Source organism: Pseudorasbora parva, chromosome 14 (assembly GCF_024679245.1).
Source record: "Pseudorasbora parva isolate DD20220531a chromosome 14, ASM2467924v1, whole genome shotgun sequence".
In the NCBI taxonomy this organism is placed as follows: Eukaryota; Metazoa; Chordata; class Actinopteri; order Cypriniformes; family Gobionidae; genus Pseudorasbora; species Pseudorasbora parva.
In genome coordinates, this window is record NC_090185.1 from 27,947,680 (window position 1) to 28,069,575 (window position 121,896).

At 39.0% G+C, this 121,896-nt stretch overlaps 3 protein-coding genes and 1 long non-coding RNA gene across 7 annotated transcripts; 3 read left to right on the forward strand and 1 right to left on the reverse strand.

Moving 5' to 3' along the window:
- Positions 1 to 10,467: 10,467 nt before the first annotated feature.
- LOC137039772 (beta-1,3-galactosyltransferase 2-like) lies at positions 10,468 to 14,093 on the forward strand. Its single transcript, XM_067415047.1, has 2 exons — positions 10,468 to 10,493; positions 12,959 to 14,093. Exons 1-2 carry the CDS (start codon positions 10,468 to 10,470, stop codon positions 14,091 to 14,093), a joined length of 1,161 nt encoding a protein of 386 aa, XP_067271148.1.
- Positions 14,094 to 32,349: 18,256 nt separating this feature from the next.
- vasna (vasorin a) lies at positions 32,350 to 58,476 on the forward strand. Of its 2 annotated transcripts, none has more exons than XM_067414864.1 (2): positions 32,350 to 32,551; positions 54,418 to 58,476. In XM_067414864.1, the coding sequence occupies exon 2, from the start codon at positions 54,451 to 54,453 to the stop codon at positions 56,500 to 56,502; it is 2,052 nt and encodes a 683-aa protein (XP_067270965.1). In that variant the 5' UTR covers positions 32,350 to 32,551; positions 54,418 to 54,450; the 3' UTR covers positions 56,503 to 58,476. The 2 variants fall into 2 exon arrangements, with proteins under 2 accessions (XP_067270965.1, XP_067270966.1); XM_067414865.1 differs by having other exon boundaries at positions 32,352 to 32,457.
- A 1,469-nt stretch (positions 58,477 to 59,945) lies between these two features.
- Positions 59,946 to 114,359, reverse strand: LOC137039579 (uncharacterized). Its single transcript, XR_010897702.1, has 4 exons — positions 114,303 to 114,359; positions 113,622 to 113,707; positions 113,260 to 113,390; positions 59,946 to 60,328 (listed from the first exon to the last, which is right to left on the reverse strand). It is a non-coding gene; the product is annotated as an uncharacterized lncRNA (long non-coding RNA).
- A 104-nt stretch (positions 114,360 to 114,463) lies between these two features.
- Positions 114,464 to 120,973, forward strand: dnaja3b (DnaJ heat shock protein family (Hsp40) member A3b). Of its 3 annotated transcripts, none has more exons than XR_010897697.1 (12): positions 114,464 to 114,682; positions 115,864 to 115,997; positions 116,079 to 116,162; positions 116,650 to 116,850; positions 116,953 to 117,105; positions 117,186 to 117,333; positions 117,443 to 117,507; positions 119,093 to 119,221; positions 119,308 to 119,423; positions 119,529 to 119,626; positions 120,271 to 120,418; positions 120,603 to 120,973. XR_010897697.1 is itself a non-coding variant. In XM_067414866.1 (12 exons), the coding sequence occupies exons 1-11, from the start codon at positions 114,481 to 114,483 to the stop codon at positions 120,371 to 120,373; spliced, it is 1,437 nt and encodes a 478-aa protein (XP_067270967.1). In that variant the 5' UTR covers positions 114,464 to 114,480; the 3' UTR covers positions 120,374 to 120,418; positions 120,603 to 120,973. The 3 variants fall into 3 exon arrangements, 2 of the variants coding, with proteins under 2 accessions (XP_067270967.1, XP_067270968.1); XM_067414866.1 differs by having other exon boundaries at positions 120,267 to 120,418; XM_067414867.1 differs by lacking the exon at positions 120,271 to 120,418.
- Positions 120,974 to 121,896: the final 923 nt, after the last annotated feature.

Genomic DNA, 121,896 nt, shown 5'->3' on the forward strand with positions numbered 1-121,896 from the left:
CCCTAGCGGTCTGGCTCTATTATGACACTGTATACACCCAAATGAATGCATTATTACCAAGGGGGTAATCTAGCGCTCGGAAAGCGTTCCACCCCTAGGGGCTGCCATTGCTAACCAAGCCATCACCTGCTTGCATCCCATTGACTCCCATTCATTTTTGAGTCACTTTGACAGTGAATAACTTTACATCTGAGACGTTTAAAGACTCCATTTGTCCATTGTTTATTTCTAAAGAAACACGACAATGCATAAAAGGCTCCGTTACCTTGTATCTTACACTATCGCCCGTAGAAGCTGTTTTTGTAAAAATAGGATAATGATTGCATCATAACCAATGCGACCCTGTCGCACAGTTGAGAAAATGACCTGAGGAGACGCTCGCAGGCAATCTTTTACTGTCTATGAGACAGTCGGGGGGACGTGGAGACATAAAGTCTGATAAAGTCAAGGGAGAAGAATGGGGAGAAGCCCATAGTGAGCCAAAAGCAACGGGAGAAAATATTTAAACAACGTGATTCAGCTTTCACTTTCCACATCTACTAGAAGACCTACAGCTGTCAGACAGGAGGCTCACGTCACAGCTACGTCCTCAAGCTCAGTCTGAGCCTGCGCAGTTCTCTCAGCCATCAGGAAGTGAGTGCCCCTAGGTTGACTTCATTATTTCGCCGTTGACGTAATGGGATCGCTCGGTCCATTTCTTTTACTGTCTATGATTATTACTGCTCAGCTCTTATCAAAATAATAAACTAGAGTCCATGAAACACAAAGAATCCGGATAGATTGCATCACACTTTTAGAACCTTTAAATTGGGGTCTACCGTTTTCATGTCTAATTTTACATGGTGCCACAATGACAATGATTTTCTCTCCCAACAAAGCGAGAGCTCCCCCTAGCGGTCTGGCTCTATTATGACACTGTATACACCCAAATGAATGCATTATTACCAAGGGGGTAATCTAGCGCTCGGAAAGCGTTCCACCCCTAGGGGCTGCCATTGCTAACCAAGCCATCACCTGCTTGCATCCCATTGACTCCCATTAATTTTTGAGTCACTTTGACAGTGAATAACTTTACATCTGAGACGTTTAAAGACTCCATTTGTCCATTGTTTATTTCTAAAGAAACACGACAATGCATAAAAGGCTCCGTTACCTTGTATCTTACACTATCGCCCCGTAGAAGCTGTTTTTGTAAAAATAGGATAATGATTGCATCATAACCAATGCGACCCTGTCGCACAGTTGAGAAAATGACCTGAGGAGACGCTCGCAGGCAATCTTTTACTGTCTATGAGACAGTCGGGGGGACGTGGAGACATAAAGTCTGATAAAGTCAAGGGAGAAGAATGGGGAGAAGCCCATAGTGAGCCAAAAGCAACGGGAGAAAATATTTAAACAACGTGATTCAGCTTTCACTTTCCACATCTACTAGAAGACCTACAGCTGTCAGACAGGAGGCTCACGTCACAGCTACATCCTCAAGCTCAGTCTGAGCCTGCGCAGTTCTCTCAGCCATCAGGAAGTGAGTGCTCCTAGGTTGACTTCATTATTTCGCCGTTGACGTAATGGGATCGCTCGGTCCATTTCTTTTACTGTCTATGATTATTACTGCTCAGCTCTTATCAAAATAATAAACTAGAGTCCATGAAACACAAAGAATCCGGATAGATTGCATCACACTTTTAGAACCTTTAAATTGGGGTCTACCGTTTTCATGTCTAATTTTACATGGTGCCACAGTGACAATGATTTTGGATTTTCATGCTTTGGTTATTCTTTCAGTTATACAATTATATATAGGCCTACTAAAACACTAAGCATAAGCCCCGTACAGTCCGCCATGCTTTGTTTACATCTAGCTACCGCAATTCCTCGCGAATCCTTGGCGTGATTTGGCCTGGAACGCTACAAAGTCGTGAGTCGTGGTTTGAAGTTGTAACTTACCGGCTCAAAAACTTGCCTGGAATGCAGCATTACTACTTATGACTACCCTGGATGCCAGCCGAACTTAGCCCCGCCCACAACATTCGGGAAGTTCGGTCTGCCGTTGTGGAGCAACTTGAACCAGAGATGTTCTGACCAATCAAATTGTCAGGGCGGGATTTAGACGATGATGGCCAGGATGGATTTTACAACACCAACAAAGTTTGTCTACACTCATCTTCTACTTCTTCCAGTGTGTATGTGCATGAGTTCTGTTGACAACTATGTGTTGCTCAACAAACATCTGTTGCTCTGATTGTAGGTCTATCCAATTGAGTGCAGATGCATTTTCTTTCCTGGTTCGGTTGAAACGCCCCATAATCACAGCCCAATGGAGCAGTATCAGACTAGAATCTGAGTATGACGACGTCAGGCTAACTTACGAACTTAGACCATAAAAAAAGATGGACGACGCACCTTCACTCTCTTCCATTGTCGTAAGTAAAGCCGCGATTGTTCAAATATGGCGCTGACATCTTGGTTCTCCAGTCTGAGCAGTAGTGAGCATGAAGTAAACCCACAATGTCAAGGTCCTGGCCCCACCATATTACAGATGTCAATCATAACGTGACATGCCGTTAGACTGTTTAAATTTGCTTTTCAAAGCTGAAAATTATGCCGAAGGCCAAATCAAGCAACAGAACCAACGAGCAACATAATGAGATGTTTATTTTCCCTGTTTTGTCTGAATGCCAGGGTATGGCAACTGCCGTAAATGCGGCTTCTTCTTCAGGCCTTTAAATAAAATGCTTATTGGGCTGTTTACACTGTCATATCTGTTTCCCTCTGAAACCCCTGGCTTTAAGAAATAAGGAACTATCTCTTCATGGAACTAAGTCAACATAAAATGACATTGGCAATCCACTTTACTTCTGTGTGTGAATGTGATACATTTCTGAGGAAACAAATTCTGTGGAATTGCCTGCAGATGAAGATCAGTAAGATGTTTTGTTCATTGTGTTTGGTTTTTTGGTTATGTCTTTGAATTACACTGAACTGCCTGATGTTAGATTAACATATTGTTTTAAACAGTCAGTTATTCCATGAAAGGTTGTCAGGTACAGTATATGGTAGGCCATGAAATACCCACGGTGAGACCCATTTTTTTTTTTAGCTTAAAAAATGCCTCTAGGATTCAGTTTAGTATCAATGCCATCAAACCATCACACATTCATCAGATGCAGTTTCCATGCATATTTAGTCTTTTTTGGGGTTTCTTTCTTTCTCAGACACAATTCAGCTCATTCTCCTGCTTACACTGACATTATCACTTGGCAGCACTAAGTGGAATAGTAAACAGTAAATAGATGCTATTTATACTTTATTTTGACAGATATTTGCACCTCGGTATTGTTGTACATTAACAGGATGCAATAATAATAATAATAATAATGAAGTGTAAAATGTATTCAAATTATTAAATTGTAGGTATCAGAGGAGCTGTACCCTGAACCGAACTACCCCACTTACCTGCTGAGAACGGGATATGTTTTCTCCACTTCTCCAATTTCTTTAAAAAATAGTGGAAATTGTGAAGGCCTTCAACATTAAAGACGCATATGTGGGCGGCGCTTGTCTGAAACATTTGAAGTTGCGGCGCCCTCATCCCCCCCAGACCATTCATTTGCAAGGGGTTCTTTTCAATAGTCGTGGGATCCCCACAGCAGATACTGCAAGTCTGAAAGGACATAAAGAGGTTCAGTTCAAAGGATATGATCAGACAAATGTGAAAAGAAAAAAAATGAAAAATACAGATTTCAGTTTTTAAAAAAGGCATTAATTTTGTAGCAAATCAGATCAAAATGGAAATATGAATTTATATGTCAATGTCAGCTTTATTTAAATAGCACCATTTAAACAACACACGTTGACCAATGTGCTTTACAAAATCTAGGTATAAAAGAAATAAAAACGTGTGTGTGTAATAATGACAATACACATATTAATAATCATAATAAAAAATATTCTCTATCTATAAATAATCGTAACGCATATAAATATATATAAATCACCCAAAAGGGGAAATACCTAGCCCATGAGATTGGATGGATGGATGGATGGATGGATGGATGGATGGATGGATGGATGGATGGATGGATGGATGGATGGATAGAGATCCACTGCACCTTCTCTGACCAAAAACTTGCTGTTCTGCATGGATTGATTAATCCCTTCACCTCACCATAAGAAGATAAGAAAATCATACTGAAGATATCCTCACCATAAGAAGATAAGAAAATCATACTGGTCCGTTCGTTTGCTGAACTGACAGTATGATTTTCTTATCTTCTTATGGTGAGGATATCTTCAGTATGATTTTTTTATCTCTGGCACCACCACACCATCCTCTGGGTCAGTATCAGCAGTTTCCTCCCGAAAAAGTTGCTCCACCACCTGAAAAAAGAAACCATTGTTATTTTACAATGTGAACTGCTTATTAATTTAGTATTTTGTCTTATAGCTGCTGTGAGAGAGAAAAAAATCACCTGAGACAACATCCCACTGATCAGAATATAGAAGCAAATATACAAAGATGGCTTCAGTCTGCTCCTGATAGAGATGGAAGGAGAGAGCGCTTGAGGAGAAAAGAGGGGCTGCAGAGCTGTGCTTCACTTCCTGAGGACTGTCCTAAAGATAATCAATTTCTCTCACACACAATCAAACATTCTGATGTGCAATTAAAAGTAATTGTTTTAATTTGCTCTGTTTGTTGAGCGTAAAATAACATGGTCCAACTTTATATTAGGTGGCCTTAACTACTATGTACTTGAAAAAATGAGTATAATGTACTTAATTGGTTCATATTGTATTGCAAAACACTTTTGCTGATATTGAGATGGGATATGGGTAAAGTTAGGGACCTGTGTGGTGGGTAAGTTTAAGGGTAGGGTCAGGTGTAAGGGAAGTGTCACAGTGTAATTATAAATGTAACCACATAAATTAATTACAGATGTAATTACATGCATGTATTTTTTTAAATGTAAAAATATGTATGTACATAATAAGTGCATTGTGTACAAATAATTAATTTAGATGTTAGAACATAGTTGTTAAGGCCACCTAATATAAAGTGGGTCCAATTACATTCTATATGTTGAGATAGATATGTTAAAATTTCAGTGAGGGAAAAGTGATTATGTGGCCCGGAGCTGGGCCAGAAAACATTTGCTATGTGGGAAGGAGTTGTAAAAACTTTTGCTGCTGTTTACAGTTAGCTAACATCCTGGTGCTGCTGGAAATGCAGACTTTAAATGTTAAAGTCATAACTAAACAAATGTTGACATGTCTTTCCAAGTAAAACATCTTCAAAGAAAGAAAAAAACATATTTTTTTATTATGATTTTGTTCTTGGATGGTTGTGGTCTGCTATTGGTCGACCCTGCTGTAAGCGTCTTCAGAGAAAAGAGGTCACTGCAAGAGGAAGGGGAAGTTATTTTGTTAAAAATGCATTTTAAAAAATGATGTGAATGGATAAATAATTTAATTCAGTCTAACTGAAACAATTTACAATTTTCCATTTTGATTTCATTGTGATTTTAAGCACATTTTATCGTGCAGAAAAACCATTATGTCATCCCTGGAAATGAAATTACTATGATTGATCATAATAATATTAATAATATGGATAATTTGAAAAGTAAAAAATAGCAAATAGCATATTTTACACCAATGAAACAAAACATTATGACCACCTGCCTAATATAGGAAAAATAAATACTCTGAACCCCAAGTGAATTTAAACAAACCGAGAAAGTCAAAAAGTGTTCGCTCGTGCTCCGCTCTCCTCTATAAATTAATATTAAATAAAACTAAAATCATTGATCAGCGATGCTGCAACAGCAACACAACAGCAACACTGTAAAGCCTAATGTTGTCTTTACTTAAACAAATCAAGTAATCTTGACTAAATATTACTAGTTTAGTCCAAAAACTTAAATATAAGTTAGTATAACTTATTAACCTACAAAATACATAAACTTAAGATTTCAAGTTAAATGAACTCAAAATCATAATTAATTGAAATAGCTCACTCTGGTCTTGCTTTGATGTGATTGGCCATTCAAGGAGTTCTGTCTGGCAACAAGAGAACTAATTCACTGATTGGAGGACATTTACAAAAGGCGGTCCTTTTCTGTTGATTAGTCAAATTAAGATGGAGACTTTTTAATTGTGTGCAATCTTAAAATCGGTAAGTAAAAATTCGTAAGTTACTAAACATAATAATAATATGTGAACTAACTTATAACTAACCAGACTGACTTTATTTCTGTTTTAATGAAAATAATAGTTTCGTTGGAAGTCACCATGATGGAGATAAGTGTTTGCTTTAGTTGGGCTCTTGACCCTTGACTATATAATATTATAATATAATGTTTCTCTGGCTGTTTTGTGTTTGTGAGACACATTTGGGAAGGAACACAAGGTCAAGAGAAAATATCATCAAGTGATGTTGTTAAATCATTGACGATGATAACATTATCATGTATTGCCAGAATCCCTGATCTCATGCAGAGTCTAATGAAATATTAATACAAATTTCCATGAGATTCTTTACTCGTGGTAATTGAACAATTTATTATTTTATTTTTTATGCACAAAATGTTTAAATCTACGGCATTAAATAAGACAGGCACAGACATCAAGAATCCGAGTATGAATCTCTGAAACAATGGTGACAATTAATTTTATTTTATTTTTTATCCGATAAACAGATCAACTCTGAACATAAAACAAGCTACAAAAACATCAGAACAAAAGAGCAAAAGTAAAAGGAAATAGTAAGAATCAAAGAAAATGTGCCACAATTCAGATGTATAATTTATTCATGCTGCAATGCATGCTGAAGTTTAGATTGGTTGTACCCAGCATGGTGTACTGAACTTCTGGTGCACCCAGTTTGGTGAACTTAACAATTTAAGTACAGTGAACGTGAGCACCAAGTTAAGTGAACTTAAGTATACTAGTTTTGGGAGACTCCATTACTCAATTGAATTGAGGGAACGAGTTCACTCAAATCAATTGAGTTTAATCAACTTATTAGGGTTTTCAGTGAATGAAAAAAATTTCATCACTGAAATTTGTTCACAACATGAAATCATAAAATTCAACATAAATATATATTTTCCTGCTCATTCCTTTGCAATAAGACAGCCTACTACGTGAACAATAAACAAAAACATCCCGGTTACATATGTAACCCACGTTCCCATGAGTAGGGAACGGAGACGTTACGTTCGTGACTGACGAATGGGGGTTTCGCTTAGAAGCCTAGCACCTTCGAGTTCTACTTAACAAGCCAATGGCAAGGAATTCCCATGGGTGTGCGAATTTGCGTAGCGTAGCTCCACCCCACCTTGTGGATATATAAGGAAGGACACTGGCAATCTCGCATTATGTTACTGCTGAGGACATACAGTGGTGGCATAGACTACCTGTCCGTTGATCGGCGAGGTTCTGGACCACCAGGTCCCTGTGTTCACAAACATCGTCTTGAGAGTGAGCTAGTATCAGCCAGTCGTCAAGATAGTTCAGGACGTAAACCCTGTGTTGCCTGAGTAGCAACTTTCGCGAAGACGCGAGGGGACAGGGCTAACCCGAATGGGAGAACCGTGTACTGGTATGTCTGTCCCTTGAAGGCAAACCGTAGAAACGGTCTGTGTCGGAGAAGAATGGAGACATGAAAGTACGTCTCGAAGAACTGAAGAGAGAACTCCGAATTCAGGCTTGCAGGAGTGAGATATTCTTGGCTCCGAAGAGGAAACATCCGCAGACCCACGGCAATTCCTTGCCATTGGCTCGTTTTCTAGAACTCGAAGGTGATAGGCTTCTAAGCGAAACCCCCACTTGTCAGTCACTGACGTAACTCGGAAGCCCTACAATACAGGTTGTTTCTCAGGATCGTTCTTTATGATGGACATTGAAATCAACCAATCATTAACTGTGACACCTGGTGGAACGGAAAAGGGGGAGCTTAGATTGTGTGTGGGCTTTTTTCCCGATGTTACTATTTAGTAGTGGTGGTTCACTTGCTTGTTGTGTTGTTTTAGAGAAAGTCTTACCTGATCGATATTTTTGCTGGCCCGGAGAGTAGAGAAAACGGAAGTATCTTACATACACGTAGACCTGTCTCTGTTGGACTCATTAGGTAAGGAATGGGTGCAACTCCTTATAAGTTTTTGTTTTAGTTAGTGAAGCTTCAGTTATGGCCCATTAAATGCCAAATATTTCTTTCTTTTCTGTTTTTGTTTTCAGGTAGTTTAGAGAGTGGGGATTGGTTAGCAAACTTTTTTTTTTTTTTTTTTTCATTTATTTAGCACTGCTCGTTTTCCTTTTCTCTGTGGCCTAGTTAACTTATATGTTGTTTGTTTCTTGTTTCATTTTGCTTGGTTGTCTATAGTTGTAAATATGGGTTTTGATTGTAGGTATTCTTTGGTGTAAATTATCTTTCTTTGTAAATAAAGAAAACTACTTATAGTTAATGCTACCTTGGTTGTCCTTGGGTCATTCTTCCACAGTACTCCCCAGAGTTTAATATAATAAGTCTTTATATTTATTGTGTACGTCTTTAAGTCAGCTTTATTTATATAGCACTTTTTACAATGGCAATTGTTTCAAAGCAGCTTCACAGTGTTAGCAGGAAAATAAGGCAACATTCACACGAGGGCTTCATCAAAATTTCTCCATTCAGCTCGATTCATCAACCATAACTCCATCCAGGACAGCCAGGAACCTTGGAGTTGTGATTGATGACCAGTTAAACTTCACTGACCACATTACTGCAACAACCTGGTCCTGCAGATTTGCTTTATACAACATTAGAAAGATCAGACCCTTCCTATCAGAACAGGCTGCACAACTCCTGGTCCAAGCTCTTGTACTCTCCAGACTGGACTATTGTAATGCTCTTCCAGCTGGCCTTCCAGCATGCACTATCAAACCCTTGCAGCTGAATGCAGCTTCGAGAGTGGTCTTTAATGAGCCGAAGAGAGCGCATGTTACGCCTCTCTTCATCAGACTGCACTGGTTGCCAATGGCTGCTCGCATCAAATTCAAGGCACTAGTTATCGCCTACAAAGCAACCACTGGCTCTGCACCAATATACCTAAACTCGCTTGCTCAGACTTACACACCCTCCAGAAGCTTGCGTTCTGCGAGTGAGCGACGCCTCGTGGTTCCATCCCAAAGGGTTATAAAATCTCTCACACGGACATTTTCCTGGACCGTTCACACCTGGTGGAATGAACTGCTGATCTCAATTGGTGCAGCCGAGTCTATAGCCATTTTCAAAAAACATCTTAAGACACATTTAATAATTTTGCAGTCGCATTGATTAAAGTGTCTGCAAAATTATTAAATGTAAATGTAAAATGTTTTCAGTTGGTCAAGATTTCTAAAAATCCTTTCTTTGAATTGGTCTTAACTATTCTAATTTTCTAAGGTACTGTAGTCAAAATGCAGGCAGATCAGTAATATAGTTGAAATTTAAGTGTCCCCATGAGCAGACCAAAAGCCAAATGCGATGTCTTCCTAATACCTCTATGCCAACATTAGACATAACAGTTCCAATCCTCAGTGTAAACAAACCAATTAGAGATACACCAGTTCCTGGAAATGTGGAGGCGTCACTGTTAAAGCAGATATATAATGGAATAACGAAATGTTATTCCATCAGTGCATAAATGTAGCTTTTAAGCTATATACACATCCTGTAAGAATCAAATTAATTCTGACAATAACATGGCAACTGGCAAGCGTGTAACTATTACGTTACTTATGGCAACAAACCTAACCCTTTAATGAGAACAATACCTTAGAGAGGATGTTCCCATAGCTTCTGTAGCTTTTAACTATCTCTCTCTTTGTCAGAAGTAAAAGGTTTACTTGTCATGTCAGGCAAAACTGTCCATTTACACGAGCAAGAAAAAAAGGTTATATCACAAGGTTTAAATGATTTGGGTTTTTCAAAGTCTACCATGGATCTGTTAATATTTGAGTAACATTATAGTAATGAAAAGCATTTAAAAAATCTCTCTCTCTCTCTCTCTCTCTCTCTCTCTCTCTCTCTCTCTCTCTCTCTCTCTCTCTCTCTCTCTCTCTCTCTCTCTCTCTCTCTCTCTCTCTGATTAACTCAGAACAAACTGTCTAAAAGTGTGAAAATATATGGTGTCATTGAGGGGGATTTTTTATTTTTGTTGAAAATTAAATTTACTTTTTGCATTTTCTTTCAAATGTATTAGATAAATCAGTATTTTTCAATATTTTTGTAATAATGAATTTTTGAAAAATAAAATCTCTCATGACTGCATACAAAATGAGGGTTATCAGTGAAGATAGGCAAATTTCAGCTGTGGGTTTGTTCATCGGTACATCATATGTGCAAAGTAAACAAAAAGCTCCCCGCCCCAGTTAACAGTCATGAGTATGACTATTTAGGAAAGGAAGGAGTACTTGAAGGAATACTTTAGGTAGCAGGGTCTCACCAGAATGGCTATTAAAAACATTCGCCACAGGTAAGCTCACCCAATTTTTATGAGATATTTCAAAATTGTTGATTATGTTATTTTGTTATTTGTGTGGTTTACACACAACACCTTATTATAAACTAGAGAAAAAAATAATTAACCCTGCTCATGGGGACCCACTATCCTGCAAAGTTTATTTCCAACCTTCTTCGGCACACCTGTGATCCTGAAGAGCTTGATGTGCTTCAGTTGGAGCTAAACTCTACACTAGAGGACAGTGGGTCTCTCAGCTGGTCAAAATCAGATAAATTAATTTGACTGCAGCTAAAGAAGAAGGAGCTCAGATGTGTGTGTGTGTGTGTGTGTGTGTGTGTGTGTGTGTGTGTGTGTGTGTGTGTGTGTGTGTGTGTGTGTGTGTGTGTGTGTGTGTGTGTGTGTGTGTGTGTGTGTGTGTGTGTGTGTGTGTGTGTGTGTGTGTGTGTGTGTGTGTGTGTATTTGTATGGATGCATGTGCATAGAGTGGGGCTGTATAAAAAAAGTATTTAGTCAACCAACAATTGTGCCAGTTCTCGCACTTAAAAAGATGAGAGAAGCCTGTAATTTTCATCATAGGTACACTTCAACTATGAGAGACAGAATGAGAAAAAAAATCCAGAAAATCACATTGTCTGATTTTTAAAGAATTTATTTGCAAATTATGGTGGAAAATAAGTATTTGGTCAATAACAAAAGTTAATCTCAAGACTTTGTTATATACCCTTTGTTGGCAATGACAGAGGTCAAACATATTCAGTAAGTCGCCACAAGGTTTTTACACACTGCTGGTAGTTTGGCCCATTCCTCCATGCAGATCTCTTCTAGAGCAGTGATGTTTTTGGACTGTCCCTGGGCAACACGGATTTTCAACTCCCTCCAAAGAGTTTCTATGGGGTTGAGTTCCTGAGTTCCTGAGCCCCTGGCCCTTTGAACGTGAAAGTGCCCTTTTCGATCACACCGCAGGTCCCCCGCGAACGCGATTTCCACCCCACTCCGAGCGTGACCCCCCGGATTTTACATGAAAATTTTACGTCTAAATTGAAAGAATTAAAAGTGCAGTTTCATGTATGTCCTTGTAGTGTTTAACTGGTTGAGGTTGATACGGGATTTAAAAAGTAATTAGTAATGCAATACTTAGTAATTAGTACAGTAATCTAATTACAATGCTGAAGTTGCAATTAGTAACTATTAGTAGCTATATAATTTATTACCCTATTATTATTTATTACTAATTATTATTTATTAGTTACTTACCCAACACTGAGATACATTATATACTGTATATATTGCACTACTGTGCAATACTATTCAGCATACTGTGTATTCGGTACAGTCAAAATATGTACAGCATTTGATGAAGAACTTGTTTCTCAACTGTGCATGCATGTAATAAAACACACATTCATACTATTCATGAATAGGATCAGGTCTATTTCATAATATCATGGACTTATAAAATACATAAGATGGAATCACAGCAAAAAACAGCATATGGGAATTTCTTGCCTACAAATGTCAAAAAATAATTCTCATATGTGAGTTCCTCACATGGTGTTTTGCACGTTATGCTTCTGCAGTTTTCTCGTCCCTCCATCCTCCAGCTTGTGATCTATAGCTTGGCTATCTTAAGGTGATATCCAAGTCTGGTTCTTTGTACTTAAAGTTTGGGAAACTTAAAGGGTTAGTTCACCCAAAAATGAAAATTCTGTCCCCCTCATGTCATTCCAAAACCGTATGATCTTTGTTTATCTTCAGAACACAAATGAAGATATTTTTGGTGAAATCCGAGAGCTCTCTGACCCCTCCATAGACAGCAATTTAATAAACAGTTCCAAAAAGGTAGTAAAAACATTGTTAAAATACTCCATTTGACTCCAGTGGTTCAACCTTAATTTTATGAAGCGATGAGAATACTTTTTGTGTGCCAAAAACAAACAAAATAACGACTTTATTCAAATTTCTTCTTGCCTGTGTCAGATTCTTACACTGTTGACATAATGTTACTCTTACACTGTTGACTTACACTGTGTCCATGTATAACTCAAATTAAAAGGGCATTTTTGCTGTTTTATGCCTGTGATTTCTCTTTCCACACAATTATGCACCCTCAAATATGGTTTATAAAAGTCATGAATCAGACTCATTATAAGTTATTTGAGGACATTTGGGCAGATCATAATTAAAAAGATATATTAGCACCTTTGCTTAATCAACAAATCCAACGAAGAGGTACAACATGTATTATCATGTTGTTCATCCAAGCCATTATCATTTCATTTGGGATAAACCTGATAAATGCAAGCAGAATCCGTTCCTGGTGTTGATGGTCCCTGTGGCGCCCAATCAGGTAGAATCTCATAATGCCATCCGGAGCACATGGGGGAATGAGAGCACAGTCCAGGGAAAAGCAGAGATGACTCTGTTCTTGGAATGTATTTAATTGAATATCTTTACTGTTTTTATTCTGTCTCTCTTAGATGCAGTTTGGCTCAGGATAGAGCTCAACAAAGGTGCCACATTAAAACAGGATTCATTCTGCTGCTTATATTGACATTCTTATCGTCTGCCATTATTCACTTCTCTGAATTCTCTGTCAAGACCACTGTGATTCCTGACACCTTTTATAAAAATGTGGTCAATCAGATACACTCCTATTACATGACTATTAAGTTCCCTTTTGACCGTGATAATCAAACAATATTTTTAGCACCTGCGCCCAAAGCTAATCAAGAAGCCCAACAAAGAGCTACACAAATTTCTACACAAACCACAGACATTTCAGTACATTATCATGTAGCTCATCCAAGCAACTATCTCGTCATTCTGGACGAACCGGATAAATGTAGTCAGTGGGATCCGTTCCTGGTGTTGATGGTCCCTGTGGCGCCCAATCAGGTGGAAGCTCGTAACGCCATCCGGAGCACATGGGGGAATGAGAGCACAGTCCAGGGAAAAGCAGTTTTGACTCTGTTCGTGGTGGGTTTGACCGGAGGATCTGACTCTGAAAAAGCTCAACAGCAGCTGGAGGAAGAGAGCCGACAACACAGAGACTTACTGCAGAGCAACTTTGTGGACTCATACTTTAACCTGACCATAAAGACGTTGGCAATCATGGACTGGTTGGCCACTCGCTGCCCTCAAGCGAATTTCAGTATGAAGGTCGATTCTGACATGTACATAAACATAGAAAACCTGATGACTCTCCTATTGGCACCCAACACACCCAGACAGAACTACATCACTGGAGTGGTGATGCGGAACCGGTCTGTAATCCGAAACAAACACTCAAAATGGTACGTGTCAGAGGAGCTGTATCCCGAACCGAACTACCCCACTTACCTGCTGGGAATGGGGTATGTTTTCTCCAATGACCTGCCAGAAAAAATAGTTGAGGCTTCCAAGGTCATAAAGCCCTTCAACATTGAAGACGCCTATGTGGGCGTTTGTCTGAAACATTTGGACATTGCGCCCTCATCCCCCCCAGACCCTTCACAGTTTAGAATCTATATGGGACAATATAAACGAGAGGATTTTCTCAGGGTCATTACGACCATCTTGGGATCCCCACAGCAGCTAATAGACATCTGGAAGGATGTAAAGAGGTCCACATAAAAGTATAGGAGCACAAACATTCTCACAAAAATGAGAAACGTAGTTTTCCTAGATCAAGGTTCGATGCTCTATGAAACCACCATGTCATTAAACTTCCTTGCCAGACTTAAACTAAAACTGAGCTTATAAAAAGTATTTATTTATTTTTTAAATATGTAACCCCTTATCCCTGTGCTGGTTATAGTACTGTAGATAGCGAAACTACTTTAGTAAATGTAACACGAGATAGGGCCCCGTCTAAGCGATTGCAGGGTTCTGTTCTTGGGTGTAATAACGCACACAGCAGTCATTCTGATGTTCCTAAATGTGAACCGCTGAAGACGGAGTGGCTGAGTTTTGTTTTCGAAAGGAATATTCACCCCCGATCAACGTCAATGCTTTCATGTTTGCGCGAACGGCGAAGCATTTCTCACCAGACTGTATATAAATGAGGGTCAGTATAAACCAGGTTTTACTAAGAAGCTGCTCCTAAAATGGGTTGGTACCAACTATTCGTGTTCCTGCTGCACCTCCAGAAGAAGTGAGTGTAGTTTGAAATGCGTGCACGCTTCAAGATGAATGCGGCTAAAGTTTACAGGGTAAGTTAAATTAGCTTAACTTAAATTAGCATGCTTTCTATGCATGGCGTTCTCACTATAAATTCATAATCCCATGTTTATAATGAACAACGCATTATGGTTATTGTGCTATTACAAAACTGTGTAAACTGGTGATAAACTTAATGTTATAAAGGTAACACTACACTTAGCCATGGCTGGACTGGGGCTAAAATTTGGCCCTGGCAAACCTAACCCATCTGGCCCATGAGTTCCCCAGTTTTTGCTGAGGTTAGGGATTCTTTATTTCCCTGTTCCTCAAATAAAGAATCAAATGGTTATGAATCATGATTCAGATTGCGTGTCAAACTGGCAAACTGCTGAAATCACGTGACATTAGCAATATGAATCACGAATCAATCTGCTGAGTCACGACCGTTTGATTCTTTATATGAGGTTTGAAAACAAACGTGGAAGAGAAGACAATGCTGAATAAAGTCGTATTTTTTGTTATTTTTGGACCAAAATGTATTTGTCGACGCTTCAAAAGAGTCTAACTAACCAACTGATGTCACATATGGACTACTTTGATGATGTTTTCATTACCTTCTGGACGTGGGCAGCAAGTGGGCATACACTTACATTCAAAGGACAGAAAGGCCTCAGACTAAATCTAAAATATCTTAAACTGTGTTCAGAGGATGAAGGTCTTACGGGTATGGAAGGACATTGGGGTGATTCATTTATGAAAGAAATGTCATTTCCGGGTGAACTAACCCTTTAAATTGGAGTAAATAAAGGACTGGACAGGGACAAATAATGATGGATATCATCGAATTTACTGCAAATGCAAATAACAAACTTAATATTGCACTTTTGCCACACAGAGATGCACTTGACAGTAAAGCACTGATTTTGAGCTAGGATGCTATTAAATGCTGTCATCATTTACTCACCCTCATGTCATTCTAAACATGTATGACTTTCTTTCGTGAAGTAGAAAAAAAGATATTTTGAAGAATGTTGGCAACCAAGCCACTTTGGTTAGGCTACCATTGAAAAAAACAGACTTAAATTATTTATATTACAGAAATAAATTCATTCAGGTTTGGAATGACATTAGGGTGAGTAAATGGTCACATTTTTTTGGGTTGAACTACCCCTTTAAAAACAATCATATATTTAAGTCACCATTTTTCAAGAGAGACACCTAATTTATTTAAGACACTGAAAACGATCTTTCACGAGGTTCTCATTGAAATAACATTTAGTTAAATTTCATTAGATCTATTCAAATGTTAATAAAACATTTAAAGAGAAAAAAGCGTTGTCCTTAATGCATGGGATCCAAGCTTTAAAGCTGTTTTGTTGAATTATAATGACATTTTAACGGAGTTTAACTTGTTAGGGGTTAAAGGTCCCGTTCTTCGCGATTCCATCTTTCAAACTTTAGTTAGTGTGTAATGTTACTGTTAGAGCATAAATAATACCTGTAAAATGTTAAAGCTCAAAGTTCAATGCCAAGAAGGACAATTTTATTTAACAGAAGTTCCCTTTCAAAGCCTACAGCGAACGGCCGGTTTGGACTACAGCCCTGCACTTCCTTGCAGGAATGACGTCACTAGAACCGTTTGTTGACTAACCCTCCGCCCACAAGAACACGCAAAATAGGGGGCGTGGTCTTGTTGCTCTCCCACGTGGAGAAGAGGCGCATTCAGCGCTTGCATCTCCCCGTTATGGTAAGAGGCGGGACCTTTCCGGGCAAAGTGCGCTAAGCTACTGTCCAATCACAACACGGGAAGCGCTGGCCCAATCAGAACTCGTTACGTGTTTCTGAAGGAGGGACTTCATAGAACAAGGAAATCATCAGGCCGTTTTACGACAGAGGAAACAGCGCTGTACAGATAAGTAAATTGTGTGAAAAATACTGTTTTTTACACGCGAAACATGAACTCATGCTATATTGCACACTGTAAACATAATCAAAGCTTCGAAAACACGCGAAGAACGGGACCTTTAACAGTTTGACCCAGGACCAGTAATGAAGAAATGAAGACCAACAGTTAGAAGTGTAATTAATTTCAAAAGCAGAAGCCAGCTTCAAGTCTCAAAGGTAGTTCGTAGGCCGCGCTCCCTCTCTCACCGTCTTGTTGCCCCACCCTATTGTACATACAATTGTCCCAACAGTTATACCGTTTTCAAGGTCTTATCCACGTCATTAATGCAATGTGGATGGTTCTGATTGGCTCAGAGACAATGCACAGTCATGGTAAATTTCCACTCGAGTCAGTTAATCTGATGCATGTTTCCACTGACGTGTCACTTGTTGACGCGTTTTCACCCCAGAATTAGGCCCGTAGTGACCTTCCAGATCTGGAGCAGGCGTCAGCTTGCCCAGAACAACAAGTCCACCCATCTCTTTGGGTGCCCATTGTACACCATTCTCAACACTGATCTGTAACAGCATATTGCGCACATACACAGATACAGTCTCTCCAAGGTTGGAGCTGATTAAGCTCCAGTTCTAACCAGTTCTAACCAAAATATACTGATAACATATGCTTTCTTTCAGTGAGAGGTACACACAATAGTACAGGCTTATTTATCTTGATAATTATCTTGAGTCTTTAGTGTTTCAGTAAAAGAAAATATAAAAGCAATAAAATATAATAAATTAAATGAAAGACAAATCCATATTTCATCTCTGGAAGCCGGGCTAAGTGAGCAAATGCTGTTGTGATCTCTCAAAACTCCACACACACAACACCTTGTTTCTATCAAGTGTTTAGTGACACATCGCACATCTCTAGGTCAGACCCTCAGTCGCTCCTCAGAGACCAAATACACACTTTAGAAAACAAGACACATAAAGCAAAATCATAACTGGAAAGAATTATTAATATAGGAATATAAATATTGATTAAGGTTTTGATAATGAATTTAAATCGGCTATATATACATACACACACACATTATATATATATATATATATATATATATATATATATATATAAAATTGGGAAAAAAAAGGTTTTTACCTCTATAAAAGTGATTTAATTCTGCAATATTTAATGTAAGTAATAATAGCAACATTCTTAATAAATAAATTTCTTCCAAAACACCTTATTTCTCCACTGTTAGTAGCTGCAAGGTAAATTGTGTCTGTTCTGAAGTGAAAAGATTGTAGTTGTGTGTATTGCCATTTTCCACTTTACCTCGTCATTTATTTACATGGTCACGTCTGTTTACAGCTGATCTCTAATGTTCCCATATCACACGATTGTATAAAACACACACTGTACACCCCCCCTACACATTTATATTACACACAGGATGTCCGGGTCCACTGGACCCGGGGCTAATAAAAGTGTGGGAATTGTAGGTCCTGTGTACCTTTACTCTGTCCTCCTCCTGTCAGGGCCTGCTGTTAGTGTGTGTGTGTTCTTGTATATGGTTTATGAGGACACAAATGTGTATAATGACATGGATATTACAACGTAAACATGGTTTATGACGATATCTGTGTCCTCATACTAAAACATACTAAATGGTGTTTTTGAAATTCAAAAAATGCCAAAAGTTTTCTATGATGGGTAGGTTTATGGGCAGGGTTAGTGTAGGGGGATATATTATACAGTTTGTACATTAGAAAAACCAGTATGCCTATGGAAAGTAACCATATACCACATATCCAAGTGTGTGTTTGTGTGTGTGTGCCGGGGGGGGGGGGGGGGGGGGGGGGGAGATGGGTTGTTGCGTGTGTGTGTGTGTGTGTGTGTGTGTGTGTGTGTGCGTGCGTGCGTGTGTGTGCGTGCGTGCGAGTGAGAGAGATTGTGTGTAAGTGTGAGAGAGTAGCTACAAGAGTGAGTTTTGTTTCTACCCCTGCCGTTCCCACAAGGTTGCAATTCTTAAATGGGATCTAACAAAGGTAAAGAGAAAATATTAACCATGCTATTTATATTTCTTGTAATTGGGATGAAGTAAACATCTGTTGAGTATTTTAACATAACATTTTTGATTTTGTTGAATTAAAAACCCAAAAATGCAGCGGGTCCACCAGACCCACGAACACTGGCTGAGTAACAAAAATATGAACACCACACAAGGGTTAAGAGTGGTTGCTAAGTGCTAAGGGTAGGCTAATGGGTGACCGTTGAGTAAAGCGAGTTTTATTGACCAGTCAGAATCAAGGACTGGAATTCGTTTTATAAGATATTATCAGATAAGACCTGATGGGTTTGATTTAAGCTTTTTACTTCTGGAGATTGTGTTTAGGCTTCAAAATGCATTAAAGTTCTTTGAGAAGATTCTATTGGTAAAATAAATAAATAAATAAATAAATAAAAGGCAATGGCAAATTCGTTTAGGCTTTTTTGCCTAGAGAACCAGGGTTATGCTAACTTGTAGGTTAGCCTAAAAAAACCACATGTAATCTCTGACGCAACATTACATCTTATTCTGGACAAAGATATTCGTCAAAAAATAAAGATATTCGTGTTTGAATGCTGCACCCTGCTGGTGACTGTTGTGAATTGAATCATCTCCCGTTTAAACGCATATGTTTATAATGAATTAAAATAATGGACAACACCACTGATTACGTTAAGCTTTTACTTGTTCTAACGGAAATTTTTATTTTCTACAGCACTTGAATGGAAAGACTAAATCTCTAAAGTTGTTTGTCAACCCAGGTGAAAAAGACGTACTATTAAATGTATTAAAAATGTATTATAGTATATTTGTAATATACTAAAAACACATTCAAGTACATTTCTAATACATCTGTATTTTTCACCTGGGAAGGTAACTCTATTATAGCAATCGTTGTTGTTTTTACATGATTTATGGCCGGTTTCACAGACTAGGCTTAAGATAAGACTTGTTTTGTCACAACATGCACATCAGTAATGTGTTTTTATATAAAGCTTGTTTATAAAAACAAATTAAATGTCACAATTGAGCTAAAGCCTAATCCTGACTTTTAATTCTACTTCTAGCCTAAGCCCTGTCTGTGAAACCGGCCCTTAATGTATATGGATTAAAGGGTTAGTTCACCCCAAAAATTTAAATTAGCCCATGATTAACTCACCCTCAAGCCATCCTTGGTGAATATAAATGTCCTGGCTCTTCTAAGCTTTATAATGACAGTGAATGTTGCTGTTTTTAAAGTCCATAAAAGTGCATCTATCCATCATAACTGCTCCACACGGCTCCGGAGGGTTAATAAAGGCCTTCTGAAGTGAATCGATGGGTTTGTGTGAGGATACTATCCATATTTAAAACTTTATAAAGTAAAATTTCAAACTTCTGGCGGATCGTTTTCTGTATTCAACTTACAGAAAAAGTGCTACGCCTCTCACAGTTCAAAATGCTTACGCTACGTCTGATGACATTGCACACCCAACCCGCGTCAGATGTGACGTAAGCATTTTGAACCCTTTAACATAAATCCTCTAAACATTAAAAAACTCCACAAAACCACTGATTTGCATGATAATTCCTTTATTGTTTTACCATATTTTACATTATAGCATATTTTATATTGTTGCATTACATATTAGATTTAAGCTGGTTTAACAAATACTAGAATTAATATGAAACATTTAAAAGTATAATTCAAGTGTAATTGTAGAACGGATAAACCCAGCCTGATCTCTTTTCAGCAACTCTGGAAACCTGTACATTCATTTCTACTGCTTCTGTTACAATTTTGTGAGAACCAATCACAGACTGGATTATTCACCTGCCGAATATATACTGCTGTCTACACAAAGAATTGCCTTTCAAGAGCAATAAAGTCAATTAACCAGGCGATTCCCGCCTTACTGAATATAGTGATTCATTTCCTACGTTTAGTTTTATATGAGTGGTCAAGATAAATAGTTTGATAAGATCATCAAGTTGTGTTTCAAGTGTTTTAAGTCTGGCCAATACATATACGCGCTAAACAAAGCCATTGTAATTTATTATTTCATAAACATCCGGCCACAGTTTAATGTGATGGGGGGTGGGGGTGGGGGGATCTTTTCTCAGTGTTGTTTTTGAATCACATCCAAAACTTCAAAAACGTTTTAGCTAAAAAACATCTCACAAAATTGCTTAATTTTCTTAATTACACCCGTATGTCGACACGCTGACTGGAAGGTGTGAAGTGCACACTAAAGTTCAAGTGGGTAAAACCTCTAAAACCTGTTTCATATCATGTGTTTTTTTCCTGAATGCTGAGTCCTGTATAGGATTGTGTTTTAGCTATTCAGGACTTTATATATAAATGACAAAAAGAAAACCTTGTCCTCAAAGTTGATGTGTTAGAAGCAGTAAAAATGAGCAAGTGAGCAAGTTTGACAAGCGCTAAATTGAAGACTGGGTAAGAGCATCTCCAAAACTTAAGCTCTTGTGGGGTGTTCCCGGTCTGCAGTGGTCAGTATCTATCAAAAGTGCTCCAAAGAAGAAACAGTGGAGAACCGGCGACAGGGTCATGGACGGCCAAGGCTCATTGACGCACATGGAAAGTGAAGGCTGGCCTGGTCCGATCAAACAGACGAGCTATAGCTCAAATTGCTCAAGAAGTTAATGGTCGTTCTGTTAGAAAGCTGTCAGAATACACAGTTTATCAAAAGTTGTTGCATATGGGGCTGCACTGCTGCGGACCAGTCAGGGTGCCCATGCTGACCCCTGCCCACCACCTGCCACAGGGCAAAAATGGTTCAGGAATAGTTTGAGGAGTACAACTACGAGTTTGAGGTGTTGACTTGGCCTCCAAATTCCCTAGATCTCAATCCAATTGAGCATCTGTGAGGTGACTAAACAAACAAGTATGATCCATGGAGCCCCCATCTCGTAACTTACAGGACTGAAAGGATCTGCTGCTAACATCTTGGCCAGATACAAAAGCACAGAGCACACCTTCAGGGGTCTATTGAAGTCCATGCCTCGACGAGTCAGGGCTGTTTTGGCAGCAAAAGGGGGACCTATATATATATGACAGTTTTAACAAAGGAAAACAAGCAGTATAACTGAAGGGAACTAAAACTGATCTTAGACCTGAAGATACATATTTACTCAAGAGGTCTTTTAACTCTTCACTACTGACAGGCAGCAGGAGGGGCTAGAGATTTCCATAAAGCCTGTGGGTTCCCATGGCAAGCGATGAGGACGTGTTCATTGGGGCTGTGGGAACGAAGGTAACCCTGAGGTCGCAGGCTGTGGTGGGAGGGGGCCGTACTGCTGGCAGTGTCATCATCATCAGCTGTGTGCTCACGGACAGTGCGTACAGTCATTTAGCAGGATCACACACACATACAGAAAGCTGTATTGATAATCAGCCGCACCACTCTCGCATGCCCTGAAGGAGTGTGAACAAACACAGCTGTTCTCTGACGCCTCAGTAAAGTCCTGCTGCTGCGCGCATACACACACACACACACACACACACACACACACACACACACACACACACACACACACACCTGCTGCAAACCTTTTTACTGGAAAACTGAAATCAGTGATGTAAGAAAGAGAGTTTATATTACATAATAAGCTACATTTCAATAGCAAACGACAAACTAGTGACAAAATTACAAAGCAAATACTTATACTAAAATTATTAGGCAGGTCAATATCTTATCATATATTTATTGCAGGCACATTTTACACATTCCAAACCACATTGCACTAATTACAAAGATTGCATATAATCATTTATAAGTGAGGCAGCTCATTAAGGGTTATCAGATATGAAACTTTATGTTCAAATCAAGACTGTTCTCCTGATACGAGATATTATTCTGTTGAATTGGGTGTTAAAACTGAGGGCAAGAATGGGGGAAACTCTCCAGAGACGTAACTAGCTGTGTTTAGATGCGTGGGAAAGTGTGTGCATGTGTTTGTGAAGATAAGGCTCTGAGTATGTGAAAAGCATATGAGTGTGATAAAATGAGAGAGAGAGAGAGAGAGAGAGAGAGAGAGAGAGAGAGAGAGAGAGAGAGAGATGTGAATGTGTTAGATCCGTTTGCTGTTTTAGCCAGGTGGTTCTATCATTACACATGCTCTTCTATTAATACAGCAGAGGGAAGACGTTTACTTTCAGACAGCTACATGTATTAAAATGAACCCAGACAGACGGGCAAACAGAGAGAGTGAGACGGGTTCACAAACAGAAAGACAGAGTGAAAATTAGAGTACAACAGGAATGGGAGACATATGAGATATTTTAAAGAATCCCAACATTAGCGCTGGGAAGATGATTCTGTATTTAAACTGGGTCATCAATGTAGTAGAAATGTGTAATTATTTTTGAATTAGGTCCCTTCTAGACTGAGAAAAGACAGAAAATGAATTTTTGTCTCATGGGGATGAAAGACTACAACTCCCAGAATGCTTCGCTGCCCTGTGAGGCCATTCCCAACGCCACCAACTTGATTACTGTGACTGAGTTAGAGAAGACACTACAAATAAAAACTGAACGTGTGTGTTCAATATAATGAGTGAGTCACCGCGCGAGTCTCACAGCACTGAGCACTAACTGCAGGAGTCAGATAAATGAGCAAATGAGCTCTCATGATGGGAGCTGAGGTAATCGCGACTACACTCACGGCATACATTCACAACGCGAGTTCAGTCTGGCGCGTTCCAGTTCATGCCTTTGCAAGCTTAACTTTCATAGAAATTAATTTGGGAAGTTAAAAGACTTACATTGCTCACCATAGCTCCGTTTAAATGAGTGCATCTAGCTGCGAGCTGAGCTCTGAGTATAATCTCCATCCCCCATGCGCGGATTCAAAACATGCGTAAATGGCTCCCTCTGCTGGCTGTAGTCTTTAGCCTTTGGCCAAACATTCCTCCTATGATGCAAATATCGTCAATTTGCATCATAGGAGGAATTTTTCCAGAAATAAAATGCATAAATCTCTTGCCTCAGGGGGATATGAGAGGGGAAAGCACAATCATTTGAATATACTCCAGGGTTTCTACTGATACAAAGCCATATGCTAATCGCTGAAGTAACCCTTTAAAAAAAGAGTACATGATTTACTTTGTGCACTCAAAACAAAGTTGAACCATCAAGCATAGCCATTGAGTTGGATTAATGTCTTTTTTGAAAATAAATTCCAGCACAGCGCTATAGCATACAACCATAATGAAACGACCCTTCACAATAGTTAATACTTTATAATGAACTCATATGCCAATTTATCTGTTCAATAAAATACCTCACTCACCTGTTGAGTAATCAAAACACTATCTCTGCGTGACTGCGTCACTTTTACATCATTCAGAATCCCTCAGTTCTTGGTTTCTCCAAAAATCAAGCCAATGTTGATTCCTGTTTTATTACGAGCTCTGGCACATTCTCTTTTTGTCAGCGGACTCTCTTCTGTTTGCCGTTTCGTTAAGACGGGTGATTCTCCGGAGGTTGGAAATTTAGTGGCTCCATGTCAACCTTTTTCCCTTGTTGTGATAACTAACCTACGACACTCCCACACCAGACACGCATCAAAGTAGCCGGAGCAACTTCTCACCATTTACGGATATAACGAGCCCATGGCGAATGAGGTAGGTATTCAATTTTTCACGAAAACCATCCTGTCAGGTCTAAAATATAAACACGGCATTCCAGCGTATGACGTAGGACACAGGCGTAGTGCAAGTTCCTGTGACAAACGTGGAAGCGTAGAGGATAGAGCAAAACAAAACTTGGCTCTTGTGAGAACTTGCATATTCTCACCGGAGTGTCCTAAGTCATACGCTGGAACGCCAGTCTCTCTTGAATGCAGAAGTTAGAGACTTCCGTTTGTAAAGTTTTAAGTATGGATATTTTTCTTAAACACATCGCTTAAGAAGGCCTTTATTAACCCCCCAGAGCTGTGTGGAGCACTTTTATAAGGGATAGATGCACTTTTATGGACTTCAAAACAGAAACAGCCATCCACTGCCATTATACAGCTTGGAAGAGCCAAGACATTTTTTTTTATATATATATATATTAATATATATAACTGCAATTGTATTCGTCTAAAATAAAAATTTAATATAAACCTATAGGATGACTTGAGGGTGAGTATATCATGGGATAATTGTCATTTTTGAGTGAACTATCCCTTTAAATCTATCTGATTTTAATCTGAGTTTAGCATGGATGTATATATCTGACATATGTGAACAAACATTCTGCTACTTTATGAAAAAAGTAACATATTTGGGTAACACTTTATTTTACAGTGTCCTTCATTCATCTGTTACATGTACTTACCATAGCAATAACAGTAAATTATGCATAATTACATGCAACTAACCCTAAACCAAAGACTGATCATACCCTAACATACAGTTACTAAATAATACTCAGTACTTGAATATATAATTATTACACTGTAACAATGACACCTTAACATAAGTGTAACCCATAATTATTATGATAAAACAATATATAATAAATTTAAAACTACAACTAATTAATTTAAGATAAAAGTGTGTGTGTGTGTGTGTGTGTGTGTGTGTGTGTGTGTGTGTGTGTGTGTGTGTGTGTGTGTGTGTGTGCGACCTGGTAATCCCTACGTTATGGGGACAAAATGTCCCCACAAAGATGGCAATATCCGAAATCCTTGTCCTTGTGGGGACATTTTTAGGTCCCCTTGAGGAAAACATCTTATAAATCACACAGAAGGAGATTTTTTGAGAAAGTAAAAATGCAGAATGTTTCCTGTGATGGGTAGGTTTAGGGGCAGGGGCAGTGTAAGGGGATAGGATGTACAGTTTGTACAGTATGAAATCCATTATGCCTATGGAAAGTCCCCATAAAACATGAAAACACGACGTGCGTGCGTGTGTGCGTGTGTGTGTGTGTGTGTGTGCATGTGTGTGTCTACTACGCATACTACATTATGGGGAACATTTTTTTGGTCCCCACAAGTAAATCATACTTAATTATGTTATTTTAAAAATGTTAATGTCAATTTCAAAGTGTGTCTGTGATGAGTAGGTTTAGGATTAGGGGAAATAATAGATAGTTTACACAGTATGTCCAACATGTGTGTGTGTGCTTTTATGTTTTTCTATCCAGGTGGGGAGTCCAAACTGAATGCACACTGACTCATGGGGACTCGTAGCCTAGAAATCTAGACGCACCCTAGCGGCAGCAAATCTAATCTAATCCAATTACATCGTGTATAGAGTCGGTGGGCGGGGCTTAACATAATGACGCCAGAGTTGCGTTTGCGTGCTTCTAGTAAACACAGAAACTGGCGAACGGCGGTCTTTCGAATCAACTTTGACCGCGACTCTGGAAGACTTGGAGTTAAGCTTTTCTCTGAGAAAAGAACAACGAACGGCACTGAAGTCATTCTTAAAAAGGGAAGATGTGTTCTGAGTTTTGCCGACCGGATACGCCGAATGTTTAATCTGTCAACGAGCTCTGCTTCACCTTCGTTGCTCTGGTTGGTTGTAGCGCTATCCTATCGCGTGCAGAGGGAGTTTGAAAGAACGTTTATCCCGCCCCTCGGATTGAGCCCTGTCTATGGTGAGTTTCCAGACCAAACATCTTGATGTGGGTCTGGCTTGTCAGGCTAGGGGACTCGTGTCACAAGCATCTAAATAATACAGAATGAGTTATTTTGAAAATATAAAATTATAATTATAAAATATAAAAAGTTTTTTGTGATGGGTAGGTTTAGTGTAAGGGGAGTTTGTAACATATATAAAAACATATTCTATGTAGTGCCCCCACAAAGATAGTAAACCAGTGTGTGTGTGTGTGTGTGTGTGTGTGTGTGTGTGTGTGTGTGTGTGTGTGTGTGTGTGTGTGTGTGTGTGTGTGTGTGTGTGTGTGTGTGTGTGTGTGTGTGTATGAATTCTGTTTTTAGACTCAATCTGTCTAACTCTTTCTCTCTCTATAGTGTTACTGTTGGCATTAAAAGTTCAGGAATAGTGCTGGAGTCTTTAACCTCAGCAGACCTCTCAGTGTAACGGAAATGGCTTTACACAGTAATCCCTCGCTCTCTCTTCCTTCTCTCCTTTTCTCCAGACCTGACTCGCCCCATCTCCCCTCTCAGATGTAGCAGAATTCAAGCCAACATACACTCTATGCATATACTTAATAAAAAATTATGTCAAAGTTATGTCAAAGAGTAACGGTTTTAAGTCAGTTTAACATGAATCTATCACATTTGAACCAGAAACCTGATATAATGGAGTTAAATCAAGATGAATTGCTTAAATAAAGTTAACAGCATCATAAGTTAAAAAATTTTTTGAGTGTATTTCAGTCAATTCTTTAAAAGTTGTAGTCCATGATTGGAAAACATACTATGTTTTTAATACAGATATTAAGACCAGGACAAAAACAATGTGTCGTCTCCTTTTCATATCCTAAGCACTTTGGTAACTATTAGTCGCTAATGCTAGTTAGCAGTGTGTAAAGCTGTACATAGTATAAGCTGCTCTTAATGTATTTTCACACCACTAGCTTTTGTTTGGTGCTACAATGTTTTTCCTCATGGAAAAATTGAAATTGCTGAATGGAATCTGGCCTGAAGCATCCAGCTCTGTTTGTGTGTGTTTTGGTTCCTATTCCTCAGGGGAGCCTGTTAAACAGCGCCTGGTCCTTGGCCAAATACCGCCTGTTAAACCAACAAATCAGCACACACACACACTTCCTCTCTCTCTGTTTTATTCCTTATTCATTCAATCTCACTTTTTTACCTTCCTTTAATTATTACCTTTCATTCCTTTCCCACATTTTGTACTGTTCTCCTTTATGTTTACTTTACTTATCAGATATATAAAGGTAAAGACAAACAGCCAAAATGATGCAGTACACACACACACACACACACACACACACACACACATGTTGGTCTATGTTGTTTACAGGGACTCTCCATAGGCGTAATGGTTTTTATACCGTGCAAACCGTATTTTCTGTCCCCTTACACTGCCCCTACCCCTAAACCTACCCATCACAGGAAACATTCTGCATTTTTACTTTCTCAAAAAAACATCATTTAGTATGTTTTTAAGGCCATTTGAATTATGAGGACATTTGATATGTCCTCATAAACCACATTTATACTGTAATACCAGTGTAATACCCATGTAGTTATACAAATTTGTGTCCTCATAAACCACATAAACAGGCTCACACACACACACACACACACACACACACACACACACACACACACACACACACACACACACACACACACACACACACACACACACACACACACACACACACACTCAGTAAAATATATCTGATCAGGTGATGGTGCTAAACCTACATGTTTTAGGGCAAAAAGGGCTGCATGTAATAATTTACATAAATATTAATAATTTTTTTTTTTCAGAACAGACAATTCATCACAAGTGGCAGTAAATATATGTGTTACAAAGATTTATATTCCAAATAAATCGTGTTCTTTTGAACTTACTATTGATCAAATTATCCTGAACAACGTGTTTTCTACAAAAAAATATTAAGCAATAGAACTGTTTTCCACATTAATAATTATAATAAGAAATATTTTTGAGCAGCAAATAACCACATTAGAATGATTTCTGAAGGATCGCGTGACACTGACTGAAGACAGGAGTAATGATGATCACAGGAATAAATTATATTTTAAAATAAATTCAAATAGAAAACATTATTTTAGTTAGCCTATTAGTTATTAGTTTACGCATTTATACATTAGTTATTTTTAATTGTAATAATATTTTACAACATTACTTTGTTGGCTGTTTTATTTAAATGACAGCCTTGGTAAAAGAGACTTTTTAAAAAAAATTTTTTTTGTTTTTTTAAATGACAGAAGGCAGCTAGAGTAAGCAAACAGCATTGCAGTTTACTAACTGGTGTTTATATATCTTGCTTTTACTTTGACTTGTTGTCTATTTATCTTGTATTTTTCGGACTAATTTCAATCATATTAAGGGTTTGATGTCGCGATCTTTGTTTGGTTATATCATTTCCAGTTGCAGTGGCTGTAATACCTCTTGGAAATGCAATCCACTCCAACTCTGCCACAACAAACTAAACTCAAAATAACTGGCTATATGGGATTTGGATATCTTGGGAGTGTGTGAGTGCTTGCATGTGAGCGGGTTCATGACGGCATGCATCAACTGTGAGGACAATTTATAATTCCTGCATCCTTTTGCCAAAGGGTAGTTGAAAAGTTCACCACACTTACTCATTCAGTCACACGCAGCAGACCCGCTTTAACACATAACAATACACTCATACTTGGGCTAATCTTGCTCCAGGAACAAGAGCCGATGTTTGGTCGAGATTTTCAAAGAAGTCTCATAAATATCTCTAAGTACAAACAGAGAGAGTGGCGTCGAGCAAAAGTGTCGACTAACAGGGCTAAAGCTAAAAATCCCCTTTAAGAATTATAGCTTCATGTACAAAGTCTAAAGCTCAGCTCATAATACCAGCTATACACATCAATTACAATGTTTTAGAGCTCAGTTCAGGAAAAAAAGAAAGAAAAAACATTCAGGAGGCGTGAACTTCACTTTTTGATGTAACTTGCTGTGCACACCAATGGTCATATATGCTATATGCTTACATCTCTGTTTGCTAAATATATCATTGTGATGTTGCGTTAAAAATATTTGACAAGTTCAAGTCTGAGGTGAGCTTTTGGCATAAATAGTGTGTCAGTGCTACTTTAGGTGAATGTCGGAAGTGCAATGTGACACCATTGAGGGTTTCACAAGACACCGGCTATAAATAGCCTAACTGTTTTCATGCTAGCACATCTAAGTGGCAGATCTTCAAGCTTAAAGTAGCCTAAACCTCCATGAATAAATGCTCATTCACACCAAAAATGATAACTATAAAGATTGTCCTCTATTAGCATCCACACTAAAGGAATAGTAGAGCCAAAAACGAAACTGATCCCATAATTTACTCACCCTCAAGCCATCCTAGGTGTGTATGATTTTCTTCTTTTAGCCGAAACAATCAGAGGTATATTAATTAATATACAGGCTCTTTTGTAATGGCATTTTGAAGCTCCAAAAAGTCCGTCCGTCCATCCATCCATCCATAATCCATAAGTTTCAGTTTTCAGTTAAAAAAGTCCATCTGAAGAGAAGAGTGGAGTTTAAGAAAAATATCCATATTTAAAACTGTATAAACTACAATTACTGGCATCCGGCAACAGCAGAAGTCGAGTGACCTCTGACCTGACGTATGATGTAGATGTAGCGTAAGATTAGGTGAGAATTGATGAAAGAGGAAGTGTAGAGGATAGAGCAAAACAAAATGGCCAGTCACGAATTAGAAGTCTAAAATAAGACATTTTAAAGAGACACATCAAAGGATTTCGATATAAGAGAAGAGGAGCAACGTAACAAGTCAGGTCAGAGGTCACTCTTCCACCAGAACTCGACTCTCTCGTGAACACGGGTATGGCCGTTGCCAGAAGCCAGGGATGTTTATTTAGTTTTGGATATTTTTCATACAAAAACCCATCGCTTCACTTCAAAAGGCATTTATTAACCCACTGGAGTCATGTAGGGTACTTTTATGATGGATGGATGGATGTGCTTTTTGGTGCTTCAGAAACGTAGACGCTATTCAAAGCTGGGAAGAGCCAGGATATTATTTAATATAACTCTGATTGTGTTAGGCTGAAAGAAGAAAGTCGCCTATAGGATGACCTTAGGATCAGTAAATTATGGGATCATTTTGATTTTTGGGTGAACTATATTAGCATTTAAGTTAGCATTAAGCATTAGCATTAAGGTCCTGTCATCTACCCCATTAGATGCTCGAGCTCTTGAAGGCCTGGTGGATTCTGATTTGCTGTTTTTATCATTCATCAGCTTGGTTGGCCTACCTGCGCGCCAGTGTTGCCAAGTCCATGGTTTTCCTGTAATAAATTGGGCTACTTTAACACTGTTGCCGTGGGCTGTGACCCCGATAATGTGATATTGTGTTTATATAATTTTAGCAGCAAACAAATGCTGATTTTACACCCTGTAACACCATGGGACACTTTACCGGAGACATGCCCACTGAAGTGCCTTTAAAGGTGCAGCATTATTCAATGTGTTGACGTAATTTCCACTGAAACAGGAAGAGAGGGCGGGGCATCGATCAGCCCCTCCCCCCTTTTTAAAAATAGCAAGTAGTGTTATGTTTATATCACAGCTCGGCCAGAGCCATGTAAGCTGCAGTTTCCTCCCAATCTCTGATCGTGATGCCCTCCTAATATCCTTCATTATCGCTGTATAATATAGCATTCTGTGCCGAATTCAAATTTGTCCAATGTGTTTTCTGGTCTGCGCTGCATATGATCCAGCATGTGATCCGCTCTGTGCTGTCCTGTCTCTAGACCAGAGAAGACTGTGTGCGTGTGTGAGTGTGTGCATGCTGCTGCGTGACCTTAACACTACACCAGACTTCATTCGCCAATGGAAACATATTTACACTGTCTGAATTGTTCCCTATCCCCTGTATATTGCACAATGTGCCATTTACCATGTAGAAAATAGTAAATGTGTGACCAATTAGGGGGTGGGGCACTTTAGATTCTCTAAAGCATGTGATTGGTCAGAATCTGATGAGCAGCTGAAGTGCAGCGTGATGTCATCAAATTTGTTGTTGATCCATATTTGCAGAAGTGAGAGATTGCTTTGAACGCTTATATCTTAGAAATGTGAATTCTGTCATTGTTTTGGAGCACACTGGATTATAGATAATAGAAAAATATTAATTCTAAAAGCCAATACTTCCATTTTGTTTTAATGGTGACTTTAAAGTTGCGGTGTGGACTCTGCTATTTTATTAAATTTAGAATGACAAAACAATCTTTATTGTTATCACTATAGTCCTTGCTGTGAACGTGCCTTAAGAAAACTGAAGTGTGAACAAAACTTTCAAAAATGTATTATAACAACAGGCTAATAATTTCTGCTACAAATAGTTACACTGTAAAAAAAAATATTTCAAAAATAAGTTACCTGGTTGCCTTAAACTTTTGTGTTCATTAAAATAAATAAAAAATGAGTTAATACAATGAATATTTTTGAGAATCAACAACCTTTAAATATTATTAAAAGATTTTGTAAGCATATTTAAGTGTGTTTTATGTGCGACGCCGCAGTGAAACATGCCAAATTGTGATTTTTTCATGATTTATCTAATTTTTATGTGTTTCAGATACAATAATACTTTTCTATTTATAAAACCTTTGATTTTAATACATTTTAAAAATGTTTTATAATTTCCTTCGTTATATTAGCCTAACTATTTTTTTTATTTCAATAAACTCAAAATTTTAAGGCAACCAGGTTACTTACTTTTTAAGTTAAACCAACAATAATTTTCTACAGTGTATTGAAGGCAGTCATAGGAATTAGCCGTTGCACAACAGAAAGTTGCTTGGATTTGGTTTACTTCAGCATTGCTTTTGATCACCTTTTGATATAAATTGAGATAATGTGACCACACTTACCTATGCCATTTTGTATAATATTCTAATATTTTATATCAGACTATACGGCACAATATTGTACTGCGAATGCGAACAACATTTGTTGTGAGTAGGCTGTAGCGATATACCCCTTGTTGCCACAGCCCGGCGACGGAGAGTTGTGTCAAGCCTGAAGAGTTTTGCTCCTCCTTCCTAAAACCCTGGAGGTGTTGCGTTCCTGCCATTCAGTAACAACACCACCGTGTTCCTAAAGTTCAGACGTCTGGCTGGACGCAACCTGTACGGATCAGGGACTCCGTGTGTGCGCTACATGTGATGTGTGTCAAAGCTCGTCTCCAGGAGAAATGATTCCTGCTTAGGAAATGACCACAGGCTAAGGTTACAGTCTATGGTTTTGAGCTTCGTTCTTATAGTCTACGGTCTCTTGTGGATAAAACAACGCACACTTGCTTCACCTTTGGAGGTTTTACAGGTAAGCAGTGCAATTCATTATATAGCTAATTGCTGAATATGCCTCTCTATATATAGTCATATTAAATAATATTTACATAGAGTTACATATTAAAATAGTTACATATAAACAAATAAAATAACAAGAAATAATTCGTTTTAATTTTGGGACTTTTGTTTAGAAATTTTGGCAGGGAATGGTTAAAATCTCAGAACTTCTACCGGCTTACTGGTCTCGTGAGCTCAGTATAAAACATGTTTATTCGTACCATGCCAGGTAACAGAAGTCAATGTATCACCGTGCAAGGATTGCTTGGTCGGTGATGGATGGATGTGAATGGTAGGCTACGAAACATAACGAATGCGATAAATCATAAAATCGAGTTTAATATTGGTTTCATATTAGGATGCGAATCAGCAAAATAAGCCTTTATGTCGCTATATTATAGGCTATTGTATTATATTAGTCCTTTGTATTATTTGACATTATCTGTGCGAATAACCTAAGCTATAGTGGGCTTTTGGGGGTTGACATCCCCAATTATGCTTTTCATTTTGTATTTTATATTTTTTCATCCATGCATGTGTCAAAATCACCACCGTGTGCCTTTAAGCACAAAGTTTGATCGCGCTCGCCTGAGGAGATTTCGGTCGCTACATCTACGAAACAAAGTGCTAAAATTACAGCGCACAAATCACACACACACACTCTCTCTCTCTCACACGACATTATTACGCAAGACAAACATCAGCAGCACAATCCAAAAACCACTGACAGAGATTCCTTCAGAAGAACGAGTCGTTTGTTGTTATGTTAATGTAGCACCAATGTGTTTAACCGGGTTTTTACATTATCGTTATTGCTGGACTAACGTGCTTGTGATAGCGTTATTGTCACAATATTATTGTGTTCAATGCTTACAGTAGCCTATGCTGTCAATGCGAAACCTGTTGAAATCAAGCTCCATATTGTCCCTGAAATGTCATTAAACTTCCACCCCTTTCTCCCCCAAGCTGCTGGCACCTAAACAGATGAGTAGTGGTTCTCAGGTGTAAATTAGTTTAGTTGCACAGGGCGTAAAGAAGACTATGCTCATTTATTCCGGCTTTTAAACCTATTATTTTCGTTGCTTCAAAGAAATCTCAACAGTCGATGAGAGATTTTGTGGAGGACTCTATTAAGAAGTACTTTGGAGCAAGGGTTTAGTGACATGCTGAGTTTTTGGCTATTCATTTTAGTGATTCTGAATTGGTTTGGAAATCCTCCTCAGCTGTATGCCTCCTTCCTTCGCACATTGGTTGGTAAGAGGTCTGGCAGAGATGTTAAAATGGTCACAACCTTTAAATACCCACTAGACTATCACAGCAAATGAGTTAGCATATAAGTTCAGGGTTTAGAATACACTCATAAAAATAAAGGTAGGCCTACAACCATATAAAAGAACCATTTTGGGTACCTCAAAGAACCTTTCAGGGTTTTTTTTTCATATTGTAAAGAGAATTTGTATCATCTGAACTTTTTTTTGTCAATTATATTGGGCTATGGAAAGGTTCTAGGGACATTAAAGAGTTCACCCTAAAATGAAAGATTCTGTCATTAATTACAAACCCTCATGTTCCAAACCCATACGTCTTTCATTCATCTTTAGTACACAAATGAAGATCTTTTTAATGAAATTCACTCTATTGACAGTCTACACAAATACCACTTTCAAACATGTCACTCATTATAAAGGTTCTACCACATATAGCAATTTAGAACATTTATTTTTAAGAGCGTATGCTTTTTATTCTTTATAGTCCTTTAGAAAAACATATTTTGCTGGCAATAACCCAGAGACACAATATGCTTGTTTAATCTTTAACCACTTCAGCGCTGCAGCATATTTCAAATAATTATGACATATGCAAATGTGTACCCAGGGCGCAGAGCTGAAGTGGTTAAAGAACTATAAGCATCTCATGACACTCTACGCTTTAAAAACACTGTAAACCAGAATAAGTTGGCAAAACTAAAAAAAAAAACGAGACAGTTGCCTTTAAAGTTAAAAATTTTAAAGCTTAAGCAGAACTTGCAGATTTTTATTTTGTAATCTTACATTTTAATCTGAAATTTAGTAATTTTAACATTTTAATTGATCTGAACTTGACATATTTGAGGAAGCTAATTAATACATTTAACTTAAAAATGTTGTGCAATCTCAATTTTTTAGTAGTGGAAACTTGACTAGCTTTAACTAGCCAGTTCAATAAATGCCACCAGGCGAATTGGTTACACAATGCTTTGGTAGCATTAGCCCAGCATGGCTCTTGCTGAATGAGGACAGCATAATACATTTAACATATATCTCTTTTCAAACTAAGATTATGCTCCACTTGTCACCATGATGGTAACCCTACGAAAAACAACATATCAGAAACTCTTCTAAACTAGCATAACAAAACATTAGACAGTATACTTAGACAGCCTTTTACTGTCTCTTTTGAATGTCATGGCAAAGCATGCTGGTAAAAAGAAATCGTAATCCGGTTTAAGTTTAATTTAAGTTAGTATAGGTTAAGTTCATCAACTCAAAACAATGAAATAATTTGGATTACTAAAAAAGGGGCAGTTTCGAGAACTCAAATTAAAAAGAAAGTTATAAATACTCATAAAAGTTCATTTGTTTGAACTAATTTGTTTAATTTGAGTTGGCTCTACTCAAAGAAATGTATTATTTTGAGCGTTGGGGTTTACAGTGTACTCTTCAGGAGAACCTGAGATGTTGAGAACGCTTTGAAGAACCTTTATTGTTGGTATTGATGAAGTTTCAATAGTTTTAACAGATTGCATAACCACATATTAGTTCTGCACTCAACTCCCTTTGAGCAGCAAACCCAAGTTATTATCTGTTTGTTTAGTAAAATATTGTTTATGAATGACGTCAAAGCAGACCAAGGACCCAGCTGCGAGTTAAATCTGATCTGCCATTAGTAATCTAGGGCGCATACCTCAAATAATTTGTGATAATAACTGTCGTAAGCATGTTAACACGTTCTTCTCATTTTGTTTTGGTCAGCGTTAGAGATCAGCTGGCAGTCTGCCAGTCATCATTCAGGAGAGGCAAACACGGAGGGGGCACTTAGGATACGAAAGAGGGACGAGCGTATGAGAAAAGCAAAGACAGATACAGAAGGAGAGCAAGCAAAAAGCACAGGCAAACATTCCTGACGCGGTGTCTCAGCAATTTAATTAAAGGGACTAGTGGGATGTTAGAGTGGGCTTTCGGAGGTGAAGGCTTAACCCCCTCCGGCCAGGCTTGGACTAATCCCAAGGGTCAGCTAATAAGTGCTCGGGTCATGCCACCATGACAACTATATAGGGGAGTATTTCAGATAGAGCTTCCCAGTCCCAGTTAATAACTGCATGATGGACGTTAAGACACAGCGAGGAGGAATAAGTGTGTGCAGATGCAGTGAAGAACGGCCTTATAGACTGAGAGGTAGAGTCAAGTGTCTGACATCTGAAGATTATTTAGTTAGAAGCACTTTGATTGCAAAGATTGCGGCCTTTGTGCCTTGACTACGACTCTGGCTGTTGTTAAAGGTCAGATGAAAACCCTAGAAACGCGTTGCTTGTTGTTTGGATTATACCGATCACTCAAAATCACTAAAATCTGTTGCGGTAGTGACTGCCAAAGCATGAGCCCTCCTCCTAAAACATAGGATTTGGTTTTCCTTTGGTTTCTTCCTCCTTGAAGTGTTGGCTAAACAAAGGATTGCAATACAGGAGCATTAAAAATGACACAATGGAGCAACATGCAACCTTATTAGTGTCATATAGCCTGTCATTTAAAAGTTCCATGTGTTTCCTGCCCCTTGTGTGCTTTTTTTTATTAAATATTTTGGCTAATATTATTATGCTTTCAGCTACTGTTTAAAAAAATACTGCATATTTTACCCAAAATCAGTTTGAATATATTTATGTGATGTTTGCAGATGCCATATGGGCCTGTAAAATACATTCTAATCTTATATAATATCAGCATGTGTATAAAAATTTAGTTCAGGAATGTTTGAATGCCTATACTGGAATTCATGAATATGCAAAAGAGCTCTGCCTCCACTCACTCGGACCAGCTCATACCCACACTCAACTTTATTGTAGTAAACACTGCACAAAGTTTAAGGTATCACGCTTTACATTGTCAGACACATAAAGGTAATTAATATGATTAGTCTTTTGCTTGACTACATTATCAAACCGCTAATAATGTGTTGCTAATGTTACGCAGTTCATCATAACATTTGCAATATACGTCATATACATAATTTACCCGCTATATTGCGTGTACCCGCAATGTGGGTATAAGTGTACCCGATTTTTCATATTCTACTGAAAAATATACCGGGAAAACCTGGTTTCTCCCCTGCTTCACAGGATAGTTAATGATATGCTAAAGCCCTTCCACATGTTGACGTGATTGGTTAAAAGGTTGTTTGTGGTTTCAGGCTACGTCTACACTAATCCGGATAAATTTAAAAACTGAGTTTTCGTCTAAAAACGCACCGCGTCCACACTATCATTTTCAATCGTTTTCCAAAAAGTGTTCATCTACACTGAAACGTCTGAAAACGCTTACATCCCCGTACTGCGCATGAGCAAATCCAAGAAGCTTCGACTTGCGTAATTTCTGCTACTCGTTTATATACTCATTTTGCGACAATGTCGAGAAAAGGCACTGAGTTTTTTAACAGTATGTACAAACTGACATTAATATTTAACAAGGCTGTCAAAACAAAAAGCATACAAAACAACTGCTGTACAATGTTGTTCACCATCTTGGCTGAATTGGTCATATGACTGCATCATATGGCAAAAAATGTGTCATCGTATTAAAAAGCCTCCGTTTTCACAGTCCACATTACTACGTGAAGACGGCGTTTTCAAATGTATCCGCTCTGGAGAGCGTTTTCAAAACTATAGGTTTTCATTGACTTAAAACACTGTTCAAATGAAAACGTATTAGTGTGGACATGGCCTCAAACTGCAGTTGTCTTTGGTTCACTGCAGTTTTAAGGGAGAAAATACTCAGCAATAGTGTTGACTTGACTTTGCCCAATTATTTATTTTAAAGCATATTAAGAACACCAAATAAACATATATACAACATTAAAAACTAGATTTTTTAAGTAGCCTACTTCCAAAAGTATATTCAATGCTAGCTAATACTTTTTAAAATAAGAGTAGCTTGAGTGTAGTTTAACTACTTTGAATTATGAACTGTGTAGTTTCAAAATAGCTTCCCCCAAAACTGCTGACAAGAGATAAGGAAGGCTGGCGAAGAAAAGCTCAAATACTGTGTATTATCTTATGTTGTAGCTTTTAGGATTTATTTTCATGTGTGTGCCTGTCACGGTGTCCACTTGTAAAAACACAGTTTAGATGGCAACCCTGCTGTTTGCATGATTGTGAGTGGAGTGAAGGCAAGAACCAAGAACAACAATAGAAATATAAACACACATAAATCATCAGAGGTCCGAAAATGTAAGGAAAATTATAATAAAAAAAACAACTTAAGAAGATTGCATGCTGCACTAAAATACTGCCTTCCTATCTTAGCTGAAGCAGCAGAGACAACTATAAAAAAAGTCATTCGTTGGTTGAATTCCCTGAAAAGTGTAAACACTCGGTGGCGCTTTCAAAACATTACTCTCTTTTTTTTGTACATCCCGACCAGCAGCACATAGCAACACTACCTCAAGCATTAGTGTGATGTGGTGCTATCTGTTTATCCAGCCAATAGAAGATAAAAGGAGTCGGATCCAAAGCCAGGACACTCAAATGTGGGGGACATTCATAACTCTTGAGGGAGCCACTGCGTCCCGGGGATTAGGAGTCTATAGTATATATATCTAGGGGCTCTACGTATATTCTATTCTATTCTATTCAGCATGAGTTTAATTTTAATTTTATTTTAGAACATTTTATTTCCATGCCAATGTATCATGCAGCCCTAGATGTATCGCTTGTATAGGACCCTATTATTTCCGCGATGCGGGAAACACGGACCGAATCATAGAATCCAGTCATAAAAACGGAATTTATGGTATAATGCGGAATTTCACTGAATTTAATTAAAATGTTTTAATAAATAAAAAGCACGTCATTACACTTAAATCAAATTGCAAAGAAAACAGCAAAAATACTACTTGTACTGTATACCAGGGCCGTACCACCATAGACATTGAGGGGGACAAGTCCTCCCCAATAATTAGAAATGGCCAAATTGTCCCCCCACAATATTTAAAATTCTTGCTCTGCTCTGCTGCACTTCATTACGCTGCGCTCTGTATGTCAGAATGACATAAAGGTTTAAAAGTTATTTTTTTAATCTGGTCTGCCTCAGAGGTCTAAAAGTGCTTGTCAGTGTCAAAACGATTGAGATGGCCAATCAAATCAAAGCAGGCGGGGTTAAGGTTCTCTTTAAATTACAGAAGAATGCAAAAATCTATTGCTTAATGCCGTAGCGGAGACTATTCTTTTCAGTGAAATCACAAAACAAAATAAACTATGAGAGCGTATTGGAACACAGAACCTTTGACTTTGTTTACAAAAATTCTACCACAAGACCACTAAAGCCAAATTTGAGCAGGGGATCAATGTATTCATACAATATATTTGACAGAAATTAATGCAAATATTATTTTCAAATAGCCAATGATTATTTCCCAGACCTAGAAGACCTAGAATTGAATTCACTGTTCTGTTTCTTTACGCTTTAAAAAAATAAAAACGGGTTCTCCCAATGTTCAAGACATGGTTACGGCCTTGGTGTATGGGATGTGTATCTAACAAACTATTAGCGTCTTTTTTACAGTACTTAATTTAAATGTCTATTCAAATGTCTAAAACCTAAAATAAACATTATGTGGTTAGTTGTGATATATGAAAAGCACTGAGTGTGTCCGTCTCTGGCTCAGTACCAGCCAAAGTGAGAAAACCTGTTTGAATTTAGCAGTGACGCACTGAATGCTCCAATCACACAGGTGTGATTGTATTTGTTAAAGGGTTAAAAAACAATTGCGTTTTGGGGGTGGAGGGGGGACAGATCAGATCTGAGGAGGCAATGCCCCCTTGTGATGCCGGGCCTAAAGGGCTCAGGAAACCTGTTTGTAATCAATCATTATTTTTATATTTTTGTGGAAAATTACACACTTTAAGGATGCAAGCTGCGTGTAAATAAAATCCCATGTGCACTAAAAACATCTCTTCCACTCTTGGTAAAATCTTTTTTTTCCTGAATGTCAGCTGTACAATCTTGTTATTTTGCTTGAGGACAGAGAGTTATGTCCTTTGGCTGCGTCTGTTGGGTGGTGTTCAGGTTTTCACAAGTCAAGAACAGCAAACATCCGTCTACCTTCCTTCAAACGCAGGCACTCAGGAGAGCACTGTTTGATCAAAGGGATCTGCTTCTCTGATTACTTTGGCCGTATGATACACCAGTTATATTAAGGCTGTAACTGTAAGTTCTTATGAAACATATACAAAACATGCATGTGTCACTGACAGGTCAGAAAGATGTAGAGAATCTACAGTTTTGGTGCGATTTTCAAGGTTTTGACTAAATGATTACAATTTACTGTAATAAAATTTCACCGAAGAAAGTAAATGAGTGCGTCCCAATTTGCAAATTATAAATCCTAAATAGTATTCAAAAATAGAATTAGAGCATCCCAAATTGTAGTTTTTTGAAAGGAGTTTTCCAAAGATACCGGATTGTCTATTTCAGTTTAGAATTCGAAGTGCAGATCGGTGCACACTCTAAAGGCTAATATTGCTCAAAACCTAGGATTCGATTAGAACTACAAATGGGGATAAAAAGGGTTAAAAAACTACAAACATGGTGGATGTGTGAGTCTGATGGTTAAAGGGATGGTTCACCCAAAAGTGAAAATTCTGTCGTAATTTACTCACCCATAAGTTGCTCCAAACCTGTATGAATTTCATACTCAAAAGAAGATACTTGGAAGAATGCTTGTAACCAAGCAGATCTTTTCCTACTATGGTAATCAATGGCTGCCGAGATCTGCTTGGTTACAAATAAAAATGTAGTATAAGTAGGTGAATTTGGAAACAGCAAAAATTCAAATCCAAAAGACTCCAGTCTTCAGTGTCACACGATCCTTCAATGTTTGGGTGAACTATTCCTTTAAGATGTGACGTCTGTTATGATTGGCTAATCAATGCATATTTACACAGCAAAGTCACTTGAGCAACTTGAGAATACTGAGGGTTACACTGAGGTCACCAATACATTAATTCCTGCTGCGCACACTTAAATCGATCAGTGACACGATTGAACCGTCTCAGAGCAAATTCGTCAGCAGACTGCCAGGATGGATCAGATAAGCCTCCAAAACACACACACATTGTGCACCCCGTCTTTCATTGCTTTTCAGTGAGCTGCTTCAGTACACAAACAGAGTAGTGTGCTGGAGAACCTCCCTATAGTATTTCGTTACTTCAGCCACGCTTACACCATGTATACACATTACAAGCAAGAGCTACATCATTCGGAGGAGGTAAATGTACTCAGAGAGGGCCTCAATGTCACCAAGGTATTAACAGGTCAGGACAGGCAGGCAGAGAAACTGATTTGGCCTTGTTCCAGCATACCTCGTCAGCACTGGAGGTGAACCGAAATTGGTTTATTTGTTTTAATGGTCCGTGGGTTGTAAATAGATCCGCTAATCCAAGACTGAGGTGCTGAGCTCCAAACAGCGCTTCACACACGATTTTTGTGGTATTTTGAACCTGATGATCGTCTAAATAGCATCTTGTGTTTCAGTGGAAGCAAGCAAATCTGACCTTTTCAACAAAGGAGATCACATGCTCAGTATCACAAATGTGATTATTTGATTAATGACCAAGAATTGAGCAGAATTTCCCATCCATTTGTGCTTTGAGATTTGGTCTGGTCTGACAGACTGAAGTCTTTAGAGTCCCTGACACAGAAAACACTCAAGCTGACACAGCTGGTCAGGAGACAGGACACCCCCTGCGGGGCAAGAAGGGGGCGGCGGGGCGAGCTGTTCCAGCATGTCCCAGCCACGAGTTCTCTCTCTCTCTCTCACGCTCAATTGAATTCTCTTTAAACATTCTCATTTATTTAATGTTAAAATTAAGATTCAATCTATTTCCATTGCGATTTTTTTTACTCTGTTTAATTCAGTTCACTGATAAAAATAAAGGTTCCTAAAGGGGGGTTTCACAGTGATGGCATTAAAAACCTTCCATTACATTTTTTTTACTTTTTCTCTCTTAAAAAGGACATTTTAGCACATTTAAAAAAATCGTAAAGAATTTTTTGTGCAATGAAAGTTTCCATGGAACCAACAGAGAACCTTTATTTTTAAGAGGGTTCAGTTCACTTCATTCACATTCATTATATTCAAATTAAAACTGAATCGATTTTGGCGAAATTGTTTATTTGGAGCTCTTGGTCAATTCAGTTCATGTTCAGATCCAAATTCAAATGAATACTGTACTCTATTGTGTTTTTTTTCATGCAGTAGTTTTTATCACATCTTTCAGTTCAATTCACTTCTAATTCACATCAGTTTTATATTCAAATTAATGTTTTCCATGCAATTATTTTGTATGGCTTACTTTGATCCCATTATGTCTAGCTCAGTTCAATTCAGGTTTAACTTTGGGTTCACATTTAATTCTTATGCAAATTCAAATGAATTCAAATGTACTAATTTAATTGGCATGACCGTTTCCCATGCAAAAACATTTTCTCTTTGTCTTTCTCTCACTCAGTTCAATTCAAAGTCCAAATAATTTGTTTTCATGTCATTTTTTCATGTCGATTAATTCAATTCAATTCACTTCTTATTGACTCATCAGTTCATATTCAAATTCATACGTTTTTCATGCAGCCTTTTTATGGTTTACTCTCATTTTCTCTCTCTCTCTCTCTCTCTCTCTCTCTCTCTCTCTCTCTCTCTCTCTCTCTCTCTCTCTCTCTCTCTCTCTCTCTCTCTCTCTCTCTCTCTCTCTGTGGGTTCAAATCAATTCACATTTGATATCAGGCTCCCATTCAGATTTAAATCAATTCAATGTATGTGAGTAAACGTGTAATGAACTGCTGAACTTTTTTGACTGCAGACCTGTTTTAAACATCATTTAACTCTTAGGGATTTGACTGTTGACTGACATTAGTGCCTCAAATATGTGTACTTGCTTATGAGTTATGGCATTAAGATTCATGGCGTCGGGCATACAACATTTTTCACTTTTTTGACACCCATTATGTGTTACGTAGTACAATGAATAACAAAAGAACGTGCTAACTTGAATAACTTGCTACTTGAATGTTTTTAACAGGTGTATGACTGTTCACCAGATAAATATGTCTGTATGGTGTGTGTGTGTGTTTGTTTTTCTTTGAGAGATGTGAAAAAGCTGTTATGTTTCAGTCTATTACACACCGATTTGGTCTGAAAGTAAGCCAGAAAAACAGCTTAAAATACTAAGAACCTGTCCTGAACTAACGAAACCTGCAGAGAGAGGGAAAGATACATGTATAGACAAGAACAAACAGTCCTTTGCCTCACTGCAAGAGCAGTTTGCCCTTTATAGTAAACAGTTTAATTGCACATTTTATTGGAACGACATATATTGTGGAACAACATTAGAGTCATTAATGACATACATTTCATTTTTGGGTTACTAACCCTTTAATGTGATTATGTTCACACATAGATGGAGTGAAAACCACATTCTATAACCAAACATTTGTACATTTTCAGGACTCATAACAGCATTCTCCAAAAAAAACTGCACTGTGTTAACGGAACTGGACAGGAGTGCATTTCCCAAAAGCATATGGCAACTATGGTCGCAAGTTCTTTTGTCGTATCAGCTTAGTTCAACGAGTTGGTGTTTCTCGAAATCGTAGTTCCAAACTGTCGTGGTTACAACGACAGATCTCGTCCTGTGGTCAGAAGCATAGTTTCTTGTTTGCATTACATGTGCACTTTCTTAATAAATCCTTATCTTAAGCAAAATAAGCAGGCTGGCATTCAAAGCAATATCTTTTATTTCGAATTGTACAAAATGTCATTTAAAGGTGCAGTGTGTAATATCTATGAGGCTCTATTGACAGAAATGCAATATAATGTACATAATTCAGCGGTGTATAATGACCTTACATAATGAACTGTTTTTATCACCTGGCTATGAGCCATTTCTATCTACATAGGCTGTGGGTCCCCTTACAGTGAAATTGGCATTTTGCACCGCCATGTTTCTACAGTAGCCCTAAACGGACAAACTTACTCACTCTGCTCTCTCCGACGACGTCGTTTTTGTTCTGTGTCCGCCAACATGGCTTCTCTGTATTCCAAAAGGGAGAGGTGAGCTTTTGATTGCAATTCACAACTTCACCGCTATACTGAAGATTTTTTTTTTTTTTTTTTTACTGCTTGTTCAAATTTCTTAATTAAAATTAGCTAAAGCAAGACAATTGCTCTAAAAAAAGTCCAAACTTAATTGGATTGTGTTCAATCTACTTAAATATAAATAAAATTGAAGTCAAACTTAATCCGTTTGTGTTGGGTTACATGAATGATTTGTGCTGCATTAACTGAAACTGGCCGGGGCTTGTTAGTTCCCAGCATGCTTTGCATATTGCAATATCAAGAGTGAGTAAATGTTGTTATTTTATATGTAAAAGTGTTTTTTTAATGCATTTTTGAGCAAAATGAGAGGGGGATACTTGATTGCGTTTAATACACTTCATATCACGATTATAGTGAGCAAAATGATCATGACGGTTTGTTCAAAAAGAACAGAAGTTTTATATTTGAAAAAAAACTGCAACGAACAATAAAACAAGCAGCTCTATGCATTTTTTAAGGAAGAATCTATTCTGGAGCATTTCCTTCCTTATAATGACCATCTTCAATAGCAACGCATTATAACAGGGACAGTGCTCTCTCATTGTTTTTGATTGTATTGGAAATGAAATCAGAGGACTTTACTGTTAATACTACTATAATATTGTTGTGATCATCTTGTCTGGACGATTGTTTTGTACATTGTACAAAATGGATTTATAAATAGGTAAGATTTAAACCATCAATCTCATTTAAATATGTCCCTGTAATTATTTATCTGGTTAAAAAAAAAAAAAATCTGTGTAATAATTGTACAATGAATATAAATTATTATCCCTTAAATGCCAACCATAATAGTCTTGTTTGAACTTGTTCGTTCATCTTTGGCTCAAAGCCACTTGCTGCAAACGTTTCTTCATGGAAGCTTCACGTTTTCAAGTGAGCAAGATAAAATATTTCAATAAAACATTTTGTGTCCAATTAAGTTAACTTCCCTTACGTTCACTAAACAACATGATGGTCATGAAGACGATTCGCCAGATTTGAAGTGTTTCCCCCTATTGCAGCGACTTTTCTTTTTGCATGTTCTGCAGACAGGGTGAGCACTTTTGTAAAAGCCAGAATATGACAGAATTTTCCGAGTACTTTCACTGCCTTCCGCTATTTCTTCTCAAACTCCGCGCTGTGCCTGGGCCAGACTGATGCTGGCTGGACAGGATTTACTGTGAGTTTTCAAAACTATGATAATCAAACATGGTTTTAATAATAATTACATCTGAAATGCTAATCTTCAGTACATTTTATTGGGATTTATCGTGAAACCGGTAATGCCCTTATTGCCCAATTGCAAAATAAAACTGTAATCCATAATATGGGCTGTGTCATTTCACGATGGATCAGCTTTCTCATTTAGAGCAGCAGTTCATGAGTTCACACTTAAATATCATTTATAGAGAGTAAACTGAAATGCATATTTGGCGTACTGTCCGGGGGTAAGGGCTTCGCGATCAGCATTTGCCCCAAACCTAGAGTACTCCCCCCGTGTATGTAAGTAGAGGAGAAGGGGTGGTGCAGGGATGATAAACTGTCAATAAACGGAGGTAAGCTGCTGTGTATATATATATATACAGCTGATTGTCAATAATATGACCGTGCTCCTTAAACATCATAAAGATGGAATTCGGTGCCTGTTCATATTAAATAAGTATTTATAAAACTGAACTTAAAGGGTTAGTCACTCTACACCCGTAAGACCTCCGTTCATCTTCGGAACACAAATGAGATATTTTTGTTGAAATCCAATGGCTCAGAAAGGCCTTCATTGACACCAATGTCCTGTCCTCTCTCAAGATCAATAAAAGGCACTAAAGACGGCGTTACAAAGCCCATCTCACTACAGAGGCTCTACAATAATTTTATGAAGTGAAGAGAATAGTTTTTGTGAATAGTTTTTTTAATTCATGATTCGGATCGCATGTCAAATCGCCAAACTGCTGAAATCACGTGACTCTGGCGATCCGAATCATGAATCGATACAGATTCATAACGGTTCGAATCTTTGTTTTGAAATCGGCCCATCACTATACAAGTCATATTTAGTTTTTTTTTTTTGAGAAAAAAAATATTCTCGACGCTACATAAAATGATTGTAGAATCACTGTAGTGAGATGGGCTTTGTAACGACGTCTTTAGTGCCTTTTATGAGTCTTGAGAGAGGAAATGACATTGGTGTCAATGGAGGCCTTTCTGAGCCATCGGATTTCAACAAAAATATGTTTATTTGTGTTCCAAAGATGAACGGAGGTCTTACGGGTGTCGAACGACATAAATTTTGAAAATTTAAAGGTAAAGAAATGAATGACAAAATTTTGGGGTGAACTAATCCTTAAAATTATGTCAATCGTGAGATCATTAATTTGGAATTATCCATTTGTTGGATGAACTTGCAGCTTAACTAGACACTTGTTACATTTTTAATTACACTGTTGACGCTTCCCTTACACTTAACTCTACCCTTAAACTTCCCCACACCACCACACCTGTCCCTTACTTTACCCGTCCCACCTCAATATCAGTGAAAGTGTTCAACAATACAATATGAACACAATAAATACATTGTACTTAGGTTCTGATGTAAGTAAATAGTAGTTAAGGACACCTAATATAAAGTGGAACCTAATCATTTGACAAAGTACAAAAAAGTTTAAAAAAAAGCAAGAAACAGGTTGCTTTTGGCATTAAATAATATACGGATACAATTAAAATGGCACATTACAATAAAACATAACATTTGACTTATGTAATCTGCCAGGTATTGACAGATTCAAAGTAAATCCTTCTTGTTTTATGGACATCAAGATATTTTTTTTTATTGGACAACTTCGCTAAATAAATATAACTTAAAGTGAATATGAATCAGGCACTCACAATGCGCCTGTTGAATCTCTTGATTATGCCACCTGACAGCATGCTAGTCATAGCAGCAGCGTATTACCGGTAATCCAGTCGCAAACACACTCTTCTTTCAAATGCAGCCCTTCAGAAAAATATGTGCAGCACAAAAGGACACTACGAACACCAAAATGACATCTTTCCGAAACACACCCATCATAAAATACTTCACGTACCAGAAATGCTAAAGTGACCACGCATAGTGTTTAGATGGATGGATGGATGGATGGATGGATGGATGGAGATAGATAGATAGATAGATAGATAGATAGATAGATAGATAGATAGATAGATAGATAGATAGATAGATAGATAGATAGATAGATAGATAGATAGATAGTCTTTGTAACAGTATATGACAGGCTGGCGTGTGTCAGAGGCATGTGTAAGTTGGACTACTTTGGTCTTTTCTCTTGTTAAGTTTCTCATGTTTCACAGAAATATGGTGTCTCCCCCGATGTGCATGGCTAGCAGGTGTGCACACGCTCACAGAAGACATTCATTGTAACTTGAACTGCCTGGAGCCCCAGGGGAAAGCTGGGGGAGTGCATATACCTTTATTGCACCTAGTCTGGTTTAAGACACTTGCACCTTTTTAGTGTCTTTTTGAGAGTGTGTTTGTTTGGAGGGAATGAAGGGTGTGTGTGCTATGGCTGAAACTACCTGTTAAGTGGATCTAATAATAATCCAAAGAAATCTGAACCTAAAATGTTGGTTCTTGTGACATTGAGGGGGACAAGTATTTCCCCCAATATTTCAAATTCTTGCTCTGCTCTGCTGCACTTCATTATGTAGTGCTCTGTATGTTGTTGTTGGGATGACAAAAAGGTTTAAAAGTTACATTTTAGTCTGGTTTGCCTCAGGTCTAACGGCGCTCGTCAATGTCAGAATGATTGAGATGGCCAATCAAATCAAAGTAGGCGGGTTTGCGTTCTCTTTTGGCTTGTGCACACAGCCTGAGCCTTCACACACAGACGAGCGCGTCAATCTATCCCTTAATGCCATTGCGGAGAGAGACTATTCTTCCCGGTGAAATCACAAAACAAAATGCAGTGCCCTGCTCTTAAGCAGAGGCGGACAGTAACTAAGTACACTTACTTGAGTACAGAACTTAAGAACACTTTTTGAGTATCTGTAGTTTACTTGAGTATATTTTTTTCTGGAAACTTATGACTTTATCTTCACTACATTTGAAAGACAAATATCGTACTTTTTACTCCACTACATTTCTCTCAAGGTCCTCAAAGTCAAAAGTCGTTTCTGTAGCAGCTTTAAAAGTCAGTGGATGATTTTTTTTCTTCTTGAAAATGTGTTTGAGTTACTCTTGTAGGGTCTCATGAAGTTCAATGATTTCCCAGCATTTTTTGAACACTGATTTATAGTTAATAGCAAAATGGAAGAAGACGGATGTCAAGATAAACATTTTGTCGAGTATTCACATAAAAAAAGTTGATTATGTCCTAAGTGAAGGTAAACAGTTGGAGAATATCAGATGTGTATCAGTGTATTGGATCCATGCATTCGGCCTTAAAGTGACAGCAGCTTTGTAAAGAGCTTTGTAACTTTAACTCTCCTCCACAGTGGCGTGAATAAATCACAATCTGAACGAGTTTTAGGTTTTATCCTATGGTTTTATTACTGAGGTGGCCTGCACATTTATTTTGATGGATTTCCATGTGAAACAGGCGAAGGAATAGAGAATAAAGAATAGAGTGTTCACCCCAATGTTCAAGACATGGTTACGGCCTTGCTTAAAAAAATATTCGTAGACTGTCTGTTTAAAGCCACAATATGTAATTTTTCACCACTAGAGGTTGCTTATTCAAAACAAAGGCGTAGCTTGATGACGCCTTGATTTCACGGAGCTTTTATTATACCGCAGACAAGCGCATCCACTTCATCCGGTCATGTGTATGTGGGGTAACGCAGCGGTGTTTTATAATATTAGATACATTTGAGTGTTGCAAGTCATGTTATAGTGCTATTGTGCGTTCGCTTGTCACTTGTTCACACTGCAGTAGGCTAGATAGCTTGTTGGCATGGTAAAACATGGTACTCAGGGTAAATCAAGAAAACAACATTTAAGACTAACTGTGTTGAGCTATATAACAATGATTCATTATCTGGCGATGACTGTATCCAAAAAGTTGCTCACCTGTCTAATAAAACATAATATATTAAAGTGTCTTTGGAGTTTCCATGGTTTCTACAAAATCGGGAAATCGAGGGTAATGCATAGACACGGCCCTTGTCCTGCATGGTTAAAACGGCTTATTTCTCTGGAGTTAAAAATTCTTGGAAACATTTGGGACAAAATATAGAACATTGTTAGTGTTTTTTTTTGATATTTTAATCCACAGATTTTACATATTGTGCCTTTAATATCTGCTAACACTTTAGTTTGATGTTTCCCTACAGACAGACAGTCTAATTCTCTGAGAGTTAGTTGACATGTAGTTGCGGCGTTACTGAGTCAACAAGATGTCTAAAGGGGGCCATCAAAATAAAGTGTCATATCGCTATATAGAGCTCTGAAATAACTTTTTCTGCTGCTGTTAGAAAATAGCAATATTTCCATCCACCTTTTTATGTGCATTTCAGGATATTGCAGACAAAATATCTGGATGGAAATGCCAAGATGCTCATACAATTCTAAACGTGGGCATAAAACCCATACATGCTAAATTGAGGCAATTTTTTTAGCCAATAAGTACATAATAGTACATAATGTACATAATAGATCCCTCGATGCACAACAAAAACTCATGTGACTTTGCCTCAACAGTGGATGTGACTGGATAACTTGTATACCAGCACACAGCATCTCAAATTATGTTTTGATCATTCTGAAATGCCTGAGCCATCCAGTCCTTTTCCAGTCATTTATGAGTCACATTGGCTTGCCCAATTGCAGCAACTTCCATTTTTATTAAAGATAATTTCCAAGAAAGCCACAATTTTGTTCTCCTGAAGACATGGGATGGAAACGCTGCTACATTCATAAATGTTTTATATTATATTCCATTTTTGCTCATAATTCAAAATTTGCAATTTTGGATGGAAACATAGCTATTGTCAGGTTGTGCATGCTATTGAGTAATGTAACAATTTAAAAACAGCTATGGCACTGAATGTAATGGCACTTTTCATGATCCAATCAATTCTCATTGGATACTTTTGTTGTTGTTGTTGTTGTTGTTGCAAAAGCTGAAAATTGTAAAGTAAGTGTATTGCATGTAGCATGAATGTGGCTAGCAGAGCTCATATTATTTATTCTCTGAAGGATTGAGTAAGAAATACTTCAGTTCATATCAAGATCTCTACAGAAATCCCGTCAAATCTAAGCAATCTAATTGTTAGTGAGGTGAAATTCCTAGCAAGCAAAAGTCTCCATTTGCTCTCCATTTAATCTCATTGATGTCCAACAGCAAAGACACTGAAGCTATTATTTGTAATGTTAGTGCTAGTCGAACTGGCTCTGGATCTGTTTTCGAAACTTCTGTTGTGGTTGAAGTGAAGCATGAGGAAAATCACAGTTACCCAGATGAATCTGTTTCATATTTTAAACCAGCCACATGCTCATGAGCTTGATTCAAGCATGCGTAAACACAAACAGTCGCTTACGGCGTGTACACACTCACACAGAATCCACATTTAAGTGCAGAAGCCTGTTTCTCTTTTGGCTTCCTCTCTGAAATCCTCCCCCTACCCTAATGGCAAAACAGTTACTTAATGGGAGCACGCTGTCACCCGGAGAGACCGACCCAATGCATTCTGGGTAACACAATCCAGCTGTCCTTAGGAGTTGCTGACGGAAATGTGTATTTATCTGTGTGTGAATATGTTGCGTGGCTGTGATTGATTTCAGGACAGTAGCGTTTCAAGCATGTTATTTAAAGAAATACACATATACCTCTGTCTGTAGATACAACACATATTGAAACTGTAGCTAAAAGCTAATTTACAACAGGTCAACTGCAACAGTAAAGTAATTAGCTACACTACAAGCTACTAAGAATAAGTAATTCGTTACGCTGGAAAAAATTAACAGTTACCTACACTATTAAAACATTTATCCACACTACAATCTATTAACATAAATAATTAGCTACACTGTAAGCTAATAATAAGCAGTTAGCTATATAGCATATAAGCTACAAGCTAAAGCATTAGCTAAACATTTTTTATCAGTAGCCTCTGGTGTAGCTAAATATCTAAGAAAAAATAAGTAGCAACACTACAACTTCTAACAATAAGCAGTATACTACCCAACAAGCTAGCAATACATGTAGCTAAATATTTGTATTAGTGTCCATGAAAATGTGTAGCTAAATATTTGTATTAGTGTCCTATGGTGTAGCTAAATATCTATCAACAATAGTTAGCTAAACTACAAGCTACTAACAATAAGCAGTTAGCTACACTACACAACAAACTACTAGGAAAACATGTAGCTAAATATTTGTATTTGTCCTTTGGTATAGTTATGTAGCCTGTATATTAAAAAAAATTGTTAGCTACACTAAAAGCTACTAACAATAAGTAGCCTACTTAGCCACACACACACACACACACACACACACACACACACACACAATGTACTGAAATTTCTTAGGCTCTATGCAGGATTTAGTCAAATCCTTTGGTTTCGGCTGTATTTATTTAGAACTTTGCCATTCAAAAGAAGTTTTTAAAGGAAGGATAAAGTGAAAAACAAAACCATACAAAATACAAAATTCTGAGTAAACAGGGTCATTCGAAGTGTCTCATATTGTGTCTCTACTTTCTAAATCTTGTTAAATCCCTCTCTATCATCGCTGACTAATATTATAAAGTACATACTTGTCAGAAATAATGAGTTGTCAAATAATAATGCAAACGGATGTTTTTTTTGTGTTCGTTTCTTATTCGGCTAGGCGTTCATTCATCATTTGTGGCTTATAAATAAAATGAAGCTGAGCCAAACCCAGAGGGAGTGCGTGTCTGTGTGTGTTGGAGTGTTACCTATATGTTAATTTGTGTGTGTGTGTGTAAGCTTGCTGGTGTTCTTGTGTTTTTGGTGAGAGGCTAAAAAAGTGTCATAATCAGAACGACTTTTTTAAAGAGAAACCCTGTTATTATTTACTGAAAAATGAAGGGAATATTCTGATGACAAAATTTAAGTGCACATCTCTGACACTCCCTTTATAAAAAAAAGCATGCTGTCATTTTTAATCAATTATTATTAATCAAGGACTAAGATTAAAATCACTCTGATGTGTGACGAATAAAGGGAACAAAAGGTGTTTTGGTGGCTTTCAGCTCTGCTTCACCTGTGACCTCCTTTCACTCATCATGCCACCCTCGTCAAACCTGTTTTCATAAAATCAGTTGTGACAGAAGCTTGGCAAACACGTGCATGAACCCTGAAACAAATAAAGAGAGAGAGAGTGTGAGAGAGAGAGAAATGTCAAACCCTTTGGAGGCCCCATACCTCCCTGTGATGAAGATGGATTTTTAGGGTTATTGCGAAATTCCTGCCATGCCGGTGGGATTGTGCGGAAAGGGAGAATGGAAGGAGAGCAGAATGAAAGGTATCACTTTAATGAAATAGCTCTAGTTTCTGTCAAAATTCAAGCAACCTACAGAGTTCAAGCATAGTGTTCAGCAAGAGGGACGATGGAATGGAGAGCCAAAAAAGTGAAGCACAAAGCTATACATACAGTCAATACGAAAAACCACATCTAAAATATCAAAACTAAATATACATCAGATAAGATGGAAAGAGAAACCGAAGGATTATCAGATTAAGATGAAATGGTTGAATAATTATGATTCAACTAAGTAAGCCAATTTGAATGTCACATCAGCTAAATACAAGGCAAGGTAGGTAACCTCATACACTGTTCATACTTGGAAACTTGGTAGCTGGTTTCTAGCTGGTCCCAACAAACTACCTGGTCATAGGTGTTCAAGCTGATTTTTGGAAAGCTATGACTGGCTAACCAGCCACTGACTAGCTCGAAGCAGCTAATAAGTAGATATGTTCCACAGCAACGCAAGCCAAACAGTCTTCTTCAATGGAAACATTTTCAGATTAGATTAAAACAAGGAGTGAGCTGATATAATCACAAGACTATGAGCAAACAATCACAAGCCTTCCTAATATCCAAGCTATTGTCATTCAAGGGGAAAAGGGAATGCAAGGGCAGAGAAAAAAAGATAAATGGTTGATGTGAGAAAAAGAGGCTTACAAAAGGGTACTCTGACAGAAAAAAAATGAAAAGAGTGAGTGTACCTGCCAAACGAATGGTTGTTCATCTCCCTCAATAGACTGGCCCTTTGGTGATCAGGACTCTTGTTGGAACAGTAAACTATTCTTTGTACTCACAAACATACACATTGTTACCTCAGCAGAGGAGAAGATGAGAGGCTCTTTGTTCACCAAATCAAAGACATCTGAGATATTATTGAACAATTAGACACACAAAATGACACAAGGACTTTATTTGAAAATTCAGAGGCTTAAAATCACTAAAAGACCTGCCACTTAAGCAAGTAATTATTTTTTTTTTCACTTTTAAACAGTTACTTATATTCAGACATTCTTAGTTTTGTCAGTGAAGAGATGAGGGACTGGGTGGGCTCCTCTAAGGACACATTCTGGGATGAGGTCTAAAGACTCTGAGATGAACTCATTAAGCAAACAGTGGAAAGAGTGAAACTAAACGCAAGGCAGGTCAACAGACATTCAGTCAACATTCCGTCAACTGGGAAATAAACCACAGCCATTGTTGGATGATAAAAGTTACTTAGCCATACTATGAAACAAGGTTAATTTTTTTTGAGGCACCAGTGGTCATTCTGACTCATTCAGAAAACATTTACTGAACATTTCTAGTTATTAATAAGCAATACAATAATGTAGCAAATGGGTGAGTTCTGCCACAGCATTTCAGACCAACCTGTTTTTTTTTCTTACCTGCAATAATTGTGCAATCTAATTATTAAAGTTCATTGGGTCATCACAACAATGAGTTAGTCAACTTTACTGTGCCCTGCTGCTTGCTTTCTCTGTGTTGGGATGAAGTTTCAAAAACTTGACAAAAGCTTCAGACATGCCTGTTTGTATAAGTCATGTAAAGCAGGTGTTCAAAACTGGTTTTGTTTGATAACCCAAATTTTACTCAGTCCCAACAAAAGAACCAAAATGGTATTGCAAAGGGTTAGAATTGAACAAATATGAATTTAAAAGTCTGAACATCAAACAATGAAATTGAGTCATATTACAATGAACTGCATAGGCCATGGGATGCCCAATCCTGCTCTGTATTGTGCAGAGTTTAGCTCCAAACTGCTCCAACACATCTGACTGAAAGCTTGCCTTAGAGAACCTGAAAACTTTGCTGTTTCATGTGTATTACATTGGACTGGAGCTAAACTTTCCAGGAGAGTGACCCTCCAGGAGCAGGATTGGACAGTCCTTTGAGGCCCAACAATGTGTGAATGCACGCAGTATACAGTAACAAGATTTTAGTTTTGACATTGGCTTTCTGTTTTCTATTGCAGGTTTCAACCAAAAAGACCAGACACTGACCGACGATGCGGCCATTATCTCCCCTGTCTCATCTCATTTTGTTTCACTTACTGTGTGGATCTCTGAGCAGCAGATGTCCTCAAAACTGCTCTTGCAGGCCGATTGGCATCTTCTGTGTCCAGCAGAACTTGATCTACATGCCTCGTGGCCTCCCCTCCTCCACAAAGAACCTCTACGTCTTTCAGAACAACATCAACACCTTGCAACAGCAGGACTTTGTAGAGTTTAGCGAGCTTGGGATGCTGGACTTGAGTCAGAATGCCCTCAGTGAAATCCCTGATGGGGTGTTCAGCCATCTCTCCTCATTACACAACCTGGATCTCTCTTCAAACCGTATTACTCACATTTCCAAAGACAGTTTTACAGGACTGGTCAACCTGGAAAGGCTGTATCTCTACAGCAACCTCATCCAAAGCATTCACTCATCTGCTTTTGAGGGACTGGAGAACCTACTTGAGTTGAAGCTTCAGGGGAATAAGATTAGTGTGTTGCCAGCTCTGCAACTGCCCAGACTGCTCCACTTGGACCTTAGTTATAATAGTATCCCACCTCTTAAACCTGAAGATTTACAGACACCACACCTTGAGTCTCTTAAAATAGCTGGATTGAAGCTGACCAGTCTGGATGAGGAGCTGCTAAGGAGCCTGGTGAACCTACATGTTCTGGATGTTTCACAGAACTTGCTTGTAGAGATACAACCTACACTGAGGGCAATGGGTGGCCTACGAAACCTCAATTTAACCGGGAATCCCTTGGGATCCCTAAAACAAGAAGACTTTCAAAATCTGGTTAATTTGCTAGAGCTTGATTTGAGCAACCTTTATTTGCAAGGCTTCCCCGAGGGCTTCTTCAACCTTTTCCCCAAACTTGAGAAGCTCACTGCAGCTGAAAACCCCTTCAACTGCCTCTGCCCACTGGCCTGGTTCCCAACCTGGCTAAATGATGCACATGTCGAGCTGTTGAGGATGGAGGAGACTCGTTGCCACTTTCCTCTAATAAACTCTGGAAAGGTTTTGGCAAAGCTGGAGCATAAAGATTTTGGCTGTCCCACAACGACTATTGAGTTAACAAGCGCAGGGACAAGTAGTACTACGAGCAAGCCCACAAACTCCACCACAACATTAGGCACAACACACGCCATTCCCCCGGCACCACCAAGTGAGATGTCCTCAGCAGACATAGATAGCTTCCCTCTTTCCCAGACCACTGCCTTCCCCAGAATCACAGACTATTCTGAAGAAGAGGACATTATGTGCCCCTCCAATATTTGTCTAAATGGGGGAACATGCATATTTGACTCAAATGGGGGGGTTGTTTGCCGGTGTACGCCTTCAATGTCAGGACTCTACTGTGAGAATCAAAATGAAGCTCCGCTTCCCCCGTCTTCACCTAGAATTTCTATCGAGACCATTGCTACAATCCAGCCCAACACAATCAGCTCTCTTCACATAACCAGCACTTCCATTTCATTAGACCTTCACCGTTACATCCACACAAGACCAAACATACGTGGAATTCGTCTGACTTACAGAAACTTGTCAGGCCCTGACCAGCGGCCACTTCAGCTTAATGTGCCTCCAACTTACCCCGAGTACACTCTTAGAGGGCTACAGCCAAACAGCACCTATTCCGTATGTGCTAGCCCTCTGGGAGAGCCGGTTCAAGACTCGGTTAGTGCCTGCATGGAGGCTCGCACTGCAGGAATCCCACCCACTTCTTACGAGCCCGACAGGATCGAACCTTCTTCCTCTCTCATACCCATTGTGGTAGCTGTGGCGGTGGTGATGGTTGTTGCCATTGTAGCTACTGTTGTGGTCGTCCGCCGCAGGAGGAGATCAAAGGCTCCAGTAGATATGGACTTACATGAGACATCTCCTCTGGAGTTGGAAGGAGTGAAAATCAGTCCAGAGAATGGGTTGGCACATCCAAAACAACCCGACACAATCACAGCATGTCCATCTTTAGCACAAAACAGCTTGGAATATGAGGCACCTTTAATACAAGGACAGTGTCCAGCCAACAACAATGTAGCTTGTACAAAACCTTTGTACGTGTAAAAGCCATATTGGAATTCATACCTCCAGCCCACAGAGGGCAATGTGCTCCATGACTCCTGCAGGCGGGTGCAATGCAGACACTAGAGAGACTCTGGTGGGTTGGGGAACATTTTAATGCATCCCAGCCAAACACTTAAACTGACTGCCAGTATTTAAACCAGGCGCATTTGCCATGGACATTTTTTTACAGATACAATTTAAGTGCCTTTTATAACCATAAATATCAGACTCTAATGAGAATTTCTCTCTAAGAAGTGGCCAGACATGAATGAACACAGTGTTGCTAGGCTGGATAACAGGTCGTTTTAGAGGTAGCTCATTTATTGTGTATCTGGCTCTGGAAGTGGTAGACAGGAGTCAAAAGTTCTTGCCTGGACGCCTGGACTTTTTTTTGTCCAGAAAAAAATTGCACTGATCAGAGACACTGGGACTGTGAGGTGCCTAAAGAAGCTGAAAGTTACAGCCTCTGAAAAAGATGCTTCAAAACAGGTTTTATACACCATCAAAGCATCCCTCTGTCCCTCTACCCCATTTGTCCTGCACAGGAGAATTGCTGTGAAAAAAAAAACATAATGAAGAGACATTTTCTTACTTTGTCTAGTTTACGCTGTTTTGTTAAAGTTATGCTGTTATTATATTTTTGTATTTTTAAAGGAATATTTCACCAAAAATATAAATTCTTTTATTTTATTTACTCACCCTCATGTCATTCCAAACCTGCATGATCACACAGGTTTTAAAGACATTTGGGTTTATAAATGACAGAATTTACATTTTTGGCTAAACTTATCCTTCAAGCGCCATTTCTGTCCCTTTTTGTGTTTAGTTGTTGTGTTTTTATTGACTTTTAAACATGTAGCAAGCATTATTTCTCCTCTCGGAGTGCAACAAGTTAAAATGATTTTACTTCTGAATGAAAACAGACTCATTTTACATGAGTGAAGTCTCCGTCCTGCAATCTTCTGACAAAGAAACACTTTGCAAGACTATAAACACCCACAGCCATTTTTGACCTCAAACAAATTCCACACATTAACAAACAGACTAGTACTATATAAGGAGATGGATAACAAACGCTTTTAACAAAGCTGTTTTTTGACGTGCCAGCTTTCTAAATATGTCCTGTAGTCATAATTCAGACTGGCCCCAACACATACAAACTAGGGTAAGGCTTTAAAGCCAGGTTTAAACGCAGTTTATTCCGTACGATGGAGTAAACTAGGGCAGATGGCTTTGCTCACTTGTTGCAACCAGTCTATGAAAATTGTACTATAGTAGAGTGATGGTATCAGGTGGCAATATGATGGTAATTTGATGTAAAGGGTACTAAAACATGTTAGAGTTAATTTGTTTAGCCAATTTAGCTGCCTCAGCTTTTACCTGAATCTTTAATAACCGTAAGAAATATAAAAATACCTATGTACATAGAGATTGATATTCTCTGAGAAAGCATAAAAGTGTTCAAGCCAAATGTGTCATTGTGGAATTGCATGTTTATGTGCATTATCAGTGCAGTAAAGTTTTGTTAAGAGAAATGGAGCCAGTACTGTAATCCAAAGTGACGAAAGGTCAACTGTCAAATCCTCCCCACTCTCTTTTTTAGCCCCGTGCCTCACATGTTTGTGACTGTACGCACTAAGTGCGCTGAAGATGTCAGCATCTAGCGCATTCAAACATTTTTTTTTTTCAACTGGAAAGAGGAACAGCTTTACACAGCATGAGGGGCTTCAAATATTTGAAACATTTTCAAAACTGCTTTCAAGTCCCATGCTTACTTTGGGATGCTTGTTGTTGCTCTCTTTTGTTGTGTGCAAAGCCAAGTCTTCTTTTTTTGGATGTAAAAATGTGTACTTTTTGGAAGAAAAATTTGACGTCTGTTCAGAAAATAAAATGGAAAAAACACTCTTCTGTGACTGTTATTCCCTGCTCAAACTGTAAGCCTGTATTTGGTAACAACGTGACCACAAAGATCTAACTTTCCTGTGTCTTTAGTTTAAATCTGTGCAAATGTTCTGGAATTACGTACAAAGTGAGTAAAATTAAGCTACAAAATTCCTTATTTACTTATATAGTGTTCTGTGTTTCTTCATTACATAGTGCTCTAAATATTGAATCTGTTTTTGTACAAGTGAGATGAGTAAATGCATAAATATTCCACCGCAGGAACTTTCCCCAGGAGCTAGGGGCTTTGTGGTGGTACTCGGTGAGTTTCGACCACAGGGACCTGGGTCTAAATAAAGTTCCGGGTAAAATTTCCAACTCAAAAATTCCCTGCTCACGAGGGACTACTTTTACAAAGTTCAGAAACTTTTGGGTGTAGAACTTGGGCACTGAACATGCTGATTGGTTGAGTTCATGCAGCATTTTGATTGGTTGACTCCACGCATCATTTTATTTCAAACACCATTTTAACCACCGTTGCTACTTTGTACCTCTTTAGATATTATTTTTGTTATACTTGAAATATACATTTAACTGTAACTCTTTACATTTTATAAAATGTGGGTAAATGTCATAAAAAAGCAACATTTTCAACAAAAAAGACTGTTCGAATCAGATTCCAAAGATGATCAAAACACAGATGGAGCAGATAGAGTCCATCAACACCCCAAAAGCTTCACATTAATTTCCTCTTCATGGTTTTTTTTGACATGACGTTTGGCAGTTTAAATTTATATGCTGTTTAATGTTTAATGATAGTGTTATTACATTTTCACGAGCAATCACTTGTTTCTGCTTTTTCCTTACCTGTGTTTTGATCTGGATATTCTGTATTCTTTCAGCAGGTGTGTTAATAGCGCCCCTACCATATAATAATGAAAACATGGTTATTTATTTGAAAAAGTAACTCAGATATTTTGTAAATTTAAAAGAAATGTGTTACTTTACTAGTTACTTTAAAAAGTAATCTGATTACGTAACTTGCGTTACTTGTAAAGCTTTACCCCCAACACTGGTAATAAATGGTATAATGTACAGTTAAGTGGTTTAAATGGCAAAACAAACCCCTTCATGGAACTACAAAACCCCTTTGGTTCACAATGGGGTCCTAATCATCTCGGGGTTTGTTTTGACATAATGACCGACAAAAGAGGAAAAACAGTGCACCACACAGGCCTCCACGTCTTGTTTTGTTCATTCCTGAAAATTAAGGAATGGAGAAGTTGAATGAGCAGGAATAGAAAAGCTTCTTCCAGAAATGCATTGTTTGTATGTTGTGGCAGAAGGACATCGTTCCAATTAGACTGGGCTAATATGAGGACTTTAGCTCTAACTCCAGAGAAGTAATCAGATCCAAAACCAAGAGTCTGAGATGAAATGAAGACAAAGACAATAATGTTTCTGGAGCAGAACATGCAGTTCATTCATAGCACATATGTGTGGATGAATGTCACAGAACGCTGAGAAACCGTCCCAATGGACGCAATACAAAATGAGCCTTAAATCACTTAAGAACTTAACACAGCAGCACGCCTAATGTGGTTCCCATTATAGAGTGCTCAGTGGGGAAAACGGGAAAAGACGAAGAGGAATTTTATTTATTTGAAAAAGCTGGCGTTGATAATACAGGGTCAGGGTTGCAGGGGGTCAAAACGTGGAGGAAGGTAGAAAAAAGGAGGTGGATGGTGTAGGGAGGTATGGGGAGGTGGGGGATGGCTGAAACTTGAGTTGAGACTGATGGTTGGTTCTGATAATGGCTCAAACGGGCCCCTCGGTCAGCACTCGTACACAGGTCAGCGCTGGCAGATATACAGCACCACATCAAACTCCTCAATTCTCAGAACAGACCTGAGGTCGGAGGGGGAAAGAGTGAGGAAGATGAAAACTGCAAATAAAAAAGAGAATGAATCAGGTTGCGTGGACCATTAACTGTAAGGACAGATAAGATAAAGTGGACTTAAATGCTAAATTGCCAGTGACTATAGACTCAACAACAGCAGATGAAAAACAGCTTTAGCAAAGATTTTAGCAAGACTCGCTAGGCTGGTTTAAGTAAGAATTAAAAAAAATTGGAATTGATCCTTTGCTAAGCCTTGCTCCTCTTGGTTACTGTTACTAACACACTTTATAGAGCATCCTATAGCAAATTAATGGGAAATTTCTGTGAATAGTCGCTACATCCAAAATCAAATACTTCCCTTCTGTATGCAAAAAATTGTACGCAAAAAGAGTAGTATTTCCGAATACATAGTACTAAAGGGCTATAGTGCATATAGGCTGGTAGGTCACATGATAATAAAAACATGGTGGATGTACTACATCCAAATTTCATTCATACTGCACACATTCATACTATATAGAACACTTATTTAAACTGTTACAAAGTATAAATGAAACCAAATGTAGTCCCTATTATATATATATAGTGTAAGATTTTAGATAAGTATGATTTTCAGTGTTCATTAGGCCAGGTTACTTTTATTAAGTAAAACCTTTTTAAGTAAAACATTTACCTTACATGAAACAAAATAATATATATATATATATATATATATATATATATATATATATATATATATATATATATATATATATATATATATATATAAACTTTTAAATATTGAAGAATATTAAGAAAATATAACAATTTAATTAAATTCAGAATGTTATGAAAAACTATAATGGTAGCCTATATCAATTATACTAAAATAAAATAAACACTAAATGAAATGATAAAATATTTTTAGCTACATTTCGCATTTATTTTAGTTTAAGTAATAAATGTTTATTTTTTTTTATAAAGTAAAATAGCAAAAAAAATATAGACATTAAAAATGACAAAAACAACTAAATTACACACACACAAACACACACACACACACACGCACTCACACGTACACACACACACAAGCACACACACACACACACACACACACACATATATATATATATATATATATATATATATATATATATATATATACAGTATATATATGTATACTTCATGCCAGGCCAATAGTTGGCGATGTCACTTTGTAAAAAGACACTATGCGCCTAAAACTGGACATGCTAACACATGCACATAACATCAATGTTTACACAAATTTGTGTTTTTGGAGTTTACACTGAGACAGTAATGGTATCGTTTTCAAAAACTTACACTTTGAAACATATTTTCAAAAGTTTGCATTTTCAGTCCCCCAAAACGCTAGCCTAAAAAATCTAGACGCACCCTAGCGGCAGCAACTCTCAATAGACTTGCGAGCTGGAAAAAAAAAAAAAATCTGCTCAGGCTAATCACATCATGTATAGGAGCAGTGGGCGGGCTTAACAGCAGAGTTGTGTTCTACTTGTAAACAAAGAAGCTGGTGAATGGCGGCCTTTTGAATTGGCATTGGCCCCGACTGGGCTATTGGGGGGTTGGTGGTTTCTTCATTTTTTACAGTTGATACTTTTTTATATATATATGTATAATACTTTGATGAATAAAAAAAAAAAAAAAAAAAAAAAAAGAAGCAAATATTTTAAAAAAATAGAAATAGAAATCTTTTGTAACAATATACACTACTGGTCAGTTTGGGGTCAGTCATTTTTTTCTTTCTGTTTTTTAAAAAAATTATAAATCCATAACTGTATTCAGGAAGCATGTGTTAAATTGATAAAAAATTATAGTAAATGAGATTTATATTATTTGAAAATATGTTTTTATTTTGAATAAATGCAGTTCTTTTCAACCTTTTATTCATCAAATATATTAGGCAGCAGAACTGTTTCCAACACTCATAATAAATCAGAATATTAGAATGATTTCTGAAGGATCATGATCACAGAAGACTGGAGGAATGATATGGAAAATTCAGCTTCGCTTACAGAAATAAATGATCATTTAAAGTATAATAAATTGAAAATCAAATATTTTAAATTTTAATAATATATCACAATATTAAATGAATAATACAGAAAAAAATATTATTTTTCTGTATTTTTGATCAAATAAATGAGCAGAAGAAACTTCTTTCAAAAACATTAAAAATAACTTTTGGCCTGTACTGTATTGTAATTTTTTACAGTTGGAAATACAGTATATATATATATATATATATATATATATATATATATATATATATATATATATATATATATATATATATATATATATATATATATATATATATATATAAGTTTCATCTGCTCATTTATTTGATCAAAAATACAGAAAAAGAATATTTTTTTTCTGTATTATTCATTTAATATTGTGATATATTATTAAAATTTAAAATATTTGATTTTCAATTTATTATACTTTAAATGATCATTTATTTCTGTAAGCGAAGCTGAATTTTCCATATCATTCCTCCAGTCTTCTGTGATCATGATCCTTCAGAAATCATTCTAATATTCTGATTTATTATGAGTGTTGGAAACAGTTCTGCTGCCTAATATATTTGATGAATAAAAGGTTGAAAAGAACTGCATTTATTCAAAATAAAAACATATTTTCAAATAATATAAATCTCATTTACTATAATTTTTTATCAATTTAACACATGCTTCCTGAATAGTTATGGATTTATAAAAATAAAAAAAAGAAAGAAAAAAATGACTGACCCCAAACTGACCAGTAGTGTATATTGTTACAAAAGATTTCTATTTCTTAAAAACATTTGCTTCTTTTTTTTTTTTTTTTTTTTACTTTTTATTCATCAAAGTATTATACATATATATAAAAAAGTATCACAGGTTATGAAAAAATATTAAGGAGCAGAACTGTTTTCAACTTTGAAAATGAATCTTCATATTAGAATGATTTTTGAAGGATCATGATCACTGAAGACTGGAGGAATGATACTGAAAATTCAGCTTTGCATCACAGAAATAAATGATCATTTAAATTATAATTAATTGAAAACCAATTATTTTAAATTGTAATAATATATAACAATATATTTAAAAAAAAAAATCTGTATTTTTGAAAGAAACTTCTTTCAAAAACATTACAAATAGTAATGTGTCCAAACTTTTGCCCTTTACTGTGTGTATGCATGTAAATATTCTCTCTGAAAGTGTTGTGAAACGTGCAATAAGCAATGCAACATAAAATAACGTGCGTGAGTTCCTCCACCTAAAATAACCTGCCATACCTCAAAAAGAATGATTTAGACAAGCTGTTTCAACTAGCAGGGCTTGTGCGCAGCTGTTCTGGTTATGGATTAAGATAACAAAGGCTAAAAGAGCTTAGTCCAGCAGAGCTTCTCTGAAGAGGACAGGGCTTCAACACTTCAACTTCACTGTCACATCATCCTTCAGAAATCATCCTGATAAGATTATTTGATTTTATACACACTACTTCATCTCTGCCTGACTGGGATGGTCAAAGACTCTGTAACACACATTACCGCCTCAGGACTCGTGCCCCCACCTTTGCTACCCACGTCTGACCTTTAACCCCCTGGAATAAGGTGCGCTGCTGAGGCACGTCAGGGACCTTCTCATGCACGCGTGCACACAAACGGGGGGATGTGCTGTTTTTAGTCACAAGAGTTCTTGTGGCATGCACCACAAGACTTTCCATGTCTATAGTAGCTCCTCCAGGCCTGTGGGCTTCTTTATACGAGCTTCAATTTAGCCACAAAATGGCCACCCACAAAATAAACTCCCCTTTATGGGCGCTAGTCATGAGCAATATAACGCAGGTTAAGACATGCCCGGGGCCGTGTGCGAGGGGAGGGTGTGGAGCGCTGCTAGTGTCGTGGTATGCCAATGACAAACACTTGCTGACATGCAGATGCCTGCCACATGAGGTAAACTGCTACCAAATGTATAACAGAACGGAGGTTCCCTTTCGGGGAACTCGAGCTGCGTCGAAACGCTGTGAGAACGCCTCTGCGTTAATGCGTCGTGAAGCGCCTGTAGAACCATTCCATCGGAAAAAAGATCGATCGTCGGCGTGATGACGTCATCGACCGGAAGCTATAAAACGTCCGTGAAAACAAACAGGAACCAGCTTCTGAGCCTTCAGCAAGCGATCTGTGTGAACCTGTCTGTCTATTTGGTGTTTTTGTCTGTCTATTGAAAGAGTTTTTCCACCCTTTGTTAAATATTCCTTATATTTACAAAAAAGAGAAAATAAATAGATAGAGAAATGGCGAGTGAAAGCAGTAACTTTAAGAGGTGTGTTCATCCCTGCCCACGCTACATCACGAGTGGGGATACACACTCTCTTTGTGTTGCCTGCTTGGGAGCGCAGCATGCCCAGGCAGCCCTCGAAGGCTGCTTGCGAGCACTGTGAGCGTATGCCACTGAGAACGCTGCGCTCCCGCCGGGCACTCTTCGAGGAGGGTGCCTCGGCTCATGTTCCCCGCGGCTCTGGTCCCGCTGCTGCCGAGGCAGAGCGGAGGCTGCAGTCGTGGGGTTCACAATTGGATGTTGCAGAGGGGTTTGAGACGGGCGCTGCCTTATCTCTGCCCTCACCTGCTCCATCCAGCGGTTCTTCTCGGGGCTTGGAAGCACGCATTGCGGTTTCTTCCCCCCCGAGAGAGCCGCCGGTGCTCCAACTATCCAGCTCCGAGGAGGTGGACGTTGAGAGCATCGCGACTGAAGATTCGCCACTTCAGTCCCCTGCGAGTGAGGAGCTCGTTGAGGTTCTAACGCGAGCCGTGGCCAGATTAAATATTGACTGGCCCGTAGAGAGATCTGAGGCAGGAAGAAAAAGATCTAGCAAGTTAGATGAAAGATTCCTGCCCGCTCGCGCTTCAGAACCTCAGCGGCGGGGCCTGCCATTCTTCCATGATTTGCACACCGAGGTGGCAACATCATGGAGGAGACCGGCATCATACCGTGTGTTCAGCCCACAGACTTCGGTCTACAGTAACATCATGGGGCTGAAGCACTACGGTTATGGGGCGATGCCAAAGGTAGAAGAGACGCTCGCGAGCCATCTCTCGCCTTCCTCGGCATCGTCCCTAAAGGCCCCGACTTTGCCCACCAGACCATTAAAGACAACGTCGGCAATGGTGGGCAAAGCGTACTCGGCGGCAGGTCAGGCTGCTGCATGCCTGCATACCATGGCTATAATGCAGGCTTATCAGGCTGACCTGCTCAGGGACTTAGATGGACGTGATGAAGTGGGGGGTGATGTCATAAATGAGCTAAGAACAGCAGCTGATCTAACTCTCCGGGCCACCAAGGAGACGGCCAGATGTGTTGGCCGCTCTATGGCAGCATTGGTGGCTACGGAGAGACATTTATGGCTCAACCCCACTGAAATCAAGGAGAGGGAGAAAAGCTTCCTGCTCGACGCGCCGCTGTCTCCTGGTGGCCTCTTCGGTGACGCAGTACATACTGTCACCGAGAGGTTCCAGGAGTCAAAGAAACAAGCTGCGGCGCTAAAGCAGTTTCTCCCTCTCCGGGTCCAGGTCCCTGGGGCTGCCGCTGACATCAGGCAGCCCAAGCCGAGTACGAGCTCCGCTCACAGGTCACAACAAAAGCAGAGCGTCGCCGCTCGAGCTCCCCCTCAGCGCGGGGACGAGGGGCGGCGCTCTCAGGCGAGGCCTTCGAGGGGCAGGGCTGATCTGCGGACAGTCCTGATCGCCAAGAAGGCCTCGTCGAAGCGTTCCTGACGCCAGAAGCGTCAGGACGCTGAGGGTGGTTCCCCCCATAGGGAAGCGGTGTTTACCCCTGCTAACGGTACCCGCTTCCCTACGGCACCCTCGGGGGGCCGCGCTGCCAACCCCGCCGCAATGCCGGGGCGCAGTCGGTCTCCGCGGGCCACCCGAGGGTGGTCCGCACCCCCTCCGGGGGGTCCCCGAGCAGTCAAGTCAGTCGTTCCCTGCCGGTCCGCCGCTTCAGGGCACTGTATTTGCTGCTCAAAATACACCAGAGGCCAGCCTCGAGAGGCTGGTTCCCTTAGTAGATTTTCTAGACGAATGGAAACGTCTATCAAATATATCTCGTTGGGTCCTGCAGATAGTAGAAAGGGGGTACGCCATTCAATTCAAGAGTCGGCCACCTCCTTTCTGCGGTGTCCTACCTACAGAGGTGGGCCCGGAGCAGGCTCTGGTAATGGCACAGGAAGTAGAGACACTCCTGCAAAAAGGGGCTATAGAGAGGGTTTCCCCTCCCAGCAGGGAGTCTGGCTTTTACAGCTGTTACTTCATCGTGCCGAAGAAGGATGGGGGCTTACGCCCGATATTAGATCTGCGGCTATTGAATCGCTCGGTGGCCAAGCTCAAATTCAAGATGCTTACACTCAGACAGATTGTAGCGCAGGTCAGATCGGAGGATTGGTTTGTCACCATAGACCTCAAAGATGCGTATTTTCATGTCTCCATCCTTCCACATCACAGGAAGTTCCTGAGGTTTGCCTTCGGGGGAGAGGCATACCAATATCGTGTACTTCCCTTCGGTCTAGCACTGTCACCCCGCACGTTCACCAAGTGTGTGGATGCAGCTCTGGCGCCGCTGCGTCTACAGGGCATCCGCATACTGAACTATATCGACGACTGGCTGATTCTAGCGAATACAGAGCAGATGGCGGTTCAGCATCGAGATGCTGTTCTCGCCCATATGTCGAAGCTGGGGTTGAGGCTGAACGCCAAGAAGAGTGTGCTTTCTCCGGCTCAGAGAACCACTTTTCTAGGTGTGAACTGGGATTCGGTAATTATGCGGGCGCAATTATCGCCAACACGCATAGCATCGATCCTGGCAGCCGCCAAAGAACAGAAGCTAGGCCGAGCCGTCACTGTGAAACGGTTCCAGAAACTGTTAGGTCTCATGGCAGCAGCGTCCAACGTGATACCTTTTGGCCTACTGTACATGAGGCCACTGCAGTGGTGGCTCAAAACAAAAGGGTTCTCCCCGAGGGGAAATCCGCTCCGCACGATCAAAGTCACGCGGCGATGCCTACGTGCTCTGGTCATGTGGAAAAACCCGGGGTTTTTATCTCAGGGTCCCGTGTTGGGGGCTCATGTTCGTCGCGTAACGCTAACGACAGACGCCTCTCTCACGGGCTGGGGGGCGACCATGAGTGGTCGCTCATCCCAGGGTCTATGGCAGGAACATCAGCGGCACTGGCACATAAATCGGCTAGAGATGCTCGCAGTGTTTCTTGCATTGAAACAGTTCCTGCCCGACCTCAGGGGCCACCATGTACTAGTCAGAACAGACAACACGTCCGTGGTGGCCTATATAAATCACCAGGGGGGTCTGAGGTCTCGTCCGTTGGACAAATTGGCACATCGGATCCTCCTGTGGGCCCAAGGGAAATTGCTGTCAATCAGGGCAGTATATATCCCGGGGGCCCTGAATCAGGAAGCAGACAGCCTGTCGAGACAGGGGCCGAGGCCCGGGGACTGGAGACTCCACCCAGAGGTGGTGGAGCTCCTTTGGAAGGTTTATGGGAAGGCAGAGATAGACCTGTTCGCTTCGGCGGAGAATTCTCACTGCCCGCAGTGGTTTTCTCTGACCCATCCGGCCCCGCTGGGGCTGGATGCCATGGTACAGGAGTGGCCGAGGCTGCCTCTGTACGCCTTCCCCCCGATTGTCTTGCTTCCAGGAGTTCTGGAGAGGGTACGCCGGGACGGGGCCCAGGTACTTCTAGTGGCTCCGAACTGGCCGACCCGAGTATGGTTTTCGGACCTAATATCTCTCCTGGTAGGCTCTCCAATGGAGATTCCGATCAGGAGGGATCTACTCTCTCAGGCGGGCGGGAGATTCCTGCACCCACGCCCGGAGATGTGGAAACTGTGGGCCTGGCCTCTGAGGGGGCTAGGCTCATAGAGGAAGGTCTCTCGACCGAGGTCGTGGAGACCATCCTACACTCCAGAGCTCCGTCCACAAGGAAGCTGTACGCTTTGAAATGGAGACTTTTCTCAGCTTGGTGCAGAGAACGCCAGTGGGATCCAGTTAACTGCCCGGTTGGTACAGTGCTGGAGTTCCTGCAGGAGAGGTTCTCTGCAGGGTTGACCCCCTCCACACTTAAGGTGTACGTGGCGGCCTTGGGTGCCTTCCACGTCCCTTGCAGTGGAGTGTCTTTGGGAAGACACCCTCTAATTACACGCTTCCTTCGTGGCACATTAAGGTTGAGGCCAGTTATGCACTCGAGGGTCCCAGCATGGGACTTGGCCATTGTTTTGAGGGGCTTGTCCGGACCTCCGTTCGAACCTCTGGAGGAGGTTTCGGATAAGTTCCTCACCTTAAAAACTATCTTCCTTTTGGCCAGTTCATCTATTAAAAGGATAGGAGATATTCAGTCCCTGTCAGTAGGGCCCTCATGTCTAGAGTTTGCGCCAGGGATGGTGAAAGCATTTCTGCATCCCAGGCCGGGTTATGTCCCCAAGGTTCCTACGAGCCCACGGGGCCCCATCACTCTACAAGCCTTCTGTCCTCCTCCATTTATGACGTCAGACCAGGAAAGGTTAAATCTGCTGTGCCCTGTGAGGGCACTGGATACTTATGTCCACAGAGCTGCCCTGTGGAGAAAATCAGAACAATTGTTTGTTTGCTTTGGACCCCCTAAGAAGGGGGCTCCAGTATCCAAGCAGAGGATGAGCAAGTGGGTGGTCGAGGCCATCTCACTTGCTTATGAAGCTACCGGGCAGCCATCTCCTCTGGCTGTCCGGGCGCACTCAACCAGGGGTATGGCTGCTTCTAAAGCACTCTTGTCGGGGGCTTCCCTCCACGATATTTGCAACGCGGCCGGATGGTCGTCTCCTTCTACCTTCGTCAGGTTCTATGAACTAGACCTGGCATCTACAGTAGGGGCACAGGTACTCTCGTAACCGTGTGCGCTTCGGCTTCACACATACGAGACACTTGGTCCTATGGCGATGTGGGTATAAGCGTTCTCACAGCGTTTCGACGCAGCTCGAGTTCCCCGAAAGGGAACGTCTCAGGTTACGTATGTAACCCTAGTTCCCTGAGGGAACGAGACGCTGCGTCGCTTTGCCATACTCCCGGCGTGTCCGTGATCACTTACTTCAGGCTTTATCAGAAGTTAGTTCCTGTTTGTTTTCACGGACGTTTTATAGCTTCCGGTCGATGACGTCATCACGCCGACGATCGATCTTTTTTCCGATGGAATGGTTCTACAGGCGCTTCACGACGCATTAACGCAGAGGCGTTCTCACAGCGTTTCGACGCAGCGTCTCGTTCCCTCAGGGAACTAGGGTTACATACGTAACCTGAGACGTTTTCATGAATTTACTAAAATAACTTGTGATAGTCTTGGAAGCTTTAGTAACAATGAGTTGAAAATGAGATACTATTCAGTAATATCAGAAAAACACTGGTAAAAGAAAACTAAACCAATTTAAAAAATAAAAATGTAGAACACTATTATTATGTATATACTATTATAGTATTTATTCATATTTTGAATGCGTTTTTATTTTTTATCAACCATATTATCAGTTTTCATTGTAATTGTACTTTAAGTTCTATATATATATAAGTTAGATATTATTTATTACATGCAATAAATAATGTATATTGTATACCATAATAAAACTTAAAAACTTAAGTACATGTAAATAGACTATAAATATAGTATGCATATATTATGCTACAAATGCATGCATGAATCAATGATAAATGATTGAATGAATGCATATATGAATAAATAAATACATGCATTAATGAAAGAATGTATGCATCAATACCAAGCGGCAACCTCCCGCGATCTCTCTTGAAGTCAATACGGAAGTAATGTAAACTGCAATTCCTCAACTGGCCACTAGGGAAAGGCTCCAGAAGGGAGCAGAATCTAATTGAGCCCCATGTTAAAATTCTCAACTTTACAGAAGAAAAAAACATGTTTACAGCCTGGTAAAAATTATGGTTTTGGTCTATACGGCTAATTTTGACCTTCATGACAACTGTGAGGGGGGTGATTTATTTTATAACTCATTCGTTTACGTTATATATAGCCTTAAAGTTCTGCATAATTAAGGGCGTGGTTACTTTGAGTGACAGGTGGATAGCCATTTATCCGCTGTTTATAGTCATTGCGTCACCTAAGCTCCGCCCACATCCCACCTTTTGCCCATTTTTTGTTATCCGGGAGTGACGCGCGATGACGCTTTTGCAAGATGGCGATGCCCAGCTCGCCCCTACTTTAAGCTTCAGAACGGCTTATCGGAGCCCTATGGGTGACGTCACGGACACTACGTCCATATTTTTTACAGTCTATGATCAAAACATGCATGTGTGAATGAATGAATGAGTGCATGAATGGATGCACAACTGAATGAATGAATGAATGAATGAATGAATGAATGAATGCACGAGTGAGTGAATGGTGAAAGAATGCATTAATTAATTACCAATCAAACAGTGCATTAATGAATGAATGAATGACTACCTGATAGAAAAAAAGATTTCCAAACAACTCACAGAATCAACTCTTTTCTCCACTGTATTTTCACTTTCCTGTCTTTTTACTGTAAAAAGTCAGTCCACCTGTTGTAAAACCTAATGTTTCATTTCTACAAGTTACATTCATTCCTAAAGTAAGTTCCAGGTCAAAGTCAGTTATTTCCTACATACCTCATCTTCTCTTTCTGTGCAGGTGCTGGGAGTCACAACTTCAAGGTGCATAACACAAATAAAATCACACTACAAACACTCGCCATGGCCTTGGAAGTGTCCATATCTCTTTGTATCACACGAGGGGCCAGATATCCTCACAGTTACCCATCTGTCCACATCATTCTCTGCTGAACACAAAGGCCCTGTTCCCTCTGAGACAGAGGTAGAGAATGTGTAATTATGTATGTATGTGTGTATTGCCAGGCTAATACTTCACTAGACTGAAAATACCCTACTTAGTCTTCACAATACACTGATCAGGCATAGCATTATGACCACTGACAGTGTATAACACTGATTATGTGTGATGCTTTGGGCAATGTTTTGCTGGGAAACCTTGGGTCCTGCCATCCATGTGGATGTTACTTTGACACGTACCTCCTAACAAAGCATTGTTGCCGACCATGTACACCCTTTCATGGAAACGGTATTCCCTGGTGGCTGTGGTCTCTTTCAGCAGGATAATGCACCCTGCCACAAAGCAAAAATGGTTTAGGAATGGTTTGAGGAGCACGATAATGAGTCTGAGGTGTTGATTTGAAGTTATAGAGGCCCCGTCTTGCAACTTACAGAACTTAAAAGATATGCTGTTAACATCTTGGCATCAGATACCACAGCACACCTTCAGGGGTCTAGTGAGGTCCATGCCCCGACGGGTCAGGGCTGTTTTGGCAGCAAAAGGGGGATCAACACAATATTATAATGCTTGATCGATATATATTTAAAAGGATATTCAGTATTTCACTTAGACTTGACTTATTCCCCCAGCTGGCAGTGAATTTTATGTATTGATATGTTTTTGAAGTTTGGCAGAAATGTAGATAAAGGCATGTGTTTCTAGTGAGCCTATGTTGACTAAACCCATCTCATCGACCATGAATTAAATGCTCTTTTTAGGAGCCTTTAGAGTGATCTTCGTTAGATACTCACATTGCGAAAGTGTTCTGGCCGAACAATCACAGGGATCTTTGGGAGAAAGAAGAAGAAGGGAAAGATACTTGGCATATCCCGCAGTCCACAATTTTGGTTTTCTCTCCAGGGAAAGCTCAAAGTACAGGAGGAGGAAGCTGCCAAACGTGCAAACTCTTCACGAGCGCCTCACACTACACGGGTCGTAATGAAAACCACCCTATGACTTTTGCAGCCGCTGCGGAACTCAAGACCAGAATGACTTTACACAAAAGCTCTTTATCTATCAAAGTTCAAGAGTTTCTGCACGGCGAACTCAGACTACCACACGTCCTTTCTTCGCTCCCTGTCACAACATCAACCTAGAAGACAGATAAGAATCTATCACTGAGCCTAAAACAGATGTTTGGTGAACCTCACAGCTGGACAGGAGATGATCGTGAAATAGATTCAGACTTGTAGAACTAAGATTAGCTATGCTTTAGGATCAAATAACTTGAGTAAACAAGAATGTGATCGAGAACCTGTATTGGTGGTCACATTTCCTAAGTCTCTGTCAGTGAACTGAATAGAGTAACCTGAGGCGTTTTAGGTGTAACAAATCCACATATTATGTTCCCAGGCACCGTGTCTCAATCTGGACAAGCGTACAGTCCATGCCTAAGTGATACTGCCAAACTGGTTGGTGAATTTCCCCCCCTCTGAAAAGTTCTTGGTCAGAATATTCTGCAAAGGGAAGCAGACTTTATGCCAATAGTACTAATGCAAAAATCACAACAGCATCCTGACAGTGAAGGATGGAAGGAAGAGGATGAGGGCAGCAGCCGCAGTCTTTCCAGAGTGGGTGACTATGTGCAAACGTCCAGTTTGCCAAGAGTAGAATGACTCAGCCCTTTATACTTTCCCTCTCTCTCTTGCTCATACACTCCTCCTGTGTGATCTATAAATCCTGTCACGGTTGTGCGGCAGATGGAGTGTTTTATTAGAGACTAACTAAATCCAGGGATGAAATCAGTCATGGGGCCTGAAAGTGAAAGATGTTCCTGAGTAAATCTCATGAAAACAAAGACTGCAACATATTTTAATGGTTTCAACACTTCATTTTAAGGTGGCGTAGTTATAATTACATGTACTATAACAGTAAATGATGCATAATTACAAAAAACGAACCCTAAACCAAACCCTAACCGTAAGTAGTTAATTCATATTACTCAGTACTTTTTGGAGTAAGAACAATGTAGCCACCTTAACCAAAATTGAATTAATGCTTTAATGAAGTCAAGCCACCTTTATTTCTATAGCGCTTTATACAATACAGATTGTTTCAAAGCAGCTTCACAATAATAAGCAAATTATGATCAATGATACAAACTTCATCAAATATGAGACAAACAGTGGCGTCAATTCACCAAATGCCAAGGTATGGCAGACTCTGATGGCATCTTTCAATCTTTCTCCCTCGACGTGACAGTCCCACAGCCAGACAAAAGTCTGATATTATTCAATTTAAATGTTATTTTTATTGTGACGACCAAAACTATTTTTTTTTTTGTTCATCCTTCAAGGATTGTCCTCATTTGGAAAACTAAAAGTCTTGCAAGATAGGAAGCACTTAAAAAAAAAACAATTAAATTAAATTAGGTATTATGTCTCCGTTTGATTTGTTATAAGGAGATGATTTGTTTGTGTGCAGAATGTCTTGGGTTACGACTGTAACCCCTGTTCCCTGAGAAGGGACCGAGACATTGTGTCCCTTTGCCACACCTCTCCATGCCTGGGTGCGACGTGAAAACTATACTCTGTTGTGTGTCGGCGCCCCTTTTGTATTTCCGTGTATGCCGTCATATGCATGTATAGCACAGCACCAATCAGGATTGGTTTCATTCATACTTTAGACCCACTACACTAAGGGAACTTAGTAAACTTGTGCTAAATTCAAACTAATTCAGCGTTTTGAGAGATACTGAGTGGATTTTCACTACTCGTAACTTAAACACCTCTGACTGGATTCCATATAAATAGAAATGTTGGGAATGGCTACAATACATAATACACAATAATAATGGAAACTGTTACAGCGCTGTTGAACTCACACGACACGAATAACCAGATCACTTTCATTTACTTATTTTCTTTTTTACTTAGCAATACAAATTATCAGGATTTTCAAAATTCAGGATTTATATGCTGTTTAATGTTGATGATCGCATTATTTTACATATGAATATGATTACATATGATATTGCTTGTTTCTGCATCTTCTTCGCATGTGTTTTGACCTGGAGATTCTGTATTATTTCAGATGTGTAATAGCACCCCTACCATTTAACAGTGAAAACAGAAAGCCTGAGAAATCCATCAATAGTGGGGAACCATTGTCTCACAAATTGTAGAAATTTCATCAATCGTAGGGAAAGAGTTAAAAATAACCACTTTTTTTTTTTTTTTTTTTTTTTTTTTTTTTTACATTAACTGGGATTTCTGTAACATTTGCCAATTTTTTTCATTTACATGAATGAAAATCCAAATTCAGGACTGAATTGACTGAAATCCAAGATCATAAGATGTAATTTTCCTATATTCTTTGATGTTTTAACATGTTTTCTGCACGTTTTGTGAGACTCGTCCACTTTGATTGTCAAAACTGTGATTGTATATCTTCAAACTTCACGCAGTTGACTTTGACCTAAAAGTGCACTTTGATTCACCCCCACACGCCAAACATAAACTCCACCGTACAGCCTACAGAGCTTCCCATCGGTCTTTCATAGCAAAATTTCACTGCAGCCCTCAATGCAACAGACGGATGGGTGATTAAACAAGGGGCGAAGGAGAGTAAAGCGAAGAGAATGGGAGTCATGGCGATACGTGTCATACACAGTGCCAGAGACTGTTAGTGAAGAACTCCAGACGTCTGTGTCTGATTGCAGTCTATATGAAATGAGGTTCGATTACACCTGAAGAGACACATATACACACATACTCAGAGGTCAGTGAACAGATGCCTCTTAACTTTGACCCTAAACCAAACAAGCACCGTGAGGGACCACCACAGGCGTCGATGCCTGAAGCCCACCTAAACATCACACGCGCTGGAGCCGTGTTACATATCCCAGTGACTTCTCACAATGGCGGAGGGTGAATAATTAGGATGATGAAATTCAAAACGGCTGCTGGGACTGGAGACATGCTTCATCTACGGTGGAGAATGTTCTGGCGAATTGTGTGTAACAATGTTGCTCCAAAACACAAAAAAAGAACAGTTCATTTATTCACCCTCATGTTGTTTAAAACCGTTTGACTTTTGCCCTCTGTGGAAAACAAAAGAAGATATTTTGTGGGGTTTTTTTTTTACAACGAAATACAATGAAAATCAATGGGGTCCAATGTTGTTGTTTTGCACCCTGTTGACTTTCATTTTATGGATGAAAAAATTATTCTAATTATCTTATTTTGTGTTCTACAGAGAAAAGAAAGTCATACTAAATGTTCATATTTGGATAAATTATCCCTTCAACAGTTTTTCCAGAACTTCATTTACCTTTTTTTTTTTTTTTTTGGCAGACGTTTTTATGCAAATGAGAACTTTACTTAACAAATGAGCAGCATATGAAACTTACCTTACTAACCAACTGTTGAAAAACTGCATTTGTTAATGCACTGGTATGCACATGATATCACCTTCCCACATGAGAGCCAGAAAATGAACAAAACATTTCCTTCCCTTTTCTGATTAAATGATACTTATGCAATCTGTTCTGAATTTGAGAGCCTTGGCTCATGGAAAATGTCACGCTCCATCATGCAATATGATCAGCACTTGGAGACGAACATTTGTTTATTTAAACTACGTATGATTGGTCTTTCAATTAGGACAGATTCATCAGGAAACATCAAGTTTTTCTCCGATAAGGGCTGATTTCAGCTGCTAATAGCTTGCTGAACAGTCTTCACTACTGAGGAAAACAGTATGTTCTTCATGTTTCGCTCTTCACATAAACACCTTGATGTCTCCATTGGGAAACATTGTTGAAAGCAGATGAAGCTCAAAACGCTATAAAAGATTACAACTGAAATCTCTTAAATACTTGCACCTGTTGGGCAGCGTAAAAAAACGCATACCTGTACAATGAAAAGCAGGCCTAAATATTTAGTCAACCCAGGTCGCTAATATGGCCGTATCAACAAACGAGGGTTTATTTTTATCTCCGAAAACAAACTTGCGTGAATGTGCTGAGAAAGCTGGAAAGATTTTGCTCTTTTAAGAATGTTCAAGCCATCTTTGTGCTTCCCTCTGAAGCACAAAGAAGAAAAATGTTTGTGTTTGGCTTCTCTTTCCTGAATGGCAAATTTTGCTTCAATGAGAAATTGTGATTTGAGGTTATTATACATATTAGGCCCCATCATACACCCAAAGCAATGCGACGCCAGGAGCGAAGCAAGTTTTTTTTGCTAGTTTCAGCCTGACAACTAAACAGATTTATTTTGGATGAACTAAATTACATTCTGGGTAAAAATGTCTTCAGTTAAATTAAGTACGGGTAATAATTGTTTTGTGTGTGTATTTATATCAAGGTAGAAAAGGACTTTCATCATATAAAACAAATAAGATTATATCAAACTTTAGTCATTTTACCTCGCTGGAGAAATCAGGTTATATCTCCTGACAGTTAAGCGTCAGTAAAACCTTGTTTTTCAGGTTGGATGAATTCAGTTATAATCTTAAATAATTTATTTCATTTCAACAAAACCAGTTATTGTAGATGTTATCACGAAGTAGATTTTCAGTAGAACTGACAAAAACACTTTTTTCAGTATAGAATATGAACCTTACCTGGAAAATGATGTGCATGTAAGTACACGTCTCAATTTTAAGACTTGTACAGGGGGACGTAAAAAGACATTTGTCACATTTACTTAGAAGAACTGTCAATGTGTTGTTGTTTAAGGCAAACATCCAGATGATGATTGCGGTTTTTGACATCAGCGTCTTTAGTAGTTGGTGAATGTGTCTGAATGAGCTTGGCTTTAGACTAAAGACACTCTTCATGTCCTTGAGGGAAAAGGACAACTGGCTCCCCCTCAGGACTGAAGCGAGGGATAAAGCGAACGAATAACAGGATTTATGAAGTCGTAACACAACACCCTCAGATCTTTAAAGACAGGCTTGTAAGATTAACACTTCATTAGTAGGGAAAGAGAGAGCAATACAGATGGAGAAAGAATATTCATTCGTCATCAAGATGACGTGCAGCACCAGTTTACCATTCAACAGACTGATAGGACATCTCACATGTGTCTATCTTCGTAAAGTGTCCATGAAGATGGTCTAAACACTGCTGAATGTGCTCTACGTGTCTTCACAAAGATAGTAAAAGCTCAAAATTTGCACTCATGGTCAACACGGGATGCGGGTCAAAACTTGGTTGTTTATATTAGGAGCTATCTAGTTTTGTCGCATCAGTCTAGCCAGACATAGTTGCTGTTTTTAAATTGTACTTGGTGATGATTAGAAATGTGTCCGAAGCTTATTACCTTATTAGAGGCATGAATAATAACAGTTCTAATGCACACGTGCTTGGAGCTTTCGGCAGTGGATAGGGGTCAGCATTGATATGCTAAGCTATCCAGCCCCATACGCAACAAACTGCGATGCACTGTGTATTCTGACACCTTTCTATCAGAACCAGCATTGATTTCTGGAGCAATTTGAGCTACAGTAGCTCGTCTGTTTGACCAGACCACATGGGCCAGCCTTTGCTCCCCACATGCATCAATGAGCCTTGGCCGCCCATGACCCTGTCGCCAGTTCACCACTGTTCCTTCTTTGGACCACTTTTGAAAGATACTGACCGCTGCAGACCTGGAACACCCCACAAGAGCTGCAGTTTTGGGGATGCTCTGACCCAGTCATTTAGCCATTACAATTTGGCCCTTTCAAACTTGCTCAAATCCTTACTTTTGCTCATTTTTCCTGCTTCTAACACACAAAATTTGAGGATAAAATGTTAATTTGCTGCCTAATATATCCCACCCACTAACAGGTGCCGTGATGATGAGATAATCAATTCTGCCAGAAAGACTCGGGAGAATAAATACTGTGACAATTATCCATTTATTAACAACCCAGCAAGCAACTAAACCAACTAAAGCTACTTTGGCATAGGCCCCGTCCACAGCTCGCAATCAGAGGGTACGGACTCTGCATATCCTGCCTGAAGACGAAGGCAGAGGCGCAGCCGACCCCCTGTGAGGTATGGAAGGGACCATCCTGGTGGTGGTGGGGTGGAGTAGGGAAGGATTTGACTTGGAGGTGGTGGGGAGGATGGCGGTGAATTGGGGCATCAGCATCTGCGAACTTAAACATGAGTAAGTACCGATCTTTCATACCCAAGTATTAGAATGTGATTGGATAGATAGAAGTTGAAGTGACGCAATAATTAAGTCTTCCCGGCAGAACTTATGCTAAAGCTTCTATTTATTCACTTTACCTGTCATAATGTTATGCCTGATAGGTGTATGTTCCAATAGGTAACTAGATAAGAACATTTGGGTTGTGAGTGTCTGTAATATGTTTTAGAACAAAACGTTCAAAATCTAGTCATCATCTAGTTATGTTTACCACAGCCCTTATTTTACTCATAAATTGAAAAACCCCATTATAAAACCCCATAGGAAAATCTCAAGGGAACCAGTGGCAAAAAAAATAAAATACTTTTGACGTCACAGCTACAGCACTTTATAACAACACTGCAGACTAAGCACTACAGTGTCATTAGAAAAGTCTCCACAAGAAAAATGGCTTGATAAACATACTAAATAGTCTTAATCAGATCAAACTATTTGCTTTATATGAAAACAGTGGAAACTCCCCAATCATAACAATGTACCTGAAATGTACCTTTGACATCTACAGTCCACACACATTATAATATTACTTACCTTAAAACTATAAAGAAAGCAGCGGGACAAACGGAGAGAAAGAGGCAGAGGCTGTCAGACATGCATTGCTATGCAGAAACAAAAAACACACTACCATCTGTGCATTCATGACTCCATAAATGCGCATAAATCAAGCATGAGAATCTTCTCCGTCAGAGGGATGATCCATTTGCAAGCATCTGTAATGGTTCTGATCAGTTTTCAGAGGCGCCACAAAACCGCTGGCATCTGAGAGCCGACACGTGCTCCCGTCCAGGCCGACGCTCACAAGCTGAGACTCTGGAGTCTGCAGACCTGAGGAAAATCCCTGTGTGTGCGCCATTAGTTTAAAATCTTACACGCTCCACAGCTGATATGAACCTGAGGACTTAAATGAGTGGATAGTCTGTTTCCTGTGATAGTGGTTTAAAGAATATTGGGTTAAAGTAAATGCTCCAAATCAGTGGTTCTCGAACCTGTCCTGGAGTTCCACCAGCCCTGCACATTTTATGTCTCCCTATATCTGACAAACCCATTTCAGGTCTTGCAATCGGTACTAATGAGCTCATGAGTTGAATCAGGTGTGATAGATGAGGGAGAAAAACATTTGCAGGGCTGGTGGTACTCAAGACAGGTTTGAGAAGCACTGCTCTAAATGAATTGGGCTCCATCTATTAAGATTGAAAGCCTTAAAGGGTTATTTCACCCCAAAATGAAAATTCTCTCATTAATTACTCACCCTCGTGTCGATCAACACTCGTAAGATCTCTGTTCATCTTCGAAACAAAAATTAAGATATTTTTGTTGAAATCCAATGGCTCAGAAAGGCCTCATTGGCACCAATGTCATTTCCTCTGTCAAGACGTAGTTACAAAGCCCATCTCACTACAGTGGCTCTACAATCATTTTATGAAGCGACGAGAGTAGTTTTTGTGCGCAAAAAAACGAAATAACGACTTATATAGTGATGGGCCGGTTTCAAAACAAAGTTTCGAACGTTATTAATCAGTGTATCGATTCATGATTCGGATCGCCAATGTCACGTGATTTCAGCAGTTTTACACTCAAACCGAATCATGAATCAATACACTGATTCATAACCGTCCGAAACTTTAATTAATGACAGAATTTTCATTTTTGGATGAACTAACCCTTTCCCCCCACATCTCCCCTTCCCTCTCTTATTTCTGTCAATAGGGGGGATGGGGAGATCAATGAGATTTCAATCAATGAGTTTAAGCTATATTTAAATCAAACATTTCAAGCTTTTTGCACTTGTTCTTTTTCTTAATCATGTATTATTGCTGGAAATGTGTGTGTGGTGTTTTTTTTTAATGTATTTATTTTTACTTAGTTGGTTTCATTTTGTTTTTTTGTGTGCTGCTACCTTGGCCAGGGCTCACTTGTAAATTAGATATCTATCTCAATGTGATTTTATTCCCTGGTTAAATAAAGGTATAATAAAAAAACATTGAGGGAGGATGTTTCAGCTGGGACTTTTTACTGCACCGAGTCGAAGTACTCTCAGAAGTGCTATTCCGCCATACATTATAGTTCTTCTTTTTAATCCGCTTAGAAAAGCGGCACGTTTTATTTTGTCACCATACTTGATCGTTCAACTATTCGTGTAACTGTGTTTAAATAAGGGAAACGTGTAGGCGTTTGGTCGCTTCCAACTTGATCTCTGTTTGGTACCATTAGTGAATAAACTGGGCTTAGTGGGCTAAGCTAAATGCTATCAGATCGTCACCGCGAGTCAGAGCGATTACGTGCACGCACTCAGACGAGAGAGGTATGTATCATCTCGTCTTAGCTAAGGGAATAAAATAGTTTAATATGAAAAAGCGGTGAAGTATCCCTTTAAATCTCCCGTTCTTCGCGATTCCATCTTTCAAACTTTAGTTAGTGTGTAATGTTGCTGTTAGAGCATAAATAATACCTGTAAAATTATAAAGCTCAAAGTTCAATGCCAAGCGAGATATTTTATTTAACAGAAGTTCCCTTTCAAAGCCTACAGCGAACGGCCGGTTTGGACTACAGCCCTGCACTTCCTTCAGGAATGACGTCACTAGAACCGTTTGTTGACTAACCCTCCACCCACAAGAACACGCAAAATAGGGGGCGTGGTCTCGTTGCTCTCTCACGTGGAGAAGAGCGCACATTCAGCGCTTGCATCTCCCCGTTACGGTAAGAGGCGGGAACTTTCCGGGCAAAGTGCGCTAAGCTGCGGTCCAATCACAACATGGGAAGCGCTGGCCCAATCAGAACTCGTTATGTGTTTCTGAAGGAGGGACTTCATAGAACAAGGAAATCATCAGGCCATTTTTAGGACAGAGAAAACAGCGCTGCACAGATAAGTAAATTGTGTGAAAAATACTGTTTTTTTACACGCGAAACATGAACTCATGTTATATTGCACACTGTAAACATAATCAAAGCTTCGAAAACACGCGAAGAACGGGACCGTTAACACAATGGAGAGCTGCTTTATAGCATACATTGCTTTGATCAGGTAACCTAGAAATCTAGACGCGCCCTAGCGGCAGCAAATTTAATTTGCCCGAAAGTGTGGTCTAGCAACTCTCAATTCCTATCTGAGCTGTATTCCTCAGAATCTGGACGGCCCAATCACATCGTGTAGGTAGGCTATAGAGTCGGCGGGCGGGGCCATAGTGACAACGGCCGAGTTGCGTTTGCGTGCTTCTAGTAACACAGTCTTCTAGTAAACACAGAAACTGGCGAACGGCGGCGGTCTTTCGAATCAGCTCTGCCCGCGCCTCCAGAAGACTTGGAGTTAAGCTTTCCTCTGAGAAAAGAACAAAGAGCGGCACTGAAGTCATTCTTAAAAAGGGAAGATGTGTTCGGAGTTTAGCCGACCGGATACGGCGAATGTTTAATCAGTCAGCGAGCTCCCCTTCACCGTCGTTGCTCCGGTTGGTGTAGCACTATCCTATTGCGTGCAGAGGGAGTTTGAAAGACAACCGTTTATCCCGCCCCTCGGACTGAGCCCTGAGAGTTTCCAGACCAAACATCTTGATGTGGGTCTGGCTTGTCAGGCTATTGATCAGGTGCTTTTCTTATGCTTTATTAAAACAATCTTTATGAAAAAAATGACGCATCCTCTGAATGAGTACTGAATCTCCTGATCAAAACACACGCTAGGAAGATTGCATGTAGTCATATGCATACGAAAAATAACGTGATCATCATCATTAAACAGCATATAAATCAAAACTGCCTAATGTTACTGAATGAAATGTGGACCCAGGACGAGCTACAGGACTGTGAAGCATTAGGGGTGTTGATAGACTCGATCTATTGTCTTCTCTTCCGTGTTCCTCAAATAAAGAATCAAACGGTCATGATTCATGATTCGGATCACGTGTCAAACTGGCAAACTGCTGAAATCACATGATATTGGCGATATGAATCATGAATCAATCTGCTGATTTGCAACCGTTCAAATTCTTTATTTGAGGTTTGAAAACAAAAACAAAAAAAGAGAAGACAATGCTGAATAAAGTCGTATTTTTTGTTCTTTTGGACCAAAATGTATTTGTCGACGCTTCAAAAGAGTCTAAATAACCAACTGATGTCACATATGGAGTACTTTGATGATGTTTTCATTACCTTCTGGACGTGGACAGCAAGTGGGCATACACTTACATTCAAAGGAAAGAAAGCCCTCAGACTAAATCTAAAATATTTTAAACTGTGTTCAGAGGATGAACGGAGGTCTTACGGGTATGGAACGACATTGGGGTGAGTCATTAATTAAAGAAATATCATTTTTGGGTGAACTAACCCTTTAAGTCTCCTTAACTGTAATGGCATTCTTCAAAATATCTTCTTTTGTGTTCCACAAAAGAAAGTCAAACTGATTTGGAACGACATGACTGAAAGAATAATGATTGCATTTTCATTTTTGGGTGGATAATCCCTAAATCTCCCCTTTCTAGAGTAAATTTTTCCACAAAATTCTGTTTAATTCCGCTCAGGCTCGGTTTTGAGGACATGCCAGGGACCCCAGAACCACGACACAACCACAATGGCAAACAGGCTCATCAGTGGAATATCTGACAACCATCCGCTTCACTTTTCGTCTACAAAGCCACAATGTCTGAGATATCGCAACACCAGCGTGTGAGGAATATCGTTTCCTCCAGAGTTTTGTGAGAACAAGAAGAATTTGCAAACTAACATTTCTCCTTTTGATTGCTCCATAATCAATTAAATTATCTCTAAAATAATGTTTTTGAAAAAGAGCAGCTTGGACTTTGTGTGAAACATCTCAACAGAAGAAGTAAAGTCAAAGGTTTGGAACGATATGAGGGTGAATAAACAATGACAGAACTTTTCTTTTTTTCAGTGAACTTTCCCTTTCAAACTCAACGTCTCTGGTGTCAAAGTTTTGCATCCTTGCTGAGCCCATAAGGACTTTCTAGATGTTTCACAACCATTAAGACTGGTGTTTTTGTTCAGATACTCCCTTGCCAAGGTGCTTATGCTGAGGGAAGTATCGGGTGGGCCAAATCCTTGACATGATTGTGAAACTCAGGCGGCTGTATACGAACTGCGTAAGCTGCTTTGTGTTGAAGATCTGGCTCAACACACGCACACTCTGTTCTCCATTCAAAACTGCAATCCACTGTGCCTCATTAAGCCTGAGAAATAGCTCTGCCACAAATGAGAAAATCAGGCAAAGCGTTGAACACAGAGGGAAAGAAAACTGACTCTATCTTTCTTTCATTCATTTGCTGTTTTTTATTTCCAATCCAGCCAAGAGCAAGATTGCTTCAAGCCCTGCTGCACCGCTGCTCCTCTGAGTATCCGTGTGGGGTGGATGTGGATTCAAAACTCCAAACGTGAACTCGGGTCACAAACCTGCGCCAGCTCACAAAAGGGAGATGAAAAATCCACTTCATTTGAACATTATGTGCACACTTTAACAGAATGACAGGGAAGGAGAAACATTGTGGTCTTTTCTGACAGTATATGAATAATTTTGACGTTACAGGTCTCCGTGTGCACAATCAGACCTGAGAAAGTTTGGGCTTCTGAGTGAAGATGTGATAGAAGGACCATGAGAATGTTACACTCTCCTGCTTTTTCTTTACTACTGGATTGAGCAACGTGGAATATCATGGGTGTTTACAGTGACTCTAAGGGGAGTTAACTTCAAAGATAAGTTAAAGTTAAAAAGGCTAAAGCTAAAAGTTTCATTACCCCTCTCATATAAAACAGTATTAAATGGTTATAAAATGTCTGTTACCATTTACTCCCCCTCATGTCATTCCTATCACTCAGTTATAGTAAATGGAAGCCCAAGAATGCTTGCTTGATGTGTCAGAACCAATGAGGTTCATTCGTGTGTTACGCAGCACGTTTGAGCTTCAGCAAGAACCAATGAGGTTCATTCTTAGTTTCCACAAGAACCAATGAGGTTCATTCTTAGCTTACATAAGAATCAATGAGGTTCATTCTTAGCTTCCACAAGTTCATTCTTGCTTGCACAAGAACCAATGAGGTTCATTCTTAGCTTACATAAGAACCAATGAGGTTCATTCTTAGCTTACATAAGAACCAATGAGGTTCATTCTTAGCTTACATAAGAATCAATGAGGTTCATTCTTAGCTTCCACAAGTTCATTCTTGCTTGCACAAGAACCAATGATGTTCATTCTTAGCTTCCACAAGAACCAATGAGGTTCATTCTTGCTTGCACAAGAACCAATGATGTTCATTCTTAGCTTCCACAAGAACCAATGAGGTTCATTCTTGCTTGCACAAGAGCCAATGAGGTTCATTCTTAGCTTCCACAAGAACCAATGAGGTTCATTCTCATGTTACGCAGCACATTTGAGCTTCCATAAGAACCAATGAGGTTCATTCTTAGCTCCCACTATAACCAATGAGGTTCATTCTTGCTTACACAAGAGCCAATGCTTCATTCTTGTGTTACACAGCATGTTTGCACTTCTGCAAGAACCAATAAGGTTTGTTTTTTAATTAAGCAATTATGAACATATTCACCCCCCAAATATATATATATATATATATATATATATATATATATATATATATATATATATATATATATATATATATATATTTTTTTTTTTTTTTTTAATTTGGACTAAACTGCTCAGTTCATATGGATGAGTTTTACCTTTATTAATTTTTGAAGCGTCAAAGTAGTTGCATGGACTCAGATTTCATTAAAATATTTTCATTTGTGTTTCGATGATGAACAGGTTTATCATACAGGTTGGAAACGACATGGGGGTAAATGATGACAGAATTTCCATTTTAGGGTGAACTATCCCTTTAAGACAAATTCTAATGTAATGCACAAGTGCATCCCTCTATACATTAATAATGATTCTTTTAATGGTTTTAAGCCTCATAAAGTAAATGCATTACTTTTTAAAGATTTGGGGTCAGTCAGTACGTGGTTTTTTTTTGTTTTGTTTTTTGAAAAAAAATTAAATAGAAAAATGTATACTTTAATTCAGTAAGGATACATTAAATTTATCAAAAGTGACTGTTAATACATTTATAATGCTGCAGAAGATTTCTATTTCAAACAGATACTGTTTTTCATCAAGGAATCCTGAAAAAATACATGATGATTTCCACAAAAACATTGAAAAGCATCACAACTGTTTTTGACATTAATAATGACAAATCAGCATATTGGAATGTTTTCTGAAAGATCATGTAACATTGACAATTTCTATATTATATTATGATTTATTTATTTATATATACAGTCTTGTTCAAAATAATAGCAGTACAATGTGACTAACCAGAATAATCAAGGTTTTTAGTATATTTTTTATTGCTACGTGGCAAACAAGTTACCAGTAGGTTCAGTAGATTGTCAGAAAACAAACAAGACCCAGCATTCATGATATGCACGCTCTTAAGGCTGTGCAATTGGGCAATTAGTTGAAAGGGGTGTGTTCAAAAAAATAGCAGTGTCTACCTTTGACTGTACAAACTCAAAACTATTTTGTACAAACATTTTTTTTTCTTCTGGGATTTAGCAATCCTGTGAATCACTAAACTAATATTTAGTTGTATGACCACAGTTTTTTAAAACTGCTTGACATCTGTGTGGCATGGAGTCAACCAACTTGTGGCACCTCTCAGCTGTTATTCCACTCCATGATTCTTTAACAACATTCCACAATTCATTCACATTTCTTGGTTTTGCTTCAGAAACAGCATTTTTGATATCACCCCACAAGTTCTCAATTGGATTAAGGTCTGGAGATTGGGCTGGCCACTCCATAACATTAATTTTGTTGGTTTGGAACCAAGACTTTGCCCGTTTACTAGTGTGTTTTGGGTCATTGTCTTGTTGAAACAACCGTTTCAAGGGCATGTCCTCTTCAGCATAGGGCAACATGACCTCTTCAAGTATTTTAACATATGCAAACTGATCCATGATCCCTGGTATGCGATAAATAGGCCCAACACCATAGTAGGAGAAACATGCCCATATCATGATGCTTGCACCTCCATGCTTCACTGTCTTCACTGTGTACTGTGGCTTGAATTCAGAGTTTGGGGGTCGTCTCACAAACTGCCTGTGGCCCTTGGACCCAAAAAGAACAATTTTACTCTCATCAGTCCACAAAATGTTCCTCCATTTCTCTTTAGGCCAGTTGATGTGTTCTTTGGCAAATTGTAACCTCTTCTGCACATGCCTTTTTTTTAACAGATGGACTTTGCGGGGGATTCTTGAAAATAGATTAGCTTCACACAGACGTCTTCTAACTGTCACAGTACTTACAGGTAACTCCAGACTGTCTTTGATCATCCTGGAGGGGATCATTGGCTGAGCCTTTGCCATTCTGGTTATTCTTCTATCCATTTTGATGGTTGTCTTCCGTTTTCTTCCACGTCTCTCTGGTTTTGCTCTCCATTTTAAGGCATTGGAGATCATTTTAGCTGAACAGCCTATCATTTTTTGCACCTCTTTATAGGTTTTCCCCTCTCTAATCAACTTTTTAATCAAAGTACGCTGTTCTTCTGAACAATGTCTTGAACGACCCATTTTCCTCAGCTTTCAAATGCATGTTCAACAAGTGTTGGCTTCATCCTTAAATAGGGGCCACCTGATTCACACCTGTTTCTTCACAAAATTGATGACCTCAGTGATTGAATGCCACACTGCTATTTTTTTGAACACACCCCTTTCAACTAATTCAACTCATTGCCCAATTGCGTGCATATCATGAATGCTGGGTCTCATTTGTTTTCTGAGAATCTACTGAACCTACTGGTAACTTGTTTGCCACGTAGCAATAAAAAATATACGAAACACCTTGATTATTCTGGTTAGTCACATTGTACTGCTATTATTTTGAACAAGACTGTATATCTATATAAATATACACAGTGGTGTAAATACATAATATGTTACTATAGGCTAAAAAAGTCTTTGTCTTGAAAAGGTCCATGTTAAGCCCCGTTTCCACCAAAATTACCCGGAACAATTTGTACCAGGAACTTTTTTACAGGAACTTTTCTTCCCCCAGACCTGCAGCTGTCTGCGTTTCGACCGCGATCTAAAGTTCCGAGAAGATTAGGCAAATTAGTCCGGTGATAGGACTGCGCGCGACTGTTCCTCCAAGTCAGTGAAGGACATGTGTTACTGCAGTAATCATTTTTGTGTGTACCGATTGAAAGATGGACTATTTACATGAGACGTTATCTAAACCGATCTGGTGTTTACATGACTTTCAATCGCAATCATTTTGTCACATGCAGTTTGTCTGCCGCATCAAAAATGTCAACGCTGTTTTCTCCAGCAGCTGGAGTGTGTTTACTGCAGCCATAGCAACTCTTAACGGCCACCAGGACTAATACAGTATTATATAAGCTATTTATTTGTTGTAAAGTGTAATAATCATCTCAGAAAAAAAAAATCTTCTGTCAGGCGCAGTTAAAGTAAAAAACTGCCTGGGGCAATATACGCTGTGTCATTACTCCAACATTATCTTCATAACTTACGAAATAAAAAGTTTACCCCTCAGAAAAATAAGCTTTCCTCTCTTGTCAACATGAGCGCTGCGCGCGCCGTCACGTCATGTAAGGACACACACTTAAAAGTAATCGGTCAGGTCGTTTACATGGTGAAAAAAAATTAATAACGAGTATGGAAGAGATTCAAGCTGTGCTGCTTTTGCTGGTTATGTATAGGTTTACCAAAGAGGTAATTAACAACGACAGAAAAGAGCACTAATATGCAGATTCAGCAGCATGCAGCATATTCAGAAAGCTTGTAAAGCTAGATTTAAAATGACAATGTATATTATTATCAGCTATTACGGACATTGCACGTGAGACGGCTGAGACGAACGCAAGACTGATATTTTCTGAACGAGACTGAACCTCACAAGACTTTTAAAAATGCCCGTTGAAATAAAATGCTGCTTGATCTAAACCAATCAGCATGTTCAGCGCCCAAGTCCCGCCCTCGAAAGTTCCTGAACTTTGAAAAAGTACTACCTCGCGAGCAGGGCCGTTTGGAGGGGGAAATATTTACCCGGAACTTCATTTAGACCCTGGTTCCTGCGGTCTAAACACCAAACCACCCAAAGTTCCTGGTTCCTGGGTAAAGTTCCTGCGGTGGAAACGGGGCTTATAGAGAGTTTTGCAAGTTCCACCCTTCAATTTCCATTTGTGCATTAGGAGAAATCCCCCATTTTTTAATGTTAATGGGTTTTTGGGTGACATTGCAATTTTTTGAGGTTTGTATGCATATATGTATGAGTCACTGCATTTGTGTGTGTTATAGGCAAGTGTGTAGCTATAGCTCACATTTCAAAATCTCAGAAAACACAAAACCAGCTGGTTTAAAAGCCAGAACACAGTGTCAATATTTTCACAGATGAGCGACAGATGTTAGCGGCCTATCAGAGAGGATGAAGAATTATGACTGATAAAGACATGGGTAATTTTAAACAGCATACATGTTTCGAAATGACACAATGATGACATGAACTTTCATTTTTGTGTGAACTGTTCCTAAATGTGATTTTGGATGGATTGAGCAAATGTTTGTGTGGGTAATGAGTGGGTTGTATGGAAGGTTACAGAGAAGCGTATGGTTTTCTGTGGTGTAATGCACTCTGGGCCCTGTAAGCACTTCTGAATTTCCCTTTCTTCCATCGCAACCACACACACACATTTTCCCTAAATCTGGGCCCTTACTCACCCACACACTCCCGCTTTCTTCTGGCAATCTACCAACTCAACACACTGCACGACATAAACCTCGACAGCATGATTTAAATCCACATGGATCTGAGTAGACAACCTCCACATGGCCCTGCCAGGTACTTTCCTTTGTCCACTCCACCCGTTCCTTCTCTTCTCCATCTATCTGTCTTATTCCACCCCTCCTTTCCTTCATAAGGGATTCATTCCTCTTCCATAAAGCATGAGGGACTTTTGAATATCTGCCTGCCTACATTCCACCCACCCACTTTGTCTTTTTTCTCCCCTTCTCTCTTCGGCACACATCGTCTCTTCCTCCTCTGCATCCCTCCAACTTCTTCCACAAAGTCCACAGAGGGATAGAATTTAAGATATGGAGAACATACAGAAGAATCTGTAGTTGATTCATCCGTTTGATTCCTCAATTTCCTGTCTCTCTAACTTCTTATAATTGGAAACAGATCTCAGTTTCATCTTTCGTTCCCTGGCCCCTGTTCTCATTCTTTCTGTAGTTCAATCATCTATTCTTGCATCAGAAGTTTTTTGTTTGTGTTTTTACCCAGTAAATATTATGTGGAATGTATATGTGACTGAACACTATCCCTAAATTATGTTATCAAAAAAAGAAAGCACGAAAGTCATTAGGCCACAACCTGGCACTGTTCCTAATCTTCTCTTCTTCAAAATCTGGCAAAGCATTGGTAAAATACAACATTTTATGTTCACAATGGTCCACGCACGATATGGCAACCTAGAAAGATGTACGTGAGAGAAGAATAAGTGTGTTCCAAAGCATAGTTAAAAATTATTTGCCAGAAATCCCCGGATGGTCTACTATTTCAAGTAGATTTTCAACTCTGCAGACTCTAAAAGTTAATATTGCCCACGACCCTTTGGAGGATTAGGTTCAGAACTACAAACGTGAATAAAACATGTTAAAAAAACATGGCGGACAGACAGTTAAGAGGTTTAGATAAAGGCGTTTTAAATGTGCACTATGTAACATTTTTTTCAGTAAAAAATGTTCAACCAAGGGACCGGGACGTGTGGCCTGTCAATTGTGTCATATCTGCCTTACCCTTGGTTTCTGATTTTATTTTGCAGAAACGCTTTACTCTTACTGCAGTGTACAAGTGTCATTGCAGCCACTGAGAAAAGGCACAGAGTAACATCATTTTCAAAACACGCACAAATGTATCCAATATGATAAACAGAGCTTATTTACCTCATACTAGAGGTCTTCACGGGTCCAAAAATTCGTACCTGAACCCGAAGAGACCCGCGATGTTCTACACAGAACCGACCTGGACCCGTCTATTATTTCAAAAACTGGACCCGGACCCATGCAGATCCGAGAAATGCCAAAAATGTAGTACCCGGAACCGACATGGACCCGTCTATTATTTGATAGCTGTAACCGAACCCGGCGGGAAGACACAGACCCGACTGGACCCGATTGTCCCATATTACATAATAAACTGCTTGTTAAGTTAATAAACAAGCTGCGAAAAATAACTTTGTCTCAGTCAGCCAACCTAACGACATATAGCCGGTCTCCCTTCCTTGTACCTTGATTGTGATGTATTACAATATTCCTCTGTAATTGTTCCAAGCATGGTTAATTCACTCATCATTTCAGCTGTAAAAGTCAACTTTATTTCACAGTGACGGATTTATGAGTTAACTTGCATAATAACTTTGACTGTTTGCCCTTTTGAACTAATAACTTTTGCTCGTTCAGTGCCATGGCCGCTTACGTTAGCATTATTTATTTGCCATAATCTCTCTGAGCCGAGTCTGACTAGCAGAACTTTAAGATTAAACAAGACGGTTCATTCATATTATTTTTAAAGTCATTACAGTCACTGCGGAAGCTTGGGTTGCCATAGAAACATGATACGCGCTTGAGCCTGCACTCGCGCGTCAGCTGGAGCAACCTGAAATATGAGCCTTTTTTTACGCAATTTGAGCATCACAGAAAACATTTATGTGACAGTTCACCTGAGGTCTTGTTGCTGATTTGAAATATATTCTTGAGTACATTATTACCGCGCAAATGCATTAAATCTGCCCGCTATCTAAACGGCTGAGAGAGCACGAGCGAAAGAGAGAGAGAGGGAGAGAGCTTGTGTTTTTGTTGTTGTGTATTTCTAAACCTCATTTCCCGGCTCACACTTTTCTTATCCTAATTTAGCAATTTGTAAGTTACACACACAAGCCGTGCTGACTCTCACGGCCAGGTGTTCTCCGAGTCAGATTGACGTATTACATAGGCTAAAACGTTAACAGACCCGGTACCCGAAGTAATAGATTGGGACCCGACCCGGACCCGGCTGACCAGTTACAATAAAGACACGAACCCGTACGGGTCCAGGGTCGGATCCCGGGTCCACAGGTCTCGGGTGCCCCGTGAAGACCTCTACCTCATACTCATTACCGGAAAAGCGGAAATGCCACCGGTGACTGTGGCTTAATAAAAGTCCCGCTGTCCGCGAGGCGCGTGTTGTGTTCATCTTATTAACAATTGCTTCAGCGGCCATGCTCAGCTCCTCAACACTCGGTCCTGCTCTGCTTCATACTACAGTAACATTAATAACCGCATCCATCAACATGATTTCTGCCCGAGTCTTTTCCACCGGCTGTGAGGTGAAGACCACGTCCCAAGATTCTGAGCTCAAACTTGGCGTCATCAAACTACGCCTTTGTTTTGAATAGGCGCCGTCTAGTGGACGGAAAAGTTTTATAGTGCACCTTTAAGTGACTAATAATCAACATTTAAACAGATACTTTTTAAAATGTAATGTTATCCATGTTATATTTTATCTGCCACAGCAATTTGAACTTCTATAAAGATTTGTTTGGCCATGAACTTTTAAAAACATCATTATGCAAAAAATGAGGAGAAAATGAAAAAAATGAAAGGCGCACAGATCAACGTGCCATTTCATTTCTCTACAATACGATAGGGAATAAAATACAATTAAATGTGGAGGATGTTAACTGACAGGCCAGTTTACAGTAAAACGATGCACATATGCGACAGAGAATCTGTAAAAGACAATTTTATGATGTGATAGTATGTTCCAGAGCTACTCCCCTGCTACACACTCAAAACGATGTACTTTTTCTTCACAAAAAGAGTACATACTTTTAGGGTGTAGCATAAGTAAGCGAACTGGGACGCAGCAAAGGTAATAAACTTTGCAAAAGTTTTAGAATAGTCATATTTGAGATTTCAAGGCCAACAGGTGGCGCTGTGTCAAACCACTCAGGTACTCTCGGTTCAAAGTGATAATGATAAATAGCAAGGTTTGTGTCAATAGCTCAAAGTGTTGGAAAGATATAAGCTCACTTTCTTTTTGGTACACCTTTCATGTCTTCACACTGCTTAACTATCCATGTTACAATTCATGTACTATCCACTCTAAAAAGCATTACTAATATCGAATACTATTTAGGGCAGACAGTGTGCAAATTGGGACACAGGGAGAGTTTAGCATACAGCCAGAAGCACTCTTGATACTATAAAACTATTACAAAAAACACTATAAAAGAAAAAGCAGCAGGAGGAAAGGAAATGTGCCATGTTTAAAAATTGTGTAAAGAGGTGCTATAGAGCATAAGTCAAAATATTCTGTGAACAATGGCTTGAATCTCAGTCTTCTCTTTAAATAAAGATATTTTATGGCATTAGGAGACTTGTAATATTAATCGTATTAATGTTACGTTTTTATATGGTACCTTTCTGTCCATTTTGGAGCTCAGCAAGATGAGTAGATGACAAAATTTCATTTTTTGGGGTGTCCTATACTTTTAATTCTTGTGTGTGTCATAGTTTAAGTGTAGTAATAGTATGCTGGATTCTCTGGTTGGGGAATAGAAATAAGTGAAAGATGGAGGGAGGGAAAGAGAGAGAGGAAGTTGGGGTGATGTCTCCCTTGACCATGTGCAGTTAAATATAGCCCCATCGAGAAGTTTTCATCCAGAGACTTTCTCTGTTTGTTTTGAGTTTGTTCGGTTTTGAGGTGGGGGCAGGATAGGGGTTGGGGGATCTTCCCACGGCCCAACCGAGTGGGACGAACAACTCCTACAAAGGGAAGGAGAGAATGCGGATGGAAGGAGTTGATTTAGAATTGGACATGCCCCAAATTATCCTACCTTCTAAACAAGCTCATTCTATCTTCATTAACACTGTCCAGACCTCCGAGATTTATTGAAAAGACCAACATTTTGTTTTGGATTCTGGTCCTTGGCATGGAAGTGTTCGTGTCCCTAACATGATTCTTAACTTGCTTAACCAGCAATAATTAATTCGCCAACAAGCATTTTTTGGGTCCAGCACTAACCAGCCTAGAAATTCACAAGGTTAAGCTATTTGCCACGAGGTGCATTTTCAAAATGTTAGCCACATATGGTCCCGTAGTTCCAACGAACATTCACAAACAGCATCGCAATGTTGTGTGGTTGAAACTACAGCTCGACCTGTAGTTAGAAACATAGGGCCCTATCATACACCCGGCCCATTGCGACTGCAAGTGTTATTAGCTAGTTTCTGCCAGACGCAGTTATCATTTTAATGTCCAGTGCCATGTTGTTTAAATAGCAAATGCTATTTGATGCTACTAAAAACTAAAAACGAGGTGTGTCAGGCGCATTGTTGGCGCGTTGCTATTTTGAGGAGTATTTTTTTTTCCAAGTAATTTTGTTTTTCCAAGTATGTGTACTTTATCAGTTTTGTTCTTCGGAAAATTTTTACTTCACAACATTCCAAAACATAATATTGTACTTTTTACTGCAATACATTTAATATAGAATATAATTTAATACTAATTACATTAAAAATGTAGTATTGTATGCTTTTACTCAAGTAAAAGTAATTCAAAGTTTTACTTAAGTAAGTTTTACAAGTAAGTACTACATTTTTAATGTAATTAAGTTTTAAAGGTAAGAAAACAGCAACTTTTATTTATGAAATGTAGTGCAGTAAAATGTATGACATTATATATTATGCTTTGGAATGCAGTGAAGTTTTCCAAAGAAACACACTGATAAAGTATACTTAAAAATGTACTTGAGTAGAAAGTAAAAATACTCCACTACTGTCCGCCTCTGCCTTTTCTACAGTCAATAGCACAGTATTTTTTGTTATTTTAAGAGCGTGTTAGTAACATGCACCTATAAGCGGGTTTACAACGTGCCTACACTCACTTATTACAAATACAGGGCACACAGCAGCAGCACACAAACATTTTTAAATTGTAAAAAAAAAAAAAAAAAAAAAAAAAAAAGGATTTCCCTCTGGAGAAGCGTTCAGTCTTTCCGCTCGCAAATTCCGCCATGGTGCGAGCGCAACTGGCTTTTAAAGGGAATAGGAGATGAGAATCTGATTGGTTTATTGCACATTATACCCAACACACACACGATTCATTAAGAGACTAGGTACAACACTATTGGACCATGCGTCCGGCACACAGGGCCATTTTTTTTAATTTTTAAACTGGCAAAAGAGGATTCGGACACGCCCTAAGTGCACCTGCGCCATGTGTTTCCATGCATTAGTTAAAATAGGGCACCTAATATCAAAAGTCACATGTATTCCCTCCTTCACTTAACATTACAGCGACTTGCTTGTTGAGAAGGTTCTCCATGAGATTTCTGGATTGGAATGAACTTCTGGACTCCTGCTATCGCTTCGGGGTCCCACTTCCAAACCACAATAAACAAAGACATGGAAAATCAGGCTCTCCGAATGAAAGATGACTGATGCTACACCAGGAGGAGTTGAGTAGCAGGTCACAGCTTGTTACTTTTGGAGTTCTAAATGGTATATTGGAGGAGATCTGTGGGAGATGGCTTGAAATACAGATGTAACTGGCAGGGAGAGGAGCCGGGAGTGTTCCTGCTGCCCAGCGATCCATCAGCACTGAGTTCTCACCAGTGTAGATTTTCAAGCAGCTGGCACTGCGCTCATACACACTCTCGCATACAGCATAAACCTTTTATTTCCTGTCCCTATCACTTGCTTAAATCACATAAACACGCTGGTGATGAAAGATATGATAAGGATGAGAAGAAACAGAGCAGATCCTTTCGGGAACGCTGAGGTTTTTAGAAAGGTTAAGGTAGTAGCGTGGGTTATGCTATGCTAACTGATATGATTGGGTCACGCTCTCTCCTAGAATAGCTGTGAGCTCTTTTTCTTCTGGTCACCTTACACGGCGAGCGAGTGGCGCAACACACTCTTACAAAACTAGAACATGCGCTTGCGGTGTAGATTGATAATAGTAGTCTTGTTTGGTCTCGTTACACCAGGAGATGTGCGGTGTTGACAAGGTGTATGTCAGCCAACTGTCCTTGTTAAACCGTACAAATATCCGTGAGATTGTTAATGCTTCATGTGCGTGTGATAACAGACATGCCAGACTGGTATTTTGCTATAGCGTAATGAAGCAACCTCACTCGCTGTCAGCTCTTCTGTACAGCGTCGTCCATCATTTGGGTGTGCTTTGAGTTCAAATGTGTTGTGAAATCACTCGCTTTGGTTCTCCTAAAATGCCAATTGAAAGTCAGTATTCTCTTTATATTCTTAAAGGGATACCCTCAAAAAAATATGCCGTTGAGCGAACGTCTCGTTACTTTCCTGAATAGGGAACGAGACGCTGCGTCACCCGAGTTCCATTTAAAGGGAACATCTTGGTTACGACTGTAAACTTAGTTCCCTTTCAAGGGAACTCACGCTGTGTCACTACTTTAGGGTGGCGCAGCATCTCGTTTCCTTGAAAGGGAACGTCTTGGTTACGACTGTAACCTAAATTCCCTGAATAGGGAACGAGACGCTGCGCCACCCTAAAGCGTGACACAGCGTGAGTTCCCTTGAAAGGGAACTTAATTAAATTAAAGCTACACTGCGTAACTTTTTTAGTTTATTCTTAGCTAAAAACACTTAGTTCTTTCAAAAATATATGTGCTCATTAATGTATATTTACTGCTTTCAAGTAATAAAGTATTCTCGTAAGTTTATAATATGCCATTGAAAATACATACAGGTGAGGGGTTCGAATCCTGGTCGCCATGTTGCCCCTCCATCTTGAAAGTACATTAGCCAAAGAGGACATACTCTTAAATTCAAGCTTCGTTTTTTGCGTTTTAACACTTGATGGCACTCATGAACGAGGTCGAACTGGAAGCCATGTTAATCTTGGACTAAATCGGCCACCGTAGGAGTTAAAACGAAATCGGAATTCAGAGGAACAGAAACTATTATTCATTGGATGGTCATATACCTTTACACCGCTAGATGGGGAAAAAATATCACACAGTGTAGCTTTAAGAAAAACTTTTCCCCGAAATTGAATTACCGTATTTTCCGGACTATAAGTCGCACTTTTTTTCATAGTTGGGCTGGTCCTGCGACTTATAGTCAGGTGCGACTTATATATCAAATTTAATTCATACTGACTGACAAGAATAAACATATAGCCGCGAGAATGCGCTCTATGCTGCTCCTGTAGCCTAATATTTACTTATAGACAACAACTTAGAAAGACTGAACACAAACAAAATGCCCCCATAAAGAAAATCTTATTCTGCAAAACACAAACAGCATGTTGTAAAATATGCAGCGGAGAACGAGTCTCACAGAGTTCGTCTCGCGCGGCTGAGCCTCTCCCGGCAGAGTTCAAGCGTCTGTGGACTCGTTCCTTCAGCTCTGGCCATCTTGCTTACAGTCCGCAAGTAGATTTCTTTTTCTTCTTCATCACAGTTAAAGTAACCTCTGCTTTTCGCCAGTCCCTTACAAGTTTCTCACTCACTTCAAACTTTCTTTCTTCTGCTCGGGTTATGCAGTGAAGCGGGCACGAGCGAGTGCACGCGAGCAGGTGCTCACATGCGCGCGCGGGTGCTCGCGTGCTCGCATGCGCGCGGCTCCAGCTCTGCCCTAATGCGACTTATAGTCCAGTGCGACTTATATATGTTTTTTTCCGCGTCATGGCGCATTTTTTGACTGATGCGACTTATACTCCGGAGCGACTTATAGTCCGGAAAATACGGTACATTTTTCAAACAGAATCGAATTGGTTTGAAATGATTTGTTGTATAAACTTAAATTAATTTAGTCAAGACTACTAAAACAGTTGTGTCCTTCCTACTATATAAAGTATGATAAAGAGGAGTAGAGCTGATTACCATATGTAGACTGTGGGAACTGTATCAAACAAATGTATTTTTATCATTTCTATTCAAACCAATAGTGTCAACGTAACACTTGATCACATGCTAAGTAAAACATTTGTAGTATTGATCAAGTATTGATCAAGTGAAAAACTCCTCATTGAGAACAGCATATAGTTCACATAGTACCCACAGCCTAACCACAAGATCTACACTTCAGCTTAATGGTAACCTCAAAAATCAACACAAAATAACATAACTTTTAAATGTAAAATATAACTGTCAAATATAACATCAAATTTAACAGGTTAACCCATTTACTACAGGCAACCCATTTACTAAAAAACTAATTAAACAGCATTTAATTTCTCTCCTGATTCATCCCTATGCAAAGCATGCTGGAAACTAGAAATGCATTTCTAGTTCAGTCAGCAAATGTAGTCCCAACGCAAATGGTTTAGGTTAACTTAAAATTGTACAAATTTGATTTATTTAACTTGATTTGTGTTGTTTAGCTTATTTCAAAAAGTACACAGAAGTATCCTAGAAGTGGTCCATACGTTGTATTCTAAATATTCTGAAGTAAACACACTAACATTTATGCCATTATTCCCTACAGTGCTCTTAACTGGAGAACCGGACCATTGAGTCAGTGAATCACATGGATCAATCCTAATCAAACTATAGAAAGCTGTTGGAACCATATCAACCTATTCCTGTAAAAATAGTTAACCTGAAAGAGAAAATCGGCTATAGCAGAAGTCAGTTAATGCTAGGTTAATAGCCATGATAGCACCCCTAGTGGCAGCACTGAGAATACAACAAAATTCCACAATGCATATTGGCATCATATCACTGATAGAATAGATAACAGCTATGAAATATAGTGCTATCAAATAGTAAAAGACTTGATGTTTTAAAGTGCTTTTTAAAAGGAAGTACAGGTTTTTCTGCATACAAGATTTTTTTATCTTTAAAACAAACATACAGTAAATCTGTTAAACACACACACAGACACACCAACGAGATAACGATGTTTAATTCTCAACACATTATAGTCAGCAAACACGTTCTCAATTACACTGGCAAAATCCTTATCGGTTTTTCACAAGCCAATAAAACTCAACATGTACAAAGGTATAAAGTGACAGCAAATAAAGAAATGTTTGAACACAACCGCCATAAAAGCAGTGCTGACATATGTGAATATCTCAGGGCAGTCTCATAATGTCTTTTTACAGCTTAGGGAAGAGGAAGAACAACTGTTTGTTCACAAACAGAGTCTTCTGTAAATTTGCTGACATGTCTGTGATGCTGCATTTAACTCTGCAGACGTCCTCAGAAGAGCCCTGGGAAAAGCTAACCTTGGTTTGCACAGGTTCACGCTGCAAACAATGCCAAAGTGAGCTTTAATAGTAAAATTAGGACATGCTTTATTTCATGTACCCCTTTATACTATGTTTCTGAATTATGGCGGGAGCCTTGATTTAATGTAGATTAATCTGAGGCTGAATCTAAATGCCAGATACTTCATGGCGCCGTTCATGTCTAATGTTAAAATGTTCATCAGCTCAAAGCGGCTGCACTCCTTCACCTTTCCTCCAAAGCAGCCACATGACTTTCTATGTGCTTGTCTTTCTCTTTTTTTATCTAAGCCAATCGACATGTTGGCAGTCCATCCAAGTACACTTCATTTCAAGGTCCAAAATAAGCCAGAAGAAGTACCTGGAATGTCTCCCAAACCAACAGAATACATTCACCTCAGCGTTCCAGACAAACTGCGTATCGCTGGAGCTAGCATACATGCGCTTGTGTGTGTGGTTTATGTATAAACCATTCCTCGGTGGTTATTTCAATAAGATGACTAAAACCTGTAGGTCGCCGTACTGGACTCTTCAAATCTAGCAGCACAGCTGTTTCAACAGAACTGAACAATGAACCCCTGTGACTCCAGGCATTTACTCGCTCCCTTTGTCCTCCTTTTCTTCAACACTTGCTTCTTCTATGATCTCACACCTTTCGCTGTCGTGAAACTGACCAGCTGTTAATGCGGTGTAGAGTTCCAGCTCATTAACTATACGAGGCAAAGATGAAATAAAAGAACGAGACTGCGGATTTATGAAACTGTCTAATTCACTAAACACATCCGTTCTATGCACATTACGCACATTATAGATTTCATTTTATTCACAAATTCAGTGTTATGTGTGTGATTGCATACTTTTGCAGTCTAACTGCAAAAATGCTAACTTTTGAGAACTGGTTTCAAAGTGCAAGTTTTTGAAAACAATAGCGTTATCGTCTCAGTGTAAAGAAACAATTACGTGTTCAGTCTATAGGCGCATAGTTTCTTTACAAAGTGATATCGCCACCCACTGGCCTGGCATGAATAATACAGCTTTTTTAATAATTTCACAGATAAGTGTGAATGGGGATCTTTTTGACGACGTTATAAAGGAAATCCTTTTCCACTTTTTGTACATGTAAATGTACCCTAAGTCCCCTACAATAATTAGAACTGGACAAATTGCCCCCGCCCAAAATTCTTGATGCTTGATGCTTTGACTCTGGTCCAACTCTCATGCCCGTGGACCGGGTTCGAGACCCGCTTGGAGCGGGCGGTTCGAACAGAAGGGGTCACACTGGTGCCGTGACTTAGGAGTGAGGTTTAGGGGGGTGAGTGTAACGGAGGCCAGCTAGTAGTTGCTTTGCGAGTAAACCTCACTCCTCTGACCTCAAGAGACGCTCTAGCTTTAGCCTCCTTGTTAGAGTGTCTAACTCTCATGCTGGCGGACCGGGGTTCAAGTCCCACTTGGAGCGGGCGGTTCAAATAGGAGGGGTTACATTAGGATCCCAAAACGTTTTAAAAGTTACATTTTTAGGCTGCTCAGCGGTCTGACAGCATTTTTCAAGGTCAAACTGATTGAGATGGCTAATCAAATCAAAGAAGGCAGGGCTTACTGTTCACTGAAGACGAGTGCGAATTCCAACGCAACACTTTGGTTTTTGCTGTGAAAGAGTCTGTGGTAAGATGTAAATAGATGTACATATTTGAAATATAACTGTTTTTAGATAGACATGTTAAACTACTGACAGAAATATCCAAAAATGTCACAGTTTTGAATCGAAAAGATGCTATCATTTACATTATTTATGTCATTCCTAATGAAATATAATGAGACAAGAAACGTTTCCCATTTTTGATACATTACACGTACGAATAAGAGTGAATGTGTGTACATTTTAAAATAAATTATTTTAAAATAAATTGTCATAACTACTGTAATCCCTTTTAATAATGTAATTCCTTTAAATAAATAAAAATACATATACCCCAATAACACCACCTCCCAAAATGCAAAAAAAAAAAAAAGGTGCTGTGCTCTATTCTCTAAATCAGGGTTTCCGAAAATGGGGGTCGCAAACCCCTGGAGGTTTGTGAGGGAACTACATTTTTAATATTACAAATTGTATTTTAAAAATGTTCTTTGTTAATTAAATAAAAGCATGTTTTGTGACAGTTAACTGATGTCAGACAGCGAATAATGAACATGCAAAAGTGTTGTTAAATTATTGAAAGATTAACTTTAAATCCCAAGGGCTACTACAAGTAGTGTTGCCGAGTCCATGTTGTTCCCGCAGAATTGGGCTACTTTTACACTGTTGTCGTGGGTAGTTTTTGTAGTCTGCGGGTTAAGTGATCCCCTTTTACTCCTCGGAATGCAATTTTTTTTACCGGGAAACCCCATCTGGAATGCGATAAGGCTAGTTTTTGTTAGCAATTGGACAGGATTTATTGTGTAAAGCTGGCAACCCTGACTACAAGTTATTTTAGGTCAAAAGGGTTCGGCTGACAAAATGTTTGGGAATCCCTGCACTAAAAGAAATCAGCTAAAAACATCGACCATAAAATTAGAGCTAAGCACAAATTAAATGCCACAATGCTCATCTCTTAATATAATTATAATATAAATATATGGTAAATATAAATTTACCATCATTTAGTCACCTTAGTGATTTTTGAACTGAAAAACTTGTTTGCACTTGCTCTGCCTTATGTGCCAATGTGAGGCTAAAATCTAGAACACACACACACACTGCACTGCAACTTGATCGCTTATTTTTCATAAGGACACACATACATAGACAAACACACACATTCTAGTCTCATTTTTCTCATAGCTAAATTGCGGCGCTCTGAGCTCACTGTTTCCATCTGTGATGAGGCCATTTACCCCAGTACAGTTGATCAGAGCCAAGGTGGAGTAATGGGCCATAAGTAAAAGTCCGGTTTCAATATGTTTTATTGGGACAAAGGTCCAAAATTTACTTTCCAAGGCTTCCAAAAAAAAAAAAAAAAAGATTTATGAGGGTAATTTGAGCGATCTGAGCAGGGCAGTTTTATACGCCTTGGCTGAACAGCACTGATAATTAACAGTAACTCTTTAAAGGAATGCCGTTTCATTTATGTTGTTCTAAAAAACGAATTATCATCAATCGTAGCAATTACCACCAGACTCTTGAATTTCCGCTTTTTTCGGACATGGATTTCAAAACAACAGCTCAGAGGGAATAATGGTCAGCAAGTGTGAGAGGTTTGGACCGTGATGTTTGCATTGTGGGAGTTGTGAATTTTGACAGCTGCATTAAAGGTCTGTTAGGCCTCTCAGCTGGTTGTTTACTTAGATGCAGAACACACACACACACACACACACACACACACACACACACACACACACACACACACACACACACACGAGATGCATGCATTTATAGACTGAAATAGCATTCCTTACATAATATCCTAAATTCCAAAACCTAGGCTTCAATCCCCCAAAATGAAGATAAATGAGGTTCAGAAGCATTCATTAAGATACTGACTTTTCGCCAAAATGTAAGCCATAATATCACGTATGCAGCTCATTTTAAAATGTGGAATTAAGCGATTTTCTGTGATTGTGCAAACTTCCAATTTACTAGCCACTACTGGTAAATAACTTTAAAGGGGGGGGGGGGGGGGGACTCAGTGTTTCAGTCAATCTCATGTCAATCTTGAGTACCTATAGAGTAGTATTGCATCCTTCATATCTCCGAAAAGTCTTTAGTTTTATTATATTTATAAAAGAAATATGGGCTGTACCGAGTCTTTCCAGAAAAAAACGAGCGCCTGGAGGCGTATCGTGTGGGCGGAGCTAAAGAATGACGAATGCGCAAAGCGGTGACGTCCTCAAGCGTGGAGAAACCCAATGGCTATATCAGCTAATACAGATATGATCCAGAATCAAATCTGAGGCAGAAATAAATTGAACAGGAGAAACAGCAGGATGTCCGTCTCTGTGGTATGTACTGTATTTAGGGGCCTGTCAACATTTGTGTGTCTTTACTCGCAGTTTATGAGGACATGATTCGGTTTATGGACTATTGTATGCGACTAAAGTTAGACCTTAGCAGTAGCAAGCGAAACGGTTTTGCACGTCAGACTAGTGTAACGTTATACAGAGAACAGCAATGGAGTAACCGTTAGCGCATTTGAATGATGAAGCACACGATCGTGTCGTTTACTGATGTTTACTCACGCGACGGTAGCCAATAGCAGAGACATTTGAAGCAGTTTTACTCACCGGCTGCTTCCAAAGCAGGACCGAACCTTTATCGCTGGGACCGCGCCGTCAAAAACACACTTCTTTGGTATGATTTGGTGAAGTCCTGTGACAGCAGTGGCGTGTAAATCCACTTTGCGACGCGACTGAAGCAATGTTGTGAAGCTTCCTGTCATTTCTGCGTTCAAATCGGTTCAAATGCAGCGCTGCCTTCCCGGAATGCTGTGCTGAAGCGTTGAAGTCGCTCAATGTCAAAGTGGAGGAATAAAGTGGAGCGCGGCGCGGACTATAACCGACATAAGTGTTCACGGATGACTGGATCTGCACCTGAGAGAGTGTTTACGGGCGTGCATTTCCTCTCTCGCTCTAGTCACGCGCGCGCGCACCCTACCGGGAGAAGAGCCCGTACGGCCCATACAAGGACCTTCCGCTCGGTTCACGTCAAGCCGACCCACACTCGAAAAAAACTCTCCGAAACTTGTGAGAAACCGGAAGGAGTATTTTTGACACAGAAATACTCCATCAAACGTCCAACATTAGTTTTTGAAACTTTGTCTATGTTTAGGATGGAAATCCAAGTCTTTAACAGTGTAAAAAGCTCAGTATGCATGAAACAGCATTTAACCCCCCCTTTAAGAATCAGTGGCAGCGGTAGACTGGGGCTTGCTGGGGCCATAGCCAGCAAATTTACTTAGCACCAGCATCTTTTACTCTCAGTGTCACTTTCATTAAAAGCCTGAAGAATAAGATAATGTAAATCAATTTTGTAAATGTGCCTATATAAACAATGGTAAATAATGGGGGAGGAGTCAATCCCACGCTCAGGTATGGCACGCGCATTAGAAATAGCGATCATATTAAGCTCCTCATCAACAGCGATCATGTTGGAGAGCTATGAAATATGAAGCAAAAGACTGCAGACTTTAGACACATTTCCAAAAACACACCAAAATATATCCTAGATTTTAATAGGATTCTTACACTGTGTTTGCTCTAGCTAGTCTAGAGGTGATGAAAAAATAAAGAGAAGTAGTTGTTTTCCATTTAAAAGCAGTATCATTTTAAAAACTTGCACTTTGAAACCCGTTTTTAAAAGTTAGTATTTTCAGGCCCCCAAAATTCTGTGTAGATTAATGTTAAACAGGCGTCTTTGAACGTAGTTCAAGCAAGAATTAAATAAACAAAGTCAATTCTATATTAGTACTCAAGGATGTTTCTAAATAACGATTACAATGTAAAGCATGGTTTCATTCAGTATGTTGCTTGAGTAAAAAGTATTGCAAAAACTAAGTAGAAATTACTCAAACTTTGAGTCAAGTTAAAATGACTCCAGCCAAGTAAAATGAGTCAAGTTCTTTGTTAATTGTACTTAGTCAAGTAGAGTTTACTTAATTCCATATGTTAAATTTACTTTAGAAAACATTTTACGTAATGTGTTTATTCAGTGCTAAGTTTTAAAATCTTTAATTTCTTTAAAATGTTTGTTTCAGTTAGGATGATGCCTTAAAATAGCTAAGATCGGTAAATTAGATCTCAGATCTATGTACAGATGAATTATCTACACAGTGGTCCTTATATCAGACATAGAACCGGATAGATTTGAACTACTTGCACTAAATTACAACTTATTAGTCTTGGTCTGAGAATCTACAGTTTAATGTCAGGTCAAAGTGGCCAATCTCTCTCCTGTGGCCATGTTTTACAAGTCATCTCTGGCCTAAAGAGGAACCCGGGAGCCTTGTTCCCACAGGGAGCACGACCTCTGAGATTACCCAGCCACCATGAAGCTGCATTGGGAAAGCAACACTGCACGGGTTCCCCTGCATTATGGAGTTGAAGGTCAAGGCCAGCCTGGCTGAGAAGAACATCACTGAAATGCATTTACTTGCCTTTTTTTTTTGTCTTCCTCTACAAAACACTACAACATAATCTTGCTTTGAAGGTGCCACCATCAATGATCTACTCACTCCTCAATAAAAAAGCAACTCAATAGACAATTTCATTGCTCAAATATTACATGATGGGCTTCACATTTCTTTGTTTCGGAAGTTCCTTCTAAATTTTCTTCAAATTTGATGTTTCAGAGTTAGCAGGGTGCACCAAACTCTCCCGCTGTGAGTTTTCCCTCCTTTCCTCAAAGTTTGATGCCCATAAATCTGACAAACCCCACACACCGTCACCAAATATACTGTTTATGTTTCAGAGGCTCTAGACGAGAGGGCAGCCATGAGAGATGAGAAAGCGACAGGGTTCACACGAGCTTTCAGTGATTTAGGGATCTGTCACTTCGCACCAGAAACTAACCAGTCAAGACGAGGCAAAATTACTTTTACACTTGGGTTAATTACGGGCCTGGCTTTGATTCTGTCTTGTGGCATTTTCGTCTAATTATATGTTTAAAGAGAATGAAAGGAACTGTTTGTCAAATGCCCATTGTAGTAAAAAAAGGCCCTTGCCTGACCTATAACAAGAACACACTGCGGGTAACTCACCCTAAATGGAGTCACAAAGGACATAAGTAAAATACTGGGACCAGTTTTATTGTGTTATATTTATACTCCTCGATTATAAGTTTATAATCTTGCCATTCCGGAACTGTAGATGACATTATCCTTAGACAAACGAGAGTAATGAGTCAAAAATGGGTAATGAGAAACTTCTCAAAAGTCTATCAGTCCGATCACTGGTTGCTAGAATTTTTTTTCCACGTTTGCCTCCTGCTGGTGTCTACCAGCAGCCTTTTTTCCTTTGCAAAACAAGTCGAGTCTTTACATGAAGCAATTGTTTCCTTCCCCATTTTTCGGTCAACCTCTGTAATTGCTGTGCATGTGGTTAAACAATGTTCCGCTGATTGAAACAGCTATAATCAAGGCACCAATTGGGACTGGACCAAAACACTCACTTGATGCTGGTCTGAATCTGTCCTCAGTACAGACAGTCTATATAGTCTATCCATCTGCTGTAGGTTTGTTTCCAAAAAATCTGGGCTGCATATTGATAATGAACTAGTTCCAAAACACCCCACCCCGGAGGATATATTTTTCCTTTCTTTTTCCTCCTCACAGGACAGTACATCAAAACAAAACTTGAGACCTATTAAATAATGGATATAAAGTTGAATCAGTGCTCACCGCCTAAAAAAACCCACCAATAATAAATATAGTTAAATAATAAATATAGTAAACCCTAGTATACCTGGTCACCAGCATAAATTTGGACGCTGGTTTACTAGTGGTCCTATCTGGTTACTTAACTAGCAAGTCTTCAGTGGTCAACCAGCTTTATTAACTGGTGTACAGAATAGCTATGCTAATCTATAAGTTAAACAGCAATATAAGCATTAGTCAAAATTCAAAGTTTCTTAGTAGGAACTTTACCAAAAAAGAAAAATCATAAGTTGACTAAAGAAAGACCAGGACACAACGATCTTGCCTAAAAGACATTTATTTAAGTGTGCTGTAAGTATGCTTCTTTTAAACCAAAAAATAAGAAAGTATACTTTGTTTACTTTTTATACTTCTCAAAAATATACTTAAAATTAGACTTAAAGGGTTAGTTCACCCAGAAATGAAAATTAGATGTTATCTGCTTACCCCCCAGTGCATCCAACATATAAGTGTGTTGGCTTCTTCAGTAGAACACACATTAAGATGAACTCCAGCCGTTGCTGTGTGTCAGTCATATAATGGGGTGAATAGGTAACAATTCTATGAGAGCAAAACAAACAAACAAACAAACAAAAAAAAAAACATATTCATCTAAAAAAAATGAATCTATGCCCTGATCGCGCCGAGAGTACACTTAAAAGTAGACTTTAAAAAAAACTAAAACCTAGTAACTACTAGTATGCTTACAGGTTCACTTGTTGTATTGTTGGAGTACAAATGAAAAGCTAGTAAACTAGTTGTGCACTCAAAGTTTACTAGTGTTACACTTATAGTGCATCTAAAAGTATACATTTATACACTAAAAAGTGGGCCAATTTAGTCCCAAGCAGTATTGAAATTGTACACATACAAGTGTAATACAGTAATAGTATTCTTACTACATAAAGTATACTTAAAATATAATACAATTTTTACTTAAATATGCTTAATAAAATGAACTTTGAAGTATACTTTTTGTTTGTTTTTTAAGGGTAGTTCCTGGAGTAATAACTATTGGTGGTCCAGGCACAACCTTGTAACATAAGCCATAACCATATCATAAACATAAAATACCCCTGAAATCAGAGGGACTTCAGCCCATTTACCATTGTTCAGTGGATTTTTGGAGCTGAAAATCAGTCATTTAAATAGAGATCCAACCAATCTGGAATTTCGAACGATTTTCTCAAGCAGAGTTCGCAACTTGTTTAAATTTATCCCATCACACAATTAGCATCTACTGTGTTGACCAATAGAAAGCTGACTGGTTTGAAAGAGACATCTGCTTCATGCTGACAACAGACAATGGACTTTTTTGGCCAGAAAAATTCGCTAATTTGACCACACCATTACCCTAGTTCTTTTCATATGCCAAAAATGTGATTGTTTCATAGTTGGGGTGCTTACTCTTGCTCTTTCCAGATGATCAAGGCTTTGGGGCCCATTTACAAAACATAAACTCAGCAGGAAGGTACATCGCCAAGAGTAGGAATGAACACCCTTGGTTTTAAGAATGTTGTTTCAAGGATGTTGATCCAGGAATATGTCCTACTTGGCAATGTCAAGGTCATGAAGATGGTAAGGTGGATAGCTGAGGCAACCCAGCAAGCAATTTTGCTTTTAAAAGTCCAAAAACAGCCCTGATGTCAGGGCTCAAACAAGGCAAAATTTGGTCTGTCAGTGAAATGTATTATCTAACCATAGACCAAGAATAGACTAGTCTAGAACATGAACATGTCAAAGAATTGAAACACCTTGTAATGACTGTTGACTTTACTTAGGCTACATGATGGAATATCATACATCTCGCAAGTTATTTGGGCAAAAACTAAATGTAAGCAAATTCAAGGTTATTTTGGCTAGAAGTGGGTTATTCATAGCCAGACTATATTGGGTCTATAGCCTAGTTAACCGAGATGATGAAATGATGGCTATTGCTTGATGAAAAGGAAGGCCTATTGAGAACTGAACCCTAGTGTGACCCCTTCATATTTTGTTTAGAGTTCAACCTTGGTCCTGGAGAAACCTTAACTCTGCACATTTTGGAAGCCTCCCTTGCCTAGCACACCTGATTCAACACATGCTCATGAACGAAAGTCCCTGTGCCAAATAAGAGACATCCAAAATGTGCAATGTTGGTGGTGCTCCAAGATTATAAAACACATGCTCTCGGCTCAGTCTCATAATACTTTCTTCATGTTATTCTACTCATTCCAAAAACTTTAACCCTGCCATATTAAACACGCTAACACAAATCAAGTTATCATAAAGTTAAAAAAGAGTGACCCTAGATCAGTTTGGTGCGTGGATTTATTTGTTCCTGCAGCACATAAACACATGCTCAGTAACTCTACTCCTCTTTTTTAAGCGGTGATGTGTGGCCTTGGTTGGAAAGAACATAATCTACGTAATAGCGCTGTAATCTAATGGTGAATTACGGTTAATTCTTGAAAACGAGCAACATCCCTCTGACCTCCGAACTTTGATCCTTCCTCGCTCTGCCCCTCGACCCGCATGTGGCAGTGATCAGAGCCAATAAGAGTATTGGAACTGGGAATGAGGGGAAATGGGAGTAATGGGAAACAGATTCACACACACACACACACACACACACACAAATGCCGCAAGATTGCAGTTATTTGGCCTGTGAAAATCCCATTTAAGGACGTTGAGATGCTGGTGTCGTACTCTGTGATTACTGTTATCCTGCTGTGTTGTCTATCATTTGTGACTTCTCTGGGATCACATCTCCCTTCATTTCTCCAGGACCACAGTACCTCCCTCTTTTTCCCTTTCTGTCTTTCTGATTCTTCTCAGGACACTCATGGCATATGGCACCAGTCACTCACCAATACATATTCCGCACAAAATTTTGGCTGAAAATCTTACGATCTGGCTCCTTGGTTTTAACCCACTTTGAACGAGTCTAATTTTGTGGTATCACCTAGATCAGGTAAACAGCACATCAAAACCAAACAAACTGTGGTTGGTCCCCTAAATGTCAGTTCAAAGGTCTCTTCCTGTCGAAGTGGGCGGTTCTTAGCCAGAATAATGGCACTATATAATGACACCAGATGCTTCCTAACTACCATGGGTCAAGCATAACAAACCACCCCCATACCATATACTGTGGATACAATTGAATATCAGAAATGCATTCATTCACACACACAGCAAACACTCATCCAGCTTTAAACACGTTTAATAAAGCGAAATGTTTAAGGAACAAGCATATAATCATGTGAAAGAACGCCTTGCCTTGGTCTTTAATGAGTTTTTGGGGCTCGTTTTAATGAAAGGTCATAGCCTCTACTCGGTTCCCACATACCCGCACTTGCCCAGCAAGCGAGCTGGAGAAACGCAATTACCACCATAAAGTTCCTTTGTGACAGCTTTACCACACTAGCTTCTGATCAGAGCCAACTGTCAATCTGTCCTGCTCCACAAATAAATCAAATATTTTAGCTTAAGGACATTGGGCTCATTACATATTAACTCGCTATAGTCTATAGTCTTTATACACAGGTTAGACGCATCCCACACTTTTTGTGCAACAGACATGAATGATATCGTGATGTGCCGCTTGTTGTGGAGATTATTTGCTAAACACTCAGACTAAGTAGATGATACAATGGATGAAAGAATCTCAGAAGGGGCTCGAATCAAAGAGCCATAGACCAGTATCCAAAACACTATTGCAAATCCCTAGAAACCATTCAAAGCCACCACTGACATTTTTATTAGAAAAGTGTAAAATAGTTTACCCTTGTGAAAGCACACTTTACCATACTTAAAGAGTACTTAAGTACAGAAATAATATAGGCCTACAGTACTTTAAAATAATATATTTAAAGGCACAATATGTAAGATTTTTAGATATCCAAAACCCACTAGAACAATGTTTTGGACTTGTCTACTTACATTATCCCAAATGTTTCTAAGAACATTCAAATTCAGATAAATAAGCAATTTTAACTAGAAGCTAAACTGTGTTCATTTATCAATATTCATTGTTAAAAAATTAATCATTGGATAGCTCAACAGTTAGTCTTATGCTGCGTTCTCACCGCACGCGAATGACGCGAATAAATCGCGCTATTCTTGTGAAGTTGGGCACGTGAACATTTTGAATCCATTTGCTCCATTCGCGCGTGAAATTCGCTTCATTCGCGTGTGACATTCACTACACAACAGACGCGAATTCGCGTCATGGGAGGGGGTTCTGCCAGGCAGCGGCAGTCGGCAGATGGACTGGAGTTAAGGCTGCTCTCACCGGGGTTGATGAGCGCTGAGCTCCGGTGATCGCCTGACTCTCACACCTCCGAAAACACCAGATCAAATTTTCAAATAGGAACTCTCTCACCTATTTGAGCTTTAAACAACTACATTCTCGCCCTAAAAAACTTTTAAAACTACATTTTGTGACACAATAACAGTAGTATTTTTAAATTACTCTATTCGCCTCTGGGTTTCCCCTATGGGTTTCCCATACGTCACTTCACCACATGACAGCAGTAAGCAGGCTCCTCATTGGTTAACGCGGCGCAAAGCCAAAGTTCAGATTTTTCAACTTGAGCGATTTGCGTGTTTCGCGTGATCCTTGCCGCATCATTTGCGCGACTCGCACTATTCGTGCCACAGAATGCCTATTCGCATCTCTGCATTGACTTAACATGTAAATCTCTCGCGCGAATTGTGTCATTCGCGTGCGGTGTGAACGCAGCATTGTTTAAATTTAGTTTGCACGTACCATGTTTAACCATGCCTATTGACCGGAAGAAGCAGTCTGTGTCTCAACATTAAGCCGGATGTCATGCTGGTCTCTCAACAATCGCTCCAGCGGCCTCAATCCGCTCCATCGCTTCATACTACAGTAACATTATTAAATGTGTAATACATTAGCTCATCCATGAATATGATTTCTGCCCCAGTAACATCAGATTCTTTTCCACCGGCTGTAGACGTCAAGACAACACCTCCCATGATTTTGCAAAATCAAGGTGTCATCAAGATACTCTTTGTTTTGAATTAGCGACCTCAAGTGGCAAAAATTACATATTGTGCCTTTAAGTCTGAATTGAATTTAATGTTTGCGGACACTTATTTGCATGTTAACTTAAATGTAATTCAGTTAATTAAAATGTACTATAGTGTTTTTATCCATTTATCTTCTTTTAATATCATTCTTCTAATGTCTTTGAAATATGGATATTGTGTCCTGCTGAATGCAGTGACAAGAATTAAACTAAAATATACTATTTTTATACTACTGTATATCCTTTAATAAATGTATTACACATTTTTAATGATGTTGCAATTTAGTACATTAGAAATATATAAACTTTAAATATAATATGAAACACCACATGACAGTTAAAAGTATAATCAACTACTTCACAGTGTTTTGCTTTAGTATGTCAGTCAACACAAAATAGGTGCATTTCTTTAAAGCGTGACAAAAGAATATTAAAACAATGATATAATTTTAAGTTTTTAAAAGTGCACTTAAGTGTGTTAGGAAACAGCTATGAAAGTGCTTTTAAGTGTGTTAGGAATCAGCCATGAAAGTGCACTGAAGTGCGTTAGGAATCAGCCATGAAAGTGCACTGAAGTGTGTTAGGAATCAGCCATGAAAGTGCACTGAAGTGCGTTAGGAATCAGCCATGAAATTGCACTTAAGTGTCTTAGGAATCAGCCATGAAAGTGCACTGAAGTGTGTTAGGAATCAGCCACGAAATTGAACTTAAGTGTGTTAGGAATCAGCCATGAAAGTGCACTGAAGTGTGTTAGGAATCAGCCATGAAAGTGCACTGAAGTGTGTTAGGAATCAGCCATGAAAGTGCACTGAAGTGCGTTAGGAATCAGCCATGAAAATGCACTGAAATGTGTGTTAGGAATCAGCCATGAAAATGCACTGAAATGTGTGTTAGGAATCAGCCATGAAAATGCACTGAAATGTGTGTTAGGAATCAGCCATGAAAGTGCACTGAAGTGCGTTAGGAATCAGCCATGTAAGTGCACTGAAGTGTGTTAGGAATCAGCCATGAAATTGCACTTAAGTGTGTTAGGAATCAACCATGAAAGTGCACTGAAGTGTGTTAGGAATCAGCCATGAAATTGCACTTAAGTGTGTTAGGAATCAGCCATGAAATTGCACTTAAGTGTGTTAGGAATCAGCCATGAATGTCCAGTTAAGTGTGTTAGGAATCAGCCATGAAAGTGCACTGAAGTGTGTTAGGAATCAGCCATGAAAGTGCACTGAAGTGTGTAAGGAATCAGCCATGCAATTGCACTTAAGTGTGTTAGGAATCAGCCATGAAAGTGCACTTAAGTGTTTATGGAAACAGCCATGAAAGTGCACTGAAGTGTGTTAGGAATCAGCCATGAAAGTGTACTTAAGTGTGTTAGGGAACAGCCATGAAAGTGCACTTAAGTGTGTTAGGAAACAGCCATGAAAGTGCACTGAAGTGTGTTAGGAATCAGCCATGAAAGTGCACTTAAGTGTGTTAGGAAACAGCCATGAAAGTGCACTGAAGTGTGTTAGGAATCAGCCATGAAATTGCACTTAAGTGTGTTAGGAAACAGCCATGAAAGTGCACTTAAGTGTGTTAGGAATGTGCACTTAAGTGTGTTAGGATGCTTGGCAAAAGTGTGCATCGAGGGCACATTTCTAAAACCCAAAATGACAAAATGGGTCACTAATGTATTTAACTGACATGCGCACGCAGCAGCCATTGCAGCCATTTCTTTAAAGATTTGAAGTACACTACAAGTGCACATTAAATACAATTAAGCACAATTCTTTATCATAAGGGTATTATATTACATTTGCCATTAGCAATGTTATCAATGCATTGCCATGTCTATCTCAAGCATGTGTGCAACAGTAAGCAAAAAAATAAGTGTGTGAAAGAGCGCAGGGGAACAATTGAAAGCAGTTGAGAGCTGCAGAGCAGTGGGACTTTCTTAATTCAGCACACATGTTAGCCATGCTTGTTTTACTGAGAGTGATTGGGGATTGTTAACTTTTAGTGTACGCTGAAAGAGAAGGATAAACTATGCCTGGGTCTGAACTTCTGCCCACTCAAAGATGCTTTCCATGCTTAAACATAAAATACATCCCGTTCGGGATTCCCAGAGATGACAAGCAACCACTCGGTTCCCTATTTTAAATAAAACAGCCCTTTCTCACACAGAAACGGGCGTATGTCTGCCTGCGGAGGTGGCATAAGAGGCACAGCAATTAAACTCACCACACACACAAGCCTCTGCGTCCAACCAGTAACCAGGCTCATCATGACATCAGCCACAGTCATTATGACATCATCACCAGGGGGTCTCAGTGCAGTCCAAACCCCAATCGCCACAGGCCAGCAACACCGCACTGCTCCGTATTAAACAGAGCCAGGGTTAGACCACACTTATGACTTGTGGAAATTGTGGGGATTTATGAGTACAGTATACACTGTTCAAAATATAATTTTCCCTCCTCAAGAAACCTCAGGTCTGTTAAAATGCTAGTTTAACTCCTGACAGTGTCCCCTGGCTATGGCAACAGTCATTGGTACAGTGGGAAAGAAACGTGGAAACACTTATAGACAAATAAAGTCATTACTGTAAATATGATCTTGAGAGGTCTTGGTGGTCTTGGTCTGGGCCTTAAGGGGTCTAGTCTTGATTATGGTTTTGACTCCAGCTTCGCTAAGAAAAAATTGTAGTTTAGTTAGATTCCCAGGATATACTGTTACATGCTTAGATATAATGGCTACTAACATAAAATGAATATCAGTTGGCACCTCGTTTCCCAATTATCTGTCGTAGTAAAACTATATTTGATGTAGTTTTATGATGAAAGTGGTGTAGTTAAATGTGTAATGTAATGCAGTGCAATAAAAAAAAAATTATTGATTGAGATATGAACGAATAAATGTTCCCAAAAGACTGATATCATATGTGATACTCACATTTTAACATGATTTTTAAAACTGATGTAACGTTAAGCTAATCAAGTAAAGTTGTCCAGCATTCAACTGGAAATATGAATAACAATGAAAAGGTTATTCTTATGTTTACGTTATAAAAATCAGAAAAGATCTGATAAAGTAATTACTGCATTACTTTTAAAAATACGAGTAAAACAACGACAGGCACGTAGTAGATTGTGTTGTGTGCGGTTTTCCACCATTTAGAGGCCTTAGAGAATTGTATATCAAATATGATACAGTAGGCTTTATATTTATTGGGTTAATATGGTGTTTGAATTACCATATAAATGGCTTGTAATTGTAAAGCTTACCTGTATACAAAAAAGCTGTTGTATGGTGAAAAACAGCAATCCCATATCCGTTTGCCATCTCCCCAAACTGTATGCATACCGCCCCATCTAGTGGTAAAAAGCTGCAAAGCAACTGTGAATGAAGACAAATCCCCCATGCGCATGCGCAGTAAACAGCCGGACCTAGAGCGATGTAAACATGGCAGCCTCCAGTGCTCGCTGTACTGCACGTTGGCTGTCAGGCGGCATACCTGGACTTCGCAGCACCTGTGCGCTTTTAAAGTCCCCTAGACACGGATATATCGCGGCTCTGAGGATATGTTGGACGCGTAGTCTTTTGACGGGGGGTAATTTAAGCTGCTGGAGGCACAGAGGATGTCTGACATTGAAGAGGTTACCAGGTGAGCTGGTAATATGATCAAAGTAGTTGTGTTAGTGGAACAATGATTATTTTGCATAAATATGTCATGTCTAACGAGTCACACGTTTGTGGATGTATTAGTCCATTTATGTAAGTGGTATTAGAAACGTTAAAAGAGATGATGCAACTGACTGACATAATTGCCAAAGTAATGTGTCCTTCACTAATGTATCATGGTAATAATTATTGTCACTAAAAAGTGTGCAAGTTGGCGTGTAATAGGCACACATAGATTTAAAAATGAATGTGTAATAGTATATGCAAAAGTTCACTACAAATAAAGTTAATGTTGAGTTACATTTTGGCATTCAATGGTATTATGAAATTATGAAGCAAAGTCCTCACATTTATAATATATACCGGTAATACATAATATAATTATATACATACAGTGATGGCTAAAACTATAAGAACACCTGACAGATCTTAATTTTACCCTTTTTTGCATCCAAAACATGATTTCATTTCATAATGTTCATGAAACATGCGGATGGTTGCTCTGACCATCATATATCAGATGAAGTGAGTCATAATAATATATATATTTTTTTTACTTTTAACTGTAATAGTTGGTATGTCCACCTTTTGCAACAATTACAGCAGCACATCTCTGGCATAGTGTCAATATATTTAACGTTAGTCTGAGAACTTCAATGCTAATGTTATTCCATGGCATGCCTTTTCCAACTTGCTCCAAATGTGCTCGATGGGTTTGAGGTCCGGACTTTGAGGGGGCCAGTCCATAATTTTTAATGTTCCAGCAGATTTCCTTCCTTCCGTCTCAGGTAGTTCCGGCAATAGAAGAATGTTTCGGGTCATTGTCCTCTTGGAATAAAAAATACAGGCCCAATAAGACGACCCCCAGATGTCATGTGTTCTAATAATTATATATATATATATATATATATATATATATATATATATATATATATATATATATATATATATATATATATATATATATATATATATATATATATACACACACACACAATTTCCTGGTTGAATAAACATCACAAAAAACTAAAACAAAAAATTATATATGCATTTTTACATGTATTCTAAAATATTAACTTTAAATAAAATGGGAGAAAATCGAATTCATAAAAGAGATAATTTAATGTCTTACATTAATGTCGACTGTGTGCATGTGTTTTTCAGAGTGGAGGAGTCACAGTGTTTTCAGCTCTCATTTTTTCCACACTACTTCTGGATGCCATCAGCAAGATTTCTATGAAGTTTTAGGGGTTCCTCGGACTGCTTCTCAAAAAGAAATTAAGAAAGCCTACTACCAGGTTTGACAACCCATATGACATTAGTTTCATATTTTTGAAGGATGGTTCACATGGGAGTTTAACATGAGTTTTTTCACTCAGTTGGCCAAGAAATACCATCCAGACACCAACCCAGATGATCCTGAAGCTAAAGAGAAGTTTTCCAAGCTTGCAGAAGCCTATGAGGTGAGAAAAATGTAATGTTAATTTTTCCTCTAAATGTCTTGCATTACATTAATCTGGTATTTTGGTGGACTTTAATTCTGTTTAGCGTATATATTTTACACCAAAATTGAAAGTAAAAATAAAAAATAAGAATATTTTAGTACCATTACTTTTTCTCATTGTGACAGCATTTTAATGATAATTATTAAGCACAATCCCTCCACTCAAATCTAAATAATATAATGTAAAAATATTATTGAAATATTAAATTGTAAAGGATTTTACATAGGCTTTGCGCAAACTGTTATATAATGAAATAGAATAATTATCTTTATATTTACCATGTTTATATTTATATAATTTTATTTACATAAAATTATTTTATTTATTTTATTATTTTATTATTAATTAATTTATTTTATTTATATTTATATTAACATACTTTATATGTACCATAAAAAAGTTTTTTTTTTTAATTTGGTGAGATTTTGCTGTTCTGTGTATATAGACCCTCAGTGACGAGCTGAAGAGGAAGCAGTATGACACGTATGGTTCTGCCGGTCCCAGCGCGAGTGGGGCGGGACAGCAGCAGTACTGGAGAGGCGGGGCCACGGTGGACCCAGAAGAGCTGTTCAGGAAGATCTTTGGAGAGTTTGCAGGGGGGCGTGGCTTTGGAGACCTCAACTCGATGTTTGATCAGGCACCTGAAGTGAGACACAGCGACGACTGTCCCTCATTTGTGTTCCTCTTTAAATTCCCAACACCTGAACCCTCTCTCTCTCTCTCTCTGTCTCTCTCTCTCTCGCCATAGTTTGTGATGGAGCTGACATTCACGCAGGCTGCCAAAGGAGTGAATAAGGAGATAACGGTCAACATAGATGATGCCTGTCCACGCTGTGACGGAAAAGGTCATGAGCCGGGAACTAAAGTTTCACATTGTCACTATTGCAATGGCACAGGCACGGTGAGGATACAATAGAAACCGTATTAGAAATCACATTTATTTTCCTTAAATTTCTCTGAATAATTTACTCTTTTATGCAGGAATCTATTAACACAGGCCCGTTTATGATGCGCTCAACGTGTAGGCGCTGTGGTGGGCGGGGCTCTATCATCATCACCCCTTGCATTATGTGCCGGGCAACTGGACAAACCAAACAGAAACAGACCGTTATGGTTCCTGTGCCTGCAGGTGTGTGTCTGGGACGACTGTATATTCACGCTGCATTGTACAGGTGTGCAGAATGTCCTTTGCTAAACATATGAGGTACTGACTGTCTATTGTTGTGCATGTGTTTTAGGTATTGAAGACGGACAGACAGTCAAGGTGCCTGTCGGGAAGAAATACATTTATATAACTTTCAAGGTGAGTTGACACGTTTTGCTTGCTGTAGTGACACTCGTCGGGTGTTTACATTCAAATTAAATTAATTAAATGCAATATGTCTCAAATACACAGACAGTGCTTTGTGAAGTCGAACAAGCCTTGTAACTACCTGGTGTGAAAGCCCCTTAATGGCTTGTTTCCACCAAGTGATGCGGTACGGTTCAGTACAGTGTAGTACGATTCGGGGACCGGAAAACCCTGATCCGGCTTACGTTTTGTGCAAAGAAGAAAGCGACACAGTAAACAACAGTGTACAACATTCTTGTTTCTCGGCATGTGGCTGTTTGTCAAAAGAAGAAGACACACTTTGTTTGAGCCAAGGCTGCAAGGAAAAACACAGCCGGAAAAAAAGCATGCACAAGTGACGATTCTCTGTCAACCAATCAACTTTCTGCATTGAGTCTAGCTCCACCCTTTAATTCCGGACTACTTTGCTAGGTGACCCAACGGAAGGTTGCCAAAAAAGTTGTACGGTATGGTTTGGAATTAGTGTACCATTCACAACTTCTGACAATGGAAATGGCAAAAATTGTGTACTGTACTGAACTGTACCTAACCGTGCCGCTCGGTGAAAACAAACCATTAGTGTCCAAATACTAATTGTTCTCATTTTGAACTGTATATGTGTAATTTTATGATTTTAAAACATAACATAATTTTTTCGAAGGCATTTCTTGTGATGTAATTTAAAAATAATTACAGCTTTGTTTGATATATTATTTAATGCGACATCTCAGTTTTTCTTAAGTGTTCATATACTTTTTGGGCCCTGAATAGGATCTTTTTTTGTTTGTTTGTTTACACAGTTATTGGCATATTTAGTCTAATTACAGATTTTTCATATTCCTACTATTATATCATTTGTTTCCCCTTTACTATCCCTTTTAGAAACTCCTGTTAATGTGATATTTTTATAATTTATTCCTATTTATTAAATTAGCTAAATCTTCAAGTCTCTACTATGACCAAATAAAATGGGGTTTTTTTGTAGTTTTTTTTTTTTACATCAAATTTGCATTTGATTGTCTTATTATTTTACGTTCAGTATCCCTTTTAGTAACTTTAATTTGTGAAGAAAACACAAATTAAATAATTAAAATTAAATGTGGTCAGTTTTAGTTTCATGCTGCTTTATTTAATTATTTTTTTATTGTATATTAATTAAACTAGTGTTTTAATTAATTTTATATTTTGTTTTCTAGGGTTATTTCACATTTACTATCCCCTTTGTAACTAAATTAATGTTAATCTTTTCATTTATTCCTATTTGTTACATTTGCTAATTTTCTTAATATCAAAAATATCAATCTTTTGTTTATTTACTTATACTTATTATTTGATTTTACACTTATTTTAAATGACGCCAAAAATGTATTACATTTCAAACTGCTTGTTTACTTTACTTTATTTTCTTTACTCTTATATTACTTTTAATTCGTTTTCTTGGTAAATGATTCCCATTTTTGTTGTTGTTGGTCATTTCAAATTTTGCTCTGTACTTGGTCTGTACTCATTTTATTCCAAGCACTTTGTAAGTGTGTGTATCTCACTCCCTGTGTTGCAGGTCCAGAAGAGTCCAGTGTTTCGCCGTGATGGGGCTGACATCCACTCCGATGTGATGATTTCAGTGGCGCAGGCGATTCTAGGAGGAACAGCCCGAGCACAGGGCCTGTACAGCTCCATCGACATTGCGGTTAGAAAATAAAAGCGCTTTATTGGAGCCTCAGTGGAATTCACCACCGTATTTTATGACTAAAAGAGGAAATGTGTTTCTTGCAGATTCCTCCAGGCATTCAAACAGACCATAAGATCAAACTAGCAGGAAAAGGCATCCCACGCTTGAATAGCTTTGGCTATGGAGACCATTATGTATATATCAAAATCAAAATTCCTAAGTAAGAGACTTTCACAGACACACACACACACACACACACACACACACACACGCCTATATGCACTTACAGTTTGTTTGTCTAATAAATCTCATGGATCATCTACAGGAAACTGACACACAAGCAGAGAACGCTGCTTTTAAGTTATGCAGAGGATGAGATGGATGTGGAGGGATCTGTTAGTGGAGTAACCAGACCAGCCACTGGTAAGTCAACCTTCATACACACAGACAACATTAATGCATATTAAAGGGTTAGTTCACCCAAAAATGAAAATTACCTAATTAATTACTCGCCTTCATGTCGTTGGACACCTGTAAGATCTTCGTTCATCTTCAGAACACAAATGAAGATATTTTTGTTGAAAGCTGATGGCTGAGAAAGGCTTCAGAAAGGCCTCCATTGGCATTCAGTACATTCCCACTCACAAGACCCATAAAGGCACTAAAGACGTCGATACAAAGTCCATCTCACTACAGTGGCTGTACTAGTCATTATTTAGATTTTTTTTGCACACAAAAACTATTCTCGTCGCTTCGTAAAATTATTGTACAGCCACTGTAGTGAGATGGACTTTGTATCGATGTCTTTAGTGCTTTTGGGTCTTGTGAGTGGGAATGTACTGAATGCCAATGGAGGCCTTTCTCAGCCATCAGCTTTCAACAAAAATATCTTCATTTGTGTTCCGAAGATGAACAGAGATCTTACAGGTGTCCAACGACATGAGGGTGAGAAATTAATGATATAATTTTCATTTTTGAGCGAACTAACCCTTTAATATGGCGCCACTTACCTCAAGCTTAATTTTCTTCAGCTGATTTACTAAATGTTTGTGTGTTTATTCAGGTAGTTCTCAAACCGGACAGACCTCAGAATCAGGGCAGAGCAGAGAGGAAGAGCCAGAGAAAGAGGAAGGGGGATTTTTCTCTAAACTGAAGAAGATTTTTACCTGAAGATCATGGAAGAAAGCAGTCTTGTGATGTTTTAGTGTAGACTTGGTGTGTATGAACAGTGTATTCAATAGAGTCCAAAAGTGGACCAATAATACATACTCAGTTATGATAGTTTTGAGTTGAGAATAGATTAATATTTTAATTTTCAATCACCATCACAAGCTGATGCATCTGTCAAGTTAACAAAGTATGTTTCCAGCACAGATGAGGTTTCTTTTTCTTTTTTCAGGTAAACAATCTTGAATTTCTATTCTACTTGAAGGCCAAAGACGAGAAGTGTGAATGGAGTACGAGAACGAAGCCATTTCACACAGTCGAGGTCATCTCCAATGACTCATCGTGTGGCGTTTGCTCATACAGATTAATTACAGAAGAGGAAATTACAGAACCTTTCAAACTAAGATTTCAAAGAGAAGCTTAATTCCACCCATTCTCCGCCTGATGATGGCATCTGGGCTCTCTGTGCGAAATGTGTGCTGTTTGGTGTGTGTTCTTATTTGTTAAGGTTAATGTCTGAATAAATTAAGTCACAAGAAATCTGTTTTGTTATACAGTAACAAACAGAACTGTAATAAAATGAAGTAATACAGTTAACACTAATGAGGTGTTGAAATGCTGTGTTTTATTGGTAAAATAACCAAGGCTGAAGATAATTGCTAGGCTCATCACACAGCACCCTTCAGCTGTGAGGGGTATATTTTATTTATATTATAATAAAATGTTATTATGTGAATACATTTGCTTCATAATAGACCCTTTTCACATTTCCGGGTTTTTCAGAAGCAGTCAGAAGAGACAAAGATGTAAATTTTCCCGTCACTAGCTCCCACAGCCGCTATTTAAAAAACTCACAGCAGCAAATTTGATGCAAAAGTAATATAAAAGTGTAGTGTTATAAATGCATATTAAACATATTGATATATAATAATACTGTAATATAAAATATTAAAACCTGCATAATGAATGATGATGACGACTGTTAAAACGTCCATTGAATTACTCTAACAGAATATAACTATGTCTGCTATAATTACTATTTATCCAAGCAAAACAATTTTCTTGAAATAATTTGCTGAATATCAATCTAGCTTAAAAAAAAAATCGAAAAGTAATTCACCAAAAGACGCGCAAAACAGATGCTCGAGCTCTTCTGACTGGATCAAAATCAGACGACGCTTCGTGAAAAAACGTATGACAGTAGGCTATCTTGGACTATTATAGCTATAAACATAACAAAAACTTTATTTTTCTTCAAAAAGGCTGGAATAAATGCATCAAATACTTTTACCTCGTTGAAAAAGCTCAGTTGTCACCGTCTTTCCTCTCCACTAGGTGGAGGCCTTTCTTTGATAATAATATGGACTGTATTTCTTTTTAAAGGCGAGGGAACATGAGAGTCTGAGTAAATGTCGAAATAAGTTAAGCACTGAAACGTCATGTGTGACATTAAACTTAAATCTTAACTTCAGTCTGTCCCTATAGAGTCCGAACCTCCGTCCATCCATCTATCTATAGGATCTCCA

What these genes read in the sequence shown, in the direction of transcription:
- LOC137039772 (XM_067415047.1), top strand. Translation starts at nt 10,468, where the DNA reads ATGGCTATTAAAAACATTCGCCACAG. An exon ending in ATTAAAAACATTCGCCACAG is followed by an intron (nt 10,494 to 12,958) that starts GTAAGCTCACCC and finishes TGTCTCTCTTAG; the next exon opens with ATGCAGTTTGGCTCAGGATA.
- vasna (XM_067414864.1), top strand. Translation starts at nt 54,451, where the DNA reads ATGCGGCCATTATCTCCCCTGTCTCATCTCATTTTGTTTCACTTACTG.
- dnaja3b (XM_067414866.1), top strand. Translation starts at nt 114,481, where the DNA reads ATGGCAGCCTCCAGTGCTCGCTGTACTGCACGTTGGCTGTCAGGCGGC. An exon ending in AGCTTGCAGAAGCCTATGAG is followed by an intron (nt 116,163 to 116,649) that starts GTGAGAAAAATG and finishes CTGTGTATATAG; the next exon opens with ACCCTCAGTGACGAGCTGAA. An exon ending in ATCAAAATCAAAATTCCTAA is followed by an intron (nt 119,424 to 119,528) that starts GTAAGAGACTTT and finishes GATCATCTACAG; the next exon opens with GAAACTGACACACAAGCAGA.